Source organism: Malaya genurostris, chromosome 2 (genome assembly GCF_030247185.1).
Source record: "Malaya genurostris strain Urasoe2022 chromosome 2, Malgen_1.1, whole genome shotgun sequence".
Classification (NCBI taxonomy): domain Eukaryota; kingdom Metazoa; phylum Arthropoda; class Insecta; order Diptera; family Culicidae; genus Malaya; species Malaya genurostris.
The window spans coordinates 324,457,055-324,578,950 of NC_080571.1; the positions used below are offsets into that span (position 1 = coordinate 324,457,055).

The window sequence follows — 121,896 nt, forward strand, 5'->3', positions numbered from 1 at the left end:
TTAAAGGCACACTGCTTAAACTCTAAGGGTCAAACCAGAGAGAAAGCGACACGCGACGATCGATGAGTAGTCCCTTCGCAACGCATCGAGTTCACTCTGACATACACGCTCTTTGAACATAACTCATGGTTTATAAACTGGAACAATATGTCAAATTTTGAGTATGGATTTGAGTAAAGTAAACACGTTGCCATGAGTTCTCTAGCATTTATTCATACATTAAAGTAAGCGTTGAATTTTTAAAAATTTGAGTGAAAAAATACTTCTTGCAGTTCAGAGCGTTTCCATTCTCGGAATATTCTTATCGAAATAAAGAATGCAAGAATACGTCATTTTCCATTGCCGTACCTAGATCCGGTTTTGAAAACATGTTGAAATCAACGTCAATCATCGATATTTTGTGGTTTCAATTATGCTTAATGAAAAGCCCAACATAAGGATATCAAAATAATTCAATTTTGATTCCAAACCGTTCAAAAGGAAACGGTTTTGAATCACTATTTTGCGCATTCAAAAGAAAGAAGAATAACTTTGTATATGAAAATAATGAAGAAAAGTTTCTTCGTTTTGAGAGCAAGAAACTCAAATTTTGATTTTTTAAAATTATTTTTACGTTTCGACTTTGACTCAACAGTGCAGAGCAGTTCAAATTGAACTGCTTAGTGCTAAACTCGGCAGCTCAATTTGTACCGCTAAGCAAACGTAAAGTTTCTGCTATTTACAGAACGCTTCATGTTTTGCAACGGAGTGCAATGTTCTGACTTGCCGAACGGAAACGTGTTTTCGACTATTTCTGGCCGATGCAGGTTTGGTCATTTAGGGGTTAGCCAAGTTTTGTGCTAGGGCACATAACCGTTTTTATTATTTTACGTTTTATTATTTTGAGTTGAACTTACTCAAATTTAAAAAAAATTGTTTTCTTATTTTGAGTAAAAATCACTCAAGTTTTGACAATTTCGTCCCTTAACTAAAAATGAGTAGACAGGTGGTAACTCAAGTTTAGAGTACGTGCACTTTTAATGCATTTGAGTGATGTGTCACTCAATTTTGAGTTATGTCCAATGAGGGTGAACTTAAGTGGACGGAGCTTTGCCGCGCGACTCCGTGCGATCTGTCAAGTTTCGCATCGCTTCGCGTCGCTTGTCGCTTACTCTCTGGTTTCACCCTAAGATGCCAAGGGTAGAAAACTTCCTTGTAAGGACATATTTGGTCAAACCCGATGGGAACTTGTTTGTACAGTTGTACAGTTATGGTTAGCACACATTACAAATTTAGTTTTTTTTACGTTTTTCATTCTTAAGCTTCTAATGGTGACAGTTTGTCATCTTGAAGCTTCTATTGGTAACAATTGAATCAAAATACCGCATGCTTTGTTGGCCAACAATGACAACGATGTGTTTTTAGCTGTCGAGTAAAACTTTTCCGCGATGTATTTCTCGGGCCTCTAAACCGAAACTCCTCCTTAAGATAATGGGTTCAAATATTCTGTCCCCACTTTGTTGCACTCATTGAAAAATCATCATTTAATTAAGTCACATTGCAGATACTACAGCCAATTAACTAATTAAATGAACATCCTTTCCAACGATTCCTTCATATCTTGTGTAAGTGCTATGTAAGAGCAACCCCATCTGATAAAATAAACTCTGGAAGGGGTTAACATTCCAACGTGGGTTTTTCCATTGACTTTGTTTGTCTTGGAACCGTCACCAGTCAAGTTGCATTGCAGATGAAGTTAGTCGCCTCTTACAGCACCATTGAAGGTGAATTGTTTCCAAGACACAGAAACTGTACTGGAATACGAGTAGGAAGAATCCTGAGTGGAAAGTACAACTTTAGAGAACGAGGGAAAATATGTACTTCGTTTATGGACTCGACTTCCATCAATTTGATTAGGCTGGCCGCGATGAGGCGAGGCTTGCGATGGGTGTTAAGATATTACTTCTTATCTATAGCTTAAGAACCAATAACAATTCCACCTAGCGTTAGAATTTCAATTGACAAAGAGTTGAAATAAATGATCGAAATTGCAACTATATCAGAGAACTATCAGTTGTTTATACTACAATTTTAAGACTGACTTTACTTTGAAGATAAAACTATCCGCTTATGATACTTGTTTCACAAACTACTGACGAAATCAAATTTATGCGAAGACTTTTGATAAAATCATGTACTTTGTATATTATATTATATTATATAGTATGCTATATTGTATACTTATATTTTGTATAATAATAATTGTATATGTAATACATTCCATTTTTTTTCAAATTTGTTTCTGATAATTCTTTATGAACAACATATTTAGTTAGAATTCATAACATTAGCAAAATACAAGTCCAATTATGTTACATGTTCCTTGTAGTTGCATTTATTTTATCTATTTGTTTTCAATTACATGTAATTATGGTAAAAAGCAATTGTTTTTGATTACATTGCCAGTCGTACCTAACTGCACAAAGAATTAACAAGACCTATTAAAACATCGCTTCAAATTGTTAGCAGAAAAAATATTCAAAGCTCAAATTTATTAGCGTAATGAATTGGGTTTAACAGGAATTTTCAACTCTTTTGCCGTGCCTATTCCCATCTAGCCGAGGAAAGCATCCAGCCGTTAATTGATGAGTGAACAGATCCGTTGAATTAATTTGTAAAGCTGGTATAAATGTAAATTTTGGGGGCCGTAATCTAACAGTTCTAACCGGAGAAAGCTTCCAATTTACCATGCGACGAGGGGTGCTAATTGATTAAATAAATCGTGCTTTCATCTTAATTAACTCAAGACGTTCTGTTCTCGTTACTGTTTCCATACACTGCATATTTACCTGTGTCGGAGTCGTTATCGGTGTTGGTAGCGTGGGTGTGATGGGCGTTACTGTCGGTGCGAGTGTATGTCGGTAGGGTTGGAGTAGGTGCAGGTGGCAGCGTCGGGTAACCGTGACCATTGATTAGGTCTACGCTTTGCTTCAGTAACTCAGAGGCGGGTTTCGGTCGAAGTAGAGGATTCACTTCGGATGACTTGAAGTTGGCTTCATTTTCAGAACGAACCAGGTTTAAGGCAACGTCCTGTTTCGTCTTTCCTGTCTTGTCTGTGGCGGAAGAGAAATAAAATTTTCAGTATTGTTTTTGAACTTTTTTTAATTTGTTTTTTTTTTTTTTATGAGTGTAATTTATTATGCCCATATTTTATTATTGTTTTTGAAAACGTTTAAAATATGACTACTTTACCGTTTATTTCATATTCAAAATGCGAGTAATATTGATCTAAACGGTAACAGCTATCACTCTCGCAGAAATTTCATCAGTCTTATGTCGTTTTCGCTTGATGCCAAACCTAACCCAGTTTCCACTCTAACTGCTGTCAAACCGTTTGTTTGAAGCTAGTTTCGAACCTAGTTTCAACGTTGTTGAACTGAAAATCGAGTCAGTTTCGAACCTGGTTGTTATATCAAGTTTGCTCAAAGCCCCGTTGCTAAGTGCTAAATTAACACAGTTTCGTGAAAAGTATTTGTTTGATGAAACTACCCTGGGCCAGTGTCAGTGTTCTCAAGCGAAAACAACATTAGTATGTTCGGTTAACAGACATTTGAGCTTGTTTCTTAGTATACAGTTTTAGAATTCCGCAAGGCAGTAATTTGGGACCATTGCTATTCACATTGTTTTCTAAAGATGTTTCATTGGCTTTGGGATATGGTTTCAAACTGATATTTGAAGACGACTTATAATTTTATCTCGTGGTCCGAACTCTTCGGCGATCACAACTTCAACAACAACTCTTTTTCGATTGATGCTGTATGAATATACTTTTTATCAATGTTTAAAAGTGTCAGCTGATCACGTTTTGCCGTGATATGAATTCTGTCAAATTCGACTGCAATATTGATGGTTCAATCCTGACTAGAGAGAACCAGGTGAATGATTTAGGAATACAAGTGGATAAAAACTTGACATTCGATTTAGAACTCAAATCGCTGAGAATTTCAAAGACCCACACTGTTTGAAGGCTTTGTGCTGTTCACTGGTTCGGCCAATCCTCGAGAACGTGTCAGTTGTTTGCTTTCCTCATCCAATTTTGTGGTGTGTGCGAGTTGAACGTGTTCAAAAGCGTTTCGTTAGGTACTCCAAAAGCTGCCGTGGGGAGACCCCGCAAACCTGTAACCCTATCTAGATGGTTTCAACTGATTGGAATTAATACTTTACAATGTCGCCGGAGAATTCAGCAAGCATTGTTCATCGCAAAATTTTCGCACATCAAATAGAACACTACGAAACGCAATCCCGCTTTGATGAACTATCTAGTCGCTTCGCAAGTAACATTAAACGATGCGTCGTTAAGTTTTGACAATGTTCTACAACATTCATTTTTAATTTTATTTATTTAGTATGTATTTAAAATTCGAATTAATGTGGTTGCTCTGTTTTTGTAATTGTTTCAAAAGATGATGCTTTCCGCGCCAGTAGGAGAATGACAAACATGATTCAACTCAAATGGGTTTTTTCCCACCCTTCCAGTACATTTAGATTCATATATCCGATGTACATGACTAAAAATAACTGAATAAATGCATCTATTGGACAGCGTTTATTATATGAATCACATTAATACGAATTATGATGGTTTCGTGAGAAAGACTTCATTACATCAATAGATAAAATAAAAAAAAGTACTGGGACCCATAAGTCAACATATAAATATACTAATCGAACAGTCGTGAGTTCGGTATAGACTTGCAAACCACTGCGCAGATTTATCAATTTAGGGAATTAAGCCTTTCCCTTTACACTTTTTCTACAAAATATCCCATAATAGTGGAAACAAATGATGATCTAATGGCAATAACCAAATCATGCCTATAATAGAGCTGAAAAGTCGCCACTGGCGGCTGTACAACCAAATTAAATCTGAACAATTCAAATTTAATGCATTCTAGCTGAATTATCCGGTGTTGCTCAGAAATGTTTCGTGAAGGCAAAGCCGAAAAAAATTCTAGAAATTGTACTCCCCATTAATACTCCGATTGTAATGAAACACATCTTAGACGACAACCCGATTGATGTTCAGATTGCGAATGATCAGTGTCCCATCTCAGATCTCACAATAATCATAATTTTCATTGTATTCTCGACAAATCGGGTCAGTTTTATATTTGAACACTTTTGTTAGGAACATTTAGAAAACCTTTTTCTCTATAAATACCTTCTTAGTAACCTCTGAGTTTCATGTGTATATGTGCTTGTGACGTACTTCCGTACTTCCTTGTCACATTCGATCTACAATACCTTTGGCTTCCATGGCTATAAACACGTACTACTCCCTCCTTGTTATAAAAATTTCTTATGACATCATTATTTCCACGTAATCGCTCAAAATTTTACATCTGATAATGATTATTTTATAACGAAAGGCCGTTTATCATCATAACTACATTCGTATTATAGAATAACTTTTTGCCTTTCTCATATAGAAAGGTTATGCAATCACTGTGAAAACCGACTTTTGAACCGAGGGCCGAGTGTCATATACCATTCGACTCAGTTCGGCGAGTACGCAAAATGTCTGTGTGAGTGTGTGTGTGTGTGTGTGTGTGTGTGTGTGTGTGTGTGTGTGTGTGTGTGTGTGTGTGTGTGTGTGTGTGTGTGTGTGTGTGTGTATGTATGTAACGTTTTTTTGCACTAACTTTTCTCGGAGATGGCTGAACCGATTTTCACAAACTTAGATTCAAATGAAAGGTCTTGTGGTGCCATACAAAATTCGTGAAAAAATTTGAATCCGACTTCCGGTTCCAGAATTATTGGGTAAAATGTGCAAAAAATTGTGAAAATAAGTGCACTAACTTTTCTCAGAGATGTCCGGTTCCGGAATTATTGGGTAAAATGTGCAAAAAATTGTGAATATAAGTGCACTAACTTTTCTCAGAGATGTCTGAACCGATTTTCACAAACTTGGGTTCAAATGAAAGGTCTTGTAGTCCCATACAAAATTCCTAAATATTGATTGGATCCAACTTTCGGTTCCGGAGTTATGGGTTAAATGTGCAAAAAAATGAAAATATGTTATCTAGCTTTTCTCATAGATGGCGCGACCGGTTCAAATGAAAGGTCCTGTGGTCCCATACGTAATTCCTGAATTTCATCTGGATCCGACTTCCGGATCCGGAAATATAGGGTAAAGTGTGTTAAAAATTGTAGACCATCACCGAAAAGGACGAAAAACCGTAAAAAGTTTTCTAAATCGACCTCAAATCTTCTCCAATTAATAGTTTTTTATCAGCAGACGGTCAAACAAACCGATTTCGGTTATTGCTTTTAGGAATCGAAGAAAATTATTTTGAAGTACGATTGATATGAGAAAGGCATCATTACACGACTAGGTGGATTAAAACAGGTTTTTATACTTTATTTTACTCCGGCTTTAACCATTATTATCGTTTACCGGGGAGAAGAACGTATAGAATAACGATTCAGTTAATGCAAATGCTGTTGTAAACTTATTTACATCACCTTGGGTCGACAGTTTTCTTAATTTTCATAAAAAATGCGCATTGATTCTATGATTTCTTCGTCAATTCAGTTCAATGTTGAGAATACCTCCCTCGTGTGATTATTTTTGTGAACCTCACTTAGTTGCTAGAAATATGCTGTACTCGTAAAGAAGTACCATTTTTTCGTAAAACTCGATAAATTTTCCCTTACACTTTCCATGTTCGGGGCTCTTGCTACACTCCCTCACCCACAAAATAACCTTATAATCTATTTTGATGTGAAAGCTGTTTCTGTGTTAGTCAAGAAGCATCGTTTCTCATCGAATAAATTTTACATTGAGCTTCCCTTTTGTTAGTGAACTTACTCTTCCATGATTACCCTGAGTAGTGTAGAAAGTATCTGTACTTTTCAAAAATATCGATTCCTACCTTTGGTACATATTCCAAACATAATAATGATTCGTTTAGTTGTTTCGTAGTTATGCTAAGACTTACATACACTCGTGTTCATAGGTAGATAAAGAATATTTTCCCTTAGTTCTTTGAATTCCCCGGCAAAATGGAATCAGATCTTTTTTCTTTATTTTCAAAAACCCCTCCTTCTAGTCTAAATGTCGATTCTAATTCATTTCTAATTATATAAATTTCGTCATTGACTCCCTTTCCCCATGTTAAGGACACTTACTACACATTCTTCTCCCTGAAAATGTCCTAATGATCATCTCTGAAGAGCAAGAAGTATCTGTGCCAAATTTGATAGCAATCCGTTCAGTAGTTTCGAAGTTATACCGTTACAAATATTACATACCCTTAATATAATCATATTTAATCATATTCAAAGTATTCAAAAGGTCTTCAACAAAATATCGATTCTCGTCAAACTTTATGAATTTTTTCATGAAGGGGGGCAATGACATTTTTTTTTATTTAAAAGATATTTCATTCAGGCCTATTTGCGTACAAACTTTACGTGGCCGATTTAGCTGAGTTTTTAGATAATTTTTTTTGTATTGGATCTCGTTGTCACCTTTTTTCTAGGGGGAGAGGATCTTCCATTTTCCTCCTGCGAGGATTGAGGGGCAGTTTGTTCGCGGTTCGTCTCGTCATTCATTGCCGCATCGGTGGTATTGTTGTTGATTTCGTTGCTAGTTGCTGTAGATGCGTCTTGTTGTTTATTGTTTGCAGTTGCTGGTTGGTTGGATGGTAAGTTGTTAACTGCAGCTGGTGTACTTTGTTCTATAGGGGATACGTTGGATGGTTTCGTTGAAGGGGATGCTTCAGGATGTGACTGTCACAGGTGTACTGGGGTTGCTTGGGGTTGGTGTGAAGGAAGCACCGTTGTCCTTTGGTTTAGTTTTCTCCTTGTCCAGTTTATCACATGGCTTACCGTAGTGAACAGCTTTTTGGCAATATAGACATGTGGCCATCTGATTGTCATAGGTAACAGGTGATTTGCACGGGATTCTTGTATCCTAACCGAATGTCACATAAGAAGGTATAGGCCTCTTCAAGCGCATGCGTAACAAACGTACGCCATTTAGAATACCGGGGAAAAAATTCTTCCACTTTTCTTTTTCGATAGAGAGAATCTCTCCGTATTGGGACGTAGTTTTGCGAATATAAGGATCGATGACGCTTGAGGGAAGATCATGCACACACACTTCTACAGCACTATCTTCCATATATACTGGAATGTTGTACTTGATATTTTCATGCTCCACATAGTGCACATTATTATTGTCTTTAGCGAATTGAATTGCAGCCAACTCTTTATAGAACTGGATATAAACAACGTTATTGGTCTTATTGCATTGAAGTAAATGCACACGTTTTATGTCAAGATGCATTTGCTCCGTAAGCAAACCTTCAAGTTCTCGTATCGAAGGTCGAATTGACACTTGATACGCTTCCTTCTCTATAAAAATACCTTTTGACAATTTCTGAAAAGCAAGAAATACCTGTACCAAGTTTTATAGCAATTCGTGCAGTAGTTTCGAAGTTATATCATTACAAACATTACACCCCCTTTTTAGAGACACTTACTACACCCTCCCCCCACCGAATATCCTCTAAGTTATGCAAAGAGTATCTATTGTTATAATTATCTCTGAAGAGCAACAAGTACAAGTGCCAAGTTTTATAACAATCCGTTCAGCAGTTCCGGAGTTATACCATTACAAACATTACACCTACTTTTTAAAGGCACTGGCTTCATCCACCCTTTATATAAGTTAGTGTCGGATTTATGCCGTTTTAAACATTACACTCCACTACATCCACCTTCCGTAGGAATATCTTAGGTATGCAAAATGTTTCTATGGTCTTCAAAACGTATCGATTCTCGTCAAGGTATATGATCCCCAAACCACCCCCCCTCCCCCATTGTTGACGTATCCATTCAACCAAACATGCGTCGTATTACAGAAGAGAATTTTGAGCTATAAACTGTTTTAACTGAACACTGATTTTGAAAATAAATTCCTACGACTTGGAAGCGTTGTTCAGGAGTTAACCTATTCATGATGCCAAATCATACTGAGTAGAGACGTCACTTTACACTATCGAAACAACTAATAGATAATAGATTAATCACTATTGAAAAAACAAATCTCCTAAAAAAACACCCGTTATATAAGATACATAAATTATTTTCTTATTTTTTGTCTTTTTCATATAAAAATTCTGTGGAATTCCTATGAAACCCGACTTTTCAACCGATGCCTGGAGGATAGAGAGTAATATACCATATGAATCAGATCGTGAAAATCAGAAGCTGTGACTGTAAATAAGATGCCTAATCAAACTGAAAAAACAAAATAAGGTGGCCGAATCCCGCGACAGGAAGCAGTACCTACGAGACGTACATTAAAACTGACTACAAGCAGATCTCAGGTCTGATGTTTTTCGTCGACAAGTTCCATCTAGATGTTCCGAAAGAAGAAGATTAACTAATTTGTAAATATGTACTTAGTTTGGTAGGCGATCATTGGGTGCAGCAAGTTCAGCAAGCCATACATAATAACCGGCACCATCGACGGTTAAATATGACTTCAAAAAATTCTGTTTTGGCTGGATCTGGTATCGTGCCATTAGGTGAATCCGACAAACTCGCAGAACTTCGACCAATTCAATCTTCTGGGTGACAGAAGGACCAGCTCCGGAAAACAATGGAAGGTCTCCATAAAAGACAAGCATTTGAAGAAACAGGATGAATGTGCGTAAGAAAGATGACGCATATGTTGCAAAGGATTTGATGAATTGAGTAAAGTCCAAGGTGCATTTACCCTAGAAATAAGACAGCTTAGCATAAACATAGCTAATATTTGTTTATTTGTTCCCTGAGTTTCAAAAATATCCGAAATAAAATGAATTTTTGGTGAACATAATGTTTGCGGCATTTTTTTAGTACAGTATTAGAAAAATCAAAGTATCTCGAAGTCATCACGATGACCTGACGATATTTTTATAACTAGATCGATTGTAACTGTCTTATTACTATTTGCAACGTACTTGTGCTTGAACCGATGTGCAGTAGTTTTTCTGGCGTGCCAAAAGAAACGAAACTACTTGACGATTTTCCGGTTCCCAATATATAGTAGTTATTTGAGGGCTTCGATACCTAATGGGTAGCATTGGGATATCCCGGAATTTTCTCGATTTAGGCTGTTGAAATCAAACGATTTTGTAATATGAAAATAATGGAAACATTTTATTGAGAACGGAGAGCACTTCATGAGATTCATTATTAAAATTTTCAAAAATGAATTGAAAACGATCGACACTGTTGAGCATTGGTGCTATCAGTATGCGGAATTATAAAAAAATGGTTTCATATCACTGGATTTGAGGTAGATTGACAACGGTTTTCACATCAGAAAGAAATTATGAATTCTACAGGTGACATAATTCTTCAAACGATACAATTCATAACTACTGAACTTCTCTAATGACACAATATTCCATTCGTACAGAAATTTATTGGCTCCGAGTGTAATTTGCACTCGGCTAGCGAGTGAGACTGTATGAATTTATGTGCACGATTTACCAGCCAAGCAGATATGTGCTTCTGTGGCTCAGTCAACTAACTGGTGTGCTTTGTGGTATAATGTTTCTCGGTTCAAGTCGCTTTGTTGATGTCGATCTTTTGTTTTTTATTCCTTTCGTTTTAACGCCATGTAATTTTCAAATCATACAATTTTACATGCTCTTGAATATACATTTGTGTGAAATATAATGCTCCATTTATGTGCATCTAATAAGATGTAAAATTACAAAAAAAATTCGAACATTTGTTGTTAAAAATATATACATAATGATTGTATCAAAGTGAAAATCTTGAAGAAAATCTAAAAGAAAAGTTGCACATATACACTTACCTTCCTTTTCCTCTACCAGATCTGCAATCAACCAGTTTTTCGGCACATTTCTTTTATTGATCGGCATTCGTGTTGCATATTTTTCCATTCCCATCTCATCTGAATGTTCACGTTCATCGATCTTATTGTCGAATTTCTTAATTACACTAGTTTCATTACGATTATTCACTACGTCGTCATTGTTATTGTTCAACACACTAAATCTATTGTACACAACCGACGGTACTGTAGTATGACCATTTCCATCATGCCCAGTGCTGTTCGTTCCAGCCGTACTGTAGGATAAATCCGTTATTTCGATGTCGATAGACCCTTCGTCGTCATCGTTGTCATCTGCTGCATTGCGGTAGTTCACACCGGCTACTACTTTGGTCGCTTTCCGTTGATCTACGGTATGTCCTTGAATTTCCTCCTCTACATCACCGCATTCTCCTACACTTGCACTGCTACTGTTATTCGATTGCAATTCTAGATCATTGGTCCGACCGAGGAAATCTTCCCCCAGCCGTCCACCGGCGGTCATATTGAGTATGTCCAGAACACGACTATTGTTGAACTCGAAGGACTTCGTTACAAAGTGAGCTAACTGTTCCATTTTCTTATATATGGTTTTTCACTTTTCTGTTGCTAGTTCAGATGATATTAATTATAATGTACCTTGAAAAAATGTGAATTTCAATTGAGTTAAATGGACCTAACCTTTACAGTTACATGTTTGAAAAAGTTTCATAAGTGTTTCTGATTTACCATAAATTCGTAGTTTCGAATTCTGTTCCTAAGGTTTTTTTTTTGTCAGGACAGTGTTCATTTTATTATCACTCTTGAAACAAATCAGTTCAAGAGATTTTCTGAAACAACTCAGTAATTGAAAAAATCACTTCCTAGATTTCCATTCATGAAACAAGCATTCACAAAACTCTGAACCTCGAAGTTCACAAGTGAAAATTTGTGTTAGGGAAGCTTGATTACATCATCAATAAAACAATTTCTACTAAATAAATTCACAACTGAATCGCAACTGAGAAATAATGACTGCGATATTTTCGAGGGTGGTCAATATAACCAACAATATATTTTTGAAACAATATAAAAAGTGATTCCAGCAGCATTGTGCATTTCTCAAACACACAGCAGGCGCAGCGTTTGAATCGACGTAGCGATAGCCTGCGCTCCTGTTACTTCGGTGTATGATATTCAAGCTAAATCGGCTAATATTTTTTAATCATCTTCATAACATGCTTTGTGATTGCTTTTAATTACTGCTTTTATTATCATTATAACTATTATTAATCACAGCATTTGCTTTTTTATTAATGACATTACTCCACCATCAAGGTCTTTCCAAATAAATTTCAAATACATCATCAATATTGATCCACTTATCAACCACCCTACGTGCACTGAACATTTTCAGCAAAGTTCAGTTTTTTGGTCATCGACGAATTTATTCATCATATCCAATTTTGCAAAGGATTGGGATTCATTTCCCAAAAATCTTCTGTTCCAGAATCATATCCGATACATCCAATGTGAAATCAATTTCAGTTAGAATCGCGTTTGCAAGAAATCAGTAGTGAACTTTTCATTAGTGAACTTTTCTTTGGTGAGTTCGAAAATCACTTGTAAATATTTTTGCGATTTTCGAAATTTTGATTTTTTCCTGGATTCAGGGATTATTCCGGAAAATTTACTGTTTGAATTCCTTTAAATATTTGGCATCTGGACGGGGCTAGAGTTCATATTTTAGTCAATACAGTTCAATTAGATTATCACACACTTTCTTTACGATAATTTTTGTTGTCACATCTAGCTCTTCAACGAATTAGATTATTCATGACTGTTAGTTTCGTTGCTAGAAAAGAAAATATTGTTCAAGAACCTGTTAAAACTGTTTATTTCATTATTCATGTTCCTTCTCACTGTAAGTATAAATATCAACTGTGTATCCGTATGAAAATTGTCCACATCCGAAGACAAACTGTCCTTCGTTACTGAAGAAACTTTTCCCATATGTAACCTCACTCCGGCTGCAGGTAAGTTATTGAATCAGCACTTCACTCGTTCTCCGCTCATCGGTTCTGTTACTGTCCATCGTTAATTCATGTCTGTTTCTGACGATGCCAAAAAACTTTTTCGCTTTACAAAAAAACTTTCCAACTGTGGTCTATCCTAACTTAGTTCCACCTGAACCGCATTCAAAAGTCCATCCAAACCGTGTGGCAGACCAGACGATAATGACAATTGCTGAAACTGCACTCCAAATCCCATGAGTTGACAGCCTGTTCTGAACGTAAGACCACTCCCCCACCCATCTGGCACCAGAACATCAGCCCAACATCCGCTTAATGCGTTCACTCAATTGAATGTTTGTGCAATGATTATAATCATAAAAAAAAGTAATCAAATTGAGTGTCGTACAATCGACATTAACTCACTAACACACACTCACTAACATCCACTGCGAGCGGTAAACATTTCGCGACACGGACACTTGAAATATGCCACAAATGTACCGGAACCTGTAGCCTCCCGTTTCATCACCACTACCACTCAGCTACAAGTAGTCCCAAGGGAGAGAAAAAAAAATCACTGTTCCGTCGCTGGCTGGATTTTCCGACGGTTGTTGTTTCAAACTGCACAGCGCTACCAGCGGTAATTCGACCCAAAGAACTTCGTGAATGGAACCGTACTGCCATCCAATCAAAATCCAATATTCATGGTGAGTGCTTATCCTATCGATATGCGGAGCAAGAAACGGATGCTATCGTGGATGAAAATGTACTGTGACGAAAAGGATTTCCTTGCTTCCGTCACAGTGGCATTGATTTGGCCGAGGAGTGGGTGGGTGGTAGGTAGATCCACTCCGCTGGGTTCGACTTTTCTGTGTGGGTTGGAAGTCGTTGGTGTTGGAAATGCTGAGGCGCTGATGTTATCCTTGTTTAGCGACTTTACGCTGATGTTACGATGATAGAGATGTTGGTTTTATTGCTTTTGTGCCTATCTCGCTCATGCTCTTTTGGGTGACCTGTGAAGTGGCCCAACGATAGTGCTAAAGAGAAGCGATTTCCATAATGGGAGCTACACGAAAAATTTGTCTGGCTTCGTCGATGAATGGTTGTACTGGGGGACTTATCGGTCGTATCCAGCCGTTTGATACAATTTTAATCAGTGTTGATAGTTTGACCCGGATTATGAAGGAAGAATGGTTCATTTTATGTCGATGTTATTGGCGTTAAGATTAGGCCTAAATTTAGATTGTTCTTCTACTTTTGTCTATTACAATCGATTTATATAATCCAAGGATCATGTGAAATTTGCATTACCTGATGTCTCTACCACGCTACCTCATATCAAATAATAATGAATGAACAGTTATGTAATGCTTTTTTTAAGCTACATATTTGAAAAAAAAAACATGTTATTTCACATCGCTATTGCACCAATTATGTTATTTTTCAAGGAGGTATTTAGAGGGGTTTCAAATATTTTAACATTGTGACAATATATAAAACGCCACCCAAGTTTTTTTTTGACAGAACATTTATTTATGGTTTGAAGTTTTGTTTGTGAATCAAAGTCCGGAATAGTTCTAAATTTATCGATCCGCAACAAAACATGGGTTGGCTCTATAGCTAAGCTTCACCTTCAATAAATATTATTTGTCTCGTATAAAATGATTACACTGAAACAAGGGTCATGGTATTCGCTACCATAATGAAGGATTAAGTTAGAAAAGTTTACCACCCAACCCAAGTAGCAATCCGCAACTAGTTCTGATACGACAAAGTCCAAACTATGTTGCAACAAGAGCACGAATATGTGTTTTATGTTATACTGGTTAAAACATGGTGACAGCAATGTTTCATGATAACATAACTAGTCACGAAATAGTTATTTAGGTTTCCAATCATAACATCTTTGTAAAATATTGAATTAAATATAATTTAAAGGCTATCGTTACTTAATCCAAACATATTTTTAATCACAACAATGCTTCTAGCCACTAGTTGAAAATAAGTTTATTTGACTTCAATAGTAGCAACCCATAACTAGTTTTGATAAGCTTAACCCTATAGCATGCGTTTGTTTCGTTTGTTTACTTGTTTGTGCGGTTGAAATTCTGCGTTTTCAAAATGTCGCGTATTGAGAAAGAAGTGAAAATTAAGGTTCTGGACACATGGCTAAGTGAGAAGGGTATTACTATACGAAAATTGGCGAAGCAGTTTGGAATTCATCATGTTGGTGTTAAAACCTTCATTAATAAGTTTGGGGAACACTATTCCTTGGATGAGCTCCCAGGAAGAGGCAGAAACCCCGGTTCTTAAAAACCGAAAATGGATCAGAAAGTGGTATCTTTAATCATGAAAAACAAATCAATGTCAATACGTGATTTGGCTAACAAAGCAGGAACGAGTGTCGGAATGATCCAGCGTATCAAGAGGCGAAATCACCTGGAGACCTACAAGAAGCGGAAAATCTCGAAACAAAGTGTAGAACAGAAGAAGCGAGCAGCAACGAGGGCCCGGAAATTGTATTCGCGTCTTTTGCAGTGTCCGGATGCATGCGTTTTGATGGACGATGAGACTTATGTAAAGGAGGACTCAAAAACCGCTCCAGTTTCACAATACTTTACTGTCGTCGCTGGGAAGGATGTGAGCGAAGCGGACAGGTTGATTCAAGTTGTGAAATTCGGTCGAAAGGTACTGGTATGGCAAGCAATATGTTCCTGTGCTTTGAAGTCAACCATTTTTTTACACTACCGGAACTATAAATGCAGAAATCTATCGATCTGAGTGTCTCCAGAAAAGATTGCTGCCTTTATATAAGAAGCATAGTACACACCCACTGTTTTGGCCGGATTTAGCGTCGGCTCACTATGCCAAAACTACTCTCAATTGGCTTGCGGAAAAGGGTATAAATTTCGTTGTGAAAAATATCAATCCACCAAATTGCCCCCAGCTTCGACCCATCGAACGTTACTGGGCAATCGTGAAGAGGGTTTTCAAGAAGACTGGTAAGGCAGCTGGGAACATGCAGGAGTTCAAAAAAATTTGGAGTCAAGCGTCCAAAAATGCGAAGCAACACTTGTCCGGAACTTGATGAAGAGCGTTCGATCAAAAGTTCAAAAATTCTTGAAGGAATAACCTAAATTTTATCCGGTTTTCATTATGCTCAAGTTTAACCTCGTACAATAAAGGATCAATTTTCGGTTCGAAAAAAAATATCGCTTTTAATCATAAAAGTTTGTGGATACCTTATTTTCGATACACTCCTTACTTAAGTGGTGTTACGGCCAAAAGTTGGTCAAATTTCAAATTTCTTATGAAATATTTAAACTATTTACACTCATGCTTGTGTAAATAGTTTAAATATTTCATAAGAAATTTGAATTTTGTCTTTTTTCCAATCTCAATCCATACAAAATACAGAAAGGAAATTCAAGTACAGGCTCAGAATTTAGAATTAGTATCCAGGTCCACATTCATGATTCAGGGGTATGCCTCGGATCTCTATTGAATTTTCAGAATTCAAATCCAAAATCTTGTTCAAATCCAGAATTAAGGTTCAGAATCATACTTTCCGGATCAGAATTTACGTTCAGATCCAAATTTTCTCTAGGAATTCGAATCCAGAATCTGGGATAAAAATTCATGTCCAAAACTGAAGTCCAGGTCCATGTTCAGAACTCAGGTTACGGAAATTTATTCCTGTAAGAAGCTCGACTCTATAACCCAGGTCCAAAATTCAGGCCCAGAATTTGGATCCCGATTTCCGCTCAGGAATCCAGGTCCATGTTCGAAAACTAGGTCCAGTATTCAGTTGAAGAGTCAAGGTTCAGAATCTAGTTTCAGGTTCCGAAACTCTGTCACGAGTTCCGGTTCTGAATCTAAATTCGGGTTCAGCTTTCTGAATTTAGGTTCAGAATTCAGATTCTGCACTCAGATCTCAATTTCATATTCAGAGGTTAGGACAAGTTACTCCATTCAGGCCCACGTTCTGAATCCAAGCAGAGAATACTGGTTCAGGTTCAGAATACAGAATAAGCAAAATGCAAGTACAGAACTCAGATTCAGCATTAAAATCTTTAATCAGGCTACGAAATTTGGGATCTAGAAATCAAGCCCAGAGTTCTGTTCCTGAATCCATGTTCAGGTTCAGAATCCAAAATCAGGATCAAGTTCCAGGTTCGCGATTCTGGTACATGTCAAATTATCAGAGTAAAACATCTTATTTAGAATCCTGAATCCTCTCTTTAATTCGCCAGTTGAGCAATTGTGTGTTAGATTTCATGGTGTCTCTATTGTCATTCAGAGACGAACCAGCCACTGGCTGAAAGTCTCTTTAATAAAGAAAACTAACTAACTAACTATGGTTCGATTGCCGGAGAATTTAAAAAAAAATCTGCTTGGTGGGCAGTAGAACGAATATTATATTCAAAATGGGCATTCGACCACAAAAGTTTGGGAACCACTGATCTAGAGAATGATTCCTGTCACTTCAACCATGTCCATTCATACAAATGCACATGGTAATTTTCATAATTTCATAGTACAATAAAATGTTTAATTACCTGTTTGATTGCGCTTTAAAATATTTTTTAACGTTATATTTGTTGGCAGAAATTTATGCTTCGATGCCCCTGTTACCGTTCCTGGAAATTCACTTGTGGTGGCACCATATTAATAATGCTTTCTCGCCATCCATCATATCACGTTGTTTTCTTGCAGATAGTAAAAAAATCACATGAAATTCGTAAGACAGTTTTGGTGTATTTTTTAAATAAATATCTAACCAAAAATGAGGAGTTACATTCATTCGCACTTGACAAGACTCCTAATTTGTCACAGTCAGTCAGTCAGTCTTATGGTAAAACTGAAAACGTTTGTAGTTATATCGAATTCGAAAACGATTAAATGATATTATGGTATATTATTCATTATTCATGGTAAATTCGATAATTTATTTAGTATTGCTTTTTCTATAACATCAATCATTATTAGGTTTTTTCCAGACTATGAAAGAGCCGATATTTTAGCCAAACGTGGTGCTGAAAGGGTGAGGGTGAAATTTATGAGAGACCGATTGCTGGCCAGCTGGCAAGCTTCTTGGGATAAAGATGATCTGGGTCGGTGGATACACTCAATTATTCCCGAAATATCGACAAAGGCATGGTTCAGGGGACTGGATGTGTGTAGGGATTTCATTCGTGTGATGTCCAGACTCATGTGCAATCACTACACGTTAGATGCACATCTCCTTCGAATTGGGCTTTCCGAGACTAATCATTGTGCTTGTGGCGAAGGTTATCGCGATATTGATCATGTCATTTGGACATGCGTGAAGTATCCAATTTAAATTTTATTTTAGATACCTTTCTCTTCCATGAGTTCAACCAATAGCCAACTATATTATATTAATAAAAGTGATGAAAGCTATGATCTGGCAAGCAATTTGTAGCTGCGGTACGATTTCGAAACCCTTCATCACCACTGCTTCAATGAACAGCGAAATATACATCAAGAAATGTTTACAAAAACGACTTCTACCCATGATTCGAAGCCACAAGGATCCTGTTGTCTTCTGGCCAGATCTTGCTTCTTGTCACTACTCGAAATCAACGGTAGAATGGTATGCTACCAAAAATGTCACTTTCGTCCCAAAAGACATGAATCCACCAAATTGCCCACAACTTCGACCAATTGAGGAATTTTGGGCATTAACGAAGGCACATCTTAGGAAACATGTCTCGGCAGCCGAAACCATTCAACAGTTCGAAAAAGATTGGAAAAAAGTGTCAAAACTTGTCGCCAAGAAGTCTGTACGGAATTTAATGAGGAACGTTCGCAAGAAGGTGCGCCAGCTAGTCTACAATGGCTAAGTAGCAAAAAGTTGAGAATAATATTCTGTTGTTGTAGTCTAATATTATCAGTATATCGAATAAAATTTGAATATCTAACACTTTATTTACAGCGAAATCAAAGTGCGTCCATACTTTCTGGAACAGTTTTTATTGCCTATGAAATAATCGTATTTATGAAATTAGGTTTTTCTCAGTGTACAATCACTTTTCAACCGAGACCATAATTGTAGAAAAATGTCTGTATGTGTTTGCATGTGCGCTTGTTCATGTACATTCGAGTAAGTGACAAAAATGAGCACTTAATTTTCTCAGTCAAGGCTAGATCGATATCCACAGACAAAGATTCAAATGAAACAAGCTATTGAATTATGTTCGGATCTGACTTCCTGTTCCTGTTCCACAAAAGTAAAAAATCCACCAAAAAACTCACACTACATTGCATCGATTTGTGGGTGTAAGATTTGCATAAAATTCCTGTTTGAAATATAACGAAAAAAAATTATTATGAGAGAGGAAAAAACAAACAATGGCATGTCGTCAAAAGGTGACATAACTAACTGCTCATAAATTCCTATCTCATGCATCCTCTTGTGTCTATGCTGGCGTTTGGTCAATAGAATGGCGTCGACTGGATGCCTTCTGCGTTAGGAGCAGAATGAGAGGGTTTGTATGTAATAATTCATTTGAAAAGCGAAAAATATTGAAAATCCTTCAAATAGGAAATACTTGCACCTTGACGTTCTATTGCTGAAGTGTTTTTAGACCTATAATTGGACTTCAAATTTTCAACATGTTTTAAGGAAAACCGTTTCTTGAAATTTATAAAGTAGGATTTTGCATATCATCCTTATATAATATGACGCATCCTGTGGATGCTATAGAAAGAAATGTTTAATAATTTAGCATGGAAACAGAACATAATTATTAACAGGAGTTTTAACAATTCATGACTAACTGTGACATTGGGATAAAATAGAAAGCTTTACAAATTGAAAACTTTTTTTTTACAAACTGAGAATTTCTTCTCGATTCTGGGTGTAATTTTTACGTATTTTTTTATTTCTTTTATATATTAATATTCACTCTCATTATTGCTTACGGCCGTATGCGATACGTTATGCGATCATTTAATTTCAAATCACCTTCACATTCGAAAGGGAATTTGTTGAAAATCGGATAAACTTAATCAAGGGAATTTGAGTGATTCCTTCATGGCCGAGCATTTGTTAGAAGAAGTTTACTGATATTTCAATATTTTTTGACAAACGAGTCGTGTTCGAATACATTCTAGTGAAGACAAGAATGGCTTGTTCGTATTCGTTCGAAAGTAAGTATTCGTCGTATGGTCGATACGGACGTAAACAAGAATGAGGTTGATAACGTTTCTGATAAAAAAAATCGAATTTCTGAATTGGCGAGCGATCTGCTGCTTCGTACAAAAAATTGGATTTCTTTGAGTTGTTAAGTGAATTGAGCTCTAACTATTCTATCTAATAGCATATTTATATGGGCACACTGACTGCTAAGGCTCTAAGATGCCGGGAACATGAATCGAGCTTCAACTTCGACTAATTCGGAAAAAACAGTGTAAACTCCAATTAGAAGCCACTACTTCGGACGCTCACTGAATTCGTAATCTAGAAACAATAAAGACATTTCGAATCGTGTTCAACATGTACTGAGTTATAAAATGTTGGTCTAGTTTCATTGAAATACTTTACTTTGTATAAAAAAAACCCTAAACGTACATTGAACAGAGATACTAGGTGTCACTATGACTAATGGTTTGAATCAGTCAAGAATAAGACACTCTAGCAAGTGCTATCGTAGCCAACATCTAGGGCATTCGGTGGCCAATCAGTGAGCGCAAATTGTGGTAAACAAACATCGTGTATGAATAAATTTAATGAACTTTCACCTGACTACAGCACTGCAAATTTTTGACTCAACTTGAACAGATTGAACGAATTGAACGGGTGCGTGTATGCCGACTTTTGCTATCTCTGCTGTTAACCTCCAGGTCCTCATTCCAGACGATTAAGTATCACTCGTTTGTGATATAAATAGAGCATTTCTTCCGTTTTATCCATAGGTACCAAACGTTTCGGTCGATTCAGAAAGGGTTCAGTTTGAATTTATCAATGACGTGACATGCGCATTCGAAATGAACGAGACTGAGTACTCACCATTTTCCTTTTCTAAGCACACAGTTCCATTGGTCACTCACGAGCTCACAATTTGGAGGGTGGAGTCATAGGACTTTGCTCTCATGTTTGTCAGACAGAGACCACAGTATAGCGCCATGGAATGCAATGGTGGATTACACTGAGAATATGTTGCTGGGATGGGTGGCACGCGAACAGGTGGGAATGTGTGAATGAAAGTTCTGTCGTGCTCGATTTGAAGTAAAATGTGCTTTCTAATGGTTGTCAGCTCAGAGAAAACTGTCAATATTTACTTAGTAATAGTCACTTTGTATGGGATGAGAAATTTTTGAATATTTAGATGTTGAAAACAGCGATTCTAATACAATAGAACGAACATTTATTTCCACAAGACTAATGGAGATATATTGATAATTTTCGCTTCTTGAACCACAGTAATCAAGCAAATTTCAAGCAATTCCAGGTGATTCCGTTTTGTCAAACTTTGTTTTTGTCATATAGTTTCATTCATAACAATTTATAGTATCTACATTATGTTAAAGATATTGTTAAATAATCGAGCTTCCCTTCCACTCGATGAATATTTATTTTTTGTGTATAATGAGTTGAAGACGAAACGTACCCAAGCAACCAAAAGTTCCACAGTATCTGAAAAAAATCACTTTCTCGCTGCTACAGGTAAAACTTTTAGTAACTAGAAAGTACAGTATAATTTCAAGTTTATTTGTAAGAAATACTTAAAGTTTTCAAATTGTTGAAAAAGTCAGTGAATGATATTTTATTCACAGAAAACTACGGGGATAACAGAAAAAATTGTTACATCATAAGATATTTGTAGCAAATTTTCTAATATTTATTCCAGTTGCCAAAATATTGGGGGACATGGCCCCTCCAATAAATCTTTTGGGGAATCAAAAAGTGCTTTTTTAAATCACCTTTTATTGGATGGATAAAAATTGATGAAATTTGAAAAAAAAAACTATTTTAGAGTATAAAGTTGTCTTGTGCAAAACTTCGTTACATGGAGTCATGGAGTGGTATGAAACCTACGATGTTGTTTTTGTACCGAAATAAACTTCACCAAATTCGCCAGAACTTCACACAATAGAACAATTCTAGGCGTTTATAAAATGAAAGCTTTGAAAAACAAGGAAAATCTTGACAAGAATTTTGGGAAAGTGTGTAAGAAAGATGGCGCAAGTGTTAAGTCCAAGATGGGGGTATTTACCCCAAGAAGAGAAGGTTGAATCAAACCAACTTTGTAAAAACATAACCGTTTTTGTCAGTTACTATTTTCGAGAACGGTCCTTATATTATTTTCATTTGTGTTTGAGCTCGCGTTATTTTATTTTTCAAACTAGACTCGTTTTTATTATATTTCGTATCATGCAAAATTTGAATCATTCGTTTTTTTTTTCGTTTAGATTGAGTAGAGAGAATACCACGACTGGATGAAGCACTAACTTTAATAGATTGATGCATAAAAGAATTTCAGGCGTTGCTATAGAATTATTTTTCCTAACGATCAAAACTTGATCAACTTCAACTTGATGCATTTTTGTATTAAAAAAGCCCGGTCTTATTTTTTAAATATTTATGTGTAGCTTATTATATGATTTTGACATTTGGTCTTCAGATGCGAACACCGCATCGAAGCAAGAAAAGTAACGCATCAAATATTGCTCGTGCATCGCGAAAATTCGCGCTATCACCAATGTAATAATTTGGACAGAGAATGTTTGTCGACAACCAGAAAGACTGGATCTGAGGAAAAATCAAGAACCGCAAAAACATCGAAAGAAGTAACCAGTTTTTTCAACGGATTTCCATTTCCTCTGTTCGAGATTTCGTGCATCGAACTCAAAATCGAGTCGGACGCTCAGTAAGATGGGGATTACGTATCGTAACGATAAGGAAAACAAGTCGGCTAGAGTATGACCAGCATTACATGAAGATGCTTACGAAACTTGATTGTGCGGTATAAGATGATTAAACCTACCCCAAGACAAAATTTGAACAACTTCCTGGACAAGAATAATATACGGCATTTGGTGGAAGGGAGATGGACAAAATATTCAAACACATTAGGCTGTCGAAGTTTGCTAAGAAATATCTCGTTTGGTAAGCCATCTGCTTTTGTAGCTAGAAGAGTGACAATTACATTGCGATCGGGATCATCAACCAGGAAACCAGGAAAGTTCTGTTTTCTATTCTCAATTATTTAGTTATTATATGTATTCTTTGGGGTTCGTTTTATAGTAATTTTCTTGAATTATGATAACGTTATGCTTTGTGACCTGTGAACTTCAGTACTTCAGAGATACTTGCAATTATATTAAACAAACTTCAAAGGTATCGTATCATGTTTATGGAAGCAAAATTACGAGTTATGTGGAGCATTTTGCCACGGAATTTGTTTACAAACATCAGGTATAAATAAGAATCCTTCATTTTAGGAGTATTCCGAAACTTTCTAAAATTTCAAGTGAACTTCTTTTTAGTAGTGCCCTTTGTCCTGTTTTTGTCGAATGTTTCGTCTCGTTATTTTGATGCGTAAAAGTTAAATTATTGATATTTTTCACGTTCGAGCGTGCGCACCTATGCAAAAAACTCCAATGAAATATTTTTGAATGTTTCGAAAATAAAATATTTGTTAGAAGTAAATTAGCAGGAAACCACTAGTCTCCTAGGAATGTTATATTCATGTTTATTTTTTTGCAATTGGGCTATAGTATAAGGGGGTAATTTTACCCCCACTTACCTTATAACATTGTATGCAAATTTTAACAATATAAAATGTTTCGCGATGAGCTCATTCTTACTGTGCATCTTGGAGGAAAGACATTTGAATTAAGGTTCTAATTAGAATCCTAGGAAAACAGCCATTGTTGTAAAAGGCAAATGCAGTTTTTTTCGCTACTGCTTGAAGAAATTTCAAGAAAAAAACATCAATTTACTTATAAAAATCAATCAAACAGACTGATATTTCACTTTTGAATTTCCGCTCAACGTCAGCGAAGCAAATTGCTCTTTTTTTTTTTTTTTTTTTCATAAATACGTTTATTTCATAGGCAATATACATAAGTTTTTCTTCGCCGTGGCATCCACAATACATAGTAGTTTAAACCTAATACATTTCGAATATCATATTAGTATGTTGGTACTCATTAGTTAATCTAAACACTGTTTTTATCAAGCGAGTTGCTATTTTAAATTACATTAAATAAAATACATTTATTTTGTACATGATCTTATAACTATTTCAGGATTGTTTGTATCAGTTCACCACTTATATTCAATATCCTATAGTTGGCTATTGGTTGAACTCATGGAAGAGAAAACAGTTTAACATAAAATAAAATTTAAATTGGAACTCCAATGGATTTAATGAAATGATAAAGAAGTTCCATGTATGGAAGGTCACGACAAGCAAGAATGTCGCGAACTGGGACATTGGATAGTCTACCTTGGGTACGCAAGGAATTTATTAGTTGAGATCTGACATCACGAAACTCCACGCATGTCCAAACAACATGGTCAATATCGCGGTAACCTTCGCCGCAAGCACAATGATTAGTCTCGGAAAGTCCAATTCGAAGGAGATGTGCATCTAACGTGTAGTGATTGGACATGAGTCTGGACATCACACGAATGAAATCTCTACTCACATCCAGTCCCCTGAACCATGCCTTTGTCGATATTTTAGGAATAATTGAGTGCATCCACCGACCCAGATCATCTTTATCCCAAGAAGCTTGCCAGCTGGCAAGTGTTCTTTGGCGAGACGCGCTATAGAATTCGTTGAAAGCAATCGGTCTCTCATAAATTTCACCCTCAATAGCACCACGTTTGGCTAAAATATCGGCTCTTTCATTGCCTGGAATGGAGCAATGAGCCGGAACCCAAACTATTGTGATTAGATAATTATTATTCAATATGTCGTTCAGACACTGTTTTATTTTACCCAAGAAAAACGGTTCATTTTTGCCAGCAGCGTTTGAGCGAATGGCTTCAATTGCACTCAGACTATCTGTGTAGTGGAAATAATGGTTTGGAGATAATGTGACGATTACATTCAAGCTATAATGAACTGCTGCTAACTCTGCTATATAAACAGATGCAGGTTCTTGAAGCTTGAATGAGGCCGAAACATTATTGTTGAACATACCAAACCCTGTCGCTTCTTCCATTCGCGATCCGTCCGTGTAAAACATTTTCTCAGAGTTAATATGCCTGAACTTACTTGAAAATATTTTTGGGATTTCCATAGAGCGTAGGTGGTCCGGGATTCCACGCACTTCGCGCTGCATGGATGTGTCGAAAAATAAAGTTGAGTCAGGTACATTTAGGAGGCTGACACGGATAGGAATATATCTTGAAGGGTTGATTTCCTGTGACATATGGTTAAAATATACTGTCATGAATTTTGTTTGAGATCGAAGCTCGACTAGTCGTTCGAAATTATTAATTACCATGGGATTCAGCACATCACATCTTATTAGCAGGCGTGATGAAAGCTCCCAAAATCGATCTTTTAATGGAAGAACTCCCGCCAGAACTTCAAGACTCATTGTATGTGTCGAATGCATGCAGCCTAAAGCAATTCGCAAACAACGGTACTGAATTCGCTCAAGTTTGATAATATGAGAATTTGCAGCGGAACGAAAACAAACGCATCCATATTCCATCACTGAAAGTATCGTTGTCTGATACAATTTTATTAGATCTTGCGGATGAGCACCCCACCAAGACCCTGTTATTGTTCGAAGAAAATTTACTCTTTGTTGGCATTTCGTTATCAGATACCTAATGTGTCCTCCCCACGTGCATTTGGAATCAAACCACACCCCGAGGTATTTGAAAGTCAAAACCTGTTCGATTATTCTTCCCATCATATGAAGCTGAAGTTGCGCGGGATCATGCTTTTTTGAAAAGACGACCAGCTCTGTTTTCTCCGCAGAGAATTCGATACCAAGATGAACAGCCCAAACGGACAATTTATCTAAGGTATCTTGCAATGGTTTTTGCAGATCAATAGCTTTGGATCCAGTAACTGAAACCACGCCATCATCTGCCAATTGTCTTAGTGTACATGGGGTTACTAGACAGCTGTCAATGTCATTCACGTAAAAATTATAGAGGAGCGGACTGAGGCATGAGCCTTGCGGGAGACCCATGTAGCTAATTCTGATTGTTGCCAAATCGCCATGTGAAAAATGCATGCGTTTCTCTGACAAAAGGTTGTGCAAATAATTATTTATAACCGCTGGGAGTCCATGTTGGTGGAGCTTGTCTGAAAGAACATCAATGGAAACTGAATCAAATGCTCCTTTAATGTCTAAAAATACAGATGCCATTTGTTGCTTTTGAGCGAAGGCAATTTGGATGTCAGACGAAAGTAATGCAAGGCAATCATTCGTCCCTTTATTTCTACGGAAGCCAAACTGAGTATCTGACAACAAACCGTTCGTCTCGACCCAAGTGTCGAGACGTCGTAGAATAATTTTTTCGAACAATTTTCTGATGCAGGACAACATCGCAATGGGTCTATATGAGTTGTGATTGGAAGCTGGTTTCCCCGGCTTTTGAATGGCGATAACTTTCACTTGTCTCCAGTCAGGTGGAACAATATTTTGCTCAAGAAACTTGTTGAACAATTCCAACAAACGTCTTTTTGCGAGGTCGGGCAGATTCTTCACCAAGTTGAATTTAATTCTGTCCAATCCAGGAGCGTTATTGTTACAAGACATGAGTGCTATGGAAAATTCCATCATTGAAAAGGGGCTATCAATGGAATCATCATTTGAAGAAGACTCCCTAACAATGCTATGCGTAGGAACGGAATCTGGACAAACTTTCCTCGCAAAATCAAATATCCATCGATTCGAGTACTCCTCACTCTCATTTCCTACGTTACGATTCCTCATTCGTCTGGCCGTATTCCAAAGAGTGCTCATTGAGGTTTCTCTTGACAAACCTTCCACAAAATGTCTCCAATAGCTGCATTTCTTAACCCGAAGTATGTTCTTGTACTTGGTTTCTAAAACCAAGAATTTTTCAAAATTCTGAGGAGTTCCTCCTCCTCGTTTTAAAAACGTCTTGAAAGCATTTTGTTTCGCGTGTTTAGCATCTGAGCACTCTTTGTCCCACCAAGGATTTGGAGGTCTTCTGTTAGACGATGGACCAAGAAATCGTTTGGTTTGGGCTTGTTCTGCGGCCTCCAGAATCGAACAAACGAGGAAGTCATATTCTTCAAGTGGGGGAAGCTCTTCCATTGAAGTTAAGACACTTGAAATATTACTTTGGTATTTAATCCAGTCAATATTTTTTGTCAAATCATATGGAATATTAACTGAATTAGCAATGCCTTTGTTACTGCTAATTGAGATGATGATTGGTAAATGATCGCTACCATGTAAATCAGGAAATACTTTCCAGGTGCAATCTAGTCGAATTGAAGTCGAACAAAGAGATAAATCTAATGCACTTGGACGTGCAGGAGGTCTTGGGATCCGTGTCATGCTACCCATATTTAGTACCGTCATGCTAAAATTGTCGCAAATATTATATATTAGAGATGATCTGCTATCATTGTAAACGGAACCCCACATCATTCCGTGCGAATTGAAATCTCCTAAAATCAAACGTGGAGCAGGAAGGGCTTCGACAATTTCATTAAGCTGTCGTTGTCCAACTTGAGCTCTTGGAGGAATATATACCGAAGCAATGCAAATGTCCTTTCCTTTAATGTTTATTTGACAAGCAACAACTTCTATACTAGAAGTCGAAGGAATGTTTAATCTATAAAAGGAATAACATTTCTTAATTCCTAAAAGCACTCCACCATACGGGGAGTCTCTGTCGAGACGTATAATGTTAAAGTCATTAAAATTTAAGGCTATGTTTGATGTAAGCCATGTTTCGCACAAAGCAAATACATCACATTTTTGACTATGCAACAAAACTTTAAATGAATCAAGTTTTGGCATGATGCTTCGACAATTCCACTGCAGGACAGTGATTGAATCATTTGCGGCGGATGATAAATTATCCATCAAATGATACAAAACCTGTAAGAGCTGGCCATTGAGCTGATAACTGTTTCAAAAAAGTTCTAGCTATTGGAAGGAATGCTGTTATGATGGTCTTTAGAGGTTCAGAAATATTGAATGCAGCGAAAATCCATTCTACAATTTCCGAAAATTTCAGTAATCCTGTTGGTGAATGTGAAATGGAGCCCACTGGATTATTGTCTTTTCTTGAGCTAGTTCCTGGATTGGTTTGTGAATTTGACAAACCAGGAGGCACAGTTTTTGGTTTTAAATTTGGCTTTTTAGCTTTAACACGGGGATCTTTTTTTGAAGGTATAATTTTAGGTGTCTTTTTTGGTATTTTGTGGTTTGTTAATCTCCTCTTAACAGACCCTTGAGGAGTGACAAACGAGGTATCTTCACTATTTCCGTCAGAGTCAGATTCCTCTGGCTCCGCAAGATTTGAAAAACCGTTTTCGGTTTCCAAAGGAGAGACATGTATGACCGTTTTGAGCATTTCTGCATATGTGCGCTTAGACCGTGCTTTTAAAGAAAGCTTCATTTTGTCTTTACGCAGCTTAAATGCAGCGCACACTGAAAGATCATCATGAGGGCTTTCCCCACAATAAACACATTTTTCAACATCTTTATCGCAAAGATTATCCTTATGAGGCCCTTGACATTTGATACATTTGGACTTATTACTACAGTAAGTAGCTGTATGTCCGAATTTTTTACAGTTCGTGCAATTCATAACATGCGGTACGAAAAGCCGAACAGGAAGACGAATTTTATCGATATAGACATGGCTAGGCAATGCAGATCCGGCAAATGTTACGCGAAACGAATCTGAGGGACGATAAGACTTTTTTCCATCGACAATAGATGCTGAGTACAATTGTTTGCACTCGAGTATCTTAACTCCCTCAAGCATGGAGTTTTTAAAACGGCCAACTCCATTTTTAAGTAAATCATCTGCTGTCAGACTTGCTTCAGTCACAACACCGTCAATTTCTACCTCCTTCGATGGAATGTAAACTCGATATTCAATAGCAAATAATTTACAGGTTACAATATCGTTTGCCTGTTTCAAGTCGTTAACTACAACTCGAATTTTATCTCTATTAACCTTACAGATTTCTTTAACTTCAGAGAAATGTGATGTCAAATCCTTTGTAATTTGCATCAAGTTTAAAATCTTTTCTTTTTTTCGAAGATAGACTATCCATGGCCCAGTGGTACCCTGTGGATAATGTTTAGCCCTCGGAGTATTTAAACTTTTACTAGTATCCGGAATCGGATTCGGATGATCTTCCATGAGATCATCCATTACATTAAATTTTTTTTGTAAATTAATAATACCAAAATAAAAACTTATGTTTAGTAAAATTTCAGATATAAGAAATAAAAAATAAATTAAATTAAATCTACCTTGTAGCTGATGTCTCTGTTCCTTTATCGTGAAGAACGACGTGAAGCTCTTCCAACGATTTCCAATTGGCAGTCTTTTGCTGTTTCCAATTGGCAGTCTTCTGTCGTTTACTGCTATCTCAGTTGCTCTGCCGTCGTTGTGAACACCACTGCACTTGCTGTACCTGACCCCAGGTACAGTGCTTTTGCTCTTGGTGGCGATCAAATGCGATGCTTGCAGTGTAGCACCTCGCGATATATGCCGTCTCTTTTGATCCTACGCAGCGTACAAATTCTGGTACCTGGTAGATCAGCACTGGGTTGCTTTAGCACCTCTGTGCCTTTGCACCCCTTCGTCTTCGCACCTTTATGCGATGGCACCTCTGTGACTCGTCACTTCTATGCTCTCGCACCTCTGTGTCTCTACACCTCTGTGCGTATGAACGGGATGGCCTTCGTTGCTAGCTTTCCAGTCGGGAAACGCCCCGAATATTGCGTTTGCTATGGGCAGTTTAACTACCTGAAGCTTAGAATTGTCTCGGTAGCAGCCGTTAACTCACGAGCCAGTACAATCGAAACACAACCTCTTCGCTTGAATGGTTTTTACTGAATGAAGCAAATTGCTCTTGATTTTTGCGACTATGGCCGTTTTCCTGAAATTGTAAATTGTTCCTTAATATTGACCGAGGATTGTGGGTTCGCACATCGTCTGTTGCATCGTCGTCGTCATTGTTCAATAATACTTCTCAAAATGGAGAAATCGATTTCAGTTTCAGCGAATTAATGTTAATAGCTCAGATCATATAATATAAGGAACAGTTTTATGCAAACGCATACGCAACGTTACGCTACAACAGAAGGATTTTGTATTTAACGTTATCATTTTTAACACTTACGTTTAAATTGCATATCAGGGTATAATATTCAATTCGTATGTTGGTGATATGATTCTGCAGCGCATGAAATCAATGCAAATTGTTTTTGTCGTCTCAGCCGTTAGCGAATCTTATCTGATACGATCGACATACGGAAGCAAGCTGATCTTGAATATTTTGTGATCAAGTTCGAGGAGTCGAAATTTCTCAGTGACAATCAAAGTGATCGACACAAACTATTGACTATTTCCTCTCCTCTTATCATTCTAAGTAGACAATTGGCATTTCTACTCCACCTATCAAATACGCTCCTTTTAGATATTTTTCTGAACGTTTGTTCTCAAACCGATTAGCTGGTAAGAGGTATTATGGTGAAATCAATCATTAAACTGATCGTTAAAATACTAAAAGTCATCATTTTGATTAAATTAAATCAGTGAGAAGATGAGTATTTCATCCATCATACGATTAGATCACGATATTGTGATGTAATGTTGTGTATATTTCAAGAATCTTAAAGCATTGCATCATCGTGTGAATCGTAGAATTTCGAGAACCGAATCACAGTCACAGCGTGCAGAATACCACAGTCATGTGTGTTTGATCAACGTGGGCTCGCTGCATTTGGCACCGCTCAGATTCATTTGCACCATTGTTACATCCATGGCGAAATTCGTCCTCTCGCTAAATGAAACCGTACACAGCACACACTTACACATAATGAATTTGCATATCGTGCCGTGTATTGCCAAGACCGGTAATGGAAAGAGTCCACAGAGGTGCGGAACAAGAAATTTATATCACTACATTAAACAATTTGGCTGCGGTTTGGCGAATTTTAATATAATTGTTGTTTATTACTTTTTATGCATGGCCCGTGATCTGGCACAGTGTGTAGCAAGAGTTGGACCCGTTTGATCCTGGTAGGAGCGCGACAATGTGTGCAGCACACAGTCGATTCCAGTGGCAGTGAAAGGACGTAAATTTATGCAGTCGCGAATAATTTATGCCTTGGCGTCGTTTGCTTTTCGGCAGCGATGGTACGGGAGACAGTTGACTCTTGGCTGCAGCCGATTATCATTCTGTGGGGAGAATGGCCTTTGTGGCGTTTATTATGTTAAACAATGTATATATTTTATGCAAACGAGACGCGCCATTTCGTACAGCTTGTCCAGGTTCCGGAAAGGGGGCAGCGTTTCCTTCTGTATAAACACATTTACAAGCGATTTGCGGATATAAAGCAATCGAAATATTGATTGATTAAAAGAAAAGATCTATATTTTCCTCTTCATTCAGTACAGAAATTAATACAATTATTCACATGTTTATTCGTACATTATTTCAGTAGCCTGTTCTTTTTTTATAGACTTACAGGTGCTAATTTCCGTTGTTGTTGCTTCTTCTACATGCTACAATAGTCACTAACGAATGCCGACGAAAAACTTAACACTAACCTCTAGTATAGATACTTTCAATGTTTATAACATAAAAGAATTAACTCTCTTGCACAGGGGAAGTAAGTAAGAGTGTGTCTGTGGGTGTGATCTTCGTATGTGTATGCATTTATGTTCGTAGTTCCGGGCGCAAAGGGTTTGGGACTGTCTAGCCCACAGCAGACGTAATTAACTCCGCGACTTCCGAGTCCGTCGATCGCACTGTCAAATGCATTGTCACACCGTCCGACACCACCAACTTCGAACGGACCAGTATCTCGACACCGCCCCGGAATGTGCCTGAAAGATGAAAGGTATGAATGTCAGAAGTGATTTTAGAGATGTAATTGTAGTACCTAATTAACAATGTATATTTTGAACAGGTTAAAACAAAGTTTGATATCAAAATGAAAGAAAAAATATTTTTTAAATAGAATCATTAATTTGACAACACAATAAGTTGTGTTTGGAAAATGTTCCGTTGAACAACGTTGAAGCTTTTACTACTATCGAATGTTCAACATATTTATTTTCCTTGTATAAACATTGAATCACAAGGTGATTGATCACTTCACCCCTCCATGTATTGTAATCATGTACTTTTAGAATCACTTCGTACTTTAGGATCAACTTCTAATTAGAATAAATTATTTCAAAGATAAGTATTGTTTTTGCCCGTAACATTCGACTTGAAAAATATAGCAAAACTAAGAAAACACGTGGCAAAACTCAGCATTGTTCATCAACATAGTCTCCTTCAAGAGCAACACACAGTCCAGCGCATCCCTAACATTTCAATACCTTTGTTGTAAAACGATTTATCGTTTGCCCCGGATCTCGGACGATTTTGCTTTTGCGATCATTTCTTCGTTGCAGTAGAGTTGGTCTCCTTCCTCGAGCATTTTTTTAGGCCTGCGAACAGGAAGTAGTCGTTGGGGCTATAATTGGTGAATATGGTGGATGCGGAAGCAATTCGAAGTTCATTTCATGCAATTCTTTCATGATTGTCATTGTCGTTTATGGTCCACCGTGAGCAAATGCGGCACCGACTCTGACAATAGCTGCAAAATAGTGTACACACTGTCGTATGTTACCATTAGGGATGTCAGCTCTACAACGCAATTTTGATTTACAAATCTCAAAAACCTGTTTTAATCCACCTAGTGGTGTAATGATGCCTTTCTCATGTACATATAATATTGTGGTATCCTATTTGTATTTCCGGAACCGGATACCGGGAACCAGCATAGCCGGAATCGGTTTGTTTAGTTGCCTACTGATAATGACTATCGATTTGTGTAGTTTTGAGACCAGTTTAGAAAATTTTTTACGTTTTTTGTTTCGCCGGTTTAAGTGACGGTGTATAATATTGAACACACTTTACCCTATAACTCCGGAACCGGAAGTCGGATCCGAATGAAATTCAGGAATTCCGTATGGGACCACAAGACCTTTCATTTGAATCTAAGTCAATGTCGGTTCAGCCATCTCCGAGAAAACCTAGTGAGATTATTTGATACACACACACACACACACACACACACACACACATTGCTCAGCTCGATGAACTGAGTCGAATGGTATATGACACTTGGCCCTCCGGGCCAATTTTCACTAGTCGGTTTTTCAAGTGATTGCATAACCTTTCTATATGAGAAAGGCAAAACGAGTTGGTGGACTGTTTTCACGATTTTCGGTGTGATTACCTCATTTGGTCGGTCGGAGTGCTCAGCATCTTCAGTGTCAGTACGAGCACGTTTAAATTTAGCATACTATCGACAAATGGATGTTTTTGATGGAATGGCTTCAATTCTACTGCTTTGAGAATATCAAGACTAACGCTACTTAAATTACTGTAACTCGTGGACAAAACATCAAACTGTCATGCAGTTTTAACAAGTATCTTCTGCAGATCGAGACTCATGAAAAATATTATGGAAATTTTGCTAGCACTGCCATCTATGAATTGGTCCCGGGACTTATTGATTCACGTGCTAGCACTAGATATCGACGTTTCATACATCTCTAATACAAGCTTCAAAAAAAGTTCTATTTCGGATATTCCACGTCTTTCTATATGGTCATGGATCAAGTTAAAAAATGACTGACAACTCCTGTTCCGGAAATATATTGACGTAACTGGCAAACGTCGCTTTAATTTCCCAAGTTTTTCGCAGCTGGTTGAATCATTTTCAACAATCTTCGAAAATAAAAAAATGGCACTTTCGGTTCCGAAAACATAAACGTAGAAGTAACAAAGCCGACAAACTGGATTTCGATAATGTTAGGAGGAAGGGTTATCGTGAACAAATCCGGTTCGAGAGATATAGGCCCTTATTACCGGTGTCACTACACGGTGAAAACCAAGTGAAATGACTGTGGCCCTTATTATGGGTATCACTTCACGGTGGAAATCAAGTGAAGTTAATGTAGGTTTTTTTTACGGAAGTCGCTTTTGAGACAAAAGTAATTACTTGAATGAACTTGATGTCATTATGAACATCACGCCACCAACGTTTTGTTGAAAAAATTAGTTTTTTCACCACAGTGATCACTCCACTATGCGTGATACCGGTAATAGGTAAAATCAAGTGAAGTGACATGTAAGTGAAGTGAATGTGAAAGTGGAGTGAGAACGGTAATAAGGGTCATAATCTTCTAAGTGACGTGTGACGTAACCAATAAAACGCAACTGTTCCATCCTCTTAATTTAGGCGCCAAAAAATCTTATACGCTACTATTGGATAATTTGATAAGTTTTCAATGGCCATCGTGAACACGTTCAGTTTCGGAGAAGTCGTATAACTAACGAAACCGACAAATCGCTTTTTTATCATTACACTCAATTAAATTTTGCTTCATGATAATACAAGACCTCATGTTTCGTGTAGTAAAAACTTATCTGGAAACACGGAAATGTAAAGTTATGCCCCATCCACCATATTCAATGGACAGTGCTCGATCCGATCACAATTTGTTCCGATCCATTGTCAGAGCAGCATTTCGTAAACTAGGAAATGATCAAACATGGAATCTATTCACCATGCATCGAATCTAAAGGAAAAGATATTTCGTCAACGGGATATCCGAGCTTTATCAGAAAGATGGCAAAAAGTTGTGAATAACGATAAACAATACTTTGAATGACGGTACTGTAATACTCTCATAATAAATCACAAAAATTACTCAAAGACTGTCCCAGAAAGTATGGACGCACTTTGATTTCGCTGTAAATAATTCACAAGTGTTAGATATCCAAATTTTATTCGATATACTGATAATATTAGACTACAACAACAGAATATTATTCTCAACATTTGCTTCTTAGCCATTGTAGACTAGCTGGCGCACCTTCTTGCAAACGTTCCTCATTAAATTCCGTGCAGACTTCTTGGCTACAAGTTTTGAGACTTTTTTCCAATCTTTTTCGAACTGTTGAATGGTTTCGGCTGCCGAGAGATGTTTCCTAAGATGTGCCTTCGTTAATGCCCAAAATTCCTCAATTGGTCGAAGTTGTGGGCAATTTGGTGGATTCATGTCTTTTAGGACGAAAGTGACATTTTAGGTAGTATACCATTCTACCGTTGATTTCGAGTAGTGGCAAGAAGCAAGATCTGGCCAGAAGACAACAGGATCCTTATGGCTTCGAATCATGGGTAGAAGTCGTTTTTGTAAACATTCCTTGATGTATATTTCGCTGTTCGTTGAAGCAGTGGTGATGAAAGATTTCGAAATTTTACCGCAGCTACAAATTGCTTGCCAGACCATAGCTTTCTTACCAAATTTTTCGACTTCAATCGATGTCTCGGACTGGTTTAACACTTGCCCTCCTCGCACCGTATAATATTGTGGTCCCGGCAAGGATTTGTTATCGAGCTTCACGTAGGTTTCGTCGTCCATGATTATGCAGTTCAAATTTCCAGCAAGAATCGGCCTGATCGATGCTTCTTGTTTCGGACTACGTTTTAGTTGTTTCTGATTCTTATAGGTTCAAAGATTCAAACGTTCTTTAACACGAAGAACATTTGACTTCGAAGTGCCAACTTATTTGGCCACATCCCGAACTGAAACCTCCTTCTTTTGCTTCGAACGCCGTTTATCCAACTGAGGATTAGCAGTACCTTTTTTTCGACCCGTTTTCGGTTTATCCTCAAGGTGTTATCCTCACCGAATTTCCTGATTGCATTTCGCACGGCTTTTTCACTTACTCCTTCCATTTTTGCTATCTTTATCAGTGATAGTCCGCGTTCTGTGCACCATTTGTACACAATTTTTCGAAATTGTTCTGCCGAAAGTCCACGCATTTCGAAACAAACTAATGAAAACGAATAAACAATTGCACAAGTGGTTAGAGAAGAGTGTAAACAACAGGACGCAGCTATAAAAATTGACAGATTCTGGACCATTGCGAAATGGCAGCGGTTTTTGGTTGCGGCCATACTTTCTGGGGCAGTCTTAAAAAACGCTACGAATTAACTCCAACACCTGATATTACACAGTTATCGTTGAGGATGTTCAAAACTTTGATTCATGAATCTAGCACGCGAGGAAATATTCTTTTTGAGAAAATCTTCAACGAAAAGTGTGTTTCCTGTTTTGTCAACATAACTACGAATCGTTTAAAATTAGGATTCCGGCATAACTCCAAAGTTATAGTATATAGATTTTAAATATGTTTCAGGCCCGTGCTCAGGATTTCTAAACTCCTCTCTTCCACTGGAACTATCATTATGGAGCATTTATATAAAAATTGCAATTGTGCCCGAGAAAAGATTATTGTATTACATTTCTTAACGTTTACTGTCTCAGACCTTCTAAATATTTATATAGCACAACAATCCACAAGACTTGTGATGATGCCATATATTGTGAGAATATTTAAAGCCCTACTTTGAATGACAACATTTTACTGCATAGAGTGGCACAGCCGTTTCGAGGAGAACGGAAAACATCTTCTAAATATATAGGTCATATTAGTAGCTTTAGCTATACTTTAGCTTTAGCTATACTGGTTTCGGATTCAAGTTCCGGAAGTAATGGTCTGAAATTCCAAAACGAAACTCACATAAATTTCTCAGAGAATTAAGGTTTGGGCACAAATACTTGAAACCTAAACCGTTGATTTTAACCATGGTAGCGATGCTCATGTGCTTCATCAAATGCCATTTTACAGCGATTTCGGTCTTCAATCGCTATATTAATGCACGCTAATACTGGTTTATTTCTGCTTTGTAGTAGTCGTTAGAAAGTATACTATACCGATTCCAGAAAACCGACAATTTGATCTTTCTATTGTCGAGAATCATTCTGTTCGTTGGCGTATAATAATAGATCCAGTCAAACATTAGTATTAGGTGCGCTTGCGTTCGTCTTTCTAGCCCTACAAAAGTATGTGTGAGATTCAGCGGCAGGGCATCTTTCTCATCTGCAGAATCTTGCTTAACTAGGGCACCCGGTTTCATCCTCCATTTTATGTGGTTTGACTCTGTTATGTGTAACCACTTCGTAGGGCCTGCCGCTGCTTGCTTTATCGGCAGTGGAGTTTTGACCATCACAAAACTCTCAAAACCTCTATCTCACGGTGTAATCTATAGAATCAAGAGCCCCATAATATTTCTCGAACTTTTTTTTCGTTTCTGTTTCTGATTTCGGGAGGGGGCAGGGCCCCTGTTAATTGCCAGTAATAGGTTCAAGATACTTTATTTTTAGTAGTTACTTTCGAAAACTACGCATTTTTTCTATTTTTGTCGTGAATACGACTTACTTTACTATGGGGCGCCTTTTCAAAATTGAATGAGCAGAACTTAATCGTGAATATCTCGACTTGTGTTAATGGCAACAACATAATTCTTTCAGTATATCATCAAAAATATGATCAGGAATTTAGGATAATATTTTGAACAGTGTAAGATAATCACAAACAACTCAAAAATTAAGTTTTCTGAAAATTTTTAAACAACGTGGAAAACTCTTTACTTTTGCTTGGGTTTTCCGCGCAAGGACGACAATTTTGAGGTTGTCAGGCACATATCTTCAACTGAACGTTATAAAAGGGGAACCGTGGTCGAAAATCGATCATTTCTTCTTGTGCGTTGGATGAAAGCAGACGTCGGGGCGAGAAGACGCATTCAACCTGGTTAAAAACCTCAAACGCTCAGATCGTAGTTCTCATTTACCTTCCGGTCGTCAAGGCGAGAAGACGCATTAAACCAGTTTTGCGTCATTGGCACTGCAAACGGATGTGATGTCGGTTTGTACGCAAAGCTAGTTTCAATTCAAGCAAGAACGATTGCATCAGCTGCTGGTGCTTTGCATTGGAGAAAGAAAACAAGAAACAAAAGGTGGACATTATATAAAATCAGCCGTTCTAATGGCTCTAAATGTTATCTAAAGAACTATTAAGATTACTTCTTTGCAAAGCGAAGGTAGAAATCAGTCAGTTAAGTGAAAATCCAAAATGATTTCCTTCGTGCACTTTTCGCTGTGCGAAAATCGTTCGAGATAAATGTTCCGAACTGTACTAAATATCGTAGAGAATACCACAATTTGATTCTTCTAAAAGACAGAAATGATTCGTGTACTGCACCTTGATAATTTCTTTCAATGAAATATGCAAATCCGAAATGAGATAATCGACGTCAAAAATCGTTGAAAATTTTAGTAGTGAAAAGGAGGAAAGTTTCGCAATTCACACAATCGATCAACTATCAATTCGATTTCGAAAGTGTATAGAAATCGTGTCAGTTTTATTCGTATTCACGACATCCAGTTACGTCTCTGACATTACACACCCGTACTTTTTTCACAACTCACGAATATTAGGTCGAAAGAACTGTTTATCTTTCGAAGCGATCCAGTCGAGAAGCCATTTTCCACATTTTTATAACTAGTAAAGTACGAGAGACATCGATGAAAAAATTGTTGAAAGGGGCCATGCCAAGGAAGTATGGCGACTGGGGCAAAATTTCTTCTAACCTGAGTCGAGAAAGTTTTTATATTTGTCGTGCTATAAAGTGTCTCTCATGTCTTGAGGTGCCTTCTGGTTGTTTTTCGAGCAATGCTGAATTATATTAATAATTTTCTCGGTCGGTAGTGATTAGTATTTAAAGTGTCCCCTAGTTTGAAAAGTACCATTCTACCAAATTGATTCCAAATGCACATAATCGATTTATTTCCTCATTTCTCGTCACGAGCCAGTGCAGAAAATCCTTCGCTTCATGCCGATAAAGCCAAACTACGCTCGCAGTAATCCGCTTTTCCTGCTGTCTATCATTCAGCTCATGAAGAACCCGTTTTCCACCTTCTGATTTTTCTCCATTACATCGTAAATCAAATAAACATAGATTTCCCGTTGTACCTAGACACTAACAGCGCTACTAGTGAGAAACGGTTGTACTTTTTTCCATTAGCTACTATGGTTGTGTTAAATGCGCAGGCAATTTCCTACATGCATTTTAGGAGCATATACGAACCCATTCTACACCAGATGGCACTTTTAGTGACAAGGGTTGCTCAACTACAGTACTATTATACTGGGGAATCTTGGTTTATTTTATTTAATATAATTTTCCCTGCAACTAATTACTGGCGATAACCAGAACAGTGACAAGTGCTGAATAGCTACAGAGTTTTGTATTCCTTTCGTAAAACATTTCATCATTTATGAGACCAGAAGTGATACTAACCTGAGCACAGCAAAGAGTGTGTGTGCGCACCATCCGCCACTTTCTCCGATAGATTGGCTGGGGCAAGACCGAGGAATTTCAAAATAGTGTTCACCGCTTCCTGTAAACTGCTGACGGTCGCAAGCACGAATGTTTCTTCCGCTTCGACCCATTCTTTATGGGAAAGTAAAAATTAGTATTAGTATTAGATTTGCTTGGCATTGCGAAGATTGATTACCTTCAGTATCCGCACCATCCCAAGCGGCATTGAAGTTCTGTTTCTTTGATTTCTGAATTTGATCGGCTACGGTGATTTCAATATCTTCCAACATGTACTCGTCGTCATAACCTTCGTCCGAGTCAGGCAACCCGGTTGTTGGATCACAATCCTTCACGACAAATCGTAGAGTGGCACCAAAGGCAGCTGAATGTAGAAAAAAACATCATCTTACATAGATATCTCGATTGCTAATGTAGTACAACATACCAATTGAACTAGCTCGATTCGGCGGAAACTCAACGATGACATAGGTGGATTCCTTTTCACCATAAGGAAGTTTTGCGCAAGGTATGACAGCTCGCGTAACGTACTCGTCCGGTAGGACCAAGTCGACACGCACATTTTCAAGCAGCTGATCCGATAGTGTGTTGACGCAATCGAACTAGACACAAATTTAAACATAAAAAATTGAGTACAATATAACCGAATTAAATACCAGCAACCAACCTGGAAAACGACGTGATGATCGAAACAGTGCTTAATGCATGATACGGTGTATTCGGTTTCGCTTTCGGTGAGCTGTACTGGCGTCGATGATTTGTGTAGAGCACCAAGTCGATGAATTCCAGGAATTTGTAGAAGCTTTTCTGTGTTGGCTTCTTCGCGTGTTATACGCGGGACTTTCGGGATTGCTAAAATAGGTACAATGTTAGTGAACGTTCGCTTGATTGTGCGATAGCACTTGGCTTACTGTTATTCATGATCATAACTTCATCGGTGATCTCCGGTTGCACAGTCTGTGTTTTCGGAACAATCGACATGTCAAACTTCTCTGTGAGAGGACCATTCAAATGATCCTTAAGAGACTTCTCCAGCAGTGGCAAAGATACCATGCCACTATCGATGACGTATGACTTATTCAACTCCGGATCGGACTTACTCAAAATGGAATAGTAATACGTTGCTCGATCGCGAACCTCATCGTCGGTGTCCATCTGGCATCGGTTCAGCAGTACAAGAACATTGGGCAGTAGATCCGCGCATGATGCTCCAAATTGAGCAATTGCAGCAACGGCAGCAGCTCGAACCGTGGCATTCTCCAGTATTACACGATTATAGATGAACCGAATGTAACGCGAGGGACACTTGGAGTAGGGACCCTCTTTGCCAAGCAGATGCAAGATCCTTACGGCCAGAGAAGTGTGTTCGCAGTCCTCGATGAATTCGCATAAATGTGATAAGCCTGATTCTTTTGCCTCAGGATTTTCCTCAATAATCAAAATAATAGTATCTACAATAGATGTTTTGTATTCCAAACCTCCTTCCTCGCGAAGCATCCCACTAAGGAAATTCATCATAACACCGTGCTTACGAGGAAATTTAGAGCAAAGAGCGCGAATCGCTTGTACCACAACGACCTTGAATTCGTCCGAAATTTCTGCTACGAAAGTAGCAATCTGCTTCATTAGGCGTTCTACGGAGCTTTCGGCACCGGTTTTTAGCAGAGTCGTAATGGCTAAGGTGGCTACGGAACGATTAGAATCAGCGATGAGGCCTTCCAAATCAAGGTTGCACACGTTAACAGCCGGCGGGTGAAGCATGGCAACTTTGTTCATCGTACGAACAGCGGCAAATCTCAAAGTGGCCTTTGAGGATCCACAAAACAACTGTAAAATACTAACAGCTGTAGAGAGTTCCCGTGGGTTAGTTCTCTTGAGATTAACGAAAGCATGAGCTGCCTCGTAAACCACCATTTCGCTTTTGTTTCTTAAGCACGACTCTACAAAATCGAACAGTGGTGATTCAGCACCAGAATTGCCCGCAGCATCCTCTTCCTCTATTATTTTACAAGCGATTCTAATCAGGAAACAAACTGCGTATGGGCTTTTCAAATTTTGTTTGGTTAAACGATTTACCAACTTTGTAACGGCCAACCGGTCGGCCTTTCTGATGTGATACAACAATCCCAGACCATGATACTGCACCATAATGTTGTCACTATTCAGTGCCTCTTGTGCCTCGTTTGCCCAACGCTTGACCACCTCACTGGCAGTGTTTGCCAAATGCAGAGAACTGACCAGCGCTCCACTTGAAACCGATGCATTACGATCCACTATACACTGTTTCATGTAACGTTCGACAGCCTGAAGCATTGTGCTATCGGTAATACTGCACAAAGCCCGAATCGCTGGGGCACGGTATAGATCCTCCTTACCGGTCATATCCTTGGTTAATGAACTGGTTACGATTATTACATCTTCCGCTATCGGACTGAGTTCTTTAATACCAAGATAAACCATGCGACGCATAATTACATCTTTCGATTGGAACAGTTTGGTCATAGCGAAGAAGCATTCGGTTGCCTCTCGAGAGCCCAGTTGTTCGCCCTACAATTGCAGATAGATTCATGTTAACAAGCCTTATAATGTTACAGATACTTACTTGATTGATGAGATAGAGAATTTTTGTCAGTATATGGGTACACTTGCGGGCGTTGACCGGAGTTTCGTTGAACATCCTGGTTTCCTGTAACACAGCAGTTTTTTCCAAATTTTGAAAGGGATTGTTACCCGCTGTGCGAATATCGGAAAACAAATAAGAACGAAGTCAATGCATTAATTTAAGTAACACTGAATATCACAACATAAACCAGAACAGATCATCGGATTGTTCAGTTTAGTAATGTGATGTTATCAGTTTCTTACCATCCTCCTCCTCTTTCTTGTCTCGCTTAAATGAGCTCATCTCTGAAGCTTTCCACACTAGATTTCACAGTTTATCGTTGCGGTCGAACGTGTAAAATCGTGTTGTGGCTATCTGATTAAAATTTTACAACGTTTTCGACGAAAATTATGCAAAATGTATAGGATTTAATAAATTGTTTGCCGAAAATTTTCACCACGTCACAACGATTGATGTATTTCGTTGCAAAGAAAAGACAAGACGAGAATTTTGACGTTTATGAGCTGAACCAGAAGAAGTGTTGCCAACCAATTGATTTAAATGAAAATTTAGGGGTTGGATTTGCAGTTTTATTTGAAAGCTTCTTTCGGGTGTGAGTCGAGAAATAGATCTCGGTTAATTTTTCAAAAGGGCGTATAAGCAAGTGACAGTTTCCCCTCTCTTCTGTTGAACGACATATTGCACGAAATATTCGTTCAATTTGCTGGAACGGTTTGTTGTTGTTTTTTCTCTTGTAAAAATAGTGTGAAAATTAAGTGTTACCTTTACACAGAAAAAAAATTTGTTGTTGTTCTACGTGAAGTAGAAGTATTGTGCAGATATGTATTGTTAGTTTATACAAATAAGTGGAAAAAACTTCAGAAATTCTGCAGTAAAACTAGTCCAACGGGGCTCCAACTCCTCATGTTAAAAATGGCTCAACAATGGACCTCTGTCTGCTGGGTTTGTTGAACGAAAAAAATGGCATTCGGTTCAACGGTCTGTTTCAAAATCGGCAAACGAAGGTCTAGTGTTGGCCTCCAGTTGAACGATTGATTGGACTTTCATTGGACCAATGGTCCAACGTATTGGACCAATGATGGACCACCGTTGAACGTTTTTTTCTAAGTGGGTCTCTTTAATCACTCTCTCTTTCGATTATTGTGATGTGATTATAAAGATTTTCTTTGATATCACTATTCTGTTTGAAAGTCGAAAGTTTCGGGTATCATTTCATGCAAAGAGTTGAGTGATAAACGTGGAAACCGCTTGGTAATTAAAAGAAGAGAAAGTAAACAAAGAGAAACTGTCACTTGCTTATACGCCCTTTTGAAAAATTAACCGAGAGATACCAAATATTTCCCTAGAAAATCTGAATTACCCTGACTGTTTTTCGAAGAAGGGTGAATCTAACAAAAGTGAACCAATCGAGATTCTCTCTCCTACGAATAAATGCTTCAAAATTCTACAATTTTGCTTTAAAATTTTGATAATACAAAAATCTTTCGCGTAGTAATACAAAAAACTATAAAGAGCGAAAGTGTCATTCCATTTGTTTACGTAAGTTTTGCCCTCCCTGTATTTATTCGCGATTATTTAGATGGTTTCCGAACTTTTTACTACTGGAATAGTAAATGAAACGATAAAATTACCCGCAGATTTGTCTTAGTCGCGCTAACATCATAATAAACACCGGGCGTAACATCATAATAAACACCGGGAGTGTTGAAGTAAACAAATCGAAAAAGGGTCAAACTATTTTTATGTTGATTTATTCAGTGGATATAGAGGAAAAGTGAAAAAAATGGCAATGCCTTTTAAAGATAAACCAACAGTTAATCGATTCATCAAAAATTGATCTGAGAATATACGATAATTTCTAAATAGGAATTGAAATCAAAGTCGAAACATTCATCGATGTTTTTCTTCATTTGCAAAACAGCTGATATTTGTATTCACAATTAAATCGAAATTTTAAGAATGAAATTATGTTGAGATAATGTTATTGGAACATTTAACTAATTGTTATTTATCATGCAAATGATAAATTTGTATAAATGGCATTCCTGGCATAGATATGCAAAAATCAGATAAGTAAAACTTCTTTTGAAAAACCTGTTGAAGTATTTTCGAATGCACAAACGGGATAGAAATTGAATGCGAAAACCGGACACGGTTTTGTCAATGCAAGAATTGATTAAAAACATCTTTGAGTTCAGCTAAACCAACGATAAGAGCGGCGAATGTTGTTTCGCCCCGGGGCGTCGAATTTACATAGTATGCCACTGCATTTGGTTAATGCATAGCACATTCTGAACTTCTATTAAAAAGGGCTTACTTATTTTTCGAAAATAACAGTTGCTGCTACTGTTGTGCTGAAAGAATAATGAGTGGGAAGGAACGAAATACAACAGAAAACAAATATACAGGCTCACATAGCTCACATGTGTGTAAAATTTGATCATTCAGCATGGCGAAGATCTGCAGATGTCACCGCGCCTGACGCTGTTTTGGAAGCAGCATTCACTTCGCGACACCTTTTGGGTGCTACATTCACTTAAAAATATTTTTTTTGTTTTGCTGTTGGTTAAAATGATAAATTTATTTTTATTTTATTCCGATTGAATTCTCGTGTGATTCATACAAGAAAATAACGTTGTTTTCTACACTTAGAGAAATCGTGTGAAAAGTGTTCAAATTGTTTTAGTTGAAATATTTCTATAACAGGCAGGAGGATTTTTTTTATCTTCCTGAACGTAGTGAATTATCACGGCAAATAGTCGAGTAGGTAGCAGTAGTACTCGCAAATTATAGCGACTTAATTATACATAATTTTGAAATTTTGTTCGAGTCTGCATACCTGTTATCTGTTGGAGTACGAAACTGTGGGTTAAGTCTGTTTACTTTCTATTACAGATAGCTCGTGACATACTAATACAGATTTCACAAAAAATACGAAAGAGCAAATTAAACTTTTTCGTGTGAGCTCTCTTTGGTAGCAGTGATAAAAGTGTTGTAATCCATGGACGAATCTCAAATTGATCCGAAAATCTTAAAACTGTGTAAGTATTTGATGATCAGCATCGAATTATAACGGTATTAATAGTCGATTCTTAGGCAAATTTGAATTGAGCATTATGAAACATAATTGTCAGAATGAGACTTGAATGATATGACTTAAGGTTGAAATCCCACGTAAACTTACGAAGTTAACATTTTGAAATTATATGAAATCGAAATCATGTTTGGTTGATTCCGATTGTTGATGAAAATTTACAAGCATTTCATTTCGTCATTTTAGAGTGAGATATGAAGATATAAATATTGAACGCTCATTGAATTTCTCATTCTAGAACCATTACATGCTGCAATAACATTCCCTCAACATAATTTCATTCAAACAATTTCGATTTAATTGTGAATACAGATATATACAGATTTTTTTATTCGAGGTAATTCAAATTTTCCACGGAAATATAAGGCATTTCTATTTACTATATCATTTGTTCAAGCGAAAAATTAAGTTTCGCGTGAGAAAAATTATGTTCTACCTCTATTATTTTTGCAGCACTGAAGATTCTATTTCAAACAATGAAAATTTTCGGTTCTGATTCCAGCATGTGAGAAAATGTTAGGTTGATCATATTCAAATTATTTATCCGTTGCGAATATTGTAGAATTCTCGCGGACGTTCGGATGGCGTTTTCGAAAATAAACGTGTTTATCGTGTAACAAAATATATTGTGTCTTTTCTCTTTGATAGTGTAGTTAAGAATGTGTTTTCGGTGCACTTTCCGGAAGTCGGCCGGATACTTGAGATCGCACTGTTAGACGCAAACTGTCAAAGTGACAGACGCAAACGACAAAATTTCTAGCTGCAGATATTTGTTGCCAGGGCTGTATCTATGAAATTACTACAGCACGTCCATCCTGACACTCTCTGTTGGCCTCAACAGGTTCGTCGCTATCATTTTTTTTTAAATACAAAAACGTCCGAATCATGTCTGCGATACATTTCTCTCTAATCCCTTATCTAGCTAATTCTCCTATCGTACTCGTTATAGTTAATTATTTTCAAAGAATATACTAAATTTAAACATCGAGTGCAGTGGTTGACTATTCAGACAAAATGGTATCTGGTACCCTACTGTTACTATAATTCATTTTCCAAATATTGTATATCTTCATACTCAACTTCAGAATCAGAATAATTTCCTACTTCGTCATCTTCTCCTTTCTGATATAAACGCATGTTTACCGGATCGAAAATTCCTTCAAAATGTCTGTTCGAAACTTGAAAGCCATCTAAATCCGAAACTACATACCGGTTACGATCAAGAACCTTTTTGATAATATATGGTCCCTTGAATTTGGGTTGCAATTTACCTCTTACTCCTACCTGTTTAACGCTGCGGATCGAAACAAGGTCGCCTTCATGATAATGCGTTCGAACTTTGGATCGTTTGTCATATTGTTGTTTGTTGTATTCTTGGTTTTTTTTAATAGTTTGCGAAGCTTGTTCTCTTATCCTAAACAAATCCCTATCAGCTTTAGCATTCAATTCATCAACAAAAGCTGTTAAATTATCCGAGACGTAGCGCTTTTGAACAACCCCGAACAATAATCGTGATGGTATGTCGCCTATCGACCGGTTTGTCGTGTTATTGAGTAAAAATTCTGCTTCAATTAGAATAGTATCCCATTGTTGGTTACGAATTTCAACCAATTTACTTAGCAAAGGTATTAGCGTTCGGTTATATCGTTCAACCTGTCCATTCGCTTGTGGACACGCAGTTGCAACTAAATGATGACGAAAACCATGATCGTTTGAGAAAGACTTGAACTTATCAGACGTAAAGGCGGTCCCGCGATCGGAAACAATTACGTCGGGAGTGGAATATGCTATGAAATACGATCGTAAGTTTTTCATAACTTCGTTTGAGTTTGTTGTTTTAGTCGCATATAGTTTCAAATATTTAGTAAACGCATCAACTACCGCAAGTATATACTCATTCTTACTCTTCGTTTTTTCTAACGGTCCAAGATGATCAACATGAACAGTAAAAAATGGAACATTCGATTTATCTATTAGATGCAACGGTCCGTCTAACTTCTTCTGTTTTGGATTGAAAGTAATACAAGTAACGCATTTAGAAATGTGATCTTTTAATTTGAATCTCATATTCGGAAACCAATACGAACGTTTTATAAGTTCGCAAACTTTGTCGACTCCGAAATGACCTAATCCGTCATGATATTTGTAAATAACTGAGTCTTCCATATTAGCGGGAACGTAAAGGAGCAATCTGTTTTTATATTTACGAAAAATTAAGTTCTCGCGCAATTCGTATTCTTTGCTTTCACCGTTCTCAAGATCGGATTTGATTTTCATAATGTTCGGATCCTTCAACTGATTTACGTACAACGCTGTATCAAAAATATTATTCGTTACTTCGATATCTTCGATCAAATGACAATACATACGGGACAATGCATCCACGTGTTGCATTCTCGCACTACAACGATGTTCGATTTTATAGTCGAATTCGTCAATGTAAAGAGACCACCGAGCAATTTTACGACTCACGCCCTTCTTCGCCAAAGTTGCTTTTAAAGCGTTGCAGTCCGTTACGATTGTTATATGAATACCAAATAAGTATACTCGTAATCTTTCAAGACTATACACTACTGCTAGAGTCTCGAGCTCAAACGAATGTAAAACCGATTCGGCCGCGGACGTTTTACGAGAGAAAAACATTACCGGATGAAATTGATTGTCATGAGTCTGACGTTGCAAGAGTATTCCTCCATAGCCAACCGAAGACGCATCAGTATGTAACTGAGTTTCCAACTGTGGACTATAAATACTCAACACAGGTTTAGATATTAATGCGCATTTTAGCTTTTCGAATGACTCGAAATGTTTGGGTTCGAATTGAAATGGTTTAGCTCGCTGATTTTGAAGCTCATATAACGGACTCGCGATTTGATTGTACCGATAGATAAATTTGCGAAAATAGCTCATAAGTCCTAAAAAACGTTGCAGTGATTTATCGTTTGTGGGAACCGGAAAATTAGAAACATTTTCTATGTGACGATCGCTTGGTCGAATTCGATTATAAGTTACTAAATAGCCCAGAAATTCAACATGTGTCTTAACAAAAGAACATTTCTTGATATTGAGTTCGATATGATTATCGGACAGTGTACGAAATAATCTAGACAACAAATTGAGATGTTCGTTCAAACCATCTGTACTGACTAATATGTCGTCGATAAATACGACAATTTCTCCTGAGTCAACGAAACTTTTCAAAACTTTCATCACGTAACGAGCAAATATCGAGGGAGAGTTTGTATAACCAAAGGGCAATTTGTTGTACTCGTATTGTCCAACTTCAGTGACAAACGAAAGGTACTTCTTCGAATTTTCTGCTATATCAACATGATAGAATCCGTTTTTCATGTCGAGCGAAGTAAAATATTTACGATTTTGTAACTTCACAATCTGGTCTTCGATGATCGGCAACGGAAAATGATTCCGCTCTACGAGTTTGTTTAAAGGTCGAAAATTAACACAAAAACGATATTCGCCGTTCTTTTTCCGTGTCATAACGACTCGGCTCAAATACGGAGATTCACTTTCACGAATAATCCCTTCCGATAACATATCATTCACAATTTTATTCTGTTCATTTCGTTCAAAATTGCTAAGTCGTAAAGGTGTAGCATTGAAATAACGGTCTTCTTTCAATTTAATTTCAACGGTATACTTAACCAACGGCTCGAGAGGTTTCTCACGATTTAAATAATCTTTATCGAAAAGTTTGTCCACTTGATCACGTAGCGCTCTGGTTTCGATTGTATCTCCAATATCGAGATCAACTTTACCGTCCACAAACAAAATACTTGCGTCGGCCATATCACCATCAAAAACACTCTTCATCGCATTAACGTCAAATTTGTCATTACGTGTTCGGATCGAACCAATTCGACTTATCTTCAGAGCAACTACGTTAGCAGCTTGAAGCTGTAAATATATTTCATTATTTATAATATGCATTTAATTCACATATTGAATTGCTTACTTACAAATTAAGTCTTCTTGCACGTGGCCTCTATCTAGCCGTAAATCAATTCAGTCAACTAACGAAACCTAGCTTAAGCAATTTTATTTTAGCTTATTAGTTATAAATCGTATAAATATACTACCTTTTTTCCAATCGGGAATAATTCACAATTTTATCCAATGCTCTACCAGCAATAAGAATTAAATTCAACGGTAATATTATAGCTGTGATAATTATTTCTAAACCATCTGTGATAATAACTGTGATAAATCAATTAGATTTTAATATTTTAACTGTGATAATTATTTCTATACCATCTGTGATAATAACATCTGTGATAATAACATCTGTGATAATAACATCTGTGATAATAACTGTGATGAATCAATAAACTTTTAATAAACGTAGTTTAAGAATAAGACTATATTTCACTGTGCCACTTAAAACGTGTCTGCCAGTAATCTCACCGCCCTACCATTTTGTCTTCTCAATGACAGTCCGTCGTTATCATTCATCTCCGTTACGGTGAGGAAGCTGCGTTACTAGGCAAGGGTGCCGTCTTCAACAAGTCCCCGACCCGTAATTCTGTTCCGGCGTCGAGATTGCGTTCGCTCACAGGAACAGTGTTACCACTAATGTTGCAGTTGTCAATTTCCATCACTGCTAATTTAGCAGTCGCACGTTTGAAGAGACCACGATTGGTACGAACCATTGCTTGGCGAATTCTACCGTCACTGGCCACAATCGCTTCCTCCACCACACCTCGTATCCAGCACTTGCGATGATCCCCATCGATAACGTAGACTAAGTCACCTTTCTGTAACGGTTTTATATCTTCGAACCATTTTGTTCTGAGGTTGACGGTAGGGATGTATTCTCGAATCCACTTCTTCCACATTTCCTCAGCCAACTGTTGAGAGCGTTTATACGTATCTCGTAAGGCTTGTCCAGGGTTCACGGGGAGTAACGACTCTGCTGGTTCATTCGGTGCGGTACCACGAATGAAGTGATTCGGAGTGAGAGATTCCACTGGAGAGTCTCTATACGAATACGTGAGAGGCCGGCTATTTATCATATCCTCCGCTTCAGCAAGGGTAGTGGACAATATTTCATCAGTCAATCTGCGTCCATCATCTAACACACTCATTACACTCTTAACCGACCTTACCATCCTCTCCCACACGCCTCCCATATGGGGAGCGGCCGGCGGATTATAATGCCACTTTGTTCGAGCATTTGTAAATTCCTCAGCACAGTTCGTAGATATTGTATGAATCTGTTGTGTTATTTCCTTGCCGGCGGCACGAAGGTTAGTTCCGTTATCAGAAAAATATTCCGCTGCTGGTCCCCGTCGACAAATGAAGCGCCTAACTGCCATAATACAGGATTGCGCAGTTAAACTGTTAGCGACCTCCAAGTGAACGGCACGAACAACTAAACATGTGAAGAGAACTATCCAACGTTTTTCTGTACGTCTACCAACTGCCACCTCTAACGGTCCAATGTAATCGACACCAACAAATGTGAAAGGTCGATGATATGGGATTAACCTCTGAACAGGGAGACTAGCCATTCTAGGAACTTGCGGTTTACATTTACGAATTTTACATCGAATACATTCCTTTTCAACTTTTGTCACGAGTGATCCAAGACCATTAATTAAAAACCGTTGCTTGATTTCGTTATTTATCGCTTCTCTATAACCATGACCGAATCGTTCATGGAAATGCTGAACTAATTTTTTTGTAACCGCATGGTCTTTGTGCAAAATAATCGGAAATCGCATATCAAACGGTAAGAATTCCGCATTTTTGCTTCGTCCTTCTAACCGAAGTACACCTGACGAATCGAATAGAGGAGCTATTCTGTACAGTGGGCTAGATTTATCTAGAGATATCCATTGATCGTAAGGTAATTTCTCGTTCTTACGAAATATTTTGATTTCGTCACCGTACGAGTTACTTTGAGCAATTCGGAATAATAAACTCTCAGCCTTTTGAAATTCTTTCTGCTGTAACGGTATTCTCGTAGCGCAAATCGATTAAATTATCAACCTTTTTTGGTTCTCTGTTGGTTTTAGTGTTTCGATTGGTTGACCATGAACCTTTTTTCGGCAGTTGGCGATAAATCTATACAAACAGGCTGCTACACGTACTAATACGCTCCATTTCGATATATCCTTCATGTTTATAAATTGCTCTGTTAGAATTATGTCGTGAAATAAGTGCGCAGCCCTCATTTCCGTTTCAACGTTTGGTATATTTACCTCTTGCTCTGGCCAAAACTCCGGTGGCTGATAAAGAAAGCCTTCTCCTCGAAACCATGAACCATCTGGTGTCATATCAGGAAATCGCCCCCATTTAGTCAGGCAATCCGCAATATTCAGCTTGGAAGGAACCCAATGCCAATCTGTTACTTTTGTCAGATTAAGAATTTCACCTATTCTGAATCCTACGAACTGACGATATTTACGTGGATCTGACTTGATCCAAGAAAGTACTGTCCTCGAATCAGTCCACATGAAAACTTGTTGGACATCCAACGAATGGTTAGATCGAATCGTGTTCATCATTCTCGCGGCCAAAACAGCAGCTTGCAGTTCTAAACGGGGTATAGTTAATAACTTTAATGGTGCAACCTTGGAGCGTGCCATGACCAACGAGCATTTTACACATCCATCCACGACTACCCGTAACAGTCCTGCACAGCCGTACGCGTTTTCCCCAGCATCACAAAATATGTGTAGCTGCAGCGATTTGAACTGTTCTGACGTGCTATTCCCAAAATAAGGACGCGGAATTCTGACACGTCTTATCTCCGGCAGCATATCTAACCACTGTTTCCATTTGCCATAAACCACCTCATCGATTGATGCGTCCCACTCACAACCTGATCTCCATAAATCTTGGATCAATATTTTCCCTAATATTGTGAAAGGCGCGAGTAACCCTAGCGGATCAAAAAGAGACATAACTGTGCTCAAAACTTGTCGTTTCGTTGGGCGATACGATACTAGATATGTATTTTGTTCTGGTACAGAGAAAGCCAATTCGTCCTGTTGAGTATTCCAAATAAGTCCGAGCACTCGTTCTTGTTCCGTCGTTTTGTCTTCATGAAAACGAATCACGCGTTCCGGTGTGGGCTCTCCTAACTTTTGCAAAACCTCCTCCGAGTTCGACGCCCAGTTTCGAATTTCGAAACCTCCTTTCGAGTGAATCAAGCGAACTTCATGTGCACGTTGCGTGGCTTGGTCGACGCTATCTGTACTGTCGTAATAGTCGTCGACGTAGTGCCGATTAATTATTGCATCTGCGGCCTCCGGGTAGAGATGTCTATGTTCATTCGCGTTACGGTTTTTAATGAACTGGGCCGACGAAGGGGAACAAGTGGAGCCGAATGTTGCAACGTCCATGACGTACACATCCGGGGAGTCGTGCGAATCAAACCGAAATAGAAAACGCTGAGCCTGTTTGTCCTCCTCGCGAATGCGTATTTGATGGTACATTTCGCGTATATCCCCTCCGAAGGCAATGCGTCTTTCGCGAAACTTGCTTATAACGGCTGGGAGGGACGTCAGCAAATCAGGACCTTTAAGTAAGTTAGAGTTTAGGGAGACACCATTCACGCTGGCCGCTGCATCCCAGACTAGGCGTACCTTGTTGGGCTTTTTGGGGTTCAAGACAATATTTAATGGAAGATACCATATCTTTGAACGATCGACAGCATTTAGTTCAGCTTGAGTTGCTCTGTGGCAATAATTTTTTATTTGGTAATCATTAATCTGAGCAAAGACGTTTTCATTTAGACTTGGGTTTTTGGAAAGTCGTCTTTCAAGAGCTTTCATGCGACGCATCGCCATCGGAAAACTATCCGGAAACGTAGGGTTGTCATACCGCCACAGGAGTCCAGTCTGGAAACAATCGCCAATTCGTTTAGTTGTTTGCTCCATTATGTGTCGAGCACGACGTTCTTCATTCGATTCCTGGGTTATAGCGGTACTTGTTGACATTTCCTCCAATGTATACTGTGTTTTAAGCAATTCGTGCAGTTCTTGATTGCTAACCGATTGTATAAAATGATGATTAATGAATGCTTCTGATATCACCTTTCCTGGTTCTGGTCCGTACATTGTCCATCCCAGAAGAGAACGCACGGCAATTGGCTCACCCGGAGCTCCAATCCTAGACTCTAAAGGTGCAAATAAATGTATGTTATCTAGTCCAATAAGAATTTTGGGAGAATCACCGGTATGATTGACAATCGGGATGCTACTCAGATGCTTATATCGTCGAGCCAGCTCATCGAAACAAACGTATTGTTTAGGTAATACTAACTCTTTTACAGTACGCACATTATTAAGCTCATATTTTTTATCTGATCCTTCAGCAGATATAAATAAATTCACCTTTTTCGACTTATTTTCGTTACGCTTCATATTCGCTGTCCATACTACAACCAATGGTTCAGGAGTGCCTTCGGCATTTAACTGATCCGCTACGACGCTTTCGATTAAGGTAGCAGACGCTCCTTCATCGAGGAACGCAAGAATATCAACAAATTTTTCACCAAAGTGAAGGGTCACTGGAAGAATCCGAAATATTACAGAGCGACTAACGTTCAAATGAGCATTGCACTCAATGCGAAAGGCTCGAGCGGTTTGTTGAACGCCGTGAAGAAGCGTGTGATGTGCTTCCCTACAGTTTTCAATATTGCATCGTATATTGAATGTGCATTTTGTCTTTCCGTGATCATTTAAGCAAATGTGACACAATTTGTGTTTGTCCACAATTTTCAAACGATCCTGAATGCTAAGTTTAGCGAAATCGTCACAAAAACGAATTTTGTGATCCATTCGTCGGCATACTAGACATGGCCTTTTCCCTTTTAAAATAGCTGCACCAGAAGAAATTTTTGCGATCGATGATGCATTTGGCTGATGATGAGTGTTGACATATTCCTTCCGTTTCTGCTTGGTCCTCTCCAAGCCTTGGTTGGCTTTGCATTCAATTCCCGTAAAATCCGTTACTTCGGAAATCTCTGACACGATGTCATTTATGAAGTCAGTAAAAACTCTCAACGGAGTACCAGTTCTACTACGTTTAAATCGCACCCAATCAATTTTGTATTCAGGAGGAAGTTTCCCGACTAATTCTTGCACTAACATAGGGTTGCTCAAATGATCATGAAGGCTGGCCGCTTCAAGATGATCACAGAGCTGTTTAACCGTGATTCCGAAGTACAAAAACGTTTCAAGTCTGTCCAATCTCGGAGGCTGAGTCTTACGAACTTTCGCTACCAGATTCTTAAGCAGCTTCTCTGGACTCCCGAACAATTTCCTCAAATCCTCAATTACTTCTGGCACTGACTCTGGCAGAAGCAAACGGCTTTGTACCGCTTCTTTAGCGAGTCCTTGCAGACTATCCTGAAGCCGTTTCAAATTGTCCGTATTAGTGAAACCACATGCTGAAGTCGTATACTCGTAGCAGCTTATAAAGAGTGGCCAGACTTCCGGCTCTCCCTTAAATATTGGTAAGTGCCTGGAACATGCCTGTCTTGCTGCTAACTGCTCCTTGGTAGGCCCTCTGATTGCTTGCGGATCGAACCCCGACCCGTTTCGATTACTACGACGCACTATTTTACGAATTATTGCTATTTCTTCATTCGTCAGCTCTAGCTCCCCAGCATTTTCGCTATCGCTATTCTCGTTTTCGTCGTCGGCACCAATGAGAGTTTGTAACGATTTGAGACTCACCGAAGAACATGATTTAGAAGCTGATAATTTATTCGTTGAAGTATTTTGTTTCGAATCAATTCCGATAGTTGATCGTATACCTTCAGCATCTCGAGACGTGGGCCTTTTCGATTGTGTCACTATTGGATCGCTTGGAAGCTGGTCAACCCATGATTGTATATCCTTATTTGGGGTATTTCGTCCAGGCTCTACCGGATCTTTAGTTCCATCTACAGCATCGTACTGATGATTCAATTCAGTCCTCAACCTCTGGAATTGTTCACGGAGATTTTTTTGCTTCTGTAAAAACTCTCTTTCATCAACAAGTTGTTGCTCTAGCAACTGCTTTTCTTGCACAATTTTTTGCTGTAACATTTCCTTCTGTAAAATGCGCTTCCTGTCCATAAACTGTTGCTGCTCTTGCAGGCACTTTTCGAATAACCGCTTCTGTTCCAAGAGTTCCTTTTCATTCGATATCTGATCCTGTACATTAAGCAGTGTTCCTAAAGATGGCATTTCCATCGAAGTTCCGTTCATCACCGAGCCACCGTCACTCTTAGAAATTATCTTCCTAGCAGGTCCTTTTTTCGTAGGCACCTTTTTAGAAGTCTTCGGAACGTGTAGTAGAACACTGCATTTGGTACAATTCCAAGGTTCAGTTTTCACGTTCTCAGTAACGCCAGCACAGCGAAAATGTGCCCAGAAGTCACATACGTCACATTGGACCATGTCATCAGCGCTGTCGGTATCTTCACACAGCATACAATTGTGATTGGCGGGATCGTTAGTTGTGGACTCTTCTGCCATTTTGAGGTTAGATTCGATATTTAATTTCTTCAAGTTTTGTTCGGATCGAACCAATTCGACTTATCTTCAGAGCAACTACGTTAGCAGCTTGAAGCTGTAAATATATTTCATCATTTATAATATGCATTTAATTCACATATTGAATTGCTTACTTACAAATTAAGTCTTCTTGCACGTGGCCTCTATCTAGCCGTAAATCAATTCAGTCAACTAACGAAACCTAGCTTAAGCAATTTTATTTTAGCTTATTAGTTATAAATCGTATAAATATACTACCTTTTTTCCAATCGGGAATAATTCACAATTTTATCCAATGCTCTACCAGCAATAAGAATTAAATTCAACGGTAATATTATAGCTGTGATAATTATTTCTAAACCATCTGTGATAATAACTGTGATAAATCAATTAGATTTTAATATTTTAACTGTGATAATTATTTCTATACCATCTGTGATAATAACATCTGTGATAATAACATCTGTGATAATAACATCTGTGATAATAACTGTGATGAATCAATAAACTTTTAATAAACGTAGTTTAAGAATAAGACTATATTTCACTGTGCCACTTAAAACGTGTCTGCCAGTAATCTCACCGCCCTACCATTTTGTCTTCTCAATGACAGTCCGTCGTTATCATTCATCTCCGTTACGGTGAGGAAGCTGCGTTACTAGGCAAGGGTGCCGTCTTCAACATTACGATTAAACTTCAAACCGAGAAACTTATTATCTTGTAAGAACCTTCGTCCCAGTATCGCATCTACTTTCATAGTATTATCTGTAACCACTGTGAATTTAGCTGAATAAACATTGGAATCAATAATAATATTAGTCGAGTACGCTCCTACGATTTCTATTTTAGTATCATTAACTCCTACTAGATCATTATCACTAACACTACTAAACTGAGTGGATTCGGGAAAAAACGATTTCTTTATTAAACTCACCGGACAACCGGAATCTGCCAATACCATTGCCGTTTTTAGTCGGTTGCCTATAATGACGTCACTAGATACCATCGAGCAGGCATCAACGTCGAGAAAACTTCCGTCATCTGTTTGATTCTGTTCCGCTTGCCGAACCGCAATTGGATATACTGTTTTATTGTTACTGCTACCGGCAATAGGTTCCGGATTCGCTGATTCTCTCTTATCGATTCGTGTTGTATCCTGATTGCGCTTAAAACAGTGATGTTCGTCGTGTCCTACTCTGTTGCATACTTGGCATCTCGCTCGTCGTTGTGGTTTAGGACAATTAATCGAAATGTGCCCTGAGCCATGACAATTGTAACATTCATCACTTCGCTTACTCTGTGCTTGATTGTCAAATGCACCATTTCCCTCCGGTGACTTCTTCGGAATCGCGTTGTTGTTTGATTTTGGACTAACATTTTTCGGGTTGAAACTTCGTCGCCTGCAGAGCTCTTGATTCGATTCACAGTACCGAATCTGAGACAGTAGTTCATAAATCGATTTGTACTGTCGCGATACTAAGCTATAGTATAACGGATCATACGAAAGTCCGCTAATAATATATTTGATTATCGCAGCCGCACTTAGTTTTCCTCGTTGGCCTAGAGCATTTACACGGAAAACGTAATTCTCGTACGATTCTTTCGAATCCTTCATGCATTTAGCCAGCTTTCGATGAATATCCGCTTCATCTTCGTAGTCTGGAAACGCCAGAAGTATCGTTTGTTTGAAATCCATCCATGATAAGATCGTTTGGCGAACACCCAAAAACCACTGGTGTGCCGCACCGGCCAATCTGCACGTAGCATAGAGCAAAGTCGTCTTCTCGCTCCAGCCATAAATTTCCTGGTAATGATCAATTATTTCGATCCAATCCGTAACACCTCCGCCTTCCTTGAATAAAGGTATTAGTTGCTTAAGCTCTTCCGGATGAAACATTCGTTCATCGACTGGTTTCTCTTCCTCCTGCTCTTCATTCTCCGGGTCATTTTGATGTCTAGAACTGCGCTTTCTCGCTGGCATTATATCGCTTGCCACGTATTCGCTTGAAGAGACAAAACTCGTCGCTATCGATGAACGATTCACTTGGCGCTACGCCACCCGTTTTCGTGGTAAAGATCACGTTAGGAACACGGAACAATACCGGATTCGTATCAACTGTTCCTACCGAATTTTCTCGATTTATTACACTTACGTTGCGTACGGGAATAGCCACTAGATGTAGGCTGGATCCCACTTCTGAATTTAAACTGTAGAATTCTCGCGGACGTTCGGATGGCGTTTTCGAAAATAAACGTGTTTATCGTGTAACAAAATATATTGTGTCTTTTCTCTTTGATAGTGTAGTTAAGAATGTGTTTTCGGTGCACTTTCCGGAAGTCGGCCGGATACTTGAGATCGCACTGTTAGACGCAAACTGTCAAAGTGACAGACGCAAACGACAAAATTTCCAGCTGCAGATATTTGTTGCCAGGGCTGTATCTATGAAATTACTACAATATTATGAATCGTCATTTGAAGGATCCTATAGATTCCTCTAGCGTTCAAAATATCCTCAACTGAACTAAAACAAATTCCGGATCTCCACACGATACAGCTGTTGTAGTAACTCGATGCGAATGCAACGAATGAATTGTTTGTTTTCTGTTTGAAATTTCTTTTTAACCCACTATGCGGATATATTTCACAAGACTTGAAAGCTTCGGAAACATTTCTAACAGCCCGCGTTCCAACAGAAAGCTCGACTGATTTGAAGCCGCACCCAATTTCGTTTGGGTAGTAAATGACCGATCCTCTTGATAGTTGAAGCCTTAACACACCAACACTATATACATTTCCCGTTTCTCTTCATATCAGTACACGGTATTGCTAAACAGTGTGCGTGCGCAAACTGCTCGCGTTTGTACGTTCGCCATTTTTGTTAAACTCGCACACACAGCATTCGACTTGTTCGTCGTCGTCGTCGCGAATGAAACTCTCTCAGTAGACGGAGTGCATCCCCGAAAATTGCTAATTTATCCGCTGAAAATTGGTGAAAATGGCCCTCAACTGAATGCATCAGCCAGTGATTACAGTGGACTAGTGAAATTGTGTACGGAAGTGATGTTTCGACAGTGGTATCTGGTCGGAATTTGCGACGAAAGAATTTGAGAATTTTCCGTCGTAGCCGTCGGGATTGGATCGCAGCGCAGCAACCTCTTTTTCTCCTTTCGTTCTTTTCTTTTTTTGCCGTTCGTCACGTCGCGCCGCTCCACTTTCGCACCCGTCGTTGCTTTCGGAGTGACTAGAAAGAAGGAAGCAGGTTTGCGTGAAGAAAAATTTGTTGAAAAAGCGAGGAAAATGTGTGAAGTGAATACTGTTGGTGTTTATGTGTCAAATCTATCGCTTTTCCAGCGCGAGCCTGGACGCTTCATAAATTTCAAACTTCCGAGTAAAGTTTAGCGTTAGAAGTGTTTCCACGAAAGAAAGAAAAAAAAGAGAAACTACAAGGTTGGTAATCACGGTTTGTGAGCTGGTTTTGTTTTTATTTTCAAGTTGAAACATATTTTCCGTGGTAGCTTTCAGAGCGTCACATTAGAAAGAAAAATGATCCTCCAAAGTGGTTGAAGTGTCAAGTTTAAATTGCTGCTGATGGAAGACCGTAAAAAAATACTGACCCAGCAAAGCAGAAAGGCATAATGGTTTTTCATACAACGGGAATCTTGGCAGTGATGCCAGAAACAGTGATCGTAGTTCGTTGCACTTGTTGATACATTAATTGTTTGGTACCATAATTTGTTTTACTTTGTGAAAAAGGTATGTGAAATTTATATCACTTTTACGGTTTTTCATACTTGATTTACAATTGTTTTTTTTATAACTACACGATGAGTTATTGACAACATTGTAATGTGGTTACTGGGAGGTTGATTCTTATCATATACCCTTTGGACACTGAACTTTCCTGTTTTGTTTGTTATTGTTAGATACATTTTTGCCAAGTTTGAACTATCGTTGCATTGATTAAATGTTTTACCGAATAGTCATGTTCAAGGGCTTGCATCTGGTCTCGCAATTTAGGTGTAATTAGTGATAAGGATGCCAACTTCCAGTGTGTGATTTCAAAAGTTTTGTTTCAAACTAGGCAATAAATTCAAATTAGCAGGTCATGTTAGTTGATAATCGAAAAATCACAAATTTTGGCTTTAAGAATTGTTCGATACCGCTTTCCAACGCATATCTGTCCCACAGTCAACGATCTCTGCCAGTGTCTCTACTGAGCATCACATAGAGAATTCTCTCCTCCAGCATTATTGCTACACGTTCAGCCAGCTAAAGTCTGACGTGTTTTATAAGCCTTCAAATGTCAGCATGTTTGGTGGTCGGGGTTTCAGATGGTTACGGAGTCAAAAATAAACGTAAATTCAATTATCAAGATTTTTTATTTTCGAATATTTTGTATATTTATTGTGCTACCTAATGCTAAATTATTGTATTATTACATGAAATATCAGAAATACACCATTGGTATTCCTATATTGCAACATATGAAATTATTGAAATTTACACTGGATGGGACTGATATGCGGGTACTTCACATATGGGACAGACATGAGTTGATATTTTTTTCACATTTTACTGAACAAAGCCTCAACTTTTATTGCAATTTCTGAGAATATATTGAGGATAGTTTGCATTCCTAAAGCTAACTCAATATTGGCGAAAATCGATATGGGACTGATATGCGAGTATGGGCAGTAATGGATTGATATAAATTGAAAGCTTGTGGTTTTACCTTGTAGGTTTTGCAAAGAGTAAAGCGTCAAAAATGCGGTAAATCGTGAAAGAAAAAGTAAACAAAGAGAAACTGTCATTTGCAGTTAGGCCCTTTTGTCGTGGGACTGTCGAATTGTCAATAATCATGATGGTTTTATATATTGGCGCTGTATAACCCCAAATCTCTTGTCGATTATATTCTTTCTGACCGCTGGTATGTCAAATGGTTTGCGAACAGACGTTGTTAATTCCGCAGGGTGGCCATCCCAGACCTTTAATAATTGTACTGTATCTTAACGATGTCAAGTATTCTTTGGAAGGTCCTCGTCTATTGGTTGCTAATCAGGTCAAGATCGATTATAATACTAGAAACCCGAAGTTTTCTCGGAAAAATTTTCCTGGGATTTTACAAACGAACCCTTAAGCCCACAACAAATTACATTCGCCGCGCATAACGTTCCAGAGTGTAATAAGTCATTAAATCTCATTCATATTGACGAGGATTTTATTCGGACGGCAATCGCTTGCATGAAGTCTTCTACCTCCTCTGGCCTTGACGGTTTACCGGCAGTTATATTAAAAAATTGCTCGACTGGTGTAATTCTTTTGTCACCTATTTCATATGTTCTTATGGAAATCTTCTTTTATGTTCCCAGTGTATAAGGAAGGTGTCAGAAAATACGTGAACAATTACCGTGGCATCACATCGTTTAGTGCAGTTCCTAAACTGTTAGAAAAGGTTATTCTGACACCGATTTTCAACCTCTGCAAGCAATATATTGTCGACACTCAACATAGTTTTATGCCTAAGCGCTCCACAACCACCAACCTATTGTCAGTCATGTGCTACGAGACTGACGGTATGTCAATAGGCTTACAAACAGACGCTATTTAATTGGAAAGATTTGGAAACCCAGTAGATGCAGGTTTTCTACAACGACAGTTGTTGAGCTTTGCCGAGTGGTGTAAAGTAAACCGAATGAAATTTGAGGTTACTATGAGTAACTCAACAACAGAAACCGAAATTTCTAAAACTTTTAGAAACAATGAGAAAAACACATCACCCATGCTTGTCTTTTCGCATTTGGACGAGTATAAAAGGCGTCGAAATTGGTTATCTCTGATTCTAGGTTCTGAAACTACACACTTAAATTTAATTGCTGAATCTCGGAAAAAGATTTGCACAGCCGAGTGCTCGGTAATAGTCTCGGCAAAATGTATAATTACTGAGAATCTCGGCAATCCTAAATATATGAACTGTCAATTATTGCCGAACTTGTAAGCAGAAATTTTACTGTTAGTTCGTCAAAAGCGATCAAAATTGAATCATGAATTGTTGAGTCATCAGTAACCGAACGTTAAATGGATTCTTTATTATTGTATGTAAAATAAGTCACAAAAGCAAAGGTTGCAGAAAGATGGTGTTTTTTTTTATCTTTATTTGAATCTAGTATACAAAAAAAAAATCACGCCTACTCATTTTTTCTAGTGCTCCCCAACGCACCTACCTACCTGGAAATAAGTAGATAATAATAATTTTATTTGCGAAGCAGATAGTTTTCTTATTTCACTTTTTTTTTCATAAATACGTTTATTTCTTAAGACAATTTACATAAGTTTTTCTTCGCCGTAGCATCACTTTTACATAGAATTCTTATCCTAATAAAATACTAATATAGTCACAACGATTTGAGTTTAAAAAAACATATTCTTCTTATTTTTTAAATATCATATTAGGTATTTCGTTATTTATTATTAAATCTACTTAAGAACATTATTTGAACCAACTGATTAACTGCTATAAATTATAAAATAAGCTGAAATTTTTGTCTTGTTTCACTTATCTTGTCACGAAATATAAAAAATTTGTTTTTCTTTTTCCAATGTTTTCCAGCTTCACGAGCAATAGCGACGTGGTGCTTTGCAAAATCCTAAAAAGTCTCACCGAGTTTCAGTAAAAACTATCTCACTGTTCGAAATCTCGGCAGACGGATTTGCTGATTTCGGTATATTCATTGTTTACTGACAAGTTCAGCATAATATACCAAGCTTCGGCAAAAGTCCGCGCTTTACTGAAATATTAGCATATTACTTTCACTAATTTCGGAAAAGAGCATGTGGATTACTGAACAATCAGCAAAATGTCATGTTGCCGATCTACTTCGGCATTTCAAAATGCCGAGCTCGAGAATCGATTTTAAGTGTGTAGACTTTTGTAACTCGTTTCTTGACTACACTCAGAAAAATAGTATGGTAACTGTTACTATATAGAGGGCCAACTTGACCATGGGCGTATAGTGGTTTTCAGCCGACTATGAATTTAGATGATTTCAACAATAGTCAAGTTCATGTTTACTATGAATGGTATCGGCTCTAGAATAGTAATATTGAACAGTGTATTGTATGAATAACTAATACGATTGAGATGGTTAGCCTAACCATGACCGAATATTTTTTTTACATTGTAGTTTTTGCTATAACCAGAGTCATGGTATTTTTGACATTTCACTTCTAGTTATTTTGAAACTAAAAGCAGTGGTTGATTCAACAATGCTGAAGATCAGCAAAACATGAGCTAATGTTGAAAAGTTTTATGAATTTAAATTCTAAAATAAGAACAACAAAATAATTTCATTAAACTCTATTTTATTTTCGCATCAAATCAAATGATAATATACCTGGTGAAATATTGCTTAGCATTGCTTGATAGCATCAGTTGATCCAAGGCTCTGTCCGGTGGAGTTTTATGTGAAGCAGGAATTGGCAGCAGGAAAGAAATTATTAGCCAAGTCCAGATGCAAACCTCGATGCCCACCTGCGATTTTCCGTCGGATTCGAGCGAATTGAATCCGGGAATCAAATGATAATCTTCCTTTTCATCAATCGCTTGATGTTGTTTCTACAGCGACCGATAATGAATAATAAACCGTATACGAGATGTTGATTTCACTGGAAAACATAACCGTTGCCGTAAAATAGTTGAAAAATTAAATTTCAACGACGGAAACTAGTAAGGCTACAAACTTTACCTACCTGTAAGACCTACCAAAGTACACAGTCACAATATAGAATATTTTGTTCAAATCCATCACTGATGTGTTACCCATGTTCGAAATTTTCTGCTAAATTGTAACTGTATGTGACAATAACAGTACACCCGTTCATTGACAATTTGTATAGTCAGCACAAATGTAATACTTAGTAGGTTGAAAAACACTATACGATAATGTGCTTCCTACATAAATTCTGTTGATATGGACTACATGAATAGTGTTTTCAAACTACATAATCGTCTTTTAAACCATGTATCTATTTATGGTAACATTATTATATTGTGAACATATTTACATGGTAGCGATAACTATTTAGCTCCTCATATATTAAGGCTCGAGAGCAATTTCACCTTACTAGAAATTGTGATTTTAACTATTTGTTCTTATATTTGAGATGACTACCATTGTCAGGATGACTATGCCAGAAAAGTCATTAATACAAATAGTTTAGTCAAGTCGTAGTCTTGGTTGTCTAGTAATTTATACAATACAGATGGTGAATAGTCATATATCATGATTGTTGCTACTATTTAAGCATATAGTTGAAATGACGATGGATAACAGGCTACGGTTACTATGGTATTTTGCTCAGTGTAGAGTTAAAAAAACTGACTTCTAAACCATACCATTCGGGCTCAGAATTCAGTTTCTTTATTCAGGTTTGGAATTCAAATTCAGAATTCAGTTGTAGAGTTCTGAACATGGAATCTGAAAATGAGCTCAGTTCCAGAATTCTAGAATCAAATTCATGCAGTGGCGTCTCGTGACAAAATTGACTAGTTGTGCACTGCGTATGTGGTATGATAGCAGATGTAAAAGTTCGTTATAAGTGAAAAAGTGAAAACTAAAGATTGAGGAATGGAGATTCGTAGGTTAAAACCGGGTATAAATAAACGATATTATAATAATAATGGAGATTCGCTTGTGTTTATCAATATAATGAGATAACGATGTACTTTCGGATGGGATTTTTTATTAAACAAGCAAAGCTGAGCTGAGCTGAGCTCTTCTTGAATCTGTGCAGTAACTCATGTGCACGGAAAAGACACTAACACAGCGACAACAAATACTTGAAATTTTATGTCTGATGTATATGAGATGCGTGTAAATTCACGCAATTTCGGTGCGATTCAATCTGTTTTTATCGAATAAATAAAGAATTCAAAAAAATAATTGAATTTGGATGGGGCTGCGGACGCAGTTCATTCCTTCAATTCGGCTGTGCAGTGCACGAGGTGCACATGAGGACGAGACGCCACTGAATTCATGAGCTGAATTCTTGATCTGGATCCTGATCGACGACGAAACCTACACCTAAGAAGACTCTCGAGCGCTGCCCGGACCGCAATATTATACGAAATCGGTATACCAGGACCTGGACGACGCTGACACCACGGTGGCGATGGACAAGTTTGGGCGAGGGGCCCTGGCCTCTCCCACAATCAAAAACATATAATTATTCAAAATGTCTCAGACATGTGTTACAGAAATAACAAGACAGCAAACGTAATGAAATGTAATACAATATCAGTTCCAGTGGAAAAGTTTGAAGTGTATGTGTATGTCGTGTGGAATCGGGTGACAAAAAATAGTCAAGGATAAATTTGCCATGTTTCTGCTTCCTTGTTGCCAAATTCCAAAATTGTAGGAATTTTTTCAATGTTTTAAATCTGTAGACTTTTTTGTACTAAACTATCACTTCGTTCAACAAAATAATTTTGGTATTTCATAATTATTCTTAAATCTTCGAATAAATTCTTTCTTGTAAGAATTTTCTTCGTGCTGGTGAGAATATCTTCATCTGGAAAACATCGTTTTTCTTATTCTATGTCATCTCTCATTTTTTAACACTATAGTTTGAGTGATAAAAATCATCTGTTCCAAAAATCCGTTAATATAATAATGTTAATAATATAAAAGATCTGTTATTCTGTATTGTGGTATGTCGACTAAATAACAGGAAAATACTTAATACGTATGATTATCTGATTACTGATAACAGATAGTAGATTTGTAGTATGATTACGAGTTACACTTTGAATTTATAAACGATGTATAAATACTTTTTACCTTTCTTGACTGTCCAAAACAAATCAAATCTTATATTTTATAGTGATAATAATTGTTATATTATAGTAAAAAATACTAGTTAATCGAGACGCGTGTGAGTTTTGTTAATGTTTGTCTAGTGACCTGTGCAAAAATTGATTTGCATAAATCATATTCACTCCTTTCTACTGTGAAATTATTTTCAATGAGAAAAGTTTTTGGGAGTGTTCGTTGCGCGATAGTATTTAACCAGTTTCGTTCAGTCTTTGTTTAGTACTTGTGCATTTAGTTTTAATAAATAAGAACCTGTAAATCTTCCACTTGAGACTTAGACTCATTTGAGCACATTGAGTTCGGATCCCGAGTCGATTGGTATATAACACTATGGGTCTCCGAAGCTCCTTTCGATAGTCGGTTCTTCCAGTAATTGTTATACCTTTCTATAGACAAAGACAAAAAAGGTAAACAAACATAACACAAACACATTTTTGTCGAATCTTACCAAAAATTTAGACTAATTGAAATCCCATGTTACTGTAAGTAAAATGATGGTCACGACCGACGTGTAACATGTAAAAAATCAAATGAAATCAAATATTTTCAATTTAGATCGCAAAATATTCGTGTTCTTGTATTTTCAGGGGTACCTTTTGGGAAGTGTGAATTTTAGGGGTGTACATTATTTGGCCGAATTTTGTTTGGCATAACTTTGTTTGGCATAAATTTTTTTGGCATAACTTTTGTTTGGCATAAATCTATTTGGCATAATGTCGTTTGGCATAAAATAAAAAATATATTACTGTTTCATTTGGCATAATTGTTGTTTGGCATAATTTTCATTTGACATAATTTCCTTGGCTTCGTTTATGTGGCTGCGCCACATTGATAAACACATAACAAAGATATTCACTTTAAAATCGAGAGTAAGAATCGAGCACTAATCGGAAATACTCCCAGAATAAATAGAATATCTAAAGAAAATATGCCCAATTGAAATTATGCCAGATGAAAATTATGCCAAACAACAGTTATGCCAAATGAAACAGTATGTCTTTTTATTTTATGTCAAAAGACATTATGCCAAACAAATTTATGCCAATCAAAAGTAATGCCAGTCAAATTTATGCCAAACAAATTTATGCCAAATAACGTACACCCGAATTTTAGTGAATTGTTGTATCTCAAGCATACAAACATAAATTTAGTGAAGTACCTATCACCGATGGATGAACAATTTGTTGCTAATTAGTTACGTGTAATTTAGAATTTGTTGCTCAATTTTTTAAAATATTTTTGAATACTTCGCTAAGTTCATATGCAGTTAACTAACGAAGTACCCCGACTGAATAAACTTAATAACAAATCGAAACCCAGTTGATAATTAGTTACGGTAATTTTGAATAAGCTGGATGCTAAATCCAAGCAAAGAGGTGAAAAATATTTTCTTCGCTTTTACTACTACGATGCCCCTTCAATGCGAAAGCCGCAGAAGTAAAAAGAAAGAATACAATACAAGTTTGTTTCTACAGCGAAGCTAGAGTGTCTGAAGTATGAAAATTTTCTCGAAACGAATTTCAACTTTTTTTTTAAAGATATTTTTATTCAAGCCTATTTGCGTACAAGCTTTACGTGGCCGATTGAGCTGAGTTTTTAGCTAAAATTTTTTTTTGTATTCGATCTCGTTGTCACCTTTTTCTAGGGGGAGAGGAGCTTCCATTTTCCTCCTGCGAGGATTGAGGGGCGGTTTGTTCGTGGTTTGTCTCGTCATCCATTGCCGTGGTATTGTTGTTGATTTCGTTGCTAGTTGCTGTAGATGCGCCTTGTACATTGTTTGCAGTTGCTGGTTGGTTGGATGGTAAGCTGTTAACTGCAGCTGGTATACTTTGTTCTATAGGGGATACGTTGGATGGTTTCGTTGATGGGGATACTTCACTGTTGTTGGTGACTGTCACAGGTGTACTGGGGTAGCTCGGGGTTGGTGTGAAGGAAGCACCGTTGTCCTTTGGTGTGGTTGTCTCCTTGTCCAGTTTATCGAATGGCTTACCATAGTGAACAGCTTTTGAGCAATATTGAAATGTGGTCATCTGATTGTCGTAGGTAACAAGTGATTTGCACGGAGTTCTTGTATCTTGACCGAAGTTACATAAGAAGGTATAGGCCTCTTCATGCGTATGCGTAACAAACGTATGCCATTTAGAATACCGGGGAAAAAGTTCTTCCACTTTTCTTTTTCGGTAGACATAGTTTTACGAATATAAGGGACGCTTGAGGGAAGATCATGCACACGCACTTCTATAGCACTATCTTCCATACATACTGGAATGTTGTACTTAATGTTTTCGTGCTCCGCATAGTGCACGAATTGAATTGCATCCAACTCTTTCTAAAACTGGATGTAAACAATATTATTTGTCTTATTGCATTGAAGTAAATGCACACGTTTAATGTCAAGATGCATTTGCTGCTTGAGAAAACCTTCAAGTTCTCGTGTCGAAGGTCGCATTTTGCACTGCCTGAAGTCAACAACAATTGTATTCTTTCGTGTCGGCGGTAGCTTTTGTTCTTTTTGTTCACTCATTTTCAAGGTCGTTCTATTGTTCACTACACAGTACTGTACTTGGTTTCTTTCGTCCCGAACGTAAGCGGTTTTGTTTTATCGACTGACTTGGATGGAATATGAAAGCGAACTGAAGCATCAACATGTTTGGTCTCTCGCAAGCTACAGGATTATAATTATTCGTTTTCTGATTCTACAGTTTTAAAATTACTGCAAAAGAAAGCACGATCTATATACTTTGTCTCATAACGTGCTTAGGTTAGATACCGCTTTGTGCGATGATTCATTCAACTCATGCGGTTGAAATTTTGCGCGCCTTATTTTGGCACTAAATTTCACCTCAACGTTCGTTTTGAATAGGCATCCAATGTCTAAGTAAGTCGTATTAATGACAAAGAATAAACAATTAATTCAATATTTTCGATCAACGTTAGGTTAATTTTGGATTGCTAGATTAAGTACTTACTGTCTAATTATGATTTTCACTTATATAGTAATGACGATTCCACGTCATCAGGCCAACAAATCGGAATAATTTTGATAGCAATCTGCATGATATTGTCCCTATTTTTGCGTCATACAACCATATGGAGTTTGGGATTTTCAACACCCATCATCCTAGAACTCAAAAAACAAGAATTTCGAAAAAGATTCAAAATTAGATCGCTTATTTGACTGTTTGAAATTCTGCACTCATCACCTTGTGATTCAGGAACCGAAAATCCTATCCGGAATTCCAATTTAACTCTCCACATCAACACTGTCCATACCATAGCAGTTACAACAAGACAATAATTGCGAAAAAATTTATGAGCAAAATTTGAAAGTTGCTTCAGAATTTATTTCGTGTATTCTAAACAAAAGTGACTATTTTATAACAATAAAAGTATAATAAGCAGCTATTATTTTTTACTAAAATATTATGTTTTTAACCAACGAAATAAGAAATGACTTCAATATTTTCTCCGTAAATCATTGTAGAGGGGTACAATAAATTGTGCACTAGCGTGCCCTTAGTAAGAAGTGACAAAAAAGCCCCTTAGTGAGAAGTGACAAAAAAAAACGTATATGAAAAAATTTGACATATATGATTCTTTGCATTATTCCGTAACAATCTTCTGGCAGACTATCAATACAACCTTCATAAAGTCTGTCTTTGACGATATCCAGCCAGCGACACTGGCACCATCAAAGAAGGTGACAAGCGATAATAAATACACTCTCCTACTCAGTGCTTGAGCGGAAAATAGGTATAGAGCGAGAAGAGTATGATGAACAGAGAAGATGTTTGGATGTATGGTACAGGTCGGAAGACGGCCAGGATATAGACCATGTTCGATGTACGTTCTATCATGCCTAACCGTGTTTTAGAGTTGTGTCTATCACAAGGTTCAGGTTGGCGAAATGGTAGCGCGTATGCACGGAATGCACAAGAACGCAGGTTCGAGTCCTGTCTATAAGCGTATCTTTTTTTCCAAAAAATCATCGTTTCTGTTAAGTTTATCATTCATTTGGCTCCTCCAATATATGTTTCCACTCAATCATTGCAAAAACTGAACTTAGTTATGGCGACTTTACGTCACACCAAATAAAATTAATAAAACGTCTTCACTATTATCAATTGACTCACTGACAATTGGTGAAACTTTTACTGAATTGAGAAAAAGTTATGATATTTCAAAGTTTACAGAAAGTGGTATAGAAACGAATGTACCTTAATATGTATAAACGATTCGCCCAAATCTTGTAGTTCATGTGAATTGGATAAATTTTACAAATCGTCCAGTGGAAATAATATTTTACAATGCGTAATCGTAAAAATAATTACTGAACATCAAACAGGAAATTTGGTGTGTAGAATAATTGGGTTACTTGTTCAAAGGTTCGTCTTGCTCATTTATTGAGTATTCTCCCAAAATTTATACTCGAATAAATCATACCAGTCGAATTAATCACGAAAATTATGTTATTAATTCTGGAGCAGATTTGTTTGTAAATGTTCTCCGGCATATTCGGCATCACTGATCCATACCATACTAGGCACAATAAATATGCTTGGCTGCTTCATAACGGGTACTGCGATAGGAAATACAACATAAAAGAGATCCGAAAAAATCATATGTAGCGCACACGCACTGACAAAAACAGTTTTCGTTTAAAAAGAGCCAACCAGAATCTATTTGTTTATTTCTTCTGTGCTTTGATAGTTGAAGTGGCATTTTGAATAATGTAGAGCAAAATAATAGATCAGGCAAATGCAAAAATTATGGCTTCCAGAGAACTGTTTAGAAATCAGCGATGAAAACAGAAATCGAGAATCAGTCCTGGACCCCGTCGATCCCGCGAAAATTAGAACAGTCATTCAATTTGAAATTTATTTCCCAATATAGCGAAAGCGTTGATCTAAAATTATTTGCTGTGTTGTAGTGTAATTATTGTAAAGGGTTTCAATAATTAGGGATGCTGGGTGAAAATTTGGACAGAAAGTAAATCACCCTCTTAGTGACTAGCTGCTCTTTTTTTGTGAAGTTACACCTACTACGAGTGCTGCTGGCAGTCGACGTTCGCGACGTCTGTTCCGATGAATTGTGCGGAATGCAACTAATGTTAGTGCGCGTGCGACAAAACTTACACAGAGACGTACATTTTTTTCTCTATACTATAGCAAAGTGGAATAACTCTAGTCAGGCCGTTGTTCGACTGGTCCATATAATAATCGGCACATGAAGGTATGCTGACTTTTTTCTACCTTTAAATAGGTAATTTTGAGTAATAATGTTAATAAAAGTTTTATTCACTGCACGGTCTGTAGAGTGGTGCTGTACATAAATTAGTAACAATTTACGGACTTAATCGACTCTTAAGACCGAAATTTTAAAATTATTCAGTACTATACGTGAAATGTAAAATATTACTGATTTTTGGACAATTCGGCAGAAGTTACAAAAGTTATGTAGGGTACACGAACATTATTAACAAGTATATTTTCTTCTAATGAATCTTTCAATTGCTTTGGAGAGATTGCACTGTTTTCAGATTTGCATCAACATCTCAAATATTTTTATCTAATAAGCATTGTCACGTTTAATTTTATTCAAAGTTGGCAATATTTGATTTTAATTGATTGTTCAGATAAATAAATCAAATGTTTGAAATTCATTTAAAGGCTTGATATATTTGATTCTAAGGCTTTCGATTTCTCTGCGTGTATGGAAATTTTCAAAGTTAGGCGTTTTTTTTCCAATTTTGCCTTTCTCATATTGAAAGGCTATACAATCACTGTGAAACCCGACTTTTGAACCGAGGCCCAGAGGGCCGAATGTCATATACCATTCGACTCAGCTCGACGAACTAAACTGTACGTATGTGTGTATGTGACAAATAATGTCACTCGGTTTTCTCAAAGATGGCTGAACCGATTTTCACGAACTCAGATTAGAACGAAAGGTCTAATGGTCCCATAGCTCGCTCTAACCGACTTCCGGTTCCGGAATTACAAGGCAATATGTGCAAATCTATGAGAGAATGCGCACTCAATTTTCTCGAAAATTTCTTAACCGATTTTTACAAACTAAGATGCAAATGAAAGGAGAAAGTTCTCAAAAAATTGATCCAGATCCGACTATTGGTTCTGGTATTACAGCGCGATAAGTGATAAAATTTCAATTTCATGATGTCTTTTTCGAGGTGCAAATTTTTATAAAATTACTGATAAGTTCATCTAGTTGGCAGACCTTGTTAGTTAGTGGATATAGAAATCTACTTTGGGAGTACTAGCAAATACAAATTATAATACGGCATGCTTCGACAAATTTTCAAGGACACATTTTGCATCGTGCGGTACACTGTCATGATACACTGTCAGAGTGACGGTGAACCTTATTGAATTTTATATAAAACTGACAATTCTGATAACTGAAAATGATTCACCATAGAGATTGTTTATTATGCTCATAAACCAAGATTTCTATTTTTTCTAGACCGTGGAAAATCCGAGAGAATTTGATTGTAATTGAAGCTATTTTTTGTGATTATGATTGTTTGACTCAGAACCGATATGACTACCGACATCGCTCGCGATCTGGAAGCACCCGGATTCAGTTTTGAAAACTGTCGCAGGTTAGTGTCGTCAGAGGAAACGCAAGACTTGAATTTCTAACCTTGATGTTCTTCAGAAATGCTCAACTATTGAAGCAAGGATTTGTTCCGCCGAAAGCTATTAAAACTGGTACAACAATTGTTGGGATTATTTACAAAGATGGTGTCATTTCGGGAGCCGATACTTGTGCTACTGAGAGACCAATAGTGGCGGATAAAAATTCACTACTTGCCTAAAAACATGTAAACTAAGGTCTTTTTTATGCAATTTTTATGCGACTTTTCAGAATTATGCGGTTTTTTTTATGCGAAGTTTCAGAGCTAGGCGGTTTCCCTTCTGTGGTTTTTTTATGCGAAGTTTCAGAGTTATGCGTTTTTTTTTTATGCGAAGTTTCAGAGTTATGCGATTTTTTATGCGAATATCCAGAGATGGGTTTTTTTATGCGGTACGTAAATTCGCATAAAAAAGACTTCAGTGTACTGCTGTGGTGCCGGAACGAATTATGATCGATTTTGGAACCGGCTCTAACATTGATCTATGTGTGATTCGAAAGGATGATGCACAATATTTGAGGACGTTCGAGGAAGAAAAAAAAGTACACGTTCCCTTGCATATGACTACAAACCAGGAACAACGGCAGTTCTACAGAGCAAGTATTTCATCATTGATATTACCGAGGAATGCATGCGCATTCTGATCCCTGTTGGCGGTGTGGACAGTATGGATATCATGTTGAAATGTCAATAAATACACATTTTCGGATATGCTACAACGACTTGTTGGATATTTGTCGATCACTTGTGGTCCAGTAGAATGTCACACAGGCGTCAGTTATGAATATGGTTCTTTCATAAAAAAAAACAATATGAAACTTAGTAATGGAATAAATAAAATACCTCAAATCACGGAAGTTTTCGTTTTGAAATATGAACCATTTCATACATAAATATTTTCATCCGCTATTCGATAGCGACGCATTGTTTTCATAATAATTACTAGCATGCTACGATGTCGTAGCGTTGCCAGAGATTTTCATTTTCAACTTTTCTAAGCTGTCATGACGAAACAGTAAAACAGGCTAGGCTAAATTGATCATTCTGTGAACCAAACATTGAGGCTGCGAATGTATGGGACCTAGGGGTATTATTATTTGTATTGGGTACTAGTCCGCGGTTTCAGCTTCCAAACGCATTGGTAATAGTAAAAAAAGCTCTAGAAACGGATCTCACTTCGATTTCTCAGCAACGGTTAAACCGATTTTCACAAATCATGATTGAGATTAAAGTTCTTAGTGTCATAAATGATGCAATTTGTGCAATTTCATACAGATCCGACTTCCGGTTCCGAATAAAAAGCAAGGGCACAGAGTTGCCACATTTAACCCTCAGGGTACGGACTGGGTTACCGTAACCCGAGCGAAATTTGAAAGAAGCGCCATACGAAGAGAAGTCGGCGAGGGGGGTCCGGACCAGGGGGGGAAAAAACTTATAGGTACACACTATTAGAGGCCCAAGCAGCAGAGTCAGTCTCCGCTTTGTGTCCGAGCTAGACACATATAAACATTGTGCTCGGGTGTGGTACACCCAGTCCGTATCGAACGTTACAAAATCCAAAATTTTCAAAAATATTAAGTTTTCATTTTCGTCTGTTTGCCGCTGAGGAATAAAAAGGTAAGTAAGAATACGTACTCTTTACTTAATTTTGTAGATTCTAACCTCAAAATAACGCGTTGTACATGGTGTAAGCGAAGTATTGTAGTAGATCTCAATCACTTGAACGTACGTCTTATATCGAAATCTTTGCAGCTCGTAGTGAATTATAACTCGTTAAATTTTGTTTTTTGTAATTTTTGTCGTGAATACGACTTACTTCACTATGGGGTGCCTTTTCAAAATTAGCCATATGGAAGAATGGGCAGAACTTAATCGTGAATATCTCGACTTGTATTAATGACAGCAACATAATTCTTTCACCATTTCATCAAAAATATGATCAGGAATTGAGGATAATATTTTGAACAGTGTGAGATAACCACAAACAACTCAATAATTAAGTTTTCTCAAACTTTGAAAACAACGCGGAAAACTCTTTACTTTTGCTTGGCTTTTTCGCGCAAGGACGACGATTTTGAGGTAGTCAGGCACATATCTTCAACTGACTGCGTATAAAAGGGGAACCGTGATCAAAAATCGATCATTTCTTCTTGTGCGTTGGACGAAAGCAGACGTCGTGGGACTAGCAGCTTCGGAGAGTGCACCTTCTGCGTGATTAAAAACCTCAAACGCTCAGGTCGTGCTCTCATTTGGACTTCAGCCGTCAGGTGGAGCAGTAGTCAATGAATGCAAACCTTTTGCGTGGTATAAAGCCTCAAACGCTTAGGTCGTGCTTTCATTTGGACTTCAGCCGTCAGGTGGAGCAGTCGTCAATGAAAGCAGACCTTTTGCGTGGTATAAAGACTCAAACGCTTAGGTCGTGCTTTCATTTGGACTTCAGCCGTCACGTGGAGCAGTTTTCAATGAAAGCAGACCTTTTGAGTGGGATAAAACCTCAAACGCTTAGGTCGTGCTTTCATTTGGACTTCAGCCGTCAGGTGGAGCAGTTTTCAATGAAAGCAGACCTTTTGAGTGGGATAAAACCTCAAACGCTTAGGTCGTGCTTTCATTTGGACTTCAGCCGTCAGGTGGAGCAGTCGTCAATGAAAGCAGACCTTTTGCGTGGTACCAAACCTTAAACGCTCAGGTCGCAGAGCTACTTCCCCTTCGAAGAAAATCGATTACATCATCCTGTTGGTGGTCGTTTGCATACAACGGGAATTGGACAACAATGTGGAATATTATGCAAAATCATCCTTTCTAATGGCTTTAAATGTTACCTAAAGAACTATAAACATTGCTTCTTTGTAAATCAAAAATTAAAATTAGCAGTGCAGTGCAAATCTAAGATATATGATCAGTTTTTTTTTTTGCAATTTTCACAGTTCTAAGTTCGCAACAGTGTTCAAAATCGTTTATATCCAATCCGTGTTTAATATCTTAGAAATTTATACAATTTGGCCCTTCACGCACGCCTTCATAAGAGGTTCTTTCCAAAACCACCAATGTTTTATCATAAACACTATACTGGTTATTTTGTAATATTTGTGTGTCAGAATGTTTGATGTAACTAATCTGTACTGTAGTTTGGGTGTATCGTTTCAAATTCTAGTAGTGCAAAAGGGCAATTGCACAATTAACACAATCGATCAACTAATTGATATTCGGAAGTATAAAGAAAGAGTGCCAGTTTTATTCGTATTCACGATATCCAGTTATGTCTCTGACATTACACACCTGTACTTTTTGTTAAAGAACACGCATTAAAAACATGGCAACGCGTCGAATCACTCGAAGCGTTGCTGCTCAAAGTAATTAATTTTAACCTTTATCATCATAAATCAACGAAACAACGTTTCTTCGCTAACTCGAAAAAACGCGTATTTTCATTTTTCAAAAAAAACATAGTTTTTGGAATAAATCAAAAAACCGTTATGGACATTTGTAAGAACTACTTTTTACCTTTCAAATGCGAGTTATACAATGTTAATATTTTTTTTTCAAAAAGTTACAGCATTTTGAAAAAAAAAACGTTTTTTACAAAAAAAAATTCAAGACCCGTTCACATTTTTCATTATAATTTTTTTTCAATCAGTTAAATGATTAATCTGACAATTCTATTATATTTTTGAGACAATTTCACACAAAATAAAAAAAAATTATTCAAATTGACAAAGTACAGCTCGATATACACCCAATCAAAGTCGCCGGGTTAGGCTAACCCTGTCCGTACTGAACGTAACTTTTTTATAGTCCGTACCCTGAGGGTTAAATCTATATTAACTTGACATAACTGTTAACAAATTGAAAAGGTGATGGTAGTTTATACCAAAGGAGGTTTCTGAATTTATTCAAGTTTAAAAAAAATCTTGAATCTTCTAGTGATGGTTTTGAAAATATAAGTAATATTAAAAAGGCATCATTACACTACTAGGTCGATTAAAAAAGGTTTTTTATATTACGGTCTTAGAAATGCATGTACCGTCAAGACTTGGTGTTATCTAAAAAAATGCTCGTTTGAATGCCGAATATCTTCAAAATGTTTATAAACTATAAACTAGATCTGGTCTAATTTCAGACGATTGAAATCATCTTAGGAAATTTTACGCGTTCTAGAATCCCCTATTTTTTTTAGATAACACCATTTTTCGATGATGTTCGCTTTTCTGGCAAACACATTGTTTTCGATTAAGGTTTTTTAGTCTGAATGTTCAAAGTTATGCAGTTGTTCACGCGAATTATGCGGGTTTTTAAGCGAATGTCTAAAGTTATGCGTTATCTATTTTATTCATAAAATAACTCCAGTGTACTCTCGGCATAACAAATCATTTGTTGTGCATGGTCGGAGTGACTAATTCTACTCAAGATTTACTTTTCAAAAGGAAGGACCCCTTGAGTTACAAAAAAAAGTACGGGTGTGTAATGTCACAGACATAACTGGATGTCGTGAATACGAATATAACTGAAACGCTTTCTTGTTACTTTCGAATATCAATTAGTTGATCACTTGTATTAATTATGCCAGCTTTCCTCCTCTTCACTACTAGAATTTGAAACGATGCACCCAAACTGAGTCGGTGCTATACAGCAAATTAATAAAAAGTTCCTACAACTACGAACTCCAACTGGTTGAAAAAATGACCGTATATAGTACAGTACCCAAGTAGTAATTAAAACATGTTAAAATTGGCATGTTTCACGATTGCTACAGAACGGTTATTTTTGTTGGATATGTTAGACAAGAGATTTCACGTGTTTTTGTAAAAAAATGTGAAAATCATTCGTATTACTACTTGTGAAACCACCTGTAAGGATTATGTTCTACCTCGGTTTTATTAACTGACAGTTTCATTTCCGGCTTTTTCTTAACAAATATTACTGCAGTGAAATATATCAAACAAGAAACTTGTTGCACATTATACAAAGTGCACTTTTTCAATTTCACAATCGTTGCGAGAAGAGTTAAGAAATACGTATTACCCGAAACCCCATATAACCGTATGTACCCACAGCAAATTCATACCCACCATCTTCAAATACCAATTCGCAGTGCGCGCAGATAAAAGTGTTGTGACCATCAAAAATACCATTAAAGAAAATTTAATGCCGTTGATACAGCAAACATAAACAAACATAATTTTGAAACTAAATTCTTTTCCCGACGATCGAATTCCAAATGAAAGCACGACCTGAGCGTTTAAGGATTAGACTATGTCCAGTAGATAATCGGAACTGATATGTGCTTGACTACCTCAAAACCGTCGTCCGGGTGTGAAAAGGCAAACACGCGTGATGAATTTTCCTCATTATTTACAAGTTTTAAAAAACTTTGTTTTTCAATTATTTATGGTTTTCTCACGCTGTTGAAAATTTAATCACAAATTCCTGATCATATTTCCGATAGCTTGTAGAAAAAAATGTATTGTTGGGTTAAGTACATCAAGCGATAATCGTGATAAAGTTCTGCCCATTCTTCTACAGGGTAAATTTTGGAAATGCGCCTCATAATAAAGTAAGTCGTATTCACGACAAAAAACATTCTGGTGTTTGAGTGACTATTTTTACCAAGAATTTGAAAACACAACATTTTCTTAGTGTATATTTCTTGAGAGTGTATTTTACTTCCTCAAACTTCTTGAACATTCTTCTTACGCAGTTGATGTTTGCCTTTCTCATATAGAAAGGTTATGCAATCACTTGGAAAATCGGCTAGTAAAATTTCGGCGATGACGTGACCGATTTTGACAAAGTGAGACTCAAATGAAAGGTCTCGTGGGTCCATATGAAATTCCTGAACTTCATTCGGATCCAACTTCCGGTTCCGGAGTTATAGGGTAGAGTGTGTTAAATATTATACACCGTCACTTAAACCGGCGAAACAAAATCGCAAAAAAATTTCAAAACTGAATTCAAAACTACACAAATCGATAGCCATTATCAGTAGGCAACTAAACAGACCGATTCCGGTTATCCCGGTCTCCACTTTCGGAAGCACCGGAAATAGTGGTGATGTATTCCAAAATGCATCTCACTAACTTTTCTCAGTGACTTAGATTCAAATGAAAGGTATCGTGATCCCTTGCGGGATTCCTGAATTTCATTCGCATTTGATTTCCGGTTCCGGAGTTATAGGCTAAAGTGTAAACCCTAAAAAATACTAAACTGGACTCAAAACTACAAAAAATTGATAGTCATTATCAGTAGACTTCTGAACAAACCAATTCTGGTTATACTGGTTTTCCGGTTTTTAATTAACGACGGAAGATAATAGTCATCCTCGAAAATGGATCTTACTCACTTTTCTCAGAGATTGCAGAACCGATTTTCCCAATCTTAGGATCAAATAAAAGGTTTTATGATCCTACCAAAAATTACTGCATATTTTTGATTTGAACAAAAATTTATAACTCTGAAAAACCGCATAAAAAACGTAGGCGTTTGCATAAAAAAAAAGTACGGGTGTGTAATGTCAGAGACATAACTGGATGTCGTGAATGCGTATTCTCGCCTTGACGACCGGAAGGCAAATGAGAACTACGACCTGAGCTTTTGAGGTTTTTAACCACGCAGAATGTGCGCTCTCCGATGCCGTTGTTTGAATGCGTCTTCTCGCCCCGACGTCTGCTTTCATCGATCGCACAAGAAGAAATGATCGATTTTCGACCACGGTTCCCCTTTTATAATGTTCAGTTGACTACCTCAAAATCGTCGTCCTTGCGCGAAAAACCCAAGCAAAAGTAAAGAGTTTTCCGCGTTGTTTCAAAATTTTCCGAAAACTTAATTTTTGAATTGTTTGTGATTATCTCACACTGTTCAAAATATTATACTAAATTCCTGATCATATCTTTGATGAAATAGTGAAAGAATTATGTTGCTGCGATTAATACAAGTCGAGATATTCACAATTAAGTTCTGCCCATTCTTCCATATGGCTAATTTTGAAAAGGCGCCCCGTAGTAAAGTAAGTCGTATTCACGACAAAACCGCAGAAAGGAAACCGCATAACTCTGAATTTTCGCATAAAAAAAGCCGCACAACTCTGAAAATTCGCATAAAAAAGTCGCATAAAAAGTCTCATAAAAAACCGCATAAAAAAGACCGCATAAAAAAAGACCTTAGTGTATTTTGGCCACTTTATATATTTTGGACAAACTTTATGGATTTAATCGATGTTAAGTAATCCATGTTGCATCAATTTGTAGGCTAATCACATTAAGTTACCTATTGCGTGTGCAAAGCTTCGTCCAAATCGGAAGAAGTCGATCCTGATTTTTCAACCTTTCCTGCTGTTAATTTCTGGAATTGCTCCTATATAAGAATATGGGAGATGCATCATTCCATCACTGAGTGGATTAAAACATTTTCTTGTTTAAGACTCCATATTCTTATGCATATCTACGTTGTTGCCTACTTGCTGGAGCGTTTACATTAAATCATTTGTTATGAACTCAGCAAGTCGAATATTGTGAAAAGTGAGATTGGTTGAGTGACACAGTCTTTGTGGTGTGTTAGTGATAAAGAGAAAGCGCGTATTAGGTGTATTGCATCGAATAGAGGAACGACAGCTTTACAAAAAGAGACAATAAACTTCATTTTTCGGTGGTCAAAGCTCGTTTTATCGTACCAAAAAAGAGTGCTCATGGATTTTATAGTATCTTAAACAACAAATTGTCTTATAAATTCTGTTCTGTTGGGTTTTGGGTAACATTTGGCGAGTGTCTATCGTGTTTACCAGAATCCGTAATTGCTAATTTCTTTTCTTTTTCCTTTTACAGATGTGCGAATGCCAACTGAATTCACAGTAATAGCAGTAAGGAAACTGAACGTAGTAAGATAAATTGTAGAGCTCTACGCTGGCGGATAAACATTGTTTTCCACCTGCTTTTGGAAGCTTCAATCTACCATCGTCAATACTAAATACTCTACCTGGCTCCATACCATCGCAACTTTAACAATGGGTGATCGAGATATACCGAGTGTTCCAATTACAACTTTGGCTGGTCTGACAAGTCTATCGGATCGTAAGTACCTTTTGCGATTGTTGACTTACGTGTGGTATAAGTTAATCCGAATTCACTCAATATTTTTAGTGCTCAGTGAACTCCCGATATCAGACTCACTTGCCACCGGATCCACCACGTTAAATCGTTCACTGTTGTTTCATCCGCGAGTGGCCGAGGAAGCTAACAATCTGCTAGCCACGAGGGACGATAGTCTCATCGGGCAATTAGTGACTGCGATTGAACAGACCAATTCGGATCACATAGAACTGAAGGATCAGTATGCTCAGCAATCGCCCAGCAAGCAGTTGCAAGAGGGTCCACTTTTATTACAATCTATCCATTCCTGCCGACCGGACGTGTTCAGCATGCCCCAGACACATCAACAGCAGATCTTGACTCAACAGCAGAAAATGAGTAAGTTAAATAAAGTCAATATGCGCAACTAATTCATTGTCGTGGTAGGAACTAATCTAATCATCGTGTCATTGATCCCCGTTCACGCATTGCATTTATTTTAACATTAAAATGAAACAGTTTCCTTTTCTGGTCTGTTGTGATTTTCTAACTCATCAAACATAGAACAGCGTTCATTAATGATAGGGTATCAAATCGAATTCGATCACGAATGTCATGCTTCGAAATTGGTTAATTGCTAAAGCTTATTGTATGACACTTCCTGAACGTCAATTTTTATTTTTCATTGTCTTGACGTTTTGTTCCTTCTAACATTTAATTGAATGAATTAAAGCGTGATATTTTTCATTTAGAAATTCAAACGAAAAAAATATAAACTGTCTTAGAAATGACTAATCTACTGTTGAATCTCCTGTACTTTAGACTGTTGTTTCCTAAATCTAGAGAATACCAAAATTGTATGCATGTCACATTTGCAGATTTACAGCAAGAGTAAAATTTAGCGGTTTTCACAATTAGCGATCTTCAAAACATCGATCACAAGCTTTTAATAAGTATGTCACTAATATTTCATTTTGTTTTGACTAATTACAAGCATTTGTAACAGCCACCCACCAACCGCTTACTTGCTTTTGAGGTCCCCACTTTCTCGGACCGACTTTTATTAGTTCGTTTGTTCTTTTCTTTTTTCTAGTATCTACATCACAAGCCCAAGTTTTTAATTTCTCAAGCGAACACTACTCTTCCATACAAACACACCATCAGCCGTTGCAAGCGCAACAACAACAACAGCAACAGCAGCAGTCGCAGTTTTACACAAATCAGTTTCTGCAGACGCATTCGCCGCAGCATCAGCAGCAAATTGTATTCAGTCAGCCCCCAATTACCATCCACCATCCCAATCACCCACCAGTGGTCGTTCAGCAGCAGCAACAACCGCAACAAACGACGGTTCAATTAGCGCACCTGAGCCATCCTATTCCCACCAACCTTCCCTTTCAACATCAGCAGCAACAGCAACAACTGCAGTCACAACAGCAACAACAACCATCTCCCCCAAAAGTCATCATTCGCCAGCAAGTTATTAACCTTCAAAATATTCCTTACTCCAACTCTTCAGAAAATCACCAGCTTCAACAACAGCAGCAACTTTTTCAACAACAGTTACACCAGCAACAACAACAACAACAACAGCAACACAATCAAAACGTTTCTGTGACACACCAGTCGGTTATACAAAACCAACAGATGCAGGTTCAACATCAACAACAGCGAACAGCGGTTGATCCACATCGAACTGTAATTCAGCAGCCACAACAGCCAATATTGGCCACCGGTAGTACTCTCGCGAATGCACTTCCAGTATCAGGACCTGTGAGGCAAGTGATCACACAACAGCACCAATTACCCAACCATGTTCCCCAGCAACCACAGCAGCAGCCGCATCCTGTGTTGCAACAGGTTAGTATCTCTAAATTCAATTAGGACCAATAATTTTCACTAAATTAACATCGAATTTTTTAGATAACGCATCAACAGCAACCAGTGCCACTTCAGCCGCATCAATATGTGATAAACAAAAATAGTGCCTCCCCCAATCAGCACCACCCACAGCAACATTTGGTCAACAGTATGCAGCAGCAGCAGCAGCAGCCTCAGCAGCATCAGCATTATGTTGCGGTTGCGAAAGAACAATCTCGTCCAGCTGCAAATGAGCAATCTCAGTTGAAGAATGGTAACAGTACCTTAAACAATCATCAGTATCCTCACCCGCAGACCCTACAGCAGCATCCAAATAACCTCATGAAGACTCCGGAGGCAGCTCCACGCAATAGTGAATATCTGCAACAACAACAAAGCAAGCATCTGGATTCCCGAGGGAGGCCATCACCCGCTCAAGGTACAACTGCACCCGAAACCGACCAAACCCATACCACTCTGCGTAAACCGCAAGACCCCCAGCAGACTCAAGCCGTTACTCCTGCCGTGCAGCAAGTAAATCAGCAGGTGACTACACCATACAAACCCAGACCACTTGATACGTCAGCTCGAACGCCTGCTGCTACACCAGGAACTCCGACATCCACTGCCCAAAGGCCTATATCTGTTTCCGGAGCGCTACAGCGAGTTGCAAACGCAATTCCTCCGAAGCCAGCACTGGCACCGATAACTTCCATTGGCGTCACGGGAGCTCTAATGAGGACACCAACAACGACTACCGCTCCGATAATTCCTAACACCCCTCAACCACAACAGCAAACAGCGCAACCTACGCAACCTACTGTAAGGAAACCTGAACGAGTCAATCTCAAAAAGCTCTGCAAAATGATGGAGTTGACCGAAGTGGATAGTTTAACGCTGAAGAAATGTTCAATTCGAATGGAAAGGTTGAACGAGGAACATCTTCTATTGATGCAAGAAGGTCTGAAGAAGTTTTCGATAGCAGAACCGAAAGCTGCAATGCGGCTTGGTTTGGTAAAGAAAAGCAATGAAATGATATTCAGTAAAATGAAGGAAGACGAACGACGGTATACTGGTTTGTTGGCGAAACGAAGGGCACAGTATGACGCGGCTGATCCGGAAGATATGTTCAGTAAGCCCAAACTGAGACGGGTTGAAAGGGTTGTCGCTCCGGTGGTGAAAAAACTTTCTAAAGAGGAACTAATGAATACGAATACCTACCAGAGGTTTATGTCGATCATGAACAAAATTTTCGATCAGCTAGATGAAACCGAAGCGCCCAGCTTAGACGATGGTGATGAGCAGCAAGATTGCATTGCCACGAGCATGTTGAGTAGCATAGGGGCGGAGGCAGCTAAACTGAAAGCTCGCAATGCGATCGAAGCTATTCCGGAGAACAAACTAACCCTGCTGATAACGTACGCAATGAGATCTATCCATTCTGCTAAAAACCTCAGTGGGTCTGAACTGCAGGATGATTTGGTTGGAGACGATTGTATCGAAAAAATTCTCAACGCTATGGAGGCAGCGCTGTTGATTTGTTCAATCTATACTTGCAAGAATACCAAGTTTCTGCAAGAGGACAACATCGATGCGATAATCAAGTTTGTGCAATTCCAGTTGCGTGAAACGGTGTTTCCCTCCTACGATCCTGTGTATTCGGTCGAAACGAAGAAAAAAGTTGACGGGAAGAAAACGAAAAAAATACCGAGCTACCAGCAGAAAGGTTTATCGATATTGTACACTAAAATTGTAGAATTGGGTAAACTGTTGGTAACAATGTTCGAAAAATTCCACTTTGTGGATACCATTGTGATCCATGCGTCTGCCCTTGGAGTGGAGCCATTCTTCGTAGACAACATTGAAACGCTTCAGTTTGTGTGTCTCGATTTGGTGACATCAATTTTTCAAAATGAAAAGTATTCACACCATCGGCGAAACATTGTCGCGGACATTCTTTCGTCGATCGATCGTCTTCCGCACTCGAAACGGAATCTCCGTCCGTACAAGCTTGTCAATAACGCGGGTAATATTCAAATGATGACTGCTTTGGTACTTCAGTTGATTCAGTGCGCCGTCATACTACCGGAATCCTTTGGAGATAATAACCCGAAAAAGGCAAACAACGACGCTGTGATCAATAGCAGTAACCCGAAGTCCGTCGATTTGTTCATTATCGGAAAATACGATACGGCCCTAAGTATTGGAGGTAATTTTCTGGCGACTTTCTTGGATAAGTGTAAAAGCCGCTCAAGCGAAACGGACTTTCGTCCTTTGTTCGAGAATTTCATCCACGATCTGTTAACTACAGTTAACAAACCAGAATGGCCGGCATCGGAGCTGCTCCTTAGTTTGCTAGGGACAATGTTGGTAAAAAAGATGTCCGACAAAGGGGTGGAGCAATCAATTCGAGTGGTTTCATTGGAATATCTCGGAATTGTAGCCGCACGCCTACGGAAGGACACGGTGGAATCTAGGTGCAAAGTACGAACGATGGATTCCCTCATAAAGTACATTAAAATCGAACAGGAGAAGGAAGGGGATGAGTACCAAAAAAATTCCAAATTCCAGTTGAACGAGGAAGAGGAAAGGACTGAATTTTTGCAAAAAATTCTGCTGGATTTTTTAGCAGCGAATGCACAAGAAGGCAACATCGTGTGGAACCATGCACGACACTTCTACATCACGCAATGGTATCGAGACATCATCCAACGGAAGAAATGCATCGCCGATGGCGAAAAGGGATATGCGTCCAGGAAGAAGCAGGCGAAAAAACGTAAAAAATACCACACTGAATCCGACGAGTCCGATGGCGGTGGAAACGACTCCGACATCGACGAAATAAAGCCTGATGTGGATCAGGAGCTAAACAGTGAAATCTTCCGGTTGCTGGACATTCGGAAGACTAATTACCTAGCACAAATCTGTCCGTTCGGTGGAAGTGGCCTGAACGCCACGGTCAGCGAAATAAAAACCTACATCGACTACAACAATGCGAATCTGATTGCCCAATACCTAGCGAGTAAGCGATCATTTTCCCAGAGTTTCGACAAATACCTTCAGAAAATCATTCTTGTCGTACGCGAACCGGTCGTCGCGATACGAACGCGAGCCATGAAATGTCTTGGCAATATCGTGGAGGTGGATCAGATGGTACTGGCTCGAAAGGATATGCAGATGGGAGTACACCAGAAGTTACTTGACACTGCCATTTCGGTGCGAGAAGCCGCGGTGGATCTGGTGGGAAAGTATATTCTTTCCGATCCGGATTTAATTGATCAGTATTATGAGATGATATCGCAGAGGATATTGGTATGTATAAAAGTCAACTATTCATAGGTGTACGGGAATTGACCATTAAAAAAAATTATTTTGCAGGATACGGGTGTATCAGTGAGAAAACGGGTTATCAAAATATTACGCGACATTTGCATCGAATATCCGGAACAGGATAAGATTCCGGACATTTGTGTGAAGATGATCCGAAGGGTCAACGATGAAGAAGGAATTCAGAAACTTGTGATGGATGTTTTTATGACGATGTGGTTTACGCCGTGCAATCCTAGCGATAAGGTATGTGGGGTAAAAATTAAGATTTCCGTGAAAATCAAGATTTAATACGATTTGTTTTAGGGTGCCATGGATAGGAAAATTACTCAGATTATCGATGTCGTTTGCTCGTCCCATGAGACAGGAACTCAGGGTTTTGATGCGTTACTGAAATCGGTGAGTTCTCGATATTTTTGAACGATCAAATGTCGAATTCAATCCATAACAAATGTTTGATTTTGCAGATTTTCGAACCAAAAGAGAGCAAAGAAGATTCGAAGGCGAAAAAGGAAATACCGAAAACGCTAATCAAAGCTTGCCAGCAGATCGTCGATGGCCTGGTGGATGCGACAATGAAACTGGAAAGCTCAGAAAATAAAAAGCTTGTCGGTTGCATCACTGCGTTGCACCTTTTCGCCAAAATACAACCGCATTTGTTGGTGAATCATGCGATGACTCTGGAACCGTATCTTAATATACGCTGCCAGAATGCTATAAACTATAAGTTTATCAGTAGTGTAGCCGAAATTTTAGAACAGGTGGGTTGGGTTATATACTACTAAATGATTCGGTGGTGATTGATCAGCTGATTTTATTCTTCCCCTCACAGGTGGTTCCTCTGATGGAGCATCCTAGCGAGATTTTCCTTGCTGACCTGGAGTCGCATCTGATGATGCTGGTTGTCACACAAAGTCAGGCAGTAGTGTTAAGTTGTGTGTCCTGTCTGTCGGCGGTTGTAAATAGAATTACCAAGAACTATACCTTAATACGAGACTGTTTCTCCAAGTATGTCGATTCATTTATATTTCGTTTCTTACGCCATGACTAATTGTATTTTTCAACCGTTACAGATTTTACTACAAAGGCCTAGTGTCCAGCAAGGAAAAAATAATGAGTGATCCGACGGTACCGATTGAGCAGTTATACAGGCCACAATTTCGGCGAAGTATCTACACCGTGGGATTGATTATGCGGTATTTCGATTTCAAACAACCGGCTGTCTACGGTGGAGGCGAGGATGCACAAGGTATTTGTTGTTAATGGTTCTTTTGAGTGCGACTATTTAAGTGGTACCGTGCTTGTTTTGTTCGCAGGAGCGCTACCGGCAAGTATTTGTGAAGAGGTTTACAACACATTGGCGTTTTTTCTATCGTGCAGTCATAGTGAAATCTGCAAGGAAACCCTACTGTCGATGGGTAACTTCTGTGTGAAGAACTACGAATATCTGACCAAAACGGAACTGCGAGAATACTATAATTATCTGCTAACACAGGAAACGGTGCTGACGGACATGAAGATTAACGTGCTGAAGAATATTCTCATGTATCTGACGGAAGAGGAGAACAAGATGGTTCGGAATGACAAAGAATGTAAGTGTGGTATCCTGCGCCGAATTATTGTGCATTATTTTTAGTCGAGGAAGACCTTTAACAGTCGAAATATTTGCATCACATAGTTTGTATTGATCCAAAATGACTTCGAAGCGTTTATTTGTTTATTAAAAGTATGACAAAGATATTTAGTTTCATAGGGTTTCGACCAAAACTAGAAGAATTTTTCCGAATTTCTAAATAGCATCCTATGTTATTTGAATGGAATCCTATAAAAGTGTGGAATTGTAGGCGTCGCTAACATACAAGAAAAGCTCACGATATGTAGACAATGTTTCTAAAATAACCCTTACTATCTGATTTGTCAACAGGGGCGAAACAATCGCAAACAGAGGACTTGAAGGAAATGGGGGACGTATCATCTGGTATGGCGAGTAGGGTGATTCAGATATACCTCAAGGAAATTTTGCGAAGTTTCTTGCACCGTGATACTGGTGTTCGAATGTGGGCGATGCGCGTGGTCGAGATCGTGCTACGGCAAGGTCTGGTACATCCCGTACAAATAGTTCCTTATTTAATATGCCTAAGTACGGACCCGGAGAAAGAGGTATTGTGTTGATTTTCAATTCTTGATGAATAAGATTAAAAATATCGATTTTGCACAATTCCAGGTTGCACATAGTGCCGATCGTCATCTACAGGAAATCGATAAGCAGTATCCAGGTTTTGTTAATATGAAATCTCACGCCGGTATGCAGTACTCATATGAATTACAAGTCTTGCTACAGACGCATGACGACCGTAGTATAGTTAGAGGTTATAGGTAAATCATATCAACGTCACAGTAAAGTTTCAACTATTCAATAACTTGACGAATTTTCAGAATCAAAGACCCCCAGGAGCCACCAACTGCGATGAACGGTTTCTTATACACTTTGTTACGTAATACCAAACCCCAGAGGCGGGCACTAGTGCAGTCCATCACGAAACAATTCGACGATGGAAAAATTTCGCTGAAACAAATGCTCTATTTGGCGGACAATCTAGCGTACTTTCCGTATGTGGTGCAGGATGAACCATTGTACATAATCCATCATATTGATGTGCTAATTTCCGTTACCGGCACTAATTTGTTGGCCACGTTCCGGGAAGGACTTAAGCCTCCGCCTGGCGCGGAGAACAATCCCGATCAGAGTAATTGTTTCGCTGTTACAATGAAGTTTGTAATGATCTAACTTACTTTTCTAATCAAACAGAGCCAAATCCACTGGAGGATGACGATGATGATGATCAGGATGTAATCCTTGGTCGTCTACCGGAGGACACAACCGAACTGCAGAACTGTATCACCTCAGCACAAGGATGCATGCTTCTGTTAATACTCAAGCAGCATTTGAAGGATATCTATGGCATCACAGACTGGTAACCATTAAACGTTAAACGTGTTAAAGTTGATAAATCTAATTTTCTCTTTAATTTTTAGTAAAATTTCTCGATACTCTCCATCGGAAACGGGTAAGATCTACGATAAAGCAATGCAGCGACGATCAAACTCTATGTTCGATCCAAAAGCAACAATCGCTTTGCTTCAAGAGAAACGATCGGCCGAAGGGGTCCAGGAAGATAAAACCAGAACAGAGCTTGTGCAGCGGTATTTGGATGTAAGTACATTTGTTTTCTTTTTTTTTTGTTTCCCTTACCTTTCCTAGCAACTATAGCAAAAAGAAAACTCCATAGGATATGGGATAATCATGCGTAAAACAGTCGTATAGTCCTGTTAGGTGTCCTTAGGGGGTCAATAGCAGCTCGTCGTTAGCAACTAAAAGCACGTATACTTCATACAGGATGGGCCCTTTAAAGTGGAAGCATTTCTCGGTTAATTTCTCAAAAGGGCGTATAAGCAAGTGACAGTTTCTCTTTGTTTACTTTCTCTTCTATTAATTATTAAGCGGTTTCCACGTTTATCACTCAACTCTTTGCATGAAATGATACCCGAAACTTTCGACTTTCAAGCAGAATAGTGATATCAAAGAAAATCTTTTTAATCACATCACAATAATCTAAAGAGAGAGTGATTAAAGAGAAACTGTCACTTGCTTATACGCCCTAATGAAAAATCAACCGAGATTTGTTTCTCAACAAAATACAAAAAACATTTTTATTTATTCTCATTTCGATTATAATTTTTTTTGGTTCGAGGAGATATGTGATAGCTGCACATTTTTTGAAGATTATATCGCGCAAATTGGCCTTGATTACAAAATGTGTCATTTTTTTGGCGTTTTCCATAGTTTTGTCCAATGTATCGGTCGATATGATGGTGATGTCACGTCGTATGTTGCATTTGAGTTGAGCTGTGGTTCTCGGCTTATCAGCGTATACCTTGGATTTCAGAGACATAACTGGATGCCGTGAATACGAATAAAACTGACACTCTTTCTTTATACTTTCGAATATCAATTAGTTGATCGATTGTGTGCATTGTGCAAGCTTTCCTCTTTTTCACTACTACAATTTGAAACGATACTCCTAAACTAAAGTACAGATTAGTTACATTAAACATTCTGACACATAATTAAATATTACGAAATAACCAGTATAGTTCATTATGATAAAATGATGATGGTTCTGAAAGGAACCTTTCTTTAATGGTTTCTAAGTCGGTGCTATGCATTTTATATAGCAAATCAGCACGAAGTTCTACTACAAACTACAAGTGGTTGAAAAATGGGCCGTATACAGTATAGTGAAGAAAATTTTGCATAATTCTTTGGGTATACAATTATTGTTCTAAATAGAACTATACAGAATTTTTATGTCAATCATTTCGTTTCGGATTTAGGGGCTGGGGTCCACTAGGAGATTGATAGTACCTATTAGCTCTCTCCGGACTGTACCAGCCTAGATGCCGTGTATAATCCGGCGGAAAAAAATGAACCAAGAATAGATCCACTGGGTTCCTGCTTCCATGTCGTAAAAGGCGATAATTGCAGGAGTTTCTTTTTCATTTCAGTTATAAGATATTTTCAATGTTTTACTTCTGATTACTCTATTTTTCTAAATCATCTCTTTATTCAACCTATCAATTTCCGTCTAGCTTCGGAGAAAAGTTTTATTAGGAATGATTTCTTCTTCCATGTTATTGATTGTCTTTCAGGATTATAAAATGAATGATAAAAATCAACCATTGCGCAAATCCGTTTATATTACAAAGTTAATAACAGAGATAACATATATCGGTATATTGAATACATAGTAAAAAACACTTGATATTAATATTGCAAACAGTAAATTAATATTTTTCTCGGTAGCCGGCTGCCCAGATCAACTAATATAACCAATTAATAATTTCAATAAACAATTCAAATAATAAAAATAATAAAGAATCGGAAATAATAAAGAATCAAGACGCGTGTGAAATCTGTTGACCTTTGTTTGGTGATTTAAAATGATTTTATAATATCTGTTTAGAATATTTCAATGCAATGAATCAACTTTTTTGTCTAAATCCTATTCGCTCGTTTATTTTGTATCACGTAGTTTCATTTATAAAAACGTGCTTAATCCACCTAGCAGTGAGATGATACCTTTTTTTTATCAATCGGAATGTGTTTTTTTTGCATGACTTAAAAAAACGCGAAAGGTAGATGCATAAACGATTGACTGCATACTCGACAGCCGGCTGTCCGGAGTTTTGTCAATTTCGGAGATTGACTGTTTCGTGCATTATATTGCCAGCACAAAGTAACACATAAAACGATAATACTTTAAAACATTCTTGGTAGCCGGCTACCCAGAGCAATAAACACATGATAACATTATTAAAACATTTACTAACAAAGTATCCTCTCCTGTGATGCATGTGGGAATTCAGAGGATTCCTCGGTTCTTAGTAGCAACATGCATCGAACTAACAATCCTTTCCCTCCCAAGTAGATCTGCATTCGGACGTGGCCGGCGTCGGTATTGATCAGCATGCATGGTTCAATACAGTTTGCACAGTATGAAACAATGTGTTATTCCCAAACATGTTACTTCAAAAAATCATTTTGCAATCTCAATTGGTCCAGATCAATAACGGAGTAGCAACACACGGGCGGTCTCTAATGCTAATGCTAATGCAATCATTTCGTTTCGGATTTGAATATTTCAGTGAAAAAAGTTATCAAAATGCCGTACGAGATAAATTTCTGGCATTCAGAAGGCATAAATTTCTGGCATTCTGTAATTCTTTCAGATATTAAACACTGTTGCGAATTTTGCACTGCGAAAATTGCACAAAGCTAATCAAATTATCCTGAAAACTGGCTCTGTGACCTGAGCGTTTGAGGCTTTACACCACGCAAAAGGTCTACTTTCATTGCCGACTGCTCCTCCTGACAACCGAAGTCCAAATGAGAAGACGACCTGAGCGTTTCACGCTTTATACTTGGTTTGTTCTTACTGATGTTAATGGGAGAACCTCACCTCGACATCCAGTTTCGTCTGTAGCAATAAAAGAAATGGACAGTTTTTATTCAAAGATTTCCTTTTTCTATTTGTTCAGTAGATTCTGATATGTGTCTGACTACCTCAAAACCGTCGTCCGGATGCGAAAAAGAAGCAAGCGTGATGAATTTTTTTCAAAATTTTAGAAAACTTTGTTTTTCAATTATTTTTAGGGTTTTTTCACGAAGTTGAAAATTTACTCACGAATTCCCAATCATATTACCGATAGCTTGTAGAAAACAATATGTTGTTGGGTTAAGTACATCAAAAGATATTCGTGGTAAAGATCTGCCCATTCTTGTACAGGGTAAATTTTGAAAAGGCGTTCCATAGTAAAGTACACTGAATTTTTTTTTGCGAGTTTACGTACCGCATGAAAAAACCGCATAGCTCTGAAAATTCGCATAAAAAACCGCATAACTCTACAACTTCACATAAAAAAACCGCAGAAGGGAAACCGCATAACTCAGAAAATTCGCATAAAAAACCGCATAACTCTGAAACTTCGCATAAAAAAATGCTTAACTCTGAAAATTCGAATAAAAAAGTCGCATAAAAAATCGCATAAAAATACCTCAGTGTAAGTCGTATTCAGGACAAAAGAACCGATTTGAAGAATTCTGGAATTAGGAACTGGACCTGAGCTCAAGAACTAAATTCAGAACTTAGAACAGACTCAGAATTCAGTTGGATTTTAGTAGACTACAATTTTGAAACTGAAATCAGTTCCGGAATCTTTTTCCAGAACCCAGTGTATCATGCAGGCTCTGAATTCTAAACCCATATTCCGGAACTAAGCTCTGAAGCTTGAAGACGATTTCTCGCATGGACTACCAAAATGGGTTGCATAGAGTACAGTAAAATGTCACATAATTCTTTGGGAGTATTATTATGATTCTAAAAAGAATCGAACAGAAGAATTCTGGAATAAGGAACTGGACCTGAGTTCATTGACTAAATTTAGAACTAATAGCAGACTCAGAGTCTCGGCTTGATGATCGGAAAGCGAATGAGAGTTGCTACCTGTGCGTGTGAGGTTTTTACCACGCAGAAGGTGCACTCTCCGTCGCTGCTGGTTGATGACATCGCTCCCTCGACGACCGGAAAGCAAATAATAAATCATTCTCACGACGTCTGCTTCCATCCAACACACAAAAAGAAATGATCAATTTTCGACCACGGTTCCCCTTCTATACGCATTCAGATGAAGATATGTGCCTGACTACCTCAAAATCGTCGTCCTTGCGCGAAAAAGTCAAGCAAAAGTAAAGTGTTTTTTGCGTTGTTTTCAAATTCCCAATCATATTTTTTTATGAAATGGCGAATGAATTATGTTGCTGCCCTTAATACAAGTCGAGATGTTCACGATTAAGTTCTGCCCATTCTTCCATATGGCTAATTTTGAAAAGGCACCCCGTAGTAAAGTAAGTCGTATTCACGACAAAAATCTGCTGGTGTCAAACCGTGTGATCTCGGGGGTCGTTTTTCGATATACTCTTCCGGGGAACAATGGTCCTAACAAATCGATTGTTAGTCGAACTGTACGGCATGTTGCACCGTCCTGTTGAAACCTGTAGCCATACAAAAAAATTTCACGAACAATGGACATCGTAAAATCATTTATCAATTAATCATCGAAATAGGAACCAATCACCATATCCGCACAAACATTACACAAAAGTCGCTGTTCATTTCAGTACAGTACTGCTCCATGGTAAAATTGTCTTGAAATGACGCTTCCAACGCGGTATGTCATTGGTCGATCTGACAATTCTGTCAAAAGTTATTGGGTTGCCCCAAGTTTCCATTTTAAATGGCCAACTCGATCCACTTTGCTCGCTAGGCTCCTCTTCTTCTTGTTTCAGCTGGTTCAGATTCAATAATTATTTCCATGTAGTCGTCCAATTTTTGCTGTGCGAATGATATAGGTGGTTGTTCAAACAGTTGTTGCAATTCGTGGTTTATACGTCTTCTCATTTCGTCTTTTATTTGCACTCCGCAAAAGATGCTCCGAAGCACCCTACTATCGAAAACATTAAGGTTTCTCATATAATCCTGGACTCGGGGCTATATAGAATAACCGGTCTGCTGAGTTTTCTTTACATGGTCAATTTCGTGCGATGCTGTACGCTTTTAACATTTTTTTCTCGTATCTAATGAGAAAGACTGACAAATCAAAATGAAAATCTGCAAATAAGTCACCGCAGATACGGAACTTGAACCCGTTTTGGCAACGAAAATACCTTGCGAGTGAAACACATGAAGAAACAGCCTAATTGAACCGAATATGTTCAACAGAGCTGTTAAATAATATCATATTTCATATATAATCACCGCAACTTTGATAAATTTTGCTGATTTATTGATTGAATCATTTCGGTGAGAGACACTACCCAGACACTGATTTGAAATTGTTTCGATTTGGTTTATGTGTTTCTCGATCAATAGTTTTTTTTCCTCTAAAGCTTCTTGTTGTCATGTATTTTAACTTCGATGCATTTAAAGCCCGCCCGATTCGCCTAACTTCGGCTTTTAGTCCGATGCATGTTTCCATCATCCTCTTAAAAGTTACGTGTAACAATATAAACGAAACTAAAAAAGCTCTACATACTTTTGGAAGATCCTACTACTGGTGTTGATCTTTGCTCTTCGAATTACACCTTTCAAAGCAATATAAACAAAAGACATGAGAGTCCTTCACCTTGCCGTAATTCTCTGCGAGATTCGAAGGAACTAGAGGGCGTCTCAGATACTCGAACATCACTTCCGGTTGAGTGGCAAATTTCGGATAACGTGTTGTCGCGATTCGCTTCGGAAAACAGTTATTTTTACATTATACGGAATCCTTCAAAATAGGAAAAATTGTATAAATTGAAAGCATATACGGTTAAACAGTGATATTTGTTGAATTACGCGTAAAAATTGCATTTTTTAAGAGTGTGAAAGAAAAAGGGAAAATCTAACCTCAAAATGTCCGATCCACCCGACAAGGGGCAGAGATCGAAAACATATACTGTATACGAATACAATGAACATGACGTATATCCATACAGAGTGATTGTCCAGATAAAGAATGACGACAACGGTCAACAAAGGATTAATAAGTTATCCCTGGGAAGATTGCTTTGTAAACAGGACGAATACAAAAGAAGCATCGAGAACATGCGAGCTCTGGGTCGCAACAAGATACTTGTTTTTCTGAAAGATTATAAAACAGCGAACAAGATGCAGGCAGATTCTCTTCTAAAAGAATGCAACTACAAAGTTTACATACCGCGCAGTTTTATATCAGTAACCGGAGTAGTAGCGGGTGTTCCAGTTGATATGGAACTGGAAGAAATTTTAGAAAATATCAGCAGCGAATACCCCATCCTCGCAATCAACTGATTACACCGCTTTGAAGCAGGAAATAAGATACCAACCCATCGAGTTAGCATAGTTTTTCGTACCAGCAAATTACCTTTCGAAGTTCGACTGTACTGTTGCATAAATAAAGTGAGACCATCCATAAACAAACCCATCATATGCCTCAATTGCTTACGGTATAATCATAAAACAGATAACTGCCGCTCCAAAAAACGATGCGGAAATTGCTCTCTCCAGCACGATGAAACAGAGTACGAGCACTGTCAGAAAAAAACAAAATGTCTATACTGCAGAGACAACGACGGCCACAAAACATCTGATGAAAATTGCCCTGAAAGGATCCGTCAAAAAAACATCAAATCTATAATGGCAAAGACCACACTCACCTACGTTGAGGCAAAAGAGCAGAACCCAATATTAACACAAAATCGATACGACATCTTAGATAACACCGACGAGTTCCCCACTATCGCGGAAAGCTATGCGAAGATGGTCAATGGATCACATAAACCTATCAATCAAAAACTGTACAAAGCACAGAACAAGCGTCCCATAAACGAGGCCAGTTCCAAGACTCAAGAAAAAACGAACATAGATAAAAAGAAGAAAATGGAGAGAGATGAGCAACAGAACGGCGTAGCGTTGTTCAATAAATTTCGTGTCGACGATTTCGAAAAATGGGCTCGAACAATTGAGGAACAGCAAAAGGAAAAAATTGAAGAACAGATGGATACTCGAACAATTAAAAGTGGAAATGGCACGAAAACAGTAGCGAGTAACAACCAACAGCGTACATTGAATCAGATGAAAGACAGGTCTCGTTCCCGAGACAGACCCGATACAAGACCAAGCAGGTTAGATTGGTCGAAGGGTGCAATCAACAAGCAGTAAGTATACATGTCAGAGTACAACCTTAAATTCTTGCAATTAAACATCCAAAGCCTTGAAAAACATAAAGACGAATTGACTAGAACGCTAATCAATGAAAAATATGATGCAGCATTCGTCTCGGAGTGCTGGACAAAAACGGAACACGAAAATGTAAAATATAGGGTGCCAGGGTTCCATACGTACCTGAATTCTAGGGATGATGGTTACGGAGGTGCCGGACTAATTATCAATAAAGAGCTAAAAACGTGCATTATAGAAGTTCCAAGTTTCCCTAAGACTCAAGCAGTCGCAAGAAAAATTGCCAACAATGATCTGATCCTGGTGTCGATATACGTCGCTCCAAACATATTTCACTTAGAACTAAAAGAAAATCTCAAAAATATCTTTCATAAGCTGATGAGGTTTGACAAAGTAATTGTGGGAGGTGATTTTAATTCACATCACGTCTCATGGGATCCAAAACATTCTGATAATAAAGGAACTGCGTTATTTGAACTAATAAATGAAGAAAATATCATCCTGCTTAATGATGGTCAGCCAACCTTCATACCAACTGAATTAGGAAAGTCACCTTCCACCATTGATCTCGTCTTAGTCACCCCTCAACTACTTCTCAACACATCCATGAAAATACTTGACTATAGCATAGGCAGCAAGCATATGGTGATAGAAACCAACATTCACCTAACAAAACCTATTAAAAAACAAAATTTCGTGAATCAGAAAAAAGTTCAAAAGGCTTTCCAAGAAATCAGCGCATTAACGGTAGTAAACTTCCAAGAACTGCAGGCCACCTCTAAAAATATACTCAAAAACTCGAAGCAAAAAAATAGATACAATCCCAAGTTTTGGTGGACAGACGAGGTCGAAGAGGCCTGGCAAGCCAAGCGGCTAGCCAGGAGCGCATTCAACAGAACGGGAGGGCTAACAGAACTCCTAGTTTTCAAAAGAACGGAAGCCAAGTTCAAAATATTAAAGAAAGAGTCTTCAAAAAAACGATTTGAGGAATTTGTGAGTAGTTTCGATCCTCGAACACCCCTTAAAACGGTCTGGGAGAATCTGAAGCGCTTGAATGGAAAAAAGAAAACAATACAGAATATTCTTGTCCACGACGATCCCGCATTAGCACAACAATTCTTAGACAAACATTTTCCAAGGGAGATCGCTTTGGATTTAATGCCTTTTTACCGACCGAATTATGACATAATCAACACAGAGTTCTGGATAAACTTCCTTGCAGCTAAAGTGAACTCATCACCTGGACCCGATAGTATTTCTTACAACTCTCTTAAAGTGCTAAATACCGAAGTTCGGAACAACATTATTCGTGACATGAACCACATGTGGAGAACAAATTTGATAACTGAGGAAATGCGAACCATAAAAATCGTTGCCATTCCCAAACCAGGAAAAAATCCTGAAACGGTAGATGGTACGCGGCCTATCTCGCTCGTCAACTGTGGGTTGAAAATGCTCAACGCAGCCATACTAAACAAACTACAACAGCATCTCGACAAAAAATCCATACTACCGGAACTATCCTACGGTTTCCGCAAGGGGAGGTCCACGAATAGTTGTATAGAATATGTCACCAACAAAATTATGCAAATAAAACGCGACAATCACATAGCAGCGGTAGTATTCATAGACCTCAGCAACGCATTCAATGCTGTGAAGATAGAATTGCTAGAACAAGAGCTATTGAACAATAACATCCCACCAGAATTCGCCAGCTGGATGATTGCATTTTTGGTTAACAGACCTATCCAACTACGAGTCGGCAAACACAATCTAAAACGTTATGTAAGCCAAGGGTTACCACAAGGAGATGTGTTATCGCCCACAATGTTCAACTTATATACAAAGACGTTACATAGCATAAAAGTAGAAGGCGTTGTGCTTGTGCAATATGCTGACGATTTTGCAGTCATTATAGAAGGACGCAACACTGAAGAAATAGAGTCACGTGGCCAGCAATACTTGGATGTCTTCGTTGAAAAGGCCAAAAACCTAAACCTGTCCATCAACGTACAAAAAACTAAGGTGATAGTTTTCAACAACAGTCCAAAAGAAATGAACATAAGTGTGGAAAACAACAAAATTGAAACTGTACGAATGCATCCTTATTTAGGCATCACACTAGATAAGTCATTGCGATATGGCCCACACATTCGTGGACTCCTTCGCAAACTAGCGGAAAGACTAAACATAGTAAAAATAATCAGTGGACTAAAATTTGGCAGCCACCCTGAAACACTCGCATTAGTATACAGCACGCTCTTCAGAGGGTTCATCGAATACGGTGTAAGCATCTACGGATCGGCTAGCACCTCAAACCTGAAAAAAATAGAAACAATTAATAATGCATGTCTAAGGAAAATAACCGGTTGCACGAAAACAACACCACTGAACACATTGCAGTCAATATCAGCACAACAGCCCTTGCCGTTCAGAAGGACAAAGATAGTTGGACGTCAACTGGTCAAACACTGCTATGCTAGATCGCCAGTATGGAACCAACTAAAGCAATTGAACACGCACGATACAACCAAAGTTTCACTTACAGAAAGAACATTCCAACGTTTTGAACACGTATTCCAGAATATGTCTTACGAGACAAAAAGTGACAGACGATACGAAGAAGTGCAAATTTCCTCCACCTTGAACGATGAGCCATGGCCTAAGAAAACAACAAACGTAAAAATTCTCAAACAGCTCTCTCTAGCCCTGATTCATGGAAAATATAACAAAAGTCAACTATTCTACACTGATGCATCCAGCAACGGAGAAACCTGCGGCATTGGCATATATCACGAATCGAGAAATATAAGAATGAGTCTACGGTTACTGCACAGTGTATGCATTGTTTCTGCCGAAATTGAAGCTATATACGTAGCACTACAGTACATTGAAAGGAACTCTATTACAGGAGCGGTAATCCTGACGGATTCAAAGTCCGGATGCGATATAATAACAAGCAACAAAAACAACACACGGCGGGATTTCGTTATAGATCAGCTCCTGCAAAAGGCTGCGAAAACCGGAACATCACTACAATGGATTCCCGGACATACGGGATTAAATGGGAACGAGATGGCCGATCAATTGGCGAAAGCGGGCATCATCAGTGATAGAATCTGTGAAAACAAATTTTTAATTCATGACGCGATGATATTCTTCGACACGATAACCGATGCAGAAACACAGCATTGGTATATCAACTATACTGCCGAACTTGGAAAAGGAAGAAAATTCTTCCAAATAAGCAACACGATCCCTAAAAAACCCTGGCACCATAAACTGCCGCTGAACAATATCGAGGTCCGTACACTAAATAGATTATTATCTGGACACGACTACTCCAATTTCTGGCTCTATAAAATGAAAATAACAGATCACAGTATCTGTAATGATTGCAACGAAACAGATAACTCTGAACATGTAATATTTTCTTGCGTGAAACACACCACTATAAGACGAAAATACAAATTAGATGAATACAGGAATATTTATCAAATATACAACAAACAAGACTGCAAACTTTTACAAAATGTAACCAGCTTTCTACGCGAAATCAACAGCACCATATAAAGACAATCATAAGAATTTTCAGCCTACTTGTCATTATGACCAGAGATGCCAGTCAGAAAAACGAAAGTCCACCCGACTCAAAACAATATCGCTGGCAATATAGCCTCACGGCTGTGCCATTGCCCTTTGCTACTGCTGTCAACAGCGGTGGCACATAGAAAAGAAGAAGAAGAAGAAGAAGATACTCGAACATGTGTTGTATTCGCGACACTTTTGGGGTACTTCTGTTGTAAATCCCGCTTGGTACGGCCCTATGAATTAAAAAAAAACGTTCAGTAGTGGTCCTGCAGCCGTTCCATTCTGCTACTGTCGCGGGAGGTGTAAGCACTAATTCGAAACCGGTCATCAATAGATATATGGGCTTTCTCGTTGGGTTTAACGTAAATAGCGTGTTCGATTTCAAAGTAATACTCATTTATTCTGTGCGTCAATTTGACTTATATATGATTTCATAACAATAAAAGTTTTGTCTATAGCTTAAAGTACAATAAATTCAATTTGAATATCACAAGATTTTCCGATACTTCTACCATAATCATTTGTTTTCTGCCATTTTGCACTTTGCTGTCTGCTAATTAAACTTAGCGTCGAGTGTATTAATCGAACCGGGAACCAAGCAATACTTATTTAATTCTGATCATTAATGAATATGGATGTTTAACCAATCTTAATCCGCTATTTCAGTTCAAGCAGCTGATGCTACGGCTCGACCCGGATGATCCCGACTTGCTGGACGATGACGATCGGTTACCAGCGAAGGGTTCCGAACCAAACTCAATCACTACCCCCGTGAAGCAACCCGGTACTACTGACGTACCCGGTGCCAACAATGCCAACAGTACACCCGCCACCAATGACACTGGGAACGGTGCCCATGTCAATAACGTGCATAACACCACAACCAGCGGCTCTAGTACAACACAAGTTACTCGAACGCCAAAGTCGGCGCTTCGAACAGCCACGGCGAACTCATCCTCCGCGGCACGAAAGGCTCAGCCATCGCGAAGTGCTCGGAAGAAGCGCCGAAAAATTTCCAGTTCCGAGGAAGATGAAAGTGACGCCAGCGATATGGACTATGATTAAACATCATACACAACATGCGCCGTGTCGAGGACACAAATGACGGCGAATACCATTGAGTAGGTCCTAGCTTGTTCCTCATTCGGACAAGTCTTTCACAGAAGTAGAAACATTCTTGATGGCATCGAAAAAACAAAAAATTACCCGACGGGAATGATGCAAACGTCTATGAATGTGAAACACCCGATATACGTTGGGTTCTGCACTGAATTGAAACGTTTCCGCAGCTCTCCTGCGCAGTATTGTTTATTATCGCAAAGCCTAGTGGTCGCTGTTTGTCCAAACTTCTCAAATTCATTTCCCGCTCATTCAACTAACAGCTATCATCAATTCACCGTAGATGTAGAATTCTAACAATATATCTGTTTTCATCATCGGAACAATTGTAAAATACATCAAAAACAAAAGAAACAATTTTTTTCGATACCAGTATATTTAACTCTAATAAATAGAAGAAAAAAAAATTAATAAGAAAGAACTGTGAAATAAATGTAAGAACGTCAGAAAAGAGTCATGTTTTATCCTTTACGGAGTCAAAATCAACGGAAACATTACGCAGAGAAAAAGATATTAACATGTAGGTAAAGTTTTGTGTGGTTAAAAGTCGAGAACAGACGAGCTGTTTTATGTTCGGGAAACAATAGAGACTTAATTGAGATGTGTATGCTTCATTGTGTTTGCAGTGACGCTCAAACATCATTTGATTGACGCGATTGAGTAAGAGCAAAACGCCTAACAGTGCGTAATTTGGGAGCCTGGGTAGCTTAGAACCCGGGATGACATAAGATGTTTTATGAGATATTTAACTAGTTTGGAATAAGCCGCAGTAGTGTAACAATACAACATTACACATACGCTGATTTACCTATCTTGTTGTGGTCACTTGTCCTACGTGAGGAATGTGAGAGTGTTTAATTTATTGGAAAATCATCAAAATAGATGTTCGAATCGAGAAGGAGTGCATTGTATTCGATTAGACTACGAATAATCGCGAACAAATAATACCGGAATGGTGGAGTCAATGAAAAATGTATAAACAATTTTATTGTAAAGCGTAGAGGTTAGATCGCACCATAGAATGAAACAATATAGTAATGATATAAGAACAACAAGAGAAATCATTCACCTTTCGTAGAGTCTCCGACGACGGAAATCATGAATGTTTGCGTGTGTTTGTGGTTGTACATTTTTGTAAATATAGAATATTATTCTTATTTTCATGTCAATGGTGAGAGAAATTTAGACACTGATCGTTCTGGAAAACAAAAATAAAACGTTTCGAAATAAAATAAAAAACAAGAGCAAACGAGAGTAAAAGGCAGAGACTTTATTTAAAGCGTTTTTAGATAAATTATTTATATAAAAAGAGCTAAAAACGAGAAAAAAAAAGAACTAAAATCCAGATGAATTTGTAATTTAATTTAGGCGTAAGGAAAAAAACAAAACAACACAAGATTAGAAAGCAAACGCATGTTTGAAACTGTATAATCGAAAGATCTTTTTTCTTAGTTTTTGTTTTCATTCGTAATATAATTTAAATCAAAGTCAAAAAAGAGAAATACAAAGTAAAACTTGTAGATAATTCACGAAATCATTTGTAATATAAATGAAACAGCCGAAACACCAGACGTCCAATTGAAATGTGGGAAGTTTGTAGTTGGTCCGACCCTATTTGAAACATAGGAGACTGCAAAATAACTGAAGTAAACTAATAAATGAAGAAACTTGTTCGTAAAAAAAACAAAACTGATTATCTACTATTCTTTGGAATTTTTTGGGGGTTAGCCTATTTGTAGTGCTCGACTTCCGACTCGCGAGTCAGTTTATGTTGAACTTTAATGCCATCTTGCAGTTCAACATAAACTTCTCAACAGACGAGAAGTTAATGCTATTTGCAGAACATTTTTTTATCCTTGTGTTGAAGTTACTGACGTGGCGTACGACAACTTGTTCCGACATGTGCTACTATTGGTATCGAGTATATCGCTGTTCGATGCTTTCATAAGCTGAGTCTATATTTACAATGCTAAAAACTTGGCGGGTAGAGCCAATACACGATTCTGTCGTTGAAACTATCACTTAAAATTTACAATTAAGATTCATTTAAAAAGCTCAACACCAGATTGGCGAATTCAGTCGATTTTTCACTATGCACCCAGTGTCCTGCTCCTTCTATCACCTTTACTTCCGAGTTCGGGAACAGCTTTTTTATAACAGGGTAATCAGATTTGCTGAAAGTATGAATATTAATTAGGCGTTAAGGTTGCACATGGTTACATACTCTATATAATCCGAACGTCCTCCAGCGATGAACAGTGTTGGGCCCTCGAAACGCGCCCCACCGACGTCGGGAAACTTTGCAACGCCTGGTTCGTAATCACGTTCCAACGTATCTAGATTAATTCTCCATCGAAAGGAGCCGTCTTCCTCCGATTTAACTAAATTTGTGATAAGAAAATCTCTTAACGACTTAATTTCAATTATCTTAGCCAGTTGCTGGTCGGCTATTTTACGAGCTTCATGAATCGAATGACTAGCAGGGATTTGAATGAGTTTCATAGATTGTAAGAATAGTGGGATGTTGGTGTTACTGCTTCCAAGACCGGTAGTGGGAGAAATGTCTACAATTACGACACGGTCAATCAAGTGAGGCTGAAATTGATATCAAATTTAAGCACCCTTTTTTCGCATAAATCTAATTTATTACTCACGTATTTCAAAGCTAACAACATAGCCGTCCGTCCTCCCATACTGTGACCGATCAAAGATACCTTTTCGGTATTGAGTTTTTTGTGAAGTTCTATCATATCAGCGACCATGTGTTCATAAGAGTGCGCATCTGTGTGTGGACTTTCTCCATGGTTTCGTGCGTCTATCGAATAGATCTACCAACGAGTTGTAAATGATGATCTTTGCAAACAAACTGTTTCATGGATGATACCTTTCTAGTGGGTTTTGTCTTAAGATGAAATGCCTTGGATAAACTGTTCCAGTTGAACTTTGAACCAAATAGGCCGTGAAGAATTAGCACAGGTGATCCGAAAGTTGGGCTAGATATATTGTCGTATGTGTTGTAAGACAGATCTACGGGAACAATTTCTCTTGACACGGATACCGTAGTCACTGACCTTTTCGTCAAACTGGTACCAGATGAGAGGAAAACTCTTAGGAGATTACGATACATTTCAAAACAATAAGTAAATTAAACAGAACTGATGTTATGTACAACGGATTTTTTCTATCTGCTTACTAAAAAAATATCAGGACAATACACTCTTAGCAAAGAGTATTATAAACTTGTAATACATTTTAGATTTACCTTATTGAGCAAAATGAATATAAAAAAGTTTTCAAGTTATACTATTTTTACTGTGCATATTTTTGCTTTTATTAATAAAACTAAGCATACAAAGCTCTACGACATAATAGAGTTTACCAAACGCAAACAGGTTTATCGCGAAGATTGACTAAAAATATAATAAATAATTCATATTACGAATGTTTACACCTCTACTGTATCATCTTACACGACAGCAGATTCTAGTACTACGAAATCGTCCCTTCTGTATTTTTATCGCCTATTTTAGCTGTCATTTGAAGTTTGCTTCACACTTGCATATCATCGTCGTACACGTATTATCTTGGAGTCAAAATAAACCTCGCAAAATTTTTAGTTATTGCTTATAAATCATTGAAAAACCTAGTGAAATAGTTTGAACGCTGTTGAATTTTATATCTGAACGTTTACCCCTAGAGGCATCCTTTCATTGCTTCAAATTGAACTGGAAGTCTTGATAAAATGAGTGATATTCAAACATGGTACAAACAAGTTCCGATCTTCACTCGCATCTGGTTGTCGGCCACCGTTGGAATCAGTTTATTGGCTCGTTTTGGAATTCTTCCACCACAGTATCTAATCCTTCAACAATACCCTCTCTTCCGGCAACTACAGGTAAAGACAATATTCCTAGCGGTTGGCTTGTAATTCGCTGAAACATTCTACTTTTTTTTCTAGTTATGGAGACCGATGACAGCTGTATTTTTCTACCCACTCAACCCTGCAACTGGGTTTCATTTCATGCTGAACTGCTTCTTTCTGTATAACTACTCACTTAGGTTAGAGACGGACCATTTTAAACAGAAACCTGGAGACTATTTTTATATGTTATGCTTCAACTGGATTCTGTGCGTTATTATTGGGTTGCTTGTAGACCTCCCGGTAAGTTATGATTTTCATGTATCATTAGGATTTGCAGTTGTTTTTAATGTATATCATTTTTTTTATAAGATCCTGATGGACCCGATGGTTCTATCTGTTCTATACGTATGGTGCAAGCTCAACAAAGACGTGATTGTCAATTTTTGGTTTGGAACTCGTTTCAAGGCCATGTATCTGCCTTGGGTTTTATTAGGAATGAATTTGATTCTTTCATCGGGGTAAGTTTTCAAAAAGTGGTTTCTAACGTAGGAAATTGATACTATTTGAAATCGCTGGAACCTTCTCAAATTGATTTATTGAATCTTCTCTTGCAGAAGCATTTTCTCTATTGTCGGCATCCTGGTAGGTCATGCGTATTATTTCCTCAAGTTCATCTACCCACAGGAACTGGGTGGCTCAAGTCTACTTGAAACTCCCGCTGTCATGTGAGTATACTGGAATAAACAAAAATCAATATTCTTATCCTTCTCTTCATCTGCTAAATAACAGCAAACGAATCATTCCGGATGTTACTGGAGGTGTACATGGTTTTGGTGTGCCTCCGGTTGGACAGCGGGCAGCAAATCCACAACAGCAACCGCAAGGCAATGGATTCAGTTTCCGGCATGCCTGGGGTCGTGGCCAGGTACTTGGGCGTGAGTAAAGTGTAATAGGATTGATTCTCTATCGATGTGAATGGTTTTCTTCGAAAGAAAAATACTGTAAATACTGCATTTTCCAACAGTAAATGGGTGTGTGTGTGTCAAAATTCTTTGTCATCTCATCAATGTCATGTCATTTCGCCGTGGAAAAAAATTTATAGCAGATAGGTTTTGTTGAACGGAATTTATTGATGTGGAACGAATACAATAGTGATTATAACAGAAAATAAATACACACCCAATTTTCATTTTATATCACACAGCAAGGCCACACCACGCAAAATCCAGTGATCGGGTGATTTAACCGTTGGTAACCAAAGTGGTGTGATGTAATTCAGATCAGTGCGGTTGGCCTTTTTGTAGACGGGGCACTGAAAAATTATTGAACATTAATTTTAAATACTATACGAAATATCTGAACTAATTCTAATTCACCTCATACAACTTTGGATCCTTAGCGGCCGTTGAGTTGATTGCGTAGATGTGAACTACTGGCATCGCCGTGTATAGTACTTTATTGATGGATTCCTGCAATCGATTGTTTCTTCTGTCCCATCCGGCCCCGTCCAAATATAGGCCGTAAACAAAAACTCCTTCATTCGGAGCCTGTTTGCACTCCTCCGTTGCCATTTTGGTTACATCATTGTGAAGTGTGACGACATCCAGAGCCCATCCTTTGTGAGCTCTCGCCACTTCCTGTCGCATAGCAGTTAGAAATCCTTGCGGATTAAAGAATCCGGTCATCCAAAACATACTCGGACGTCCTTTGAAGCACCATGTGCAGAACTGGTTGTTGCGTTCTATGAGTTCCGTGAACCAAAAACCAAGCGTTGAGGATGCCCAGCTACCACGTTTCCAAACATCTGGCACTCGGGCGTCATAAATGTTGTCCAAGGCATCTCGTAGTTGTTCGTTCATAATAATAATTCCATCGATTGCCAACAAAAGATCCTTCAACGTTGTCCGAACCAACAGGATAATCTGTAACATTGAAAACCGATAAATCTCTGTAACGAAGTTTAATTGATATCTAAATGGGCAACACTAACCCTTTGAATTCGATCGATCTCCTGTCGTAGGAAAATGTTCATAGAACCCAAATGACCCATGATCTTAAGTCGTTCCTTGACAGCGTACGGATCATATGGGATAGGAACTTTTAACAGCATATCATTGACTAAACGTGCTACTGTCGCTTCTCGTGTTTCCCCGCCACCGCCGGAGGACTCTACAACAAAGAGATATTTTTAAGGGTTGCTATACTAAACAGAAATCAACTAGAAAAACAACTACCTTTCGGTTGAATGGACACAATCGTGTCTAAAATTTCCTTTGTGGTATTGCTTTGATATGTAATGTCAGCATTGGCATGTAATCCGTACACTTGGGGAGGATCAATCAGCGACATCTGCTCGATGGCTTCCATGTACTCTTCGAGCGACTTGAACTTCATGATTCTGTACTCTCGGAAAAACCTGAACTCCTCCAGAAACATCATATCCGAGAACCAAACTTTGGCAAACGTATTCAACAGCCGTTTGTCGTAGTCGTCGGTAACGCGGCCTCCATACTGTACTTCTCCTAGCATGTAGCGAACGGTTTTCCAGCTTATACCTCGTTTTGGATCCAAATCTTCCAGATGGTTCTGGACAAACATACAGCTGGCCAACCAATCAGCAGAATTGAATTCATATGGAATATTCCACCCGAGTGGACCGAATTTTCTACGTTCCTGGACAACTGTGTGTAGAAATGATGTGGCAAAGATCAACGGTACATAGAACTGCGATTCGCTGTATTCAAACATTTCGATTGTCATTGAACCATAAGTTCGCTTCAATCCCGCTTTCACACCGGATGGAGGTTCATTTGTGAATTTGATTGACATCTGCAAGAAGGTAATCGAAAACTGAGGGTGCGGCTCTGTGGTGACCCATACGCGAAAATCTGGATGAAAACCTGTTCCCGTTTTCTCCAACTCCATGATTAACAGCATCAACTCGTGCACGTATTCTAAGCCTAAGTGACAGTTCTGAAGCAGCACCCATGAACCTTCCTCTAAAGAGGCGTCAATAAGTTTCCTAGCATGAACTTCCTGGCCTTGTCCCATAGAAATCGAACGACATTTGATAGCATTCTTTTTGGCAAGTGCTTCAATGCTGGGCGTTGGATCTGACCCCATCGAAAGGAAACAAACAAGCGGCGTCAGTGGTCTACTCTCTTCCAACATTACATCGTAGTTGATGATCACAGGATCGGCGAATCGTTCCCCTAGTGACATTGCTAGGTATTTTCTACTTTGAGACAGCGTTCGATCCGGACACCACGCACGAATAAGCAACAATTTTCGGAAAGCATCCATATTTTGATAACCGTCTGGAATGATTTCTTCTTCGGGAGCCTCTTTCGAGAACCAATTTTTCCACCCCTTCTCATTAAAACCCACATTATCTAAAATTTCATTGAACTGATGAAGTGATGACAGTTGAACCAAGTTCAACCACGCAGTATCGACGATCCATTTGAAGGGTTTTTCAGGGCAGGTATTGATGTCTAAAGCAGCACCTCCTTTTATGAATGTTTGGAACTCTTGGTGTGTGATTTTCTTCTTCTCTAAATCAATATTCAGTGCCATCAAAAGTACGAACAGGTATTTGTGAACTTCGTAGAGACCTCTACAGATATACTGGAATATGTCGTATGTCAGATACTCGATGATGTTATTGATTCTTCGCGAAGTGACAATATGTTTGTCTGATCGTGCCATTGAAATGTCGAAACGCTCCAGGAATTGAACCAGTGAGGTTTGGTACATGCAGTTCACCATCGACATGCTGCAAATTAAAAAGTAAAGCACGCTACCCCTGGTGGCGACAGGTCTGTACTCTTCGCGAGCCTTGTTGATTTTGGTTTCCGTTTCTCGTGCTATTTTCAATTTCTCACGAACTTCAATTGATGTTGTTTTGCTGGTATTCAAAACGGCAATTACAGTAACGTCGTCCACCAAACTGCCTTGCGTCGTTGACAACTTATGCAGCAAATTAGTCTCTAGCTCTTGCATTTTTCTTCGGTTGGAAGTTACATCTTTTATTAGATTTGTCCTTTCCGATTCCAATTCTTTTTTCTCGGTTAAAATTACTCGACCTAACAACTGATCTTCCAGTCCTTTGATCGTAACGGTAAAATCAATGATTGACGTTCGTGCAGAGATCTCCGGAGTATACAATGGATTTGGGAGCTTTGTAGTTATATACAGACGGAAACTGGAATGAACATCAACTTCCTTGTCGCCAATCTTAACCTTGTACGTGTTTCCTATCCTAATAAAATTTTTCTCCAAAATATTGTCTAAAATTGGATCCAATTCTTCACCAACGTCCTCGATTAACAGTGGAACTCCCTGTGAAACGCAATCCTCAATATGATTTCTGAAGAATCGGTGTTCTAGTGATGTTACGATTAGTCCGAATTCTTTCTCTTTGTTTTTGATCCAAATTTTACCCTGAGATTGTGGATCGATCAGCAAAGGATACCGAGCCGCTTTGGTAACAATAATACCATTCTGTATTGACAGTTCGTCATTCGGTAACCCTTGTAGGTTCCATTCGCCGACGGTGGCATCATCTGTCAAGTTCTCCATAATGCTGATATTCAGAGACACCGGAATCTTTCTGTTCTGTAACTCGCGTTGCCATGACCTTTGCAACACCATTCGATACTCTTGATTGAATGGTCCAGTATAAGAAAGAAACCCGGTTAAAATCAAAACGTCTCCGACAAGGCGATCAGTTTCACTTTTAAATTGAGACAATTGCTCCGTCCAGCGTATTCTTTCATCTGCCAATCCGTTAATTAATGCAGAAGCTGCATCCATTTTATCTTGGCACACTTTCGCGTCATCCAATACGGCTTGCTTTTTCGCCATTGCATCGTTAAATTCTTTTTGTACCAACGCCAACTCGGCCTCTTTGGCCATAAGAAGCAGTTCTGCTTCCTGGCGTTGTACAGTGGCTTGATCTAGTTTCTTTTGCTGTCTTGCTAGGTTTGCTTTCAATGGTAGAACATCTTTATTCACATCATAAAATTTGGCCATCGCAGTTGTCCATTGCAATAAACCTGCTACATTACCACAAGCAGCCTTGGCAGCTTCGAATGTGTACAATGGATACTTGAAATACGGAATCATCAAATCCACGGTTTCAGCGTTGATCAAATCGGCTTGGTAGCGAATGATTTTGTTTAGGAATCCTGTATCGGCCATGACTTTGAGTGAAGCATCCCAAGAGGCAAACATAAATTGCCGCTCGGGATCGGGTTTAGTGGGAGCCATTCGTCTTCGGAATAAAATCAACACTACATCCATAATCAACGTAATCAGATATGGTGGTTTGCCGAGTTTCCGAACCGTGGCGATGTCCGCGGGTGTGACGGTTTTCAATGCAGCTTCTGCAGCTTCAAGAGCCGGACGTGCAGCTTCCAGTTTTTCCTCGGCAATAGCGGTTTCTGCTGCGATTTGTTCTACCAAAACATCGGCTTTATTTTTCACAACCAACACTTCTGCTTTGACGATTTCCGCATCGTTCTGAGATTTTGTAACCGATGCCAACACAATCTCGGCAGCTTGAGTCGCCAAAATGATGTCCTTTTCTTTCTCTTCCAATTCAACTCTGAGTACGTCTACTGAGGCAGCCGCTTCTATCAATTTAACCAGACCAGTTTGCATTCTACTAGCCAGGACAGCTATGTTATCGTGCTTATCTTTATAGATCACTTTGTAGCCTTCGAGGAAGGAAAGAAACGATTTTGGAGTTACATGAGCTTGCCGTCGAAATCGTTCGAAATATTCCAGGCAAACCTCTGCTACTTTGTCCTGTACGTAAGCCATTATTTCGATTAGATCGCGTTTGACTTCTGGCTTGCAAACGATGTTGTAGTCTTTGAGGAAGTGATTCGATACGGCAACTAAAGCATCTTCGGGCCAACGTTGGAACCAATCAATCGTGCAACCAGATATCAAACCAGGGAACTTAAGAGACCGATTTCGGAACTTTTCACCCACCTATCGGAAACCATTTAAACCAGAAAATAGCTATTAGATATTGTTGCTGGTAATGTTCACTGTATAACTGACCGGAGAGAAGCACAACACAATGTGTAAATTGGCTCGGGCTCGAGATATGAAGAAATCATACAAGTTGTCCTGCGATGGAATACGCCTTGGAGCTACCTTCTTCATAACCGGGATTAAGTCGTTCATCATTTGATCTATATGTGAAATGGTCAATTCATACACCGTATATTTCTGAAAGTTTATGTTTACTCACCTAAATCATCCTTTGGAAATAGATTTGCGATTTCCCCTGAGCTTAGCACGTTATTTATGTATTCAAGGAAACCTTCGTCTTTAATTTCGTTATCCGTAAAAATAAACGATATACCTTGGCCTTCAAAACCTGCTACCCGGTAGAGGTACCGCAGGTCATCCAGCAAGTTATTTATATTGTATGATCTTGTCAAGGTAATCTGGTAACATTTGTAACCCGCAATGAATGAGGCCAGTCTGGTTAAACTTTGTTTCCCAGATCCTCCGACTCCTACTAAAAGCGCATTTCCTCCCGGTGTTCGAATAATTCTGGAAATAATCATCAAGTGTATCAGTGCATCACGGAAGAACACGAGATCCATTGCTGCTCCACGAATCTGTTCGTTGAACTGCTCCATGAACATTTTAACGCGCGCAGTTGTTTCTTCAAAACTAGGAATCTCTTCGTACAATTTCGGGGCCTCCAAGCTGACGTCTTCTGCTTCTTCTCCGGTTGGGTCCGGAGCATCACGCAAAAAATCAACGAAAAAGGTCTCATCATCCTGATAATATTCTATGTCTGCGGTATCCAGCAAGGTTTCTGCTAGTTGCTTCATCATATCCACAAACCAAATGCGATCAGCGAAATTGGTAAACCGATCAGCGATGACACGGCTGCATTCATGTCGCCACAACTGCAAACGATGGATGTTTCCGACAGAGTATCAATTGTATAAAAAATTACTTACGTTCAAAACCGTCTGAATCGTTTCACACTCTTCTGACTTGATCGTCAACATTCCCTGCCATATGCGAGAAAGATCTCTAAGGTTGAACACATAATGAAACTTTGCTGGTGTTGGCAACATTTTAGTCTTGGTTGCTTGCCATAGCTTCCTCGTCAATGGAATCAGTTTAGGAATGAAGCCAACTACAGTCGCGTTGAACCGCGATTCACAGTAATAACCTTCACCAAGAATGCCGAAAATTTTATCCATAGAATTGTTGCTTGGAATCGCACAGTTGAAAACACAAAACTGTCGTTTGAGTCTGGGCGGTATATCGTTTCTACCACCGCCTGGATGTATCATGGCTGCAAGTAGTTGAATATCCAGGATAGTAAGAAAATCACCCGGTTTATCAAGCGAGTAGAATCCAACGTTTTCCATGAGCTGTCTAACGATTTCATTGGTCACCTGATCACCCCATTCGTTCACAACTGGCATGTTGATGTCATCAATGAAGATTGACATTCTACGCTGCTGCGGGGGTCCATAAGTTGTCCCAACTCTTTTCTCAACGTAAGACTCAATGATCCGTTGGAACATGTTCGGAGTCGTGGCGGATGAAAAATTGAAACTTTTCGACAGATGGAACTCCGGATCATAGTTCAACATGTAGCCTTTAATCATTACCGTTTTGGCCGTACCTTGCTCTCCAATAAGAAGTACAGCCTTGGATTGTTTGGCAATGAGATCGATTAAATACGCGGTTCGCACATTATCAACGTTGGGTACCAAAATGCTGGAATATTCCGGTATGCTATCACTTGGATAGATGTATTCTTCCACTCGATTGTTCCAATGCTGCCAACTACCTTCTGGTGAGACCAAATATTCAAAAATGGTTTCCCCCGGTTGCAGTTTAGGCCACTTCATTTTCGAAGGATGTTTTGCAATGAATTCTCCCATTGCTTCTCGATCTTCTAGCTCAAGAACGGCTCCCAAAGACCACATTAGTGAGAATAGGAAAAGCCGCTCCAAATGTTTATCAGAAAAATCGATCTGAGCTCCCTCTTCTTTGGGTACTAGTAAACCCTCTAGAATGTCGCAGCATTGTCGTATATAAATGGATTCTAGAATTTTCATTTTCGCTGTGAGTTTCGTTTGCACAAAACTGTGTAGGTCATCGTAAATTTTCTGGAAGTATTTCCTCAAAGTGTCAGCAATGTCGGGTGATTTTGTTTTGAGCCAACCATTCAAAATAGGTTCCCATTTAAGAACTGATGCACTCATAAATACCATACCCATTCGACTGACTGTAGCAGGTGATGCGTTATCGACGTTGTCCGGCTCAAACACTAGTTTAGCATTCGCTGCCATGGTAATACGGTCACCATTAGCTAATGTTAGCGTTTTGTTATCATCTAACACGGAGTTGAGATTTTCAATCCAAACAGCATCAACGGGTCCATCCAGAATAAGCCAAACATATTCGGTTTTCTTAATTTTCAATGTTCTCCGCCACAAAGTAGAAAAAATTCCATCCGTCCAATCATTAGTTGATACGTCCAGTCTCCCAAACATCTGCGGAGCCGTTATCGCCTTTGGATTCATACGAATTTCCTTGTGAGGCATACCAAGCTCGGTGAAGCTTTTAAGCAATGTGTGGATACACCGTGTCTTTCCTGCCCCAGTTGGACCCAAAGTCATCAAACCGTGACGCACAAGCGAGGTCTCATACAACTGGATTACTTTTAGGTTCCATTCGGGATGATTTATAAGGCCTAATGCCTCCGCACTATTGCCGATGGCTCGCTGAAGATCTTTATAACTCGAAGTGCTCAGCTTAATTCCCGGGAACAGATCTTCAATCAACGATATGAACAGGGGCTCATCCTCATCAACCAGCTTGGAAACGTTCATATCACGTAGAACTCGCATTACAATGGTTTCTTCTGTGTCGTTTGGATTTGCACGTTTTTGAGCGCCTAACGTTCGCAGAACCGAAAGAATATTTCGCAGACCAAAATCATAGTGAACTTGTTTGGACAGTTGTTCTTCGCATAGTTTGTACAACGTGAAAAACTTTCGAGCTAGGATGACGTTTTCCTTGAAGCCACAGCTAGCAAGTTTAACTCGCATAATGATTTGTCGATCGGGCACCATCATAGCTACCGAACTAAAATATTTACATTGAATCAAACTGGTTTCATAAATGTTACAGAAAATTTACCGAAACATGATTTTGAGATTTTCCGGTAGTTCTTGTCGTCCAGCGTATCCTGGGTTCATGGTGATGAATAATCCGAATTCAGGATTTAAGGACACCCTATCACCGTCACTGAAGATAAACTCAGTCTTTTTTTCCTTCCTAGCGGACAGAACAATACTGGAAGCGAATTACTTGTGGTTAAGTTCAGTACCCTATGTTTACAGCTACTAGGAATACTCACTAAATCTGCTGTGCGGCAACAGACAGCACTGGAAGTTCGATTCGGTTGAATTCATCGAAACAACCCCATGATCCGGATTGAGCCAGCCCTTTGTAAATTCGACCCAACCCACGGAAATCCATTTGATCCGAACAATTGAAAACTACCACAAGCTTTCCAAGAGCACGTCCCATATCTTTGGTTGTTTCTGTTTTACCAGTTCCAGCAGGTCCTGCTGGAGCACCTCCCATGGACATACCAATAGCTTGGGCTAGTGTAATATAGCATCGATCCGTCAACGGTGTGATCGCTAATCGCTCTGTCACACCTAAGTACTCGTTTTGGTATATGAAGTCGACATCCGTTATTTTGACAATCACATCGTCCGTCTCTTCAATGTAGTAGAACCGAGCCTGTTTCTGCCATTCAAAATCTAGTTGTGTTCGTATTTTGAACCGTACCAGATCATCGAAAATATCTCTCTGATGGACATGAATTGTCACCATAGTTTCAAAACGAATCCTCTCCAAAATGGTCAAATCTTTCACCGTCAGCTCAATCAAACTATTAAGTAAATCTAAGAATCTTTGATTTGTTTTGCGCATTATGTTTTTATCCGTTCGACATTTTCGGAGAGCGATTTCTGCATCCCGTGTCCACAACAGCTGAACCCCAACTAAACCTGCTTGGCCGCAGAAACCTTGAAAACCGGTAATAAAATTAAAATCAGCACTTGCCAAGCATTGCGCCATAGCTGCCAAAATATCTCGAATTGTATCCTGCATTTCCGTCAGTAATCGACCTAACCATATTTCCACTCCACCGGTGCAAAACACGGGTCGCCCAAGAGGAACTTTCTCCTTATTATCCGAAAGCAATGATATGATTTTCCCGAAAGTTTTCTCTTCGAATTCCACCCTCGCCACTGCGTCAAAGATACTCAACAAGTGACCTTGTATCGAAGTAGGGTCTGAGCTCTGACCGAGGATTTCCAGTAATACCGGGTCCGATATGAAAAAGAATCTTGGAAACAATAATCTTTTCGATTCCAAGTAACCAGTCAAAGACTTCTGGCACGATTCCAACTGTGCTAGCAAGGCAGTTAATGTGTATTGCATGGTATCTTCTCCGGTGCAACATTCAACTGCATTGGGATTGTCTCTTGCCCGAAACATGATTCTAACCCAGGTTTTGTCAATACCGGCGAATCGTTTAGCATCCTGCGGAAGCTGTTTCGATATATCACCACCGACGAAAACAGCTTCGAGATATATCCACAAGTTCTGCACCTGTAACCACTTCTCCAAAATTTCTCCGGTATTAACCAACTTGTGCAACCACACCATAATCTCTTTTTTGAAGTGTGCATTGAAGCGATTCGACGCCAATGAATTGACGACCATGATACTGTCCTCTAGCAGTGATATCACCTCAACCGTCTCTCCTGCTTTGATCAGAAGTTCACCACGATTTTTGAAGTTAGCAAACTGCAAACTAACTGCTGACCATTCTGCGATCACTTGTCGCAACTTGGAATCAATATCGTTCTCTTTTACCGCTCCTATACATATGTCTTCGATGTCATCTTTATTTTCCAGAAGTGGAGCTTCCATTACGTGACCCAAGGTGAAGTCAGGTGATTCCACTTCAAACTTGCAACCCAAGAGATTCTCCAGTTTTTCCCAATGGCGATCCTTCATGGCTTCGTTACACATCAATTCGAGTAGGGGACAGCTGTCATTGAAATCGTCGATTTTTTTCTTCAGGTCGATATACGCCAACCAATCTTTCATACCTTTGGGAAGTTTTCTGCAGCGATTCTGAAAATCTGTTAATTCGTTGTTTATCTTTTCTATATCGACTTCTGACCATGGTGTCTCATAATATTCGTCAATACTGCGCATTACTTGTAAATACAACGAGTATAGTTTATTCAACAGATTAAATTCTTTCTTTCGTTTGTGAAGAATTGGATAGTCATTAACTTTAAGACCCAGAAACGCTTCTCCGCTGGCGTACATTTCAAATTTACGCCACAACTCGTCAAATCTTCCTTGAAACATCAACACACGGTCGCTAGCTTCTTTAGCGGAAATACCTTCCTCCATTGGTCCCTTAGTCTCAAACTCTTGGTCGAATTCTGTGATTTCTTCGACGAATTCAGCGACACCTTCTGCAAGCTCTCGTTGCAGTGGCACTTGTAGTGCTATAATATCGTTTTCCACCGTCTCTACTTTTTTGCTCATCAGTTTGAAGCTCTCTCGCAATCCGTAAACATGATCTATGTTTTCTTTAGTTATCCCCAAATCAAATCCAGCAAGTGTTGCATAGGTTGACTCAATAAACCCAAGATCAATGTCGATAAAAGTGAAATTGTCCTGCACAATTTGTAAACACTCCATAGCCATTTTGATGTCGTCCAGGTCCTTCAACGTTCGCTTTAGTATGGTATCTTGGTCGGTGATAAAGTTTGTTATTTCGGATATCCTTTTCACATAGAATTCTAAAAATTTCAACAAAACTGCTTTGATAACTTGCTCCGACTGTATCACGATAGGTCCAACATGGGTGACAAATTCAATTGTTGACAGGTCATTTTGAATTTTCTCAAACAGAGCAGGTTTTTCTTCCAGTGAAACAGCAAATAAATCATTCTTCCAGAGGTACTCGTATTTGTTGTACATTTTTCTTAGCTCCAAATCGACGTCCGGTTGTACTAAGAGCAATCCACCGTCGAACTCGTGAATCACTCGAGAAACTTCTTTGTGTCCCGATATCGTCCTGAACCAGGACCGTTCATGTCGTACTTCATCCAGCACTGGACGTCGCATCTTCCGAGCTTCGGTTTTTGCCTGTCTACCCCATGTTGCTACTGCGTAAAACGTTTCCACCACATTCATGATAACACGCTGGAAGCTACGCTGGATCCCCTCCAACGAAGGCGTTATGACGCAAGCTTCTTCCTGAAGTTCCATGTCTGTCATTAGAAGTGGATTGATATCGCGCATAGCGGCAGCTTTGTTCATTTGAAGACTAATAAGAAAGACAGAAATTAGAATGGATATGTAGACATTTCCTAGAGCTATCTTACTTTACTAGCTTAATCCGTGACCGTAGCTTTTCCAACGATGTTTTTACCATTCGCACAAAGATGGCTATAATTCGATGGTTGAAATAGGCGAAAAGCTCCATACAGTCAATGTGAAGTAGAGTGACGTCGTAGTTGAGTCCGGCGTAGTCTTGGAATACTAAATGAAATACATGAGGAATGAATCACGACATTGTTATCATTAGATTCCTATAATTTCTTACAGGCTTTTTGATGAGCTTCCGGAGATGGGTATGCGAGTGCCTTGTATATTTTGTCGAAACTTATCCAATCGTACTTGTCGATAGGCAGAGCTTCCTCACGACGTCGATTCTCATCGTTGTGCTGTAATAGCGGAAGCTGAAACTTTCGGTTTCCTTTTTCATCAAAATCCGCTACTTGGATGTTTTCGACAAATTTATTTATAAGTTCAATTGTCGCTTTTTCCATGGCCAAAGACTTTTTTTCTAAGATTTTTTCTGAAAAAAAAACGAAAATCCTAGTATTACGTTCCGTTCGTGGAATTTGTCCCATAGATTTCGCTGGAGATTGTCAGCGTGGAGACTATTACATGGCAATCATATTGAAACTAAAAATCATTTCAGATCAGCATTCGAACAAAATACAGCTGGCTTGTGAGTTGAGAGCACTTTGCATTGGGTAGTTTACTGATATTTGAAGCATTTAGACATATCAAAGAGACCGGAAAAATCAAACTTACCAATTGATTGTCTGTATTTTATATTCATATCCATAAATGCCGGAGGTGTTACCGCTTCCACCGGTAAGACAAGTAAATCTGTGTTGGCGAACGAATACAGGATATCTTCTATCCTCGCTTCGCGGATATCGTTGACATCTTTGACGAAAATTTCAGCGGATATAATCACCTTCAACAGTTTTATTAGTTCTGTTTAAAATTATACTGTAGTTCAGTCGAACCTTACCTGTTCAAGCTGGTTTAAGTAATCTTTCAAATTTAACGACATCCAAGTGACAGTAGTTAACCCTGGAAGGAACGCTTCCTCTAGTTTGATCAGCATCGTTCTCATCAGAGGCAAAAATATTGTTGGAATACTTAACCTCACTCGATTGTTTCGCAACATTAAATCTTTTACTCGTTCGAATGCGTTATACAGGTTATCCTTCTGTAGAACCAGTAAAACGGCAAACTCAGGTGCCGCTAGTTTCCATTTTAGGATAGTTTCCGCTTCCTTTATTGTTTGTCTTAGAAAAGGATGAAAATTAACTTCCAACCAATTGGTTTGAGAATTTTTAGTATAGATCGGTGCCTCTAAATTTATCAACGCCTGTTCAACAAAGTCCCACCATGCTCGGTGGTGTAACATTTCATAGTGCAGCAGCACCTCACATAAGTAGTTGTAATACTTAACGCAGAGCTGCGCTTTCTTATGCTGGATCACACAGCCACGTGTTTTGATCACCTTGATCGTGTCATCCATTTTGCGAAATAAGTATCGAGCCCACATAATGCGCCCGACACTATTTGGAACGCACCAAACGATCGGTGGATTTGCTCGATTTTCGTTGTAATAATCTTTAATTTCAAAGATCTGTTTCTCCAGCATAATGGCGATGTCCAGATACCGTCGGTCCAGACACAAGCAGTCAAGTTGAAGTTTTTCGAACCGATTCAGCACTAGCAGGCGACTCTCAATGGTAGGAATTACGGAGAGCATCTCTTTGACAAATTGTTGTAGTCCGATTTCGGATGCTTCAATTTCTTTTAAAAATACGTCGTAATCATGGTCGAATTGATGCTGCCGATGAACCAGTGGGTCGTATGTTTTCGAAGCTATAACATCGTATGCCTTTTTGATGCGGTTGGAAAATTTTTCGGTTCCCGAAATTCCGACCTCATCTATAATCTTATACTTGAGATATAACTCCATGATGTTGTGGATCTTGTCTAGGCGCACGTTGAATGTATCCATTTTTCCGAAAATATACATATCGGAGCAATCCCACGGGTTCTCATCTGGACTCTCTTCCATGTCGTTGATAGTTTTATAGTAATGAAAACGATACAACATATCTAAATCTTTACAGACTCGTATCTTGGCAAGAACATCTTCCTTTTCTTGCTCATAGATAGTTTTCGTTTTTCGACACGTCATATACTGTTGACAATTCATGATAATTTGATTCGTCACCTTCGACAGTAAACCTGTGATCCTTTCCGATGTGTTGAAGAAACTGGAGGTTTTGTACACTTGTCGTATGATGGTTAGCAAACTAGCAATATGCATTGAAACCTCCTCCGGATCACAACGATATAGAGGATCCCAGAAACGCTCGATTGAGCTAATGTATTTCACGTTTTCACGCGATTCGTTCAGTTTCCGCGTAACCTCGTTATCCATCAAGCGCCACTTTTTCAAAAGTTTCGATCGGGAAAGCTTCAAACAGTGCTGATAGTTGAGAAAAGGTCTGGATTCGATGAATTCGGCGATTGACGTGTACTTGGTAAGCATACTCCGCCAGTATTCTAACTCGTGCAGTGGCCCTACGTCATACGGATCGCGTCGAATCTGATCACCCTGGGTAAGTGCAAACTGCACCTGTCGCATCCATCTAGCGAAGGATCGCTCTGCTGCATACACTTTGTTCCTGTCGTGAGATGATTCCTCGATTTGAATCGCAGTTAGAAGAAATCCCTTGTACAGATCGTGATCCACCGAAAACATGATACGTTCGGAAATGTCTTTCTCGGTACCTTAAACAAATATATTGTGTTGTTAGGTAGCGTAGAACTCATAACAGGTAGTGCACATTTTACTTTTTAGAAATTTTATAAATGTTTCAACACCATGGAAAAAGTAACTTTTTTGAAGATCCGTACAAAAGCCGTAGTCTTTAATACTATTCAGAGCCGGTTTCAACACATTCTCCGATAGAGAAGTTAGCGTGAATATTATTGATGATTTTTCCGGTATTGCAATTGTTAAAAAATAAATATCCTGAAAATGAAAAACTTCTCATAATCAACTCAAAATTGCAAAGGTGTGGCAATTTACCTCGCCTAGATTCTTAATATCAATCGATCGAGCATTTGTGTGTCTGTAGGAACCGACATTAAGAACAGTCACTTTCTCAACGGTTCCGTTGGTAATCAAGGACTGCATACTTTGCTGTCGTTTGTGCTTCGGATTATACCGACCCGAATCCATTCCGGGTGCATTGTACATTCCATAGTACACCAGCACCGATCTTATTCCGTCGGTTTCGAAAAGTTGATCCAACTGACCAACATACTCGTCCTTGTCAGCAGCGCAATCGATGAGGATTTCTGGTTCTAGATTCAAAATGTGCGATGCCGTTTCCAGTATGAAACGGTGTTTTGGTCCGATCGAGTTTAACCTTCCAGCCCGGGCATCTTTGGCACGTTCCAGCTGCTGCTGAAGTTCTTGTTCTTTGGTAATTTTCGGTGGACTTCCTCGCCGACGTTTAACGAGCTGTGCTACGCTGTCGATGACGGTAGAAACTCCTACCACCTGATAGATTTGACGCAGGTGCCGATCAGGGTCATTCTCATCCATGGTGAATTGCGTTATCAGTTGATGTGTTGAATGATGAACCGAAAATATAACTTATTACAAAAGCGGAGAAAACCGATGGTTGCTGCGATAGCAACTTTTGGAAATTGGAAGTCACATCGACTAAAGTTTTCAATATACGCGTTACAAGGAATAATAATAGTTAGTTCCTTACTAAACTATATTACATTGCTCATCTAGGGCAGACAGATTTTTAGGCTGATTGATCTGGGAGTGCAGCTTTAAACTGAACGAAAAAGGTCATATGATTTCATGACTGCACGGGGTATGTTAAACCACGTTTTGTCGCAGGCAGCTGGCAGACAAGATCGTACGATTTAACTTTATTTTTGATGTTCGGTTATGTTAAATTTCTCGTCTACACTTTCAACGTAGCAAAGTTAACATTTAACGCGCCAAAATTGAGATACCGACCAGAAAGTGTGCCTAAGGCAAAAAGTGACACTAGGCCGACAGCACAGCATACTAGAGATGGTGTGGTAACCATTTTTTTTTCAAACCCAAATCCGACCCGTACCCGATCGGAAATAAAAACTACAAGGATCAGCCCCATGGGGTTGTTCGAGCCATTGATGTGGAACAAGGCAACCAAAATTTCTAATGATCGACATTTTCAATTAATCGCCACACTTTTGAATCCGCAAATGCACGAGAGTCTGCTTAAATTGAACTTTATTAGGAACCAGCACCAAACACGCGAGCCCAGAATATAGACTCTATTTGTCGTGATTTGTATTTGTTTTATAGCAGACGAAATTATATCAATAGCCCAAATGTATGCAATTATATGTTTGTACACGCTTGCGATACGGATATCGATATTTAAGCTTCTCTTCGCTCCAAATCTACCCGTTGGTTGTCAGAAATCGTTATTCTGTGACGACACAAATCTGTTAGCCACAGGTAGAAATCTAAGAGTGATCTGCAGTCGCCTACAAAGAAGTTTAAATATTTTCAGTGATTATCTGTCAAAATGGAAAATTAAACCAAATGCAGCAAAAACGCAATTAATTATCTTTCCTCACAAGCCAAGAGCTTCTTTTCTTAAACCAAACAATAATCACATTCTCAAATTGATTGGCTTGGAATTGACATGGTCTGATCAAGCTAAATACTTAGGTTTAACGTATGACAAAAAACTCACTTTCAAGGATCACATTGAAGGAATCCAGGCAAAGTGTAATAAATATATTAAATGTTCATATCCTCTTATAAACAGAAATTCTAAGCTCTGTCTAAAAAACAAATTGTTAATTTATAAACAAATTTTCAGACCAGCCATGCTTTATGCGGTACCAATTTGGTCAAGCTGTTGTTCCACCAGGAAGAAAACGCATAAGCAAATAAGCAAATTCCGACAAAAATCGATGCAATCTTCAATAGAATCGATTCGCTCTCTGTATTAGTTAGTAAGTTAGTATATAAGTTCCTTTTCCCCATTACACAATACAAGTAGGTTTAGAATTTTCCCTACACAAAAATCTTAGAATTGCGGAAGCAAATGATGTCTTCATGGTAATAACCAAATCATATATATATATATATATATATATATATATATATATATATATATATATATATATATATA

The 121,896-nt window shown here is 38.4% G+C and overlaps 7 protein-coding genes across 9 annotated transcripts in view; 2 read left to right on the forward strand and 5 right to left on the reverse strand.

The window, feature by feature from the left end:
- Positions 1 to 13,076, reverse strand: part of LOC131431384 (paired box protein Pax-7-like) — a 49,504-nt gene extending 36,428 nt beyond the window's left edge. Inside the window, exons 1-3 of one of the 3 annotated variants that reach the window (XM_058597065.1) lie at positions 12,639 to 13,076; positions 10,862 to 11,518; positions 2,829 to 3,092 (exon numbers count right to left, since the gene is read on the reverse strand). In XM_058597065.1, the coding sequence (XP_058453048.1) occupies positions 2,829 to 3,092; positions 10,862 to 11,456 (859 nt within the window). In that variant the 5' untranslated portion in view covers positions 11,457 to 11,518; positions 12,639 to 13,076. Of the gene's footprint in view, positions 1 to 2,828; positions 3,093 to 10,861; positions 11,519 to 11,608; positions 11,712 to 12,638 lie in introns of those variants that run through there. The other 2 variants (XM_058597064.1, XM_058597066.1) reach the window with 2 other exon arrangements.
- Positions 13,077 to 31,459: 18,383 nt separating this feature from the next.
- Positions 31,460 to 42,467, reverse strand: LOC131431385 (coatomer subunit gamma). Its single transcript, XM_058597067.1, has 8 exons — positions 42,226 to 42,467; positions 41,963 to 42,093; positions 40,272 to 41,907; positions 40,028 to 40,212; positions 39,788 to 39,962; positions 39,539 to 39,724; positions 39,322 to 39,474; positions 31,460 to 31,936 (listed from the first exon to the last, which is right to left on the reverse strand). The coding sequence occupies exons 1-8, from the start codon at positions 42,263 to 42,265 to the stop codon at positions 31,806 to 31,808; spliced, it is 2,637 nt and encodes an 878-aa protein (XP_058453050.1). The 5' UTR covers positions 42,266 to 42,467; the 3' UTR covers positions 31,460 to 31,805.
- Positions 42,468 to 49,552: 7,085 nt separating this feature from the next.
- LOC131429324 (uncharacterized) lies at positions 49,553 to 55,570 on the reverse strand. Its single transcript, XM_058593390.1, has 3 exons — positions 52,926 to 55,570; positions 51,505 to 52,778; positions 49,553 to 50,466 (listed from the first exon to the last, which is right to left on the reverse strand). Exons 1-3 carry the CDS (start codon positions 55,568 to 55,570, stop codon positions 49,553 to 49,555), a joined length of 4,833 nt encoding a protein of 1,610 aa, XP_058449373.1.
- A 2,899-nt stretch (positions 55,571 to 58,469) lies between these two features.
- LOC131431386 (nipped-B protein) lies at positions 58,470 to 101,908 on the forward strand. Its single transcript, XM_058597068.1, has 18 exons — positions 58,470 to 59,036; positions 59,105 to 59,342; positions 79,928 to 80,173; positions 80,243 to 80,569; positions 81,264 to 82,030; positions 82,094 to 85,342; positions 85,409 to 85,603; positions 85,664 to 85,756; positions 85,825 to 86,118; positions 86,190 to 86,365; positions 86,431 to 86,606; positions 86,674 to 86,949; positions 87,282 to 87,517; positions 87,582 to 87,733; positions 87,794 to 88,104; positions 88,167 to 88,332; positions 88,394 to 88,571; positions 99,931 to 101,908. The coding sequence occupies exons 3-18, from the start codon at positions 80,107 to 80,109 to the stop codon at positions 100,327 to 100,329; spliced, it is 7,062 nt and encodes a 2,353-aa protein (XP_058453051.1). The 5' UTR covers positions 58,470 to 59,036; positions 59,105 to 59,342; positions 79,928 to 80,106; the 3' UTR covers positions 100,330 to 101,908.
- Positions 101,909 to 102,315: 407 nt separating this feature from the next.
- LOC131431388 (protein ABHD11-like) lies at positions 102,316 to 103,577 on the reverse strand. Its single transcript, XM_058597069.1, has 4 exons — positions 103,268 to 103,577; positions 103,038 to 103,211; positions 102,608 to 102,978; positions 102,316 to 102,557 (listed from the first exon to the last, which is right to left on the reverse strand). The coding sequence occupies exons 1-4, from the start codon at positions 103,508 to 103,510 to the stop codon at positions 102,419 to 102,421; spliced, it is 927 nt and encodes a 308-aa protein (XP_058453052.1). The 5' UTR covers positions 103,511 to 103,577; the 3' UTR covers positions 102,316 to 102,418.
- A 354-nt stretch (positions 103,578 to 103,931) lies between these two features.
- Positions 103,932 to 105,417, forward strand: LOC131431390 (derlin-1). The gene is made up of 5 exons (XM_058597071.1): positions 103,932 to 104,278; positions 104,342 to 104,545; positions 104,615 to 104,763; positions 104,860 to 104,970; positions 105,035 to 105,417. The coding sequence occupies exons 1-5, from the start codon at positions 104,126 to 104,128 to the stop codon at positions 105,186 to 105,188; spliced, it is 771 nt and encodes a 256-aa protein (XP_058453054.1). The 5' UTR covers positions 103,932 to 104,125; the 3' UTR covers positions 105,189 to 105,417.
- On the reverse strand, positions 105,371 to 120,341 carry LOC131431389 (dynein axonemal heavy chain 8). The gene is made up of 15 exons (XM_058597070.1): positions 119,769 to 120,341; positions 119,531 to 119,711; positions 117,678 to 119,467; positions 117,452 to 117,620; positions 116,955 to 117,209; positions 116,734 to 116,890; positions 113,664 to 116,675; positions 113,444 to 113,599; positions 111,238 to 113,389; positions 110,511 to 111,183; positions 110,318 to 110,451; positions 106,480 to 110,245; positions 106,236 to 106,414; positions 105,622 to 106,167; positions 105,371 to 105,557 (listed from the first exon to the last, which is right to left on the reverse strand). The coding sequence occupies exons 1-15, from the start codon at positions 120,288 to 120,290 to the stop codon at positions 105,432 to 105,434; spliced, it is 13,818 nt and encodes a 4,605-aa protein (XP_058453053.1). The 5' UTR covers positions 120,291 to 120,341; the 3' UTR covers positions 105,371 to 105,431.
- Positions 120,342 to 121,896: the final 1,555 nt, after the last annotated feature.

Coding starts and splice junctions, on each gene's coding strand:
- LOC131431385 (XM_058597067.1), bottom strand. CDS start 42,265: ATGAGCTCATTTAAGCGAGACAAGAAAGAGGAGGAGGATG. Junction 41,908..41,962: donor TTCTCTATCTCATCAATCAA/GTAAGTATCTGT, acceptor CTGCAATTGTAG/GGCGAACAACTGGGCTCTCG. Junction 39,475..39,538: donor GGATGGTGCGGATACTGAAG/GTAATCAATCTT, acceptor TTTCCCATAAAG/AATGGGTCGAAGCGGAAGAA.
- LOC131429324 (XM_058593390.1), bottom strand. CDS start 55,570: ATGGCAGAAGAGTCCACAACTAACGATCCCGCCAATCACAATTGTATG. Junction 52,779..52,925: donor CAGACTGGACTCCTGTGGCG/GTATGACAACCC, acceptor TTATTGCCACAG/AGCAACTCAAGCTGAACTAA. Junction 50,467..51,504: donor TTGGATCAAGTCAGATCCAC/GTAAATATCGTC, acceptor TCACATGTTTAG/TTGTTCGTGCCGTTCACTTG.
- LOC131431386 (XM_058597068.1), top strand. CDS start 80,107: ATGGGTGATCGAGATATACCGAGTGTTCCAATTACAACTTTGGCTGGT. Junction 86,119..86,189: donor TAGCCGAAATTTTAGAACAG/GTGGGTTGGGTT, acceptor TTCCCCTCACAG/GTGGTTCCTCTGATGGAGCA. Junction 88,572..99,930: donor TTGTGCAGCGGTATTTGGAT/GTAAGTACATTT, acceptor CCGCTATTTCAG/TTCAAGCAGCTGATGCTACG.
- LOC131431388 (XM_058597069.1), bottom strand. CDS start 103,510: ATGTATCGTAATCTCCTAAGAGTTTTCCTCTCATCTGGTACCAGTTTG. Junction 103,212..103,267: donor AGACAAAACCCACTAGAAAG/GTATCATCCATG, acceptor ACTCGTTGGTAG/ATCTATTCGATAGACGCACG. Junction 102,558..102,607: donor GGACGTTCGGATTATATAGA/GTATGTAACCAT, acceptor TCATACTTTCAG/CAAATCTGATTACCCTGTTA.
- LOC131431390 (XM_058597071.1), top strand. CDS start 104,126: ATGAGTGATATTCAAACATGGTACAAACAAGTTCCGATCTTCACTCGC. Junction 104,764..104,859: donor AATTTGATTCTTTCATCGGG/GTAAGTTTTCAA, acceptor CTTCTCTTGCAG/AAGCATTTTCTCTATTGTCG. Junction 104,971..105,034: donor CTTGAAACTCCCGCTGTCAT/GTGAGTATACTG, acceptor GCTAAATAACAG/CAAACGAATCATTCCGGATG.
- LOC131431389 (XM_058597070.1), bottom strand. CDS start 120,290: ATGGATGAGAATGACCCTGATCGGCACCTGCGTCAAATCTATCAGGTG. Junction 119,468..119,530: donor ATTTATAAAATTTCTAAAAA/GTAAAATGTGCA, acceptor TATTTGTTTAAG/GTACCGAGAAAGACATTTCC. Junction 106,168..106,235: donor AGATCGATCGAATTCAAAGG/GTTAGTGTTGCC, acceptor TCAATGTTACAG/ATTATCCTGTTGGTTCGGAC.